The sequence below is a fragment of the Hibiscus syriacus genome, unplaced genomic scaffold (assembly GCF_006381635.1).
Source record: "Hibiscus syriacus cultivar Baekdansim isolate YM2019G1 unplaced genomic scaffold, ASM638163v2 tig00111127_pilon, whole genome shotgun sequence".
Taxonomy (NCBI): domain Eukaryota; kingdom Viridiplantae; phylum Streptophyta; class Magnoliopsida; order Malvales; family Malvaceae; genus Hibiscus; species Hibiscus syriacus.
The window spans coordinates 335,616-479,794 of NW_024062988.1; the positions used below are offsets into that span (position 1 = coordinate 335,616).

At 35.2% G+C, this 144,179-nt stretch overlaps 8 protein-coding genes and 4 pseudogenes across 8 annotated transcripts; 8 read left to right on the forward strand and 4 right to left on the reverse strand.

Moving 5' to 3' along the window:
- The first annotated feature begins 510 nt into the window (after positions 1-510).
- LOC120154268 lies at positions 511-25,900 on the forward strand. Its single transcript, XM_039166071.1, has 3 exons — positions 511-517; positions 4,571-4,575; positions 25,089-25,900. The coding sequence occupies exon 3, from the start codon at positions 25,130-25,132 to the stop codon at positions 25,766-25,768; it is 639 nt and encodes a 212-aa protein (XP_039022002.1). The 5' UTR covers positions 511-517; positions 4,571-4,575; positions 25,089-25,129; the 3' UTR covers positions 25,769-25,900.
- On the forward strand, positions 4,318-18,215 carry LOC120154267 (protein SABRE-like). The gene is made up of 7 exons (XM_039166070.1): positions 4,318-4,539; positions 4,772-4,878; positions 5,077-5,433; positions 13,598-13,716; positions 14,522-14,765; positions 15,885-16,109; positions 18,140-18,215. Exons 1-5 carry the CDS (start codon positions 4,401-4,403, stop codon positions 14,745-14,747), a joined length of 948 nt encoding a protein of 315 aa, XP_039022001.1. The 5' UTR covers positions 4,318-4,400; the 3' UTR covers positions 14,748-14,765; positions 15,885-16,109; positions 18,140-18,215.
- LOC120154269 lies at positions 18,733-21,579 on the forward strand (annotated as a pseudogene).
- Positions 25,901-26,940: 1,040 nt separating the features above from the next.
- LOC120154266 (double-stranded RNA-binding protein 1-like) lies at positions 26,941-29,107 on the reverse strand. Its single transcript, XM_039166069.1, has 3 exons — positions 28,933-29,107; positions 28,157-28,419; positions 26,941-28,041 (listed from the first exon to the last, which is right to left on the reverse strand). The coding sequence occupies exons 1-3, from the start codon at positions 28,955-28,957 to the stop codon at positions 27,214-27,216; spliced, it is 1,116 nt and encodes a 371-aa protein (XP_039022000.1). The 5' UTR covers positions 28,958-29,107; the 3' UTR covers positions 26,941-27,213.
- Positions 29,108-32,967: 3,860 nt separating this feature from the next.
- LOC120154279 (NADPH--cytochrome P450 reductase-like) lies at positions 32,968-39,483 on the forward strand. The gene is made up of 18 exons (XM_039166075.1): positions 32,968-33,113; positions 33,223-33,466; positions 35,605-35,681; positions 35,780-35,837; positions 35,949-36,032; positions 36,163-36,199; positions 36,549-36,618; positions 36,842-37,036; positions 37,126-37,218; positions 37,405-37,627; positions 37,750-37,833; positions 37,959-38,110; positions 38,201-38,297; positions 38,452-38,601; positions 38,681-38,758; positions 38,884-39,006; positions 39,092-39,205; positions 39,371-39,483. Exons 1-18 carry the CDS (start codon positions 32,968-32,970, stop codon positions 39,449-39,451), a joined length of 2,106 nt encoding a protein of 701 aa, XP_039022006.1. The 3' UTR covers positions 39,452-39,483.
- A 1,296-nt stretch (positions 39,484-40,779) lies between these two features.
- LOC120154280 lies at positions 40,780-50,336 on the reverse strand (annotated as a pseudogene).
- Positions 50,337-81,898: 31,562 nt separating this feature from the next.
- Positions 81,899-82,976, forward strand: LOC120154281 (dnaJ homolog subfamily C member 14-like; the record flags this gene model as incomplete). The annotated part of the gene is made up of 1 exon (XM_039166077.1): positions 81,899-82,976. A coding segment is annotated over exon 1 (1,002 nt), but the record flags the coding sequence as incomplete, so codon positions are not given.
- Positions 82,977-84,762: 1,786 nt separating this feature from the next.
- LOC120154257 (AT-hook motif nuclear-localized protein 28-like) lies at positions 84,763-94,391 on the forward strand. The gene is made up of 3 exons (XM_039166065.1): positions 84,763-84,773; positions 87,478-87,488; positions 93,309-94,391. The coding sequence occupies exon 3, from the start codon at positions 93,326-93,328 to the stop codon at positions 94,220-94,222; it is 897 nt and encodes a 298-aa protein (XP_039021996.1). The 5' UTR covers positions 84,763-84,773; positions 87,478-87,488; positions 93,309-93,325; the 3' UTR covers positions 94,223-94,391.
- Positions 94,392-117,969: 23,578 nt separating this feature from the next.
- Positions 117,970-118,837, reverse strand: LOC120154282. The gene is made up of 2 exons (XM_039166078.1): positions 118,342-118,837; positions 117,970-118,034 (listed from the first exon to the last, which is right to left on the reverse strand). Exons 1-2 carry the CDS (start codon positions 118,835-118,837, stop codon positions 117,970-117,972), a joined length of 561 nt encoding a protein of 186 aa, XP_039022009.1.
- A 19,482-nt stretch (positions 118,838-138,319) lies between these two features.
- On the forward strand, positions 138,320-138,913 carry LOC120154283. The gene has a single exon (XM_039166079.1). The coding sequence runs from the start codon at positions 138,320-138,322 to the stop codon at positions 138,911-138,913; it is 594 nt and encodes a 197-aa protein (XP_039022010.1).
- Positions 138,914-139,368: 455 nt separating this feature from the next.
- On the forward strand, positions 139,369-140,771 carry LOC120154258 (annotated as a pseudogene).
- Positions 140,772-141,548: 777 nt separating this feature from the next.
- LOC120154284 overlaps positions 141,549-144,179 on the reverse strand; it is a 26,819-nt pseudogene continuing 24,188 nt past the window's right edge.

The following is a 144,179-nucleotide window of genomic DNA, read 5'->3' on the forward strand; positions in this document are numbered from 1 at the left end:
GTCACCCCAAACCCATGCTTCAACCCTTTCCTGAGAATCTGACAAGGACTGATTACTCAACTGCTCTTCTTATCTCCACTGAACATCACCCTGACTCCAATCCGACGATTTCTCCTCCCAAGAAGCCATTGTTCCGTCTTCTTCAACCACATCATCCAACTCTGGAAAAAAAATCACTCCCTTCCACTTTGATTTTAATGATAAACGATCTTCCATACGTATTAATGGTGACTTGAGGAGGAATATCAAAAGCACTCTCCACCCTCAGCAACATATGTGCCACTCTACAGTCCACTCTTTGAACTGTTTGTTCCTGAATCTTCACTAGCTTACCCCATCTCAATGCCAAGTTGGTGAAGAATGGAACCGTCCAACAATTTAATGGAACCCCTAACAAGGAAACTGCACAGTAAGCTAATGGAACAAAACTCTCCTCCATAACAGAATCCAATCTTTCGAACCAGAAGGACAGAGCCTCCCACTTATCTTCTATCGCTGCTTCTTTCTCCTCCACTGTGTTGAAGACTATCAAACATGCATTCTTTGCATAACCCCACCTTACCACCTTAGCATTGAATCCCTCTGTCCTTAATGCCCTCTGCACAAAATCCACTTCGAAAATCGCCTTACAAATGCCTGTTAACGACGACCTCAGCCATCTTCTCTCCATTGGAATAAACACTTGCATAGGCTTTTTCACCTCCCTCTTATCTCCTACATTGCTCAAATGTTGGACAATAACTTTTTCACCCCCACTAGCATATCCTTGTATGTCCTACCATCATAAAACTTATTCAACAGCTCCTTCTTCCCTTCATCATCCACAGGGGATATTGGTTTTTTCCTATTCGGCTCCTCTATGCCTGTCTCTCCAGTCCCCACCCCGCTATATCTCTTCAAGTTCCTCGCAGCACTATTCCTCTGATATTTCGCAATCGACACCAATATTTTCCTCCCATCGATCACAACACTATTCATTCGTTCCACTGCCTTCAGCAAGTCCTCCTTGCTAGCAAAATGCACAAAAGCAAAAGTATTGACCTTATAGTTTGGTCTCCTATTAACGAACGAAATAAAAACCTTAATCACCTTGCCATGAAAGCTAAAACGATTCCATAAAGCACTTCTATGCACTCCCCTACTGAGATTATCAATGAACGCTACCCACGATACTCCTCTAGATACCACTTTACCTCTGTCTCGAGAAGTGTTTGTTACCCTCTCCTCGCTCACTCTCTCTAGCTCTCTCACTCATGATTTTTTAGTGGAACATTTGTGTAGTTGTTTGAACTTGTTTTGAAATTGAAAGCAATTGTTCACAATCAGAAGGTTAAGGGACTTGGTAATGAACATATGGACGATACTTCTGGTGTAAAAGATGCCGAGCAGAAGAAAGATGTCACTGTGATTGAATCAGATCATCTTGATAAAAAGAAGAAAAAGAATCTATATTTGCTGTTGATGTGGAGATGCTGAGTATATCTGCTAAAGTTGGAGATGGAGTTGATGCTCTTGTGCAAGTTCAGTCGATTTTCTCTGAGAATGCCCACATAGGAGTACTTCTTGAAGGCCTGATGCTTAGTTTCAATGGAGCCCGAATATTCAGAAGCAGTCAAATACAAATTTCTCGTATTCCCACTACTTCCGACTCATCTGATGCAAAAGTACCAGTGGTCATTTTGTGGGATTGGGTGGTTCAAGCACTTGATGTTCATATTTGCATGCCTTTCAGGCTAGAGTTGCGAGTCATTGATGATGCTTTTGAGGAGATGTTGCGAGCATTGAAGCTTATAACCAAAGCTAAAACTGAGCTAATTTTCCCCATGAAAACAGAAAACTTAAAACCTGAAAAGTATAATTCAACAATTGCAAGGTGTAAAAATCTGCATACACAAGTTGACTGCTGATATTGAGGAAGAACCAATTCAGGGTTGGCTTGATGAGCATTACCATTTAATAAAAAATGAGGCCTTGGAGTTAGCTGTTAGGTTGAGATTTCTTGATGATTATGTTTTGGCAAACCAGTGTCCTAAGACTGCAGAAACCAATGATTCTGCTTGTGAAAGGAGGATTCATCATAATGGACTTGAGATTGACGTCCAAGATCTTAAAGCAATCCAAAAAATGCAGGAAGAGATATATAAACAGTCTTTCCGATCCTATTACTTGGCATGTTAGAGGCTAAAACAATCGGAAGGCTATGGTGCTTGTAGGGAAGGCTTTCAGGCTGGTTTTAAGCCAAGCACTGCAAGAACTTCTCTTCTTTCAGTTTCAGCTACAGAGTTTGATGTAACCTTGACAAGGATTGATGGTGGAGATGACGGGATGATAGAGCTCCTAAAGCAGCTTGATTTTGTATGTTGTGAAAGCAATATACCATTTTCTCGTATGTATGGGAGTAATATTCTCTTAAACACTGGCAGTCTTGTTGTTCAATTAAGAAATTACACGTCTCCTCTTTTTTCAGTAGTTTTTGGTAGATGTGAAGGCCGTGTTGTACTGGCACAGCAGGTAAACTCCTAAGCTTAACACCCCCTCTTTTTTTCTTTTACTTGTCCCATCAAATGCAAAGATAATCACATTTGGAATTTTATCTTATATATGCCCTTTTTGAAGAAAGAAAAAAGTAGGGTGGTAGGTTGCTTATCTTACACTGATTGAAATTTTTTTCGTTGAAATTAGGCAACATGTTTTCAGCCCCAAATTTTTCATGATGTCTTCATTGGGAGATGGAGAAAGGTCTGCATGCTTCGTTCAGCTAGTGGTACAACACCACCAATGAAAACATACACGGATTTGCCTATACGTTTTAAAAAAGTGGAAGTGTCCTTTGGGGTGGGATATGAATCGGTTTTCGCTGACATAAGCTATGCTTTCTCTGTTGCACTTCGTAAGGCTAATTTAAGTAATAGGAGTCCTGGTCTTCAACAGCCTCCAAAAAAGGAGCGGAGCTTGCCATGGTGGGATGAAATGAGAAATTACATCCATGGAAATATCACCTTATTCTTTTCTGGAACTAAATGGAACATTCTTGCAACTATTGATCCTTGTGAAAAGCTTGATAAGCTTCAAATTGTTTCTGGTTCCATGGAGATACAACAATCCGATGGTCGTGTGTATGTTTCTGCCAAGGATTTTAAAATTTTCTTGAGCAGTTTGGAGAGTTTGGTTAATAGTCGAAGCTTAAAACTTCCTACCATTGCATCTGGTGCTTTCCTTGAAGCTCCAGTCTTTAGCCTCGAGGTTACAATGGATTGGGAATGCGAGTCTGGTAATCCCATGAATCATTATTTATTTGCTCTTCCTATGGAAGGGAAACCTAGGGAGAAAGTATTTGATCCTTTTAGATCTACTTCTCTTTCCCTCCGATGGAACTTTTCTCTTAAACCCCTTCTTCCCCCATTGGACAAAGAGTCCCCATCTGCCTCTGCCTCAGATTGCACTATTCTAGATGGAACTGTAAATGGAGCACAATGTAAGGCGAAGAAAGTTTCAATTACTTTACCAACATTCAATGTCGGTGCACATGATCTAGCTTGGATAATTAAGTTTTGGAATATGAACTATATTCCTCCTCATAAATTGCGTTCCTTTTCTCGATGGCCTCGTTTTGGAGTTCCAAGAGTTCCTAGATCAGGAAACTTGCCATTAGATAGGGTGATGACAGAATTTATGCTCCGTTTAGATGCTACGCCTGCTTGCATTAAGCATATGACATTAGACGATGATGATCCAGCAAAAGGACTCACGTTTAATATGATAGCTTAAATATGAAATCTGTTACAGTAGGGGTAAGCAAAAATATACTTTTGAATGCAAGCGTGATCCTCTTGATCTTGTGTACCAAGGACTTGACCTTCATATGCCTAAGGTTTTTTTAAACAAAGAAGACTGCACTAGTGTCAAAAAAGCAGTTCAAATGATGAGGAAAAGTTCTCAGTCTGTATCCATGGAGCAAGTTCCCAGTGAAAAAAGTAACTATATGAGTGCTTGCACAGAGAAGCATCGTGATGAAGGATTTTTGTTGTCATCTGATTATTTTACTATCAGGAGGCAGGCCCCAAAGGCTGATCCTGCAAGGTTATTAGCCTGGTAGGAGGCTGGAAGAAAAAATCTTGAAATGACATGTTAGATTTGAATTTGAGAATGTGAGTGAGAATGATGAGCATGCACGATCTGATCCTGGTGATGATGATGGTTACAATGAGGTTATAGCCGATAATTGTCAACGTATTTTTGTTTACGGCCTTAAACTTTTGTGGACCATAGAGAATAGGGATGTTGTGTGGTCATTTGTTGGTGGAATTTCCAAAGTATTTGAACCTCAAAAGCCTTCACCTTCTCGGCAGTATGCACAGAGGAAGTTGGTTGAGGAGAAACAAAAACTTGGTGAACCTGAAATGCCTCAAGAGGATCCTTCAAAGTCCCCTACTGCAAATCATGGCGTTCCTTGTGCTTCTCAGAACATGGAGCCATCAGGATCATATTCATCTCAAACACATGCAGTTGTCTTGGAGAATTCATCTACTACTGCAGCTGGTATGTCTCAAGATGACTATGATATTTTGAGATTTTGTTTTACAAGTTAAGTTTGAGATGCATGTTTTTCTTTTAATGCTAGAGATGTTTTCTAATTCTAAATTCATTGTTCAACTGCCATGGATGTTAGCTGCATCAAAGACATTTTTATTAGTATAATTATGTTGCTAAATTACATAAACATTTTTTTCTTTCAAAAAATTGCTGTTGAGACTTGTTTGTTTTACTGTAGCACTAGCAAAATATGAGAAGGTCAATGATTCTGGAGAAAAAGAGACTCGACATTTTATGGTGAATGTCATTGAACCTCAATTCAATCTTCACTCTGAAGAAGCCAATGTGAGTTCTGACATATGTGCATCTTATAATCTAGTTCAATCCTTTGGGAAACATTCAGAAAATTTCTTTTACTTATGAGATCATTGCCTAAGTTCACCTCCTATATGACATTTTTTTTGTTTCTCTTCGTAGTGATTCTTGATGATTGTCATCTTATGTTAGTCATGTTAGTAAAGTTACTTATTTCATGCCTATCAGGGGAGATTTCTTCTCGTTGTTGTTAGTGGTCGTGTTTTAGCTCAGTCATTTCATTCAGTTCTTCACGTTGTTTCTGAGTTGATTGAGCAAGCTCTTGGTACCGGGAATGTTCATATTCCTGAAGGTGGGCATGACATGACATTGAAGCGCATGGAGTTTGTTATGATGCTAGAGCATGTGCAGGCTCATGTTGCACCAACTGATGTGGATCCTGGGGCTGGATTACAATGGCTTCCAAAAATTCGTAAAAGTTCTCCAAAGCTCAAACGTACTGGTGCTCTACTTGAAAGAGTGTTTATGCCTTGTGATATGTACTTCCGATACATAAGGCATAAAGGTGGAACCTCAGACTTGAAGGTATGCAATATTCTTGAGGTATTTGTTTCTGTGAAGATGTCTGTATCCAAATCCAAGTATTTGATTTTAAATAAAAAGAGATGTAATCTAATGGAAGTATTAAAACTAAATGTTTCATGAAGGAAAATGTTGATTTAAAACAAAAACAAAGATGAGGGTAAATGTTCAAATATTAGTATTTAAAAAGAGCATTTGAGATTAAGGAGCAATGGAGAGAGTGAGAGAGCGAGAGTGTAAGTTTTCTGATGGAAAAGTGAGTGAGGTCCATGGAGGGGGTACTTGGTCTGCGTTTGTTGATAATCTTAGTCGGAGAGTGAGCAGAAGAACATTAGGGGAACATTTTAGTTATCATGGCAAAGTCATTAGGGTGTTTATTCCATTTATCAATAACAAACCGAAATACAAGGATTGCACGTTTTTTTTTCGTTCACTTTGCAAGCGAGGATCTATGCAAAGCGGTGGAGAAGATGAATAATGTCAGGGTTAATGGGAAGATAATTTATGTGTCAGTAGCTAAATATGACAAGCTATCCGAGAGGAAGAGTCGTGAAGGGTTTAGAGCGGGGGGTTCCAAAAGGGTAGAAACAGGTGAGTTGAAAGGCAGAAGAATGACTTCTCCAGCACAAGTGGCAGAGAAAATGGAGAGGATGAATAGGTTCCTTGATGGAAGAACGTATAGAGACACGGTAGTTGGGGTGAAAAAAGTTCCAGAGGGTCTTCAAGTAAGCAGTCAAGGGAATAAAAAAGAGAAGAAATCTTTGGAAGTCTTTATCCCGGTGGAAGAGAGAATATGGTTGAAATCTTAACTTACTTGCATTTGTAAAGATATCTTCGAAGTTGACTTTGTGCATAAAGCCTTACGGAATGAGGGCTTCAATGTGAAAGTGATAAGGTGGGGTTTTGCGAAGAATGCGTGTCTTGTAGTTTTTCAGTCGGTCGAGGAGAGAAGAATTGCAATGGAAGAAAGATGGGAAGCTCTGTCGTTCTGGTTTCAATTATTGGAGCCGGTTGTGGAAGAGAGGGGCATCCCATTAGCTTATTGTGCGATTTCAATGGTTGGTGTTCCATTAAATTGTTGGTCGGTCCCGTTCTTTTCTAGTTTAGCATCCAGATGGGGCAAGTTAGTTAGAATTCAAGTTCAAACTGCACATAGAGTGGATTGCAGAGTGGCACAGTTGTTACTAAGGTTTGAGTCCATTTGATATTCCCGAACATGTCATCATCAATACATATGGGAGGAAGTTCATGATTAAAATTAAGGTTGAATGTGTGGAGGATTTTTTTCCTGAGTTAACAGACATGGAGGAAGAAGTTGCAGAAGACCCATGGGAGAAAAGTTCTTCGGAATGGAGCAATGAAGAAGTGCAAAATGGGCAGGAAGAGCAGGTGGGAGAGGAGCTGTCAGAATCCCAAAATAGGGTTGACGAATGTGTTAGAAGTTCCCAACCAGGGATACACACAAATACCGAGAGGGGTTTGAATTTAAACATAGGTATGGAAAATACGTTTGACCTGTGCAAAGATGTGACTGAGGGAGGTAATGTCTCCATCCAGCAGGAAAAGTCAGAAGAAGTTAATGAAGGGAGAGAAAATGGGAAAAGTCTGGGAGATCCTTCCAGTGAGCATGAGAAAGTTGACTGTGGGAGTGGGTTTCTTAGGGGCCCGGTAGTACAGGTGAGGAGTGGGCTGGATCAAGAGAAGGAGAGATTAAGCAAGGATTATTGTATTACTACAACATGATTCAATGTTGTGCAGTATCATACTTCCCTGCAGGAGGGGTCTGTTTCTGTGTCTGCTCAAAAAAATTCTGGGAAGACTGTATCTGGGAGTAGAGTGGGAAGGGGTAAGTGCAAACGTGTTTATTCACGATCAAGGAAGGAGGGATCTAGGAGCCGTATTGGTACAAGTTCGGAGCATGCTTATAATAATGTGAAAGTGGATGGGGCAGAGGCTTTGGAGTGCTGGAGCGTAAGTGAATTATTAGGGGTCACATTTAGAGGGGGAAAGAAGCTTTTATGAACAAAACGATTCCTTTGATAAAGGAGAGAGAAGTACAAGGGGTAATTAAGGGGTGTTGGAATTCAGGGTTATAGCTGGATATTGATGACTAGTTGGAATTTAATGTCTTGGAATATTAGGGGTTTGGGTAGGAGGGTAAAGGCTAGAGCTGTTAGGAGGGTTGTGGAGGAGAGAAAGCCTTTAGTTTTATTCATTCAGGAATCGAAAATGGAAGTGGTGAATCAATCGGTAGTGAGGAAAATGGGAGGAAATTTGTTGACAGCTGCGGCAGTTTCAGCAGCTGAAGGTTCTGCTGGTGGTCTGATTACTTTGTGGAATGAAAAAGAGTGTCAGGTTCAAGAGGAGATCATTCATAGGAGATTTATAGCAGTTAAGGGTACTATTGATGAGGTACTAGGGTCTTGCTGGTTCATAAATGTGTATGGACCGAGTGTGGATTCAGAAAAGGAGGCGTTCTTCGGGGAGTTGTTTTTATTTCTGGAGAATTTAGACAGTCCAGTCTGTCTCGGAGGGGACTTCAACGTGGTTATGTCACAGGAGGAGAAGATTGGAGGTTCAGTGAATTTAGCTTCAATGTTTGCTTTCAGAGAATTTGTGAGTAAAACTAATCTAGTGGATTTGTGATACATGCACCAGAGTCCATAATACATGCTTCTTTGGACTAATGTTTCTACTCGAACCTATTAGAAGAACAAAGTCTCGAAGATTCAAAGCATATCTATTCGGTAAGCATAATGTGAATGAATTATTAAACTATTCTAATTTTGCTCCCTTTAATGTTTCAGATTCGAGGTCGAATCTTTTTGAAGAAAGGGAGGATGATACATGCATCACAAGGCTCACATCAAAGGAAGAAGTAATAACTCTTCCAAATGATCCACTCGTCCAAGCTTTGGAAAAGAAGATCAGAACAGTAGCAGACTGTAGATGACTTTTTTGAATGGGATCCTGATCTTATTTGGTCAACATATCTTCTGGAGATACAACCGTCTGTCCCTTATCTTTCTAACGGTTATTGAATCGTATCAATCCGATATCGGGAACTCAAGATATGGCCATTTTACTGAAGACGGTGCATGCAGAAAATCCTATACGGGATTAATACGGGATTTTGTAAATATTACGAATTTTCAATATTTTTATTGATTATTTGTAATATAACTTAATATATGATGATGCATTATCATTTAGGATTAGATTTATTATTTTATTAGGAATTAAGGTTGGGTTAAAATATTATCTTTAGTTATTATTATTTTATTAGGAATTAGAGTTAAGACATGTTTAGTTTATTATTATTTTATTCATTAGTTATTTAGGACCTTTAGAACTCAGCCCCTATATAAAGGAGGCTTCATTCTACTTTGTAAATCAGATTTCTTTGATTAATAATACAACGAGAGTTCGTTTTTGCAAGTGTTGATTGCCTTGTTCCTTCGAAGCTTCTTCTCCTGGAGTTCTTTCAAGTTCTTGTGAGGGAGATTAATCTTCACACTCCAATTTGCCTTTTCATCGCGACTAGGAGGGTTGGTTAGAGCCATTTTATCGTGTTTTCCTTTTCATTGCGACTAGGAGGGCTCGATAGGACACTTATCCATCTATTTTTCCACAAATCCATCCGCACCATCAATCATCTTTACCGTTCACCTTCATAAGGGAGATCTTTTGATTTCTTTATTATCTTATTTCATCTTTCATTTATTTATCTTTTGTTTATTTTATTCTAATCGTGTTGTCTTGATTCCAGCACATAAAAGAAACCCAAAATAATCCTAGCGACTGTCGCCACCTTCCCATATTCATCACCTTTGTTCTTCATCGAGTCTAGAGCTTTCTAGGTTTGATTCTTCAACAAGAGCAACGTTCATCAATCCGCCACCGCTTACCTATCAATTTGCCTATGGTTGGAGGTCGATTTACATGGTGCAACAATAGAGAAATTCCAACTTATGAGAGACTAGATCGGTTCTTAGTGGATCAAAGTTTTTTATCAGTGTTCCCTATGATAACACAAACTCCTAGAAAGGTCTGTTTCAGATCATAACAGCATCTTACTGGAAAATAGGGGATGGAATTGGGGCTCGAAACCGTTTAAATTATTTAACTATGTCATGGAAGAGGATGGCTTTTGTAAGATGATGGAGGGAGAGTTGCACAAGCTATGTAGAGTGGAGAATAGACAACCGATTTCTACCGTATTAAAAGGGGTGCAGGAAGCAGTGAAGAAATGGTTTAGGATGGGGTATTTAGAGTTTCCCGGGAGAATAAATAGGTTGGAGAAAGGAATTCATGAGAAGGAACTTCAGTTGCAACAAGGTCTCCCCATGGTGTCTATGAAGAATTTAGTGGAAGCAAAGAAAGAGCTGTGGGACTTGTATAAAAAAGAGGAATCGATTTGGCTACAAAAGTCAAGATTGAAGTGGAGTTTGGATGGGGATAAGAACACTAGATTTTTCCACCAATGTGCAAGAGGTAGAGGAAGGAGAAATGGTATCAAATCCATCAAAGTAGACAATGAAGACATTTCAGATCCAAAATTAATTAAAACTTCAGTGGTGCATTTTTTTCAAGGGGTTGTTTAATTAGGAAAATACACTGGAAGTGGAGGAACTGGACCTGGATTTTTTACAACTCTCGGAACAGCAGAGAATGGCCCTTGAGAAGCCTTTTTCTGAAGAGGAAATTTGGGGTGTAATTGCTAACTCGGATAGTAACAAAGCACCTGGCCCGGATGAACTGAATTTAGGTTTTTTCAAGAAGTTCTGGTCAAGTTTGAAGGAAGTTTTGTTGCTGTTTTTTAAGGAATTTTATGAGGGAAAGGACTGGGATAATGACACCAACCACTCTTTCCTTTCTCTTATTCCTAAGAAAGCCAATCCGGAGGGGTTAGAAGATTTTAGGCCAATTAGCCTAGTTGGGGTTTTTTATAAAATTCTTTCAAAAGTACTAGCGAGAAGGTTAAGTTTGTGTATTAGTGAAGTTATTAGTCCATCTCAATTTGCATTTATACCGGGGAGACACATTTTGGATTGTTCGTTTATAGCAAATGAGGGCATTGAGTGTTGGAAGAAAAAGGATTGAAGGGAGTTGTTTTTAAGGTGGATTTCAAGAGAGCCTATGATTCGGTTGATTGGAGGATATTGGTGAAAATAATGAGAAAAATGGGGTTTGGAGATAGATGGAGTTCTTGGATGTACAAGTGTATCTAAACAGCTTCCATTTCGGTTTTGGTAAATGGCACACCTACAGAGAGAATATACACTACTAGAGGATTAAGACAGGGTTGTTCATTATCTCCTATGTTATTAAATTTGGGAGGCGAACTGTTACATCTAATGTTGGTGAAAGCAATGAACAAAGGGATGTTTTCGGGTTTTGAATTAGGCTCGATGGGTCGTTCTTTCATGTTATCACATTTGCAATTTGCGGATGACTTAATAATTTTTAGCAAGGCATCTACTCATGATTTGGTGAATATTAGAAGGGTGCTTTTAATCTATGAATTGTTGGTGGGGCTGAAGTTGAATCTGAATAAGAGCAGAATTTTTGGAATCAATTTGGGGGAGGAGTTAACTTCTTGGGCCAAGGAAATAGATTGTTCAAGAGGAGCTTTTCCATCGGAGTATTTAGGTTTACTGTTAGGGGCTAAGAGGAATTCTTTTTCTTTGTGGGAACCGGTGGTACAAAAATTTTATAATAGTTTGGCTGGGTGGAAGGCAAAGTCTTTATCTTTGGCTGGACGGGCAGTTTTGGTTAAATCAGTGTTATGCTCTCTTCCAATTTATTACCTTTCTATTTTTATGATCCCTATTAGTGTTCTCAACAAATTAAATTCTATCATGGCGTCTTTTCTTTGGGGGGGATCGACAAAAAAAAAGAACATCCATTGGGTCAAATGGGAATTGGTGTGTAAGCCAAAGAAGTTGGGGGGTTTGGGGATTCCAAATCTGTTGCTTTTAAACAGGGCTTTTATGGGGAAGTGGGTGTGGAAATTTGCTGCAGAAAAATCCTCTTGGTGGAAAACAGTGGTTTGTTGTGTAAACAATATGGATCCAAATTCAATGATGATCCGGAATACTTGGACAGCACGCACTTCTTGGATTTGGAGAGGAGTTGTTAAGAATTTTTCAAGTGATGCATTTGGGGATTGTTTTAGGAAAAATTTGTGTTAGAGCTGGGAATGGAGAAACAATGCAGTTTTGGCATGATGTATGGTTGGGTACGGTTCCTCTGAAAGATAGGTTTCCAAGGTTATTTGCTTTGTCGAGCAACAAAGGGGGGAAGGTTGCAGAGTTCAGGCTGTATAATGACTCGGGTGGGGTCTGGGATATTCAGACAAGAAGGAATCTGGTGGATTGGGAGGTTGAGCAGTGGCTGCAACTTATCTCTCTCTTGAACAGTTACTCATTATCATTAGTTGAGGATGATTGTTGGATTGGGTTGGGAACTGGTGAAGGTTGTTTTACAACAAAATCATGCATGCAATTGTATTTTGATAGAGAGGGTAATGATGAAGTAGAAGGTAATTGGGAAAGATATGTTTGGAAGGGGGTAGCTCCACCACAAGTGGAAACCTTTGTTTGGCAACTTGCTCATCACAGAGTAGCGGTGAAGGAGGGACTGCTAAAGATAGGAGTTACTGGGGTGGAAGACACTATGTGCTCTTTGTGCAGGAAGTGTAATGAGTCGGTCTCACATTTGTTTCTGCATTGTGATGTGGTGTGGAACCTGTGGGCTAAGTTCTTAAAGTACTGGAATGTTTGCTTTGTGGTTCCGGCTAAGTTGATGGAATTCTTAATTGCGTGGGATGAGTTAGTTCCAAGATCTCTCATATGGAAGTTTATCCCTAGGGTTGTGCTGTGGTCGATTTGGAAATGTAGGAATGAGGTGATTTTCCAGCAAGGGAAGGTTGATTATGCGTTGTTGTTCTTCATTACAAGGTTCAGAATTGTTTCGTGGTTTGGAACTTTATTTAAGGATGTCCATATTCCTTTTGATTCCTTGATGGGGGACTTAAAATTAGCAGACTGTAATGGTAATTTGAATAAGAGGACTCCTCCTCCTTCTAGTTGGAGTCCTCCTCCGGAAGGGTTTTTAAAAGTAAATGTAGATGGTGCAATGGTCAAAGGTTGGGATAAGGGGGGAATTGGTGGATTGATTAGGGATGGTAGTGGTTTGGTGCTTGGGTCGTTTTCAGAGAAGGTAGGGGGAGGTCCTCCTTTACTTGCAGAGCTTTTGGCGATCAAAAGAGGGTTGATTCTTACTGAGGAAGTTGGTTACAGTCCAAGCCAGAGGATTATTTTGGAATCAGATTCGACTAATGCTCTAAAGTGGATTAAAAATCCGGACCTTAGTACTCCTTTGTTTAAATCCTTGGTGACGGATATAGCTACTCGTGTGGAAATGAAGGGTATTATCACAAGGCATATTTCGAGAGCTGCAAATTGGGAAGCGGATGAATTAGCAAAAGCTGGTATAGGTTGATTTTTGGGTTTCTATTGTGGTTAGAGGTGTTATATCTTGGCTGTTTTTTAAGGGAGTTGTTAGGGTGCGTTATGTATCCAGAGTTGTGGCTTAAAGGTTATGTTGTTAGTAGTTAGTCATGTAGGTGTGGAGGTGTATTATGGTTCTCATTAATAAAAGTTAGAGGCACTCTTTTCCTTCTTCCTATGCCTTTCATGTTATGTTTATAACATGTAGGGTATGAAGGGGTTTTTTAATGAGGCCTTTTTTATAAAAAAAAACAAAAACAAAAACAAAGATAACGAGGAGAAATAATAGCCATGTGCTGTTTATTTGATGCCCACGCTGAATTAATAGTGGTTGAACTACTCGGTTGGGCTAAGTGTAGATTACTAAGCTATTAGGTTTTAACCTATTTAGACAGAAATCTAATCTAACTTCTACTTAGATAAGTCATACAGTACAAGTTTAATAAATAGTAAAATACTAGTTACAAAGCCTTTAAGATTTACACGGCTACATTCTACACTAAGTACTTGTCAAAATTTTAAAACCTTCTAGACTGTTGACATATTAATCCTTTCAAGTTGCTGTTTTTTATATTTAATCAGTTTACTGTATGACAGTTTATTCAGTAGTAGACTTATCTTAGTTTTGCATGTGTTTTTTAACCCTGTTGCAGGTGAAGCCATTAAAAGAACTGACCTTTCAGTCTTGCAACATAACAGCTACAATGACATCTCGTCAGTTTCAGGTTATGCTGGATGTATTGACCAATCTTCTCTTTGCTCGGCTTCTGAAGTGAGTACATGCTGCAGTATTTTCTCCTGTTTCTTTGATGATCATGTTATGTTTTTCAGAATGATGTCGTTTTTTATGAAATTAATTGTAGGAGTTTCCAAATGTTCACTTATTTTGGCCTGTTGGATCTATCTATTGGCAAATTCTAGTCTTAAAATAACTACTTGTTTCTCCATTCTTTTGAAACAAGTTCTGCGAATGGGCTTTATTATGATAGTGTTTTTGAATAAATTGAATCATTTTTTTTCATTTGCAAAAATGGGACCTACCATGGATTTGATATGTGCAAATGCCCTTGATAGATCCAAATTCAACGGTTAGGTTTGGCTTGGTAAGATCAATGTGACTGTGGGTTGCCATCATTTTGTTTGAAAAGAATTTGTGAAGCAATTTCCCTAATTTAGAAGAGTTACTCTACTTCCTTTCCTGTTGTTGTTTGTTTTCCTATGCTTAAATGATAAGTGATATCTTTGTTCTGTTTTCCATTTGCAGCCGGGTTTTATTAACCTTACCAGGCCTCTTTTTTTAAACTATATTAAAAGCAATAAATGCATTTTGGTTTATTATTTTTTATTAATATATAACTCAAGTTGCTTTACACTTATTACCAAACAGTCTTATATTGATTTTTGGAACCTAATCTATCCTTCAAGATTCACCATTTCTGTCATATGGGTGCAATTATCTCGTAGTTTACTAATTACTTAAAGATGTTGCATATTTTCTGCACCAAGAGACGTTTTGGCAAGTAATACTGGTAGTGGTAAATTATTACAAATTTAATGCAAGTAATATGTTTATTCAGGCCTCGAAAAAGTAGTCTCTCTTGTCCTGGCGAAGATGATGAAGATGTTGGAGAGGAGGCTGATGAAGTGTTCCTGATGGTGTTGAAGAGGTGGAACTTGCCAAAATCACCCTTGAAACGAAAGAAAGGGAGCAGAAGTTGCTACTCAATGACATTAAGAAGCTGTCTCTTCATTGTTGTACTTCAGGAGACCATCTGGAGAAGGAAGGTGAATTGTGGATGGTAAATGGTGACAGATATATTGGTAAGAAAGAGACCTTGTCAACAATCTCAAAATTTCGAGTTTCCATGTTTTTTCGATTTATGGTCTCTTTGAATTTTCTTCTCTAATATAAAAGATTAATATTGTTAGGGAGTCTATAGATCCTGTAAATTTCTTTCTGTGTAGATTATAGCTGTATAAAGTCCTAACGAGTCTGGAATTATTGTCCTAAATCCTAATGAGCCTGTAGTTAAATTTTATTTATTATTTAACTTGTACCCTATATCTTATCTAAGTAGAAGATTGGATAGAATGTCGACTAGGTAAGTTAACTCTAATAGGCTCTAAGTATCTTACAATAGGATTGTATTTCTGTTGTAATCTGCCTATTTTAATAGGCCTTACTCTGTATATTCGTGAGAAAGAACTAAGAACAGAAAGTTCTCTGTTCCAGAAATTCCCTCCTTTGTTTCCTAGTTTCTACAGTCTGCAGTGAATGGTTGTTGGAGCTTATTATCAGTTATATGCAGTTGAAGGAAGATGCACATTATCTAACTGGATAGGACTGATTTTAAGTTCCCTGTTGCATCTCTTTCATACCAAATCCAATTTGTAAGTTCTCAGCTGGTTTATACCCATCACTCAAAGCATATGTATCTGTATTCTGTATCTATGATGGAAAGAATCGAGGATAATTTCCTTGAAAGTTAAATTCAATGCTGGTAATCTATTATCCTTATGTGTGCTATTTCTTGTGAATGTAGGAAGATACTCTACCTACATGTACTGAATCGTCAAATCTAGAAAAGGTTACATTGGTTTACATTGTACATAATTCTGTTGATCTGGCATTTATTTCAGAACTTCACGATGGAAATTAAAAACTTTTGAATATTGGGATAAGAGTACACCTTGATAGGGCATTTCAAGTTGCTGTAAATGCTGCGAGCTCTCTGTTTGTTTATAACTACATCTTTTATTATCTGCTTGTTTTATTATCTGTTATTCATGGGTTTGTATTACAGTCTGGGAATAGATTTTGTTGTGTATTTGTCTTCTAAGATTCCATATGGCTAATTATATTCAATGATACCACGTGGATTGGTTGCTATTATTTAGCGCACAGCAGATTTTTAAGCAATATGAACTTGATATGTGTAGGTGCAAGGACTAAAGAGAGAACTTATTAATGCAAAAAAATTAAGGAAGGTTGCATCTGTATCCTTACGGGCTGCTTTGCATAAAGCAGCTCAGCTACGGCTAATGGAGAAAGAAAAGAACAAAAGTCCATCCTATGCAATGCATATTTCTTTGCAAATTAACAAAGTTGTATGGAGCATGCTTGTGGATGGTAAATCGTTTACTGAGGCCGAGATAAATGACATGGTGAGTTCCTGAAAATTAATATGCTAAGAACTATCAATTTATATCTTCCTTCATCTCTTAACAGAGGTTGTATTTCCAAATACATTTGTTGCCCTGAACTAACTGTGATCAGGATCAATCAGTGTAGTCAAGCCATGTGCTTAGGCACAAAAGCACAGAGAAACTCCCTCCCTCCCAAATGTAACAGAGTAAATAAACAGCTCATCACACCCTCTCTGTGTGAGGTGTCTGTCTTTAAAAAAAAATTGCTTCTATAAAATAAGCTATCATATGAAATAGTTTAGGATTTGAGGGGAGCTGGTATAGGAGTGTTTTAAGTCTTATGTATTCAGTAGGAGTGTTAAGTATTTAGTCTTCTGTTTTTGTAAGAGTGTTGTTATGTCCTTTGTAAACTGCTTTATCTTTTATAAATTGATGCACTCTTTTCCTCCTTACGCTAGTGGGTTCCTGCCTTAGGGTAGAGAACTACTAAGAGGGTGGTTTTTAATGAGGCATCCTATTCCTATAAAAAAATAGTCAGTCATAAGATGCAGCTACAGATACATTTGATCAAAACGAATCATCGAAAAATATGCATACATATTTTTGCATATGTTATATACAAGAAAAGTTATTGAGAATCTCATTTACAACAGTGAAGCAAAGCAAGAAAGATTGATAAAACAAACCTAAATAAATTTATTTTATTTGAATTGTGTACTTGGTTTTTTGTACCTAGGTGGAGATCTTGAAAGGCAAAAAGCACTATTTAGAAAACCAGCCCCTTTTTAATTTCTGTCATCTTTAATTTTATCTCACTGGTGTGATAATACATGTACCATTTTGGTTCTTAGTAGTTAGTGCTGGGAGTCTGTTTTTTATGCTGGTGTTTAAGGTGTATTTGTTTAAGAAATTTGTACGAGTATGTTTTATTATAAATCGAGGCACTCTTTTCCCCCTTCCGCTGATTAAGGAACACCGTTTTGGTGGTCCGTTAATCATGAGGGGGGTTTTTAATGAGGCCTCACATTCCTATCAAAAAATAATAATAATACATGTACCATTTAGAGGAATGAGAAAAAGGATGGAATACACTTATCTTGCTGGAGATGGCTGTGAAGGCAACTTAGAGCTTTAGTTTGATGTGGACTTTGGATTAGGTCTAATGATGCCTATATTTGGAGTGTTAGAAAATGATTGGACTCAACATTTTAACTTGAATAACCAAAGCTGTATTTTAATGTATTAAATATAAAGTTTTTGATTTGTTACTGATCTTAGAAATTGGTGCCTTGTTTTCCCTTGGCATATGCTATTTATGCAGGTTGCACCTTTGAGTACAAGGATTCAATATTGGTTTTTTCGGTCCATTGCTTTTATTATTGTTATTATTATTATTTTGAAATTTTCACTTTGTTATTTATATATTGAACTATGGTTTAGTTGAGGTTTAGATTCCATAAGGAGTTGCACTTAAATAATGTTTTCTTTTGAGGATCGTATCTTACAAGTTTATATTACTCCTTTCATGCAGAACTACGATTTTGACCGTGACTATGAAGACGTTGGTGTTGCTCAGTTTACAACCAAGTATTTTGTTGTGAGAAACTGCCTGCCTAATGCCAAGTCTGATATGCTTTTATCAGCTTGGAATCCTCCTGCAGAATGGGGAAAGTACATATTTTTTCCTTAACTTTGTCGTTTTAGTTTATCTAATTAGAGCTTCACTGCAACTACTTCCGTGAATATTTAAAATTGCAACTTTTTTATCTCTTATATTGGCAACATGCTCATTTCAACCTCCTTAATGCTCAATTTGATGGCCATCTGCCAAAAGAAACTACTATATTTACTTCTATGTTATGGTTTACTGGTTTTGCAACCAATCTTTACTTGTTACCTTTCTGTTATCAGAAACTTGTTCTTTTGGGGAGTTTTTTTTAATAAAAAATATTTTCATTTGGAAATATGTGTGAATATGTTGGATTACTTACCTCTGCTAATGTTGTGATAATTTAGAAATTCATGGCATGATTTTTTTCCCATTGCAGAAAGGTCATGCTTCGTGTAGATGCAAAGCAGGGAGCTCCAAAAGAAGGAAACTCTTCTCTGGATCTTTTTCAGGTAAAACTCTCTTTCTCTCTCTTTTGTGATTCCTTAAGCATGTATTTCAAATGAGATTGAGTGTTTAATGAGTGGGAAGCTATGGTCTTTTTTATATGGTTGTTTCTTGTTGTGAATGCAAGAGCTATAATGGCATCATGGCTTTGGGGTCAGACAATGGTTGTGGGGCAGATTTTCTGATACATGTTGTTAAACCAGTGTTAAGCATAGAGTTCAGAAAGTAATTCTGTTCTCTCACGTGTATAGATTCACAAACAATTTTTATTAGAAATAAGCATTTCTTTTATATTAGATATCGGAAGCATTTGTGACTTCGATGAACTAGCATTTGTAAAAGCTGACTAGCTATATCTCTACTCTATAGGTAGAGATATATCCCCTCAAGATTCATTTGACAGAGACAATGTACAGAATGATGTGGGGGTATTTCTTCCCAGAAGAAGAACAAGATTCACAAAGACGACAGGTTTGTTTTGGGCTTTAGATGTTTGAGTTCATAAGAAAATTCGTAGTCCAATTGGTGAATGTCCTCATGCTTGAACTTTTGGAGATGCAGGAAGTTTGGATCTCCACAACAGCTGGTGCAAGACGTCTAAAGAAGGGTGCCTCAAACCATGATGCTTCTGCTTCAGGCAGTCACTCAACAAAGGAGTCTGAGGTACCATCCAAACCAAGTGTCTTCTACATCCATTACCAATCAGTCTACTCCTCCTCCTGCCCAAGTGAGCATCCTTATGTTTTCTTACCTTGTAGTATAGTCTATAGTGGCAACTTAGGGTGTGTTTGTTTCGCAATTTTTTTTATTAAAATAATAAATGGTATTAATTATATTAATAATTTATTTGTTATTAGTAATAAAAACATAATATATTATTAGTAAAACATAGGTGAGTATGCTTAAAATATTTAAAATTATAAAATTAAAATAATTTTATATTAAATTTTTAATATTTAAATTTTCTTACTATTTGAAAATAAAAATATTTTTGGTATAATATATTGCAGTTTTATTGGATGCCCCTGAATGGACAATATATTTAGTTCACCTTTCAATAATATATGTATATTTAGTTTTATTTAAGTTATGTTCTGATAAAAAAAATCATGTTACTTATAAGGGCAGTTTCTCAGAAATTGTCCTACACTTTTCAAAAGCCAAGACAATTTACAAAAAAAATTACCTTATTTTCCTTTGACTGGTAAGTGGTTTTCCATTCACCAAGTTATTTTTCTCGAAACAAACATCAGAAAATATGAAAACGTTCTCCAGAAGTCATTTTCCAATGCACTCTTAGTGATTTATTTATGTCATAGGTTCCTCCTCCATTGGCTTTGGATCATTATATTTTTATGCTTAAATTTCCATAAAACTCTTTTTGGAATCTACATGCAGACATAAAAAATGCAAGACCCAAAATCAAATGCTGTTTCTGGTTCTGGTTCTGGTTCTGGCCCCGAGTTGAGGAGAACATCTTCTTTTGATCGAACATGGGAAGAGAATGTTGCAGAACCAGTGGGTAATGAGCTTGTCCTACAAGCTCTCTCTTCCAGCATTTCTTCTACCAAAAGTGGAGCACTTGTTTCTGTTGAACAACTAGATGAATCCTCTAAAAATAAGATTAAAGACATGAAACCTGTTAAGTTTGGTCGATCATCTCAGGAAGAGAAGAAGATTGGAAAATCCAATGAAGAGAAAAAATCTAGGCCTAGGAAAATGATGGAATTTCACAACATCAAGATAAGTCAGGTAGGTTTTGTTTACATTATTTTAATTACTGATCTGATGTTCTGTATTTCTGTTATTTGTTTTTTAACTGATATATTTCTGTTGTGAATTAGGTTGAGCTACTAGTTACTTATGAAGGGTCCAGATTTGTTGTAAATGATCTCAAGTTGCTGATGGGTACTTTTCATTGTGTGGAGTTCACTGCGACTTGGAGAAGACTGTTCTCCCGAGTTAAGAAGCATATTATATGGGGAGTTCTAAAGTCTGCAACTGGAATGCAGGTAAGGGATATTCGATACTAAGCTACCTTCAAATCCCCCTAATCTAAAATTTCTCCTACTTTAAGTGCACTGGTCTCCATGCCCCCTCCTTTTGGCCTGGCTTTTATGACTTAGATATTTGTAATGCTTCATAAAAAATATATTAAAAATAAGACAGCGTGGAAAACAATGCTAGTTTTTAGAATTTGTAGATCATAACTGCATTTGCAAGATGATGAAGCTTAATTTATTTGTGAAGTTATAAGGCTGAATGTAGATCTGCTGACTTTCATATTAATTATTTGGTATTTGGTAGGGTAAGAATTCAAAGACAAGGCACATACTCAACAGCCAAGTGGAACTGGTGTTCCTGATAGCGACCTGAATCTCAGTGACAATGAGCAGGTTGAGAAACCTGGTCCATATCCAATAACTTTTCTTAAGCGTCCAAGTGATGGGGCTGGTGATGGATTTGTTACTTCCATCAGGGGCCTCTTCAACACTCAACGGCGTAAAGCGAAACAATTTGTGCTACGTACTATGAGAGGTGAAGCAGATAATGATTTCCATGGAGAGTGGGGTGAAAGTGAAGCAGAATTCTCTCCATTTGCCAGGCAGCTGATCATAACCAAAGCTAAGAGACTTATCCGGCGGCATGCAAAGAAATCACGCTCAAGGGGACAAAAAGGTATGTCTTGAGTGTCTGCCCCTTTTAAATATATTCCTTACCCTATTTTGTGTTTCTTACGGAAAATGAAAGATAAAAAAAAAGAAAAAAGAAAAGGGTATTCCTCATTTTAGTTTTGTTCGAACACTGGTGTGATTTTTGGGATTTCGCTATCAGGTATTGATTGATTTAATTTAGACGGACTTCACTTTGATCTGGTTCAGGTTCATCTTCTCAACAGAGAGAATCACTTCCATCATCTCCAATGGATCCGATGGACATCACTTCATTTGAAACTGACTCTTCCGGTGGATCCTCACCATACGAGGATTTTCATGAATAGAATATCTCTCATCAACTGATAGGGATTGTCAGAAGGACTTGAATGGAGCAAACAGTATGTGATCTGAAAACATATGCCCAATGTACTTCAGAACGGGGTTGACAAGCAACTGCATTTTGACCAACATTTAAGCGTGTGTGAAGACAGACTCCTTGCTGATCTTCAAGCAAAAGATGGCTGCAAATCACCGAGAGCTCGAGAAACATGAAGATATACCTGCTTGATGGTTACCCTTATATTTTGTGGTGGTTGATCTTTGGATGCCTGGGTTAGAATCATGTTTGCTCTTATTTACCCCTCTGCTCATCTGGCCTGATAGAGACCAAGAGATTGGAGCAGGTTCAAATCTATGAATTTTGTGGGTCGGATAGAAAAATATGAACAGATTATACAAGCTACCAAAAACTATAATTTTGTACTTGTACATACATATAAAATAATATATATTTCAAGTTAATGGTACATAAAAGGTGTTCATGACCAATAGGGTTCGATAACTTTTTATAAGCATGGTATCGCCATTTTGCATTTTTGTTCATTCTGGGTTTAGCCTAACAATTCAATCCTAAATTTTTGCCCCGTCTCATTTGTATTTTATGATATGAATAATTACGATTGACGTATTATTTATAGTTTTATCATAGCAGTATCTCTCTCTCTCTATATATATATAGAGAGAGAGAGAGTTATAGTGTCCCAACACTCATTTTGCATAAAATAGATTGAAACATTAAACAACAGTGAATTGCCTCTCTTTTTTTAATTTTAACCCGATTCTCTTAGGTGGATCTAAAAATTTTAAATTTTTTAAATAATGAATATACAAAAAAAATATTTTTATGATATATTAAATTATATTTAATAATTAATCTAAAATATTGAATATGCATTTGGTCCCTAGAAAACCAATTGCATCCGCCCCTGCTACATAAAGTCATGGTATAGTCTAATGTCAAAGTGGAGAATTGTCAAGTAAAATCTTTTTTGGGAAATATCTGGAAAGATGTGATGCGATCATCAGTAAATAATATTATACTTTAATTTTAAAGGCGGGAAATATGTCCCAATTTCTGATTAGGGGCTATAGAATAAAGTGTTGGGTATAATATTAGGTAAGAAAAAACATTTTAAATTCCAAAAGGATGGTGTTCAGACTGAGAAAGGGTGTAATATGGATTCATCCCTCTAATAAAATGTAATCGTGGTTGGTTCAATATTTAAATAAATATCCACCTAAAACACTAAATATAAAATTAAAGGAATCGTCCTTTCTGAGAACCTATGCCCATACAACTCTTACCCAGCAAGGGCGGCCCAATCAAATACAATAATCTAATAATTATTAAACATCAACCTATAATCGAAAAAAAAAACACAAATGGTATAAAAAAAAACCATAATTGAAGGCTCAATATAATTTCTAGTTCATAAAGCCAATATCATAATTGAGAGCTTATACTTCTCCCCGGTCCTACCGAACTCTTCTAATAGAACATTGCTGACACTTCTCTCTAGAGTTGCTCCTCCGGAATAGATAAGTTAATTTCCGATTAATTTATGTACATCAATTTATAAAGTGATCACCAAAATTATCGTAAATAGGCTAAAACTGTTTCTTCCAAAATGAATCTTTGAGAATCAAATGAGCTTTGTTCTGGGATGATCAATCACTGATAATATTATCAGTGCTCAGGAGTCGGGACATTATTCATCCCATGAGGAGGAAAACTGGAAAGTATGGTTCGATGACTATTAGGATTGATTTGGAAAAGGCGTATGACCGGCTTGAATGCAGCTTCATTTATGATCATCTTCAGGATATTAGTATTCCTGACGCTCTTCGTATTCTTATCATGCAATGTGTGTTTTTTTCATGCAAATACTATGAATGAGTCAATGTCAGATTCCTTCATGCACTCTAGGGGTAATCTTCAAGACAAACCGGATGAATTCCATAATATGGATCTTGAGTGCTGGATTGGTTTAAATATCACCGACATGCAATATTTCGCTATTAATTCATCTGATTGAGATTTATTTTTTGGTGATATTCTCTGGAATCTTTGGCTGTACAGGAATGATATAAAGTTTGGGAATCCGATGGAGTTTGATGGTTCTATTCTCGATAAAAGTCGTAACCTTCTATTAGTGATGCAACGTGCTTTTGTAAACCGTACTTCTACTGGATGTTTGAGCTCCCTGAGTAGGGCTAGTCAGAATCTCTGGTCCCCTCCTCCGATTGAATGGATCAAGTTAAATACTGATGGCATTAGATTCAAGCTTGATGGTCGTGTTTTGTGCGGAGGTGTGTTTCCCTATCATGAAGGAAGATGACAAACTAAGTTCTCAAATTTTGTTGGGGCCTGTTCAGTTTGGAGGCTGAGTTGAGTTATAAGGGGATCTATATTGGTATGATTTTGGCTTGAAACCTGGAGTTTTGACAATTGATAATTGAATTTGATAGCATGGAAGCCATTCACCTACTACAAATTGTGTCTGTCCAGTAAGGTTTCTCCACAATACTTCTTCAGGTTCGAGAGATGTGTAGACAAAAATGGGGTATTATGTTCAAGCATTTGAAAAGGGTTGAGAAGGTGGCCGATAAACTGGCAAAGTTAGCCAACTTTGATGTCTTCGATGCTCTTCAGTTCGACAACGCGCTTCTGATGTTCGAAGAACTGCTGCAAGCTGATTGTGGCAGATAAGATTTTGTAAGGTTGGTTCTTCATTATTTTACCAAAAAAATAAATAAATTGAAAGCTTACTATTTAAAAAAAATGAGTAACGTTACTAAGATTTCATATAAATCATTTCTCTATCTGCATATACGCTCATCTTTATTGTAGCACTATTATCTAAACATGATTAATTAGTTCACGAATCAAACTATCTTAATAGTTAAAAAGAATGATTGTTATTTTTAGAGTTCGATCACATCATATGTCAAAGGTATTTGAGCATTTATTGTCAAGTAAATTGAGAAACTTTTGAACATATATTGTCCCTTATAATTACTCTTAAATTAATAAAAGAAAAAATAATTGATTATAATTAGAATGATTTTCCTTCGTATACTTTTTGCACCAAGAATTTCAACTTTTCATATGCTTTCTTTGTTAATTAGAATGTCTATCTATTTATTTATATTTAATTCTTAAGCTACTGATTTTTATGTTAGGGTGATAAATTTATAAAATTTTAAAAGTGGATGAAAATAAATTATCAATAAAAAGTATCAAAATTATATAAATAAAATAAAATTCTTATTACTATAAGACTCCTCCAATAATGACCGTAGATATTCCGATTGTTTTACCATGCATGTGAAATTGTCTGCTGTAAATAATAATTGTTGGGATTATTTAATTATTTTAATTATGTTTTAGATTTTTGAATTATTTTTTATTAAAAAATGTTTATAAACATAAAAAATAAATCCTAACTGAATTATAATAAAATTAGTTTATCGATGTATTGTTTTTGTTATATATAATTTTATATAAATATTCGTCAATAATACATCTATTTGTATCTATTCAAATTTAATATTTAAAATTTGTTATATAAATTATTTTAAGTTGAAATAATATATATAATGTTTTTCAAAAAATTATTATTATATTATATTATATTATATCATATCTTATTTTTGTTTAATTAAATTTTAAACACGATGACAAAAAAATAGATTATGTAACGTTAGATGTAAATAAAAAATAATCAAACTATGAAAATATAAATAAAATATTAGATAATCAATTTACCCAAATAAAAAAATCAATTATAAAACCAAACTGACGGCCAATCTCTCAACAATCATAACTGCAAGTCTGCAACAACCATTCTCGTCACTGGAAAAACCCTCCCCTTTGGCCCATAGTGTTCTTTCTTCCCTCAAAATTTCAAGGGATTACGTTAAAGATGTGGACAGATCTACTTTTACAAGCCGCTATAATTCTGGTTACGATCTTCATGTTCCTCGCTATGCACGATATTCCTCAAAAGATCTTCACCAAAATCCGTTACAGGAATCGAGCTGGCTTCCAAGCTAAGCACCATTTCGTCCTCGGAGCTCAGCTCCTAGCTCAAGCCAGATCCTCCGAGTCCCGTTCATCCACCGCCTCCTTAGCTCAGAAAGCCGAATCCGAAGCCGACAAAGCTATTTCTCTTGATCCGAAAGACGCCGCTTCTTACATCCTCAAAGCCCTCGCTCTTGACCTCCAGGGCTTCAAGTCCTCCGCCCTTGACTCCCTCGACGTCGCTCTCTCCCCTCTTGCTTCCAAGTCGTTGACTGATAAAGAACGGGGCGACGCACTGTTTAAAAGAGCCGAGTTGAAGATGAGCATGAACCGCCGCAGCAGCCATGTCGACTCTGCGATCCACGATTTGACCAGGGCTGTAAAATTACTCGGGCATAACGCCAGGGCGTTTTGTCTGTTGGGAGATTGTTACGAAACGAAGAATATGAAAACGGAAGCTAGAGCTGCATTCCAGGAAGCTCTTAAGGTCGAGCCTACCTCCACCGTTGCTCAAGCCGCCATTGACCGATTGGGATCGTAGTTTTGACGTCGTCGTTTTAAGATTTTTCATTATTAAGGGAGTGAAAATATTGTTTTGTTGTATTTTTCTATTTCGATTTGTTGTACTTTTCTATCAAATTGGAAAACATTCCCGATCCCTTTTTTTCATAAATCTCCCATCGTTTTTAATAAAAAGAAATTTGCAATTTTAAAAATATATTTCAATTTTATTTAAAATATATTTAAAAAATTGATTGAAACTGAATTCATATAATAGACTTACTAATAGAATAGAATATTATTTGTCAGAATTCGAGTTCTAGGGGTTATCATTATAGATTTATAATTAAAAAAATTATAAACTAATGTTATAAATAAAATTAATTATAATACAAATTTAATGGTAAGCTTCGAATCGGATATTGTCCAACCTTTATTATTATTATTACTAATTTTATTATTATTAAAATTATAAAAATAATTTTATTATCATAATTATTATAGCCAATCGTACTGTTTCCGAGCAAGTTAATTGAGAGGAAGAAATACTAGCAAACACGTTGAACTCCATTAGTTTGACCAAATAAACTCCCTGCTTTCGATTTTCATTGAATAGTATTTGTTAACAATAAATAAAGCACGACTCGTAGAACCAACATGGCTTCTAACTCGAATGTATATAAATATGAGGGCTGTCCGATCATGGTAAAGGCACAAGGGTTTACCGTTTGAGTGTTGTTCAGAACAAGCTCAATATAAAGCGTAAGAAAAGAGTAGTTCTTGGTGTCTTATAATGGCGTCGAAGTTGAAAAACATGATACAATTACCGTGGCCTTGCTTGGGCTGATTCTTGGTGTCTTAGCCCGCTCATCTGTTCATTGGCGGCACGAGAGTTTACACGAAGAGAATGGAAGCAATTCCCGACAACAGTTTAGTGGGTTTAATGTTCTTAGTTCCTCAACCAATTAACTCAACATGAGTCTCTCTGAGAAAAAATTATCAAATAGGAGAGAGAATGTAAAGCTCCAAACTATTGCTTATGGTAAATATCAACGAAAATCAACCATGAGATCCAATTCTTAGCGGATTTTATGCAAGTTTATCTTTTTTAACTTGTGAAGTAAAAAAATTATCTTTGCATGATGCAATAAACTGGTATCCATTAAGGTAATGCTCAGATGTGAGAAACCAAAATTTTAAGCATACAACAGTAACAAAATGAAACTGCTTTTCATTCTTCAAAATGTTCAAAACCCACAATAACAGCACTCATATCTGAACCCAGCTACAATTTCCCTAATTTCCAATAAGTTATTATAATAGTGAAGATAAACGCTGATGCACAAAACAGTTCACTCCAATTTGCTAATTGTGCAAAATTCACATGTCTGTAAAGAAGCACATACCTATTCCTTCCCTTCCATGTTTTCTCTAACCGCAAAATCAAATCCGGACGATTGAGCTACCATCTACTTTTTCTTGAACCTACCCTTGGCCTGCATTTGCATGGATCCTTTCTACTGCCTGGTTTTTCTGACCCAGAGAGGGGTCATCCATTGAAGCTATCTTGTTGCGGTCAGTCAATTTAACCAAATCAGTTGGATCATCATAAACAATAGAATGTTTATGTTCCATGTATGGAGCCTCATGATTGCCGTAAACAGAATTCACAGCTGTTAAAAGCCCATTTTTAGAATTATCAGCAACCTGGTGAGCCAATGCAACATCTGCAGAAGGCATATCTCGCTTGCATGAGTCACTCTCTATCTCTATATCTTGGGAACTCCCCCTAACTTCTGTACCTAGTGTTTCCGAACTCAGTATGGCAAAAGAATCAGTATGAACTGATTCTGGTTTTAGCAGATCATTCGAGCCAATGGCCGAAGTTCCAGTTGTTTTGTCTTGAGAAGGTCCATCATTTTTCCCATAGTGTTTTCTTTTAAACATTTTCTTCTTGTACCGGGCTTTCTTGGCCTTAAGAACTTTCAAAGTCTCATCAGGATTACTAGCCGTCTCTGTTGCCCTCTTTCTGCAAGGAATAACCATTAACTGAGAGTTGTTGAATGCCTGATTAGATGATTCCGATGTAGTCGACTGAATAGCCAGTAAAGCAATTCTGGCAGCTTTGATCTCTGCTTCTTTTTTGGTTTTTGCTGCAGCTCCAATATACCGAATGCCTCCAATCTCAACAGTACATGAATAATGAGGCAATCGCCCCGCTGATTCATCCTTCTGGCACTGATATACGGGCATTGCATAATTCATCTTTTGCGCATACTCCTGTAGTAGATTTTTGCACAAACCTGTCTCGTGCTGAAGCAGAAATCCATAGAACAAGATAGTTCAGAAAATCCAAAACAAAGTTACGTAATAAAGGAAAATGCTAAGCACTAACCGAATTTCATAATTAAATCACAATAAAACTTACAACAGGTTGAGAGATGCTTTCATTGATTTCACCAGCCTTGCACAACTCCCTGAGAGCAACTTCAGCAGCTGAATGCTCTGCTGCCTTGCGATTAAAAAATCCGGGCAAAGAATCATATCTAACATTATTTACTGTCACAGTTGAGCTAAACGACGGTTCATGGGAAGGGCCTTCCTTGATAGTCTCATATACAGGTGTAGGAAGGCCCGCTTTTTGCGCAAATTCCTGCAATTGGCTCTTGAAAACATAGCAATTGGAAACACCTGGAAACAATATTTGAGTAAAATAAGTTGCAGTCCCACTTAAATGAGGTATGAAGAATTCTAAGGAACAATACATTAAAACAATCAGCTAGAAAAACACAATTCCAACATTGAATCGATATATCATAGATCTCAAAGAATTATGATCTTTGAAAATCTTCAATGGGTCTGAAATCTTGAGTATTCTAGGAAAATCATAAAGGAACAATCCTCTAAAACAATCAGTCAGAAAACCACAACTCCAACACCCACCCATAATCTAGAGCTTGAACAAAACCTAGACAATCATAGCAATTAAACTCTTGGATTCCCCGAACAACATGCCGTCTTTCACAATTAAAATTCACCACTTACAATCTCATCCATGATAATCTGAAGCAAATTCAAGCTCAGATAAACAATAAATTTGATTCAAAAGAATATCCATTCCATTAGTTTGGAAGGAAGATAATAAAAGGTGAAATTTAGCAAAGAATTCCCAGCAAGAAAAATAAATGAAAAATTATGTATTACCTGAGAAGTTCACGTTGGTGGGCATGGCTGGAAGTGATTCTTGAGTTTTTCACTTGACTGAAAAATCGAAAGAAAAATCAAACAAAATAAACGTATTTGGGTGGGAAATTGGGGCCGCACCCTAAAACTTTCTTAGCAGTATGCAACACACTGAATGAAAGGGTTTGTGGAAAACTCGCGTCCATGGTAGTGTTAATTAAGGTGAGAGATCAACACCATCCACGATGTGAGACTGGGGTTAATCGCACGGCCATTAATTTTTTATTTTTCTTTTTAGGGTAAAATATGTAAATAATTCCCTAACTATGGATCAATTTTTATCAAGTCCCTCTATTATAAAAAATATATAAAACAAACATTCGACTTAAAAAAACAAGTTGATTTTTTTGTAATTTTTTGATTAATTTTTAATGAGGAATGATGTATCAATTAATAAAATTAGCATAATAATATAGTTAGCCAACAATTTCTATTCTTTATATAATTTTATTTTAATTGTAAAAATTTAACTTTCAACATTTAGATGTTACAATAATATATTTAGTCCCGTTTGGTGTGGCTTTTTAAACGCACTTATGGTTAAAAAATTAGTTTTAATCGTAAAATCAATGTCAAACGGGTTAAAACTAAATTGCGGTGGAAACGACGGTTTCAAACTAATTGCAAAAGCTATAATTTGTAGTTTTTTCATTTTCAATTTTGTGTTTAAGAGCAAATTATAATTTTATCCTTATTGATGTATGAGCTCCACTCAATTATGTATTTATATTTTGTTTTAATAAATTAATATCAACATCCTTAAAAAATAATTTATTACTTAATAATTTGTTGTAATTATTTTAAAATAAATAAAATTCATGGTTTATATATATTAAAATATTAATAATTTTATTTTATATTCATGTGTTAAAAAATATTAATAATATATTTTTAATAAAATATTTTATTTATAAAAATATTATTAATGAGTTATCTTAAAATATTTTTATATTTTTATTATAGTTTAAGTGATATATTTTATATATCATAATATTAAGAAGGGTAAATATTATTATGATATATAAAACTCACTTTTTAACAACAATCTCAAACAATTAAATTTTAAATTGCATTTTTAAATAACACTTTTAAAAATTCTTTTCTACCGCACTTTTAAAAATCTATATTCAAAAAACATGCCAAACTGACCCTTAGTAATACTATTTAAAAGCACTTGTAGTTAAAAAATCATTTTGACCGTAAAATTATTGTCAAACGGGTAAAAATTAAAAAAAATTGTGAAAATAATGATTTCAAACCAACCGCAAAAACAGAGATTTCTAATTTGTTTCATTTCCAACTTTATTTTTATAAACAAATTTATATTTTTACCATTACTAATGCATGGACTCCACTCATTTATCATGAAAAATAACTTTGAAATTCAATTTATTTTATTAATTATATAATTATATTTTATTTTAATAATTTAATACTAATATCTTTAAAAAATAATGTATTGCTTAATAATTTATGTTAATTACTTAAAATTAAATAAAATTTATGATTTATATATTAGAATATTAATAATAAATTATTATAAAATAATTTTATTACAATTATATTTGTTATTTGTATTTTTTTATTTTTATTATAATTTAAATTGATATATTTCATATATAATAATATTTTTAAAATTTTATTTATAGTATATATCTTTTTATTTTTAAATGGCTAAAACGATAAAAATATCATTTAAATTATTTTATTTTAACTTGTTAGCTAAAAAAATAGAAAACACTAGCTGCATTGAGAAGTGAGAACCCTAGTTACGTGAAAAATCCTAGCATGACCTTAGCTGCATTGAGCTTTGAAGAGTGATTGGCAGTGAGACGATGGTAATTAGTGGTGCGACGGTGGTCAACGGTGGTGTGACGATGGTGAGACCGGCGCAACGATGGTGACGATGGAGGAAGAACATAAGTTAAAGAAAAAATTAAAATGGAATTAAAGATCGGGCAGTAAAAAGTTTGGGGATTTATGATCCTATGGCAGCATTTGTATAAACAAACACCACAAACGTATGGGTCTATTGCGGCTTGTGGAACACAAACGCCACTAGGTTACGAGTATATTGCGGCGTTTTATAAAAAAACCACTTTTTATCATTTTATAGTGGCGTTTTTACTACAAACGCCACAAAAATAAATGTTTTTGTGGCGTTTTTCCATAAATGCCGCCATTTACCAGGCTCGTTGTAGTGATAGCAACATTTTTATATAAAACACCACCGTTTAACACTCTATAATGGCGTTTTTATCATAAACGCCTCGACCTTTGTCATTTGTGGCGTTTTCTCATTAAACACATCTATATATAAAAAATGTAATGGCGTTTTCTCTTAAAACACCGCTAAAAATGTCGTTATAAATCTGTTTTACTGTAGTGAAAGGTCGTCCGTCAGAATCAGTGGTGAGTCTAGGTGCTCCGTCTGTCCTGGAAAGATCGGGTTCTCTCTTGACGTTTGAGGATCAGTAGGCTACGAAGGCAGGCAAGCATGAGGAACCAGGGGTGTCGGTCTTAGATGTGCATAACATGATTGTGAAGATGGAAGGAGTCGTCAATGCTGGTTGGTCAAGTTTATCGAAAAATTCTGATTCGACATTGGTAGAGACGCACATGGCTCAGGTAAATGTTCTGCATGCCTCCATGACTGTTAATAAGGTGGGGGTGGATCTAAAAATAGTGTTGGACTTGGGTTTAGTTCGAATAGATATATGTACCTTTTATGAGATTATCCCTTTGACGTACGAAGTCTTCGAAAATGACATATATGCAAACAAATTATACTAATAAGCAGCTAAAACAGCTTTAAACTTAATGACGTCTCCTTTATTTTTTTCATTAATTATTTCAATATCAAATTATTATTTTATAAAATTTTCAACTTGATTTGAAATAAGACTGAAAATGAGATTTTTACTATAATAACATTTTTTTTAATTCCAAATCATTTGAGCATTGGCGGATCTAGAAATTGAAAAAATAAGGTCCAAAATTTTAATACTCGATTCTAAAAAAATTGGGTGCACAAATTTTCTTATTTTTTCCTATTCTAATTAGTAAACTAAACTAAATTTAATAATTTTCTTAAAATAATGGGTGTGCAATAGCTCCTCTACATAGTCATGTATATCCGCTCCTGCATTTGAGGTTCAAATAATTTTAGGGTCGCATACTATTTCAAAACAGCCCTTTTATTTTAATTTTTGTGATATTAAGTTTATCTCTGACGATAAACTTTTGTAATCATTTTCACTTCATTTTTTATAAGTATGAAGTCCATAAATCAATTTTTTGTTGTTGTTTAAAGAGCACGAACTATAGAGGCAAGACTTGTACTATCCAAGTCACTGTAGAGCAGTTAGACACTATTAAATCGTATTTAGACACTATACAAGTTGATATCCAGTAAAAACTTTCTATAATTCAACAATGAGGATTGATGTGATTTCTATTTGCTCGGTGAATGATCCTTTTGATTTGAGTCTTTTAGGAGACCACTAATTAATATGCGATGCGTCAATATTGGGGCATAGGATTTCTTTTTGTGATTTTTTTTCTGTAGGGTTTCTATAATGTAAGATCCAAATTGTTAAACTAAAACTGTCTGCACATGTTAATAATTTGATGTGCACGATTTAAAGACATTTGACGCTATATTTGAATCTATATTTAACTTTTAATTAATAGGAGAGATAAAAAATTATTGATGTAATGTTAGTATTTTAGATGTTTAATTGCAATTATTTAAGATATAAATATTATTGAAAGTTTTGAACAAACAAATGCTTAACGCAATTAACGTTTGAAGAAGAAGAAGAGTGTGTGAAACAGTGGGAAAAAATCTAAAGAGGAAAAAATGAAAAATAAAAACAGAAAAGAAGATGAAAAGACAACCTTTTAATTTGCATTTTTTGGTGCGCTGTAAGAATATGTTGGACACGGAAAACTGAACCCAGGAACGAACACCCCCCCCCCCACAAATAAAAAGCCATGTGGACCCCTGATTTTGCTCTCCTATATGTTCTCGGGTCAATTTCATCCCTCTCTCTCTTTGGGTCCCTGTCCCAAAAATACACGCTTTCAACTCCACCATCTGTAACTCTGATCACTCTCGCCCCGAATCTTCCATTTGTTTTGTAAAAAAATTATTTACTTTATTACTTTTGAAATTATTCGGGGGGTTAAAGATGAGTTCGAGCTCGGATTTGGTGAGTTTTGTTGAATCGGTATTGGGAGTGTCGTTAGGCGATTCGGTAACGGATTCTATTATAGTGATCACCACGACGTCGGTAGCGGTGATTATGGGGCTCTTGGTGTTTCTCTGAAAAAATCAGCTTCTGAACGGAGTCGTCATTTGAAACCGTTGGTAGCTACTAAGCCTGTTTCACTCAAGGATGATGAAGATGATGACGCCGCTATCGCTGCCAGTAAAACTAAAGTTATCGTTTTCTACGGCACCCAGACGGGAACAGCAGAGGGATTTGCTAAGGTAAGGTGACGTATGGTCGGCATTAATCCCTTGAAATTAGAGGGAATTGAAATCTAATTCTACCACTTTCTCATGTTTGATTCAAATTTTCAAAGGGAATTGGAATTTCTCATGACTTCAACTTTTCATTAAATGAGGGAAAGTGAATTCCATCCAAGAATTGATTAAATTCAATTCTCTTATTGGAGGGAATTGAAACTTGACCATACTACCTTCATCAATCTTTTGGTAATTTATTCATATATTGAATAAAAATATTTTTTTATTATTTCGGTTCGGGTTTCTAATTCATATATGTGAGTCGGGTCGGGTGAAACTTTATTTTGGTCGGGTCGGGTCGATTTTTTAAGTGTGATATTCGGGTCGGGTCGAGCTCGGGTTTACGGTGAAAAATACCCGACCCGAAAATATATATAATTTTACCTTACATATTTAGGAATAATTACAATAATACCCCTCTATATATAATTTTTTTTCTAATTAAGTCATTGTTTTTATTGAATAAAAATAATTTTTTTATTATTTCGGGTCGGATCGGATTTCTAATTCATATATTCGGGTCGGGTCGGGTGAAACTTTATTTTGATCGGGTCAGGTCGGGTTTTTTTTAAGTGTGATATTAGGGTCGGGTCGGGTTTAGTGTGAAAAATACCCGACCCGACCCAAAAAATATATAATGTTATCTTATATATTTAGGAATAATTACAATAATACCCCTCTATATATTTTTTTTCCAATTAAATCATTGTTTTATTGAATAAAAATATATTTTTTATTATTTCAGGTCGGGTTTCTAATTCATATATTCGGGTCGGGTCGGGTGAAACTTTACTTTGGTCGGGTCGGGTCTCGGATGGAGGTTCCCTTGTTCTCGGGTAAGGTCGGGTGGACCAAAACTAGACCTAACCCGACCCATGACCGTCCCTAATTAGGATGATTTTAACTTATAATGTTTATTAGCATGATTTTTATAATTTATTAAAATGAGTAATTAATTAATAAAATTAAAATTTATTTTTTTTAAAATTTTTATAATATATTGCTACATGTAATTTATAAAACAAACTATAAAATTAAGTAAAAATAACAAGAATGACAATCCTGTCATTTTACATTATTAAAATTAAATTCATCTGACATATCTGTGAACCAAACAGAATATAAAATTAGATTTTAATTCAAATTCTTGCCAATTAAATAGAATATAAAATTAGATTCTAATTTGTGACAGATTTCAATTCAATCATAAAAAACTCTACCTTGTGAATTTTGCAACAGCAAAGTTCTGATTTTGATTGCCGTGTACGGTGATTTGATTGATTTGTTGAAAATGCAATACTTTTTGGCTGTTGACTACTTGAGTGGGCTGATACCTTTTTTTTATTGAAAATCGGAACATAACTGATGTCAATACTGTTAATTTAGCTTAGAATTTTAAATTTTTAATCACCGATTCGTTGTGGAAAATTGGGTTGTTGGTATAACTAATTACACGTACAGATCTGGATTATGAAGTAGCAAAGAGATTATGGAAATGATTTCTTTCAAAGTTAATTACTTATGAAGAGATTTAGGGGTAAAGCCAATATTTGAAGTTTACTGCCCCTCTTGTACGGTTTCAAACATTTTTGGGAATGTAACTGAATGTTTAGTTATATCAAATTAATTATTCATAGGCAATTTACTGGCAGTATGGATTTGCTAAGTTTTCGTGTTTGTAGCTTTCTGTCACTCAGAGCTTAAAGAAATCGGGACTTGACTATAGATAGAAACCTGTCATCAATAATTCTTGATGGTACAGCAAATTGTGGCAAATTTAGTTACATGGAGAGTGTCTTTTTTGTTTTCTCCTTTTCTGATAGTCGCTGTAACACTGGGCAACAAATCGATGTGTGCTTGGCACATGGTAATGAATGATTGGAAGAGGCGCCTGTTTTGATTTAAATGTTCTTTTTTTATATGAGAATTTCGTATTGCAGGCTTTAGCAGAAGAGATCAAAGCAAGATATGATTAAGCAGCTGTCAAAGTTGTTGACCTGGCAATGTATAGGGAACTATTTTGCTACTTTGTTTTCTTACTTGACAAAACGGTCTAGTAAATACTATTACGTCCATTAAGTTGTGTATTCTCATGTTAGGGTGATTATGCTGTGGATGATGAACAATATGGAGAGAAGCTCAAAAAGGAGACTCTAGCCTTTTTCATGGTGGCCACGTAAGATAGATTCTTGCTTCTACCGACACTATTCTTGGTTGTTTATTTGTTTTGGCATTATATTATGGGGTATTTAATGTAGTTGAGTATGATTGTAGTTATGGTGATGGTGAGCCAACCGATAATGCTGTGAGATTCTACAAATGGTTTACTGAGGTTGATTGATACTTGAAAAGAACATTCAAATTTAAATTTTGTATCATGCCGGCATTGCTTTTTTATTTATTTATTTAACACTCATAACTACACTGTTTTATTATACTTCAGGCAAATGAAAAGCAGCCCTGGCTTCAACAACTCACATATGGTGTTTTTGGTCTGGGTAACCGTCAATATGAACATTTTAATAAGGTAAACTGCACAGAGAGACATAGGACCCACTCACTGAATAAGGCACTTAAGGTTATGCAATTTGCTTTGATTGCTTGTTTTTATCCTTTACAATTGTTTAATCTGGTTTGTTGGTCCTTTTTGGATGTAGATAGCAAAGGTGCTTGATGAGCAACTTTCTGAACAAGGTATTTTTCTATCTTGTTTTGAGATTTAAGCCTTCTGATCTAATTGATGACATTTTTCTTACTAATGACCGTGGAGTTGGAAATTCAAGGCCAGGTGCAACTTGGGAGGTCCAGGATGAAAATTTAGTCAAGGTTTCTAGGGTACCATAAATATAAGCATATGCCATTTCTTTAAAATTGCCTAAAGAATAAGATTTTGGAAAATTGATTTCACGATTGAGCTATATCATTTCTTTAACAGTAAACAAATAGCTGATAGTATATCCCATGCGTTCTTTGCATCCAACTTTACTCTCTCGACAACTGAGGGTAGGATTGTTAACTGGATGCCTTTTTCTTCTGTGAACAGGTGCTAAACGTCTTATTGAAGTTGGTCTTGGTGACGATGATCAATGTATTGAAGATGATTTTACTGCATGGTATGTAATCTTCTTTCAGTGTTTCTATCTTCTTTCAGTGTTTCTCTATGGCTGTCACCCATCTTGTTGTCTCGCTCAAATGATTCTGTTAATTTTTTTTATTGAAGCTGAGGCATGATCTTAACAAAGTGATGATGGCGGTTTTCTTGGGACATTACTTCAATCTTGTTCTTTTTAGCTTTATTTAGATGATTTTTTTTTAACTTTTAGATTCTTCCCTTAGGAGAGAATTGCTTTGGCCAGAGTTAGATCAATTGCTTAGAGATGAAGACGATGAAAATACTGCCTCTACCCCATACACAGTTGCTATTCCTGAATACAGAGTAGTGATTCATGATCCTGCTGTGATGCACATTGAGGATAATTACTCTAATCAGGCAAATGGGAATGCTTCATATGACATCCACCATCCATGCAGGTAATAGGTGTATTGCGATGGTTTTCAAATCCCTTCTCCTTCCGCTTTTATTTCCTTTCTGAGGTCACTGTTACATGATTTGCACACAGGGTTAATGTTGCTGTTCAGAGAAAGCTGCACAAGCCCGAATCTGATCGCTCCTGTATACATTTGGAGTTTGACATATCAGGGACTGGGATCACGTAAGTTCACAGCTTTGTTATTTTTGTTACTATAAATTTCAAATTGATTTTCTGTGAACCAATCTCTGTGAAAGTTGTATACATTAAGTGCTTTGGGCCCCATAGATTTTGTTTAACAAGAATAGATAATTTGGGCTTGTGATTTGTGATCTTATTTTCTTCCAATAATAAGTTCAACTGTCGCAGATATGAAACTGGAGATCATGTTGGTGTTTATGCTGATAATTTTGCTGAGACCGTTGAGGAAGCTGCAAGATTGTTGGGTCAACCTCTGGATTTGATATTTTCTTTACACACTGACAATGAGGATGGCACACCCCTTGGAAGCTCATTGCCACCTCCTTTTGCCAGTCCATGTACACTTCGAACAGCATTGGCACGATATGCAGATCTCTTGAACCCACGGAAGGTAAACCACCCTCAACCGACTATTTCTTTTTTCTCAAATCAAAGTAAAAAGTTTCGAGCTGATTTCTGCTCACATTTTTTACTTAATTGGTTTCTTTGTTTTGAAACTATTTTTGTGGTCAGGCTGCTCTCATTGCCTTGGCTGCACATGCCACTGAATCCAGTGAAGCAGAAAGGCTTAAGTTCTTATCATCACCACAGGGAAAGGTTGATAAGTGCTGCTGTTGTTTTATCCTTTTTGCCTGTTCATGTTTGACACTCTATTTTCTTATGTTCCTTTATTTGTTTATGTGCTCGTGTCCCTTTTAAAATGTCTTCTTTTTTTTTCCCAGGATGACTACTCACAATGGGTTGTCAGCAGTCAGAGAAGTCTTCTTGAAGTTAAGGCCGAGTTCCCATCAGCAAAGCCTCCTCTTGGTGTATTTTTTGCTGCAATTGCTACTCGTTTACAGCCTCGTTATTATTCTATCTCATCCTCCCCTAGGTTATTGAATTTATCCCATCTGTTTTACCCGTATGCATTATTACGTTATACCTAATATTTATACGAAGGTTGCTTGCTTGCTTTGAGCAGGTTTGTACCCCACAGGGTTCATGTAACCTGTGCTTTAGTTTATGGTCCAACTCCAACTGGAAGAATTCACCGGGGTGTGTGTTCAACATGGATGAAGGTATTGATTATGTATCTCTTTTGTTGCTCTTCCCTTTCTAATAATTCATTCATATTGTCTTTTATGGAAAGATCGCTCATACTATCTATGTGCTAGAGACATTACTTAGGCTTTAATGACATCTGACACTGTACTGTATTGAAAACAAATTCAGAATGCAGTTGCTCTGGAGAAAAGCAGCAATTGTAGCTCTGCTCCTACTTTTATAAGGCAATCTAATTTTAAGCTACCAGCAGATCCTTCAATTCCAATTATCATGGTTGGACCTGGGACCGGATTGGCACCTTTCAGAGGGTTTCTACAGGTTTGTTACTTTCTGTTTTACAGGTTTCTTTTATTTTAGAAAAAGAAGAAAATAACTTGTACTAAATTGCTGTTTGCAGGAAAGAATGGCTCTTAAAGAAGATGGTGCAGAACTTGGTCCATCTATACTCTTTTTTGGATGCAGGAATAGGCGAATGGTTAGGATCTGATTCTGATACTAATAATCTTTTAGAAATGATATTGGCATGTCTTATTATAACCGGCCTACGTTGCTATTTGTATTTAGGACTTTTTTTATTTACTTTCTTGGCAACTTTTGTAGGATTTCATTTATGAGGATGAGCTCGAAAACTTTGTGGAGCGAGGTGCCCTGTCTGAGCTTATTATTGCCTTCTCGCGAGAAGGGCCACAAAAGGAATATGTTCAACATAAAATGATGGATAAAGTAAGTAGTAGAAGTTGGAAGAACAGAAATTGTAGTCTGATATACAACTGTTGCATTGTAACATCTGTTGCTTCCATGTTCACAGGCGGCGCATGTATGGAACCTAATATCTAAGGGAGGATATCTTTATGTATGTGGTGATGCCAAGGGTATGGCAAGGGATGTTCATCGCACTTTGCACACTATTATTCAGGAGCAGGTATCGATCTCCCTTGTCAGAAAACCTTATATTTTTTATCAAGTTTTTCAAGAATGCCTGTAATGATAGTCAACTGTTTCACAATCACATCCTGAAAGTTTTTGTCTTGTTACAAGCCAGTGTCCCCCGTTCATAAATTTCCAAAAAACTGTCAACAAATTTCAGGAAAGCGTGGATTCGTCAAAGGCAGAGTCTATGGTAAAGAAACTCCAAATGGAAGGACGATATCTTAGGGACGTGTGGTGATGGCTGCCCATTTTCATTTTATCCACAGGCCAAATATGGTGATGAATTTAACTTCATTGCAGAAAGCTATGATGGTCATATAAGAAAGCAAAACTGGCTTCTTCATATTGTAAGAAGTGGCATCAACTGCTAGATGTTAATCCACCTTTAATCTTTAAATAGAAGGATCATTTATTTTTAGACTTTGCCCTTCCATTCAAAGTTGTAACAGGGGAACAGCGACTTACAGAGGATGTGAAAAACATAGTTGTCATTCCAGTGTTTGTACTGAATAAATAAATTTGTAAAATAAAACAGGATTTTTTGGCTCTTATTACCATGGTTTCTTTTCAACTGTGATCACTTAAATGGTTAAGTAAACACTGGGAAATATATGTAAAGTGTGGCACTGTGATTATTTATTTATATATATAAAAGCAGGATTTAAATGAATTTTACCGTAAAGAAATCCATTGGTATTTGACATTGCTTATGGGAGTAAAAGTGCTTCATTACCACACTGATACGAGTCGACATAAATTTTATTTTCATTTTATTAATAAGATGATAAATATCTGTCGCTATTAGTTCTGACACTGCGCTTGAATTATTGAATTATTTTTAATTGAAATAATAATTATTTTGATAAAAAATTTAAATGTTGAGAATTCAATAAATTAAAATCAAATTAATGAAATGCATAAATTTTTAGAGTATAATTATTATTGTATCAGGTGGTTATCATTTTCGTTAAATCAATGTTAAAAATCAACTTAAAATAATTAAAATAAAAATAACATTAAATATAATATTTATTAAAAAATTAGTGCTAAATATAAAAACAGATAAAATATAAATAGTTTAACTTAAATACTTTTTTATCCGTTAGTAGGATAAATTTTAATCTTTTAAATGTTATTTTTTTTTTGTGCATAAAGAATTGTCCGTCCACCTCTATTGGTAGAGCACAAGATTCTTAATCTTAGGGTCGTGGGATCGAGTTTCATGGTAGGCAATTCATAATTTAGAGGTCTCCCACAGAAGTTGTTCTCAATCTGGTGTTGAGGACAACCTACTATCCTACCTCCCTTTATCCTATTATATATGGAAAAAATGATCGACTAATTTTCTTTTTTTGGTACATAAATGTTATTTTGCAAATTAAGAGTGCGTAAAAACTACTCAGCAATACAGGTCACAGCGTAATCAATCTCATCCGTCTTTTAAACTGTCAGACAACGTCAAATCAATCAACACTTTCCAAGGATTCCAACTACTCATGTTGGATCCTTTGTGGTACACAACCAAAGGGATTCCCAAAGGGATTCGAAGCCAAAAGAAATAAAAAGATGAACGCGAGGTTGTTAGTGAGAGTGTAGTGGTGAATAATGTACACCAATAAATGGCCAGTTAACGGTGGCAGTTCTCTTTCCCTTCTGAACTTGATTTTGGAGCCAGGGCAGCTGGTCCTTTGCTGCTGGATTCATCCTGTTGACCAGCATTTCTTTCCCATAGTAATTTGCTGCCATTTGATCTCATTGCTCTTGGTAACTTCAAAGGGATGGTATCCGATTCAATTGGGCACAAGTTATCTGCACTTTTGGGAGGTTCATGATTTTCTGGCTTTTCCGGTGCTGCAACATTCTCTGGCGGAGCAACCGGAACCAGCTGAATCATTGAGTTCCCCATTTCTTTCTGCGGTTAGGCCTTGGTGCATCTGATTTAACCTGTCAAAATATAAGCAAACTCACTGACAAGACATGATTATGCGTAAATGGAGTGTCAAAAACATGTCTGAATATGTTAAGAAATTATACCACTGTGTTTCCAATGTCAGAGAGTGCTTTTCGCTTTGTAGGGCAGTCGTCATTTGTTTCAGCTGTCTTGTCACCGCCGAATGCATCCTGGAGTAGCATTGCACCATGAGCAACGAGGTTATTGGTTTCGTTATAACCACCATCATTTGCTTCTGCTTCTCGGTTGGAGCACTTGACTGAAGAGCAACCGCATGACTGCCCACAGGAACCTCCGTTTGCTCTGCATTGGCACTTCGATGTTTTGCAGGAAGACTGCTTAGTGCTTACTGCAACTGCAACATATCCCATCAATTTTCTCACTAAACCTCATCACTACATCCCTTGTTTTCTAAGTCATTGCTATCTAGTTGGTGCGCTGCCAAAACCCAAGTTCTAGATCTTGAAACTCTTTTCTGTATCTGCTTTTTGCCTGACTGCACCCACTCGTCGTCGTCGTCGTCATGCGCATCCATACCCGAATGTTCAGATTCAGATATATCCATGTCCTCGGAAAAGATCATTGAGTTTCGGTGTTCCTATAATAATACTTTAAGTAACAAGTAGATGGCAATAGAAAGTTAAAGAGGAGGGGAGTGGAGTTTACCGGTTTCCGCTACTCATACTTATGTCTTTCGCCACTAAAGTCAGGGATGCTAGAATCCATGGTTCCTTCAATGGAATGCTTAGTATTTACATTCTGTTGAAAGATTAATAACATAGATTCAAAACTATAGACATATTAAAGGAGAATATGGAACAGATAATTGCTAATAATCAACAGACATAAAGTGATACCTTCTCATTGAAGTTAGATTCAATACAAACAGAAAAATTACAATACTAACCTTCACTTTCAGTTGATGAACAAGATCAACCTTCTGTGCCTCAAGTTGTCGAGCCAAGCTACTAACTTTCACTACTTTTTCCTTTACATCTCTTATTTCCGCATCCTTCTCTCTGCAAAGAACCTCTTCTCTCTGCAAAGAACCTCCTTCTCTCGCAATGAACACCTTCAAAGAAGGGACGGCAAATTATTAATTGACACAAATAAAAACAAGATCCGTGTTGGTTAACTACCATGATAACAAAGCAAAAGGTGCAGCAAATCAATTGGTTAAAGAATGGAAATGGAACTATTAGCATGCAAATTTTCTATTTGGAAATATGCATTACCTTGAGGTTGATGCTAAATTGAATAGATAATTCATAATATTTTTTGCATCGGCAAGAGACCGGACATGATTCCATCGTCCTCTTCCACTGAATATACGTTCACGTTCTTCAGCTTCAGACAGTTGTGAGGCCATAGAGACCAGAGTGTTAGATGTAGCAGCAAGCATGTTTTCTAGAACAAAAATCCTTGAGTTTCTCGCACCGGGAGACAGTGTCTCAGGACAGTCTCTGCATTTGGTAGCATTAAAGGAAGTATTTGATTATTTGGTTTACATGATAATATGTAGAAAAAAAAAGAACTATTCAAATTATGAAGAGCATATATAAAAGCAAAAGTTCTAACCTTAAATTGCCACGTTTAAGTATCTCAGCTCCTTCCTTCAGTCTTGCAACCTCCTTGGCCATTTTGGCCCTCCTATATATTGTATATACAGAATATTATTTTAATAGATTCAACAACATTATAGAAAGAGTCCATAAGAAAGATTTCACTTCCTAGTTGGAATCTTATGAATAAGAAATTGACAGAAATTGAACCCAAATTGCTATATTGAAACAAGGATTCCATGCCATAAAGAGAACTCACTCTTCCATCTGTCTTTCGTATTCAGAGCGTACTTCATGTACCCGTACTGTGACCTCTAGTTCATGCTCAATTGTCTGCATTATTGCCTTGAAAAGCAAGAAAAGTACTCTACGTCATAAAAGAGTCGCTTGGTACATGCATAAAAAATTGAAATAAAACCCAATCATGACAGTACAATAACATATGTTAGACCAAAAAAAATTTCTAAGCAATTCAGAACAAACTATTAATTCTGTAAGTTGATCAATACCTGAACTCCAGGACCATTGCCATTTCCAGCACCTGGACATGAAAATTTATTGTTATCGAATTATAGGTACAAGACTACAAAAATAAACTGCAACTCATAAAAGGCTCCTAACTGGAAGCTTCACGTGAGGAAGCCTTTCGAGATTCAAGAAGTTCCTTTAGCCTTTTCGTAGCCATAGCAGCCTCTTCACTCTTTCTTTGCAATACCTAACGCACATACTCATTTCTCCTTCCCTCTTTCTTAAGCTAGTTATCAAGAAAAAGTGAATAATTATAAATTGAAAAAAAAAAGTGTTGCTTGAATTATCTAAACCATAAAACTCCCAGAATTTTAAATAGGAATCATATATCATTTGCTTCCTCATTTCTATCTTTTTTTCATACGTATCAACACAATTTCTACTTAGTGCTGACTGTGAATCTGAGGAACAAATAACAACTAGATTTTCTTCAACATTCTAAAGCAACAACTGCTAATAGTTTTTTTTTATGCAAGAACACAGCAGCTCAAACCTAATATCTCAACCGCCCATCCCACCATTACCACTCGGCAAGCCGAAAGATACAATTATTTTCAATTTCAAACTAATATAACTTAGATGAGAGGTATTGACACGAAGAAACTAGAGAGGTTAAGAGTATAGCATAATTCAGTAATCACAAGAAAACATCACATATATCAATTATCAAATGATTACTATTCAGATAATATGCTAGATGCTAACTGCAAAAAGTACATAGCTTAAAGGTGCAGCCAATAACAAATATCTATTACTAACAAAACCATGAAGTAAAACTTGCCAAAAAAATTTACACATATAGTCCTCCAAGAGGTTGTTGCAAATAAAAAAAACATATATCCTATGACAAAACCATGAATTAAACATGCAAAATTTAGAAAAAATAACCTCAGTGACCAAAAATCTCATATAATATACGATTTTAACCAACTTTTTCCGGATTTGCCAAAATGACCAACAAAATCACAATACGATCGCTAATTCGCAACGCGATCTCCATTATCTCAAATCAGTTTCCAGATTCGCAACGCGATTATTACTATCGCAATGCGATTTTCCAATTTCGAATTGCGATTTTCCCAATTCGCATTGCGAATAAGTAAATCGCAATGCGAATTTGGAAAATCGCAATGCGATACTGACTATCGCAATGCAATTTTCCTAATTCGCATTACGATTTACGTATTCGCGTTGCGATTTTCATAATTCGCAATGCGAATACGTAAATCGCAACCCGATTAAGTAAATCGCAATGCGAATTAGGAAAATCGCAATGCGAATACGTAAATCGCAATGCGATTTACATAGCGTCATTCGTATTAAGGCGCATTTTTTTTTCAAATTCCAAACACGAATTTTTTCTTAATATATCGGAAACTGAACCGTCCACAGTAATCGCAACTCATAACCTCAAACCTAAAATCACAACACTCAGTCTCATCTCCATCTCTCACTCTCTACGGCGAAATCCGTCCCCATCTCCGAAGATTTCCGTCTCCATCGCCGGCGAAATCCCTCATAACCATTCACGGTCAGAAATCCCTCACAATCATTCAGAAATGGAAAATCAACCTCCGATGGTTAGTTTTTTTAATTATTTTTATTTTAAAATTTTTACATTATTTTAGGTTTTTCATATTGAAATTGATGATAAGTTTACTGGTAATTTCAATAATAGATTAACCATTTCACTTAGATTTCTTATTAAATTCATTCGATTGCTGCCAATACTGCTAAACTGTTTAGTATTTAACCCTGTGAAGTTAGTATTTGTCTTTGTTTTGTCTTTTGGTTGAAGTAATGCAGAAGAAGAATAGTTTCGAGAATGAAAATCGCAACGCGGAAATGACTATCGCAACACGAAATGAAAATCGCAACGAGATAATCGCAACGCGAAACCAAAATCGCATTGCGATTTTCATTTCACGTTGCGATTCTCTCGTTGCGATTTTCATTTCGCGTTGCGATTCTCTCGTTGCGATAGTCATTTCCGCATTGCGATTTTCATTCTCTCGTTGCGAATTTCATTTCAACCAAAAGAAAAAACAGTGTTGCAAATTTTAGTTTCAAGAATAAACTACTATTTATGTTTATTGTTTTTGGTATATCTTCACAGTGTAGTTTTTGGTATATCTAACTTGGTATGTTTATTGTTTTTGTAGAAATTTTTTTCGGCTTCATTGACATTAAGGAATAAAGTTAGCCTAGCCACTACAATTGCTTCGAAGCTTTCACCTGCACAAAGAAAATTGTTTGAGGAAACCTGCTTCGGGCCATGGCTGAGAGTACAGCATCCGGGTGGAGATGCTTCTGGCGACCCCCTCAACAATTCCAAGGCATAACATTTGGCTCTCCAAGCTTGAGAATATGATATACTAATCTTGAACCGAGCATTCATGTCAGTCATAATTTCATGTCCCCGATATACCCTGCCATTCAAAAACATTAACTCAGCCAGAAAACCACCCAACACCTTTTTGTTTGCCTGTCTATGATGAGGAAAAACTTGGGTTCTTGAACATGTATGTTTATCAATAAAAGTCCTAACTTGAAACATTTCGCAATCTTTTATCCTCTTTGCAATCATACGCCACGTACAGTTTTTGTCAATCATACACCTTGTTTCGAAACGATCTTTGCTTGATTTGTTAACTTTTAGTTGATAGCCATCTTCCACACATTTCGTATACAAAGCTATCTTCAAGTCTTCCTTTGTATCAAAACAATCATCTTTCTTGATACGAATAACTTTTGTGTAACAATCAACTGCTTTCTTTACCAACTCTTCTTCCGGTAGCTGAAGTAATTTTGGCATATTCCAGTTATACTCCCGTGGCATTTTCTTTTCTTCGGGGACTTTTTCTTCTTCTTTTTCTTCTTCAGGATTATATGAATTACAGAATGGATGTTCAACATGTTCATTCACAGTCGTAACTTCCTCCTCATTATCATCAACAACATCTTCCTCGGCAACGGCTGTTTCATCATCAAAATTCGGGTATTGACCAATATCAAAATCATTACACGCAGGGTTTGTTTCTTCTTCTGAAACACCATCAAAATCCGAGTATTGACCAATATCACAGTCCGGGTATTGACCAAGATCAAATTTCGAATACTGACTAGTACTCACAATTTTTTCTCTTGGCTCATCATCGTCTAATTGGTCAATACGAAAACCGGAATTTGGTGCTGAAAGTTGATTGGGATTTGGATTAGAGAAAGGTTGTGGGTTTTGAGAAAAACTTAGTTGATTACTACCCGCTACTGACCCAACAATACTACTTCTAGGTTCAACAACATACAATGTAACATCATCACTTGAAACACTAATGTAAGCAATGAATCGTTCAACATCTTCATTGTCGGTTAACAAATAAACTTTACAATTTCTCTGATAAGATAGCCTAAATCCACTTAGGGGCTCTAAATTCAATTTCTTTGAAACACGTAACATTAGAGTTTCATAAGTTAACTTTTTTAATGACAATTTTAGTTGAAGATTCATGGGTAAAGGCATATATTGTAAAACACCATGAACATTCTCCCGTGACCCTTCAAAACACAAATCTATCCAAACATGATCAACATTAGATGATTTCATGGTTGTAAATTAATTTACTAAACAAACGAGCTGCGAAACTAAGACCTGTTGCCGGATGGGGAAGGATGTCGTTGGATATAGGAACGGATGTCGCCGGAGAGAGTGATAGATGGAGATGGAATGAGTTGTGATTTAGGGATTTAGGTTATGAGTTGTTGCTGCTGCGTAGATATATACACAAAAAATTTGTGTTGCGAAACTAAAACCTGTTGCGAACTTTGAAAATCGCATTGCGATTCTGTATTATCTCGTTGCGATAGTCAGAATCTCATTGCGAAAATCAGAATCGCGTTGCGAAAGTCAGAATCGCGTTGCGAAAGTCAGTATCGCTTGCGATTTTGTATTATCGCGTTGCGATAGTCAGTATCGCATTGCGATTTTCCAAATTCGCATTGCGATTTTGTATTATCGCGTTGCGATAGTCAGTATCGCATTGCGATTTTCCAAATTCGTATTGCGATTTATTTATTCGCATTGCGAATTGGGAAAATCGCAACGCGAAATTGGAAAATCGCATTGCGATAGTAATAATCGCGTTGCGAATCTGGAAACTGATTTGCGATAATGGAGATCGCATTGCGAATTAGCGATCGCATTGCGATTTTGTTGGTCATTTTGGCAAATCCGGAAAAAGTTAGTTAAAATCGTATATTATATGGGATTTTTGGTCACTGAGGTTATTTTCTCCAAAATTTATTACATTGCGCATAAACATGCAAGTTTTATTGCATTGCTTATAAAAAATGCAAATTGTAGTCTCATATTTGTATGTAGCTGAAGAACCTCTTTCTCTCGTGTTGCTTTCCACAACCTAAACTGCTCAGATTCTTGCTTGATCTTATGTTGCAGTTGAACCTAAAAAATGGACATATGCATTGGTATTGGTTGCAAGAATCCTATGCTACTTTGCAGAAACAATTTCAGTATTTACGATGAAAATATGAAAGCTAAAGATTGAGATTCACCTTCTGAGACTTGATTCTGTGAATTTCATCTTGAAGTCTCCTTGCTGCTTCATCACTTCTTTGTTTCTGTCTCAAAAGTTGAGCTTGGGCATCTTGCTTCCTCTTCAACTCGGTAACCTGCTAAGCAGAATATTAATCCAGAAGCTGGAAGCTGCTGCTGAGAGGAGAAACAAAATCCAAAACTCACTTGTGCCTCAAGGGCATTCAACTTCTGAAGGTATTATTCTTTCAACTTTTGAGCACCATCATCAGAACTAGAAGAAATATTGGCAAGATTATTTCTGAGGTCCTTAATTTCTTTCTGTCGGCTGACAAATAAAAACAGAAGGATTTGGTATTACATTTACAGGAAAATAGTAATCACAGGAAAACACAAACTTTAAATAGAATAATAACCTGCAAAGCCCTTTTCTCTTGCTCCAACTCATTAACTTTCTTTTCATAATGTTGTTTCAGAACTGAAGTGTCGGAACTTGCAAAACGCTTCATTTCAGCCTTAAAGGAATAAAAGGCTGTTAGGAAAATAACTGATGGTTTTGCCTCCACAAAGGAAGCAAAAGAAAAAGAAAATCCTCTGAATGTTTCAGTGACAAATATTATGGAATATTTCCATGCACTAATATCAATAAAGCAAAATGAAAAAGAAACTCAATATATACCTCTTTTTGTTCATGAGAGTTAGGGGTATAGTTGACATGTCAAGAGTCGAGAGTTCTACGTGGTCTTTCGAGACATATATGTAATTCTGTGGAACATATATGTGGTATTTCGGTACACTTATTTGGTACATTATATTATGTATATGGTTCTTAAGGAGTGGTCCTTCAGGACATAGTGGTCATTCGGGACATTTCTACGTGGTCCTTCGGTACAAAGTCTAAGTGCCCCTAGTGGGATTTTATACGAGTTGTGGTGATAACATATGTGCACAACCTCTATAGACTCACAAATATGTAGTTCTCACATGTGTACATGGGCCATTAAAAAGATACTACATGAGAAAACTTTATGTTATATTATATGTTTGTTTGGTGATATGATATCGTATGATGTGTATGTGTTAAAGATAAGAATAAGATGATAAGATAAAAGGGATAAATGATAATAATATATAATACGGTTATTAAATAAATGATGATATGTGTGCATATGTGTAACTATTACATAAAAGAATATATGAGTTGGTATGATATGTATATGTATGTATTTATGTTGTGATGTATAATGTATTTGATAATTTAGTATGATTATATGAAGTGTGCATAGTAGGAATTAGTATTGAGATTTTATATTTAAGTTAATTAATGTCTCACTAAGTCATCGACTTAGCGTGTGAGTGTTTCACACGTAGGTTTCGAAAAGTGAAAACAAGGGATCGAAGATTAGCAGGTCAGGTCAACTTCTCCTTCCTAAAGATCATATCATAAGAGTTTTGAATCATATGTATTTTGTTATATGAAATGTAGTTGTCATGAAAGATAATGACTCCTTGACTTTTGATTGCTGCTCAAAGGGGCTGATTTAGTGATCAGCCGGGTGCTTGAGGGACTTTTGAGATTGTCTGGGAAGGAGCTCGGACAGCTTGTGTAACAAGTGCAGGATCGGGTATGGTGGGTAGCTCATTCTGTGTATCAGCAGGAGATTAATAAAAACAAATATAGGATTAAAACTAGAATTTTCAATGTGAACACCACTCTTTGGGGAGGTTGGATTCGTTGTTTTTGGGTGCTATGTCGTTGACGTTTTCCAATAAGCATCCAAAGGCCAACGGCTTCTTCGAGGGCAGGTGACGGTAGCTCTTGATTTGGCGTTGGGGTAATCTGGTCAGAATTCACTGAGGGGTCAACAGCATTAGATTTTGGGCATTGATCTTTAGCATGGCCATAGAAACCGCAATCAAAACAAACAATAGGTAAAGATTCATATTCCATAATCTGTATATGGCCATTGATGGAGAGTTTAGACACTAGAGGCTTCCTGAGATTGATATTAATCGTCATTCGAGCAAATCATCCTCTTCAACCATTGTCAATTTGATAATCAATTTAGATGATAGAGTCAATTCTGGAGTCGATAGATTCAATCATACTTTAATAACATGTAATCGACAGTCCCAATAGCCTGACCCAAGCCATGATTCTACTTGGAAAAGATTGAGAGGAAGGCTCTACTGTCAAATAGTGCCTGATAATCGTCCATGGACCGTCGTAAAGGACTTTGAGATAGTAATTATGTAAGAACTTCACTAAAAAGTAGTTGTGTTCAATATCAATCAATTTTATCGGATGGGACGACTTCCAAATATTTGATATTCGATTTTGAAGAGCATTATAACCAACTCTTTGACCTAGGACTTTGACGACGAAGGTAAGATCCATGCTTTTAATGGCAAGGTCACGGACTCTCTCGAAAAAGTTGATGTAAGGGATTCCATCCGATTCTCCCATAGAGAAGTCTTCATCAAAGAGATCGATGTCTTCATCATTGATATTCGATATTCTCGATATCACCATTTGAAAGACCTGAATTGCCCACAATCACGTTTTTGTAAGAGATAGCCTGTTTCGGAAGGGAAGGTTCATCACAGTCCATGGAAGTGTGAGGGGTTGAGGAGGGGGATCGGACGGGTCCAACATCAGGGCATCACAACGGCAAACCTTTTTCGGATCCCGATGATCAACCAGGTTTCTGGTGACCAGGTTTCCGGTGAGATCCGGGAAATCATGGAGGAAGGGCAGTAGGGATTTTCAGAGAATTTTCAGAGGTTTCCGTGTTTTTTTCAATGATACTATCAAATATTTTAAATCCCAATTTTATTCGTTTCACCCTCTTACCCAAATCAAAGCTTCAAAATTAGAATAAAAGGGGGAAATAACAGAACATAAAAGACAGGGAATTTCGTTGGTTCTTGTATAATATAAGCTATAAAAGCCAGAAATGTGTCGAAAACTATTCAACTACTGCCCCTTCTTCGTAAAGTCTAAAAAGCAGCCGAATACTATTTGTTAGATTTGGGTTCCTAGCATCATGAGGTGCAAGACAAAAACCATCCAATCCTGGTCATACTTACAAAAAAATGTCCCCATACAGGCTCACGCTATGAGTCCACTTTCTCCTCGAGAGATAGCATAAGCCGCATCTTCTTTGCAGCTGGTTGACCAGCTAGTTCTGCCGGCAAATCATTGACACTGGTCTCCTTGTTTTCAACCACTTCAGAATCTTGATTCATTTGATTCACCGTCATATTTGGATTTTGATGTGATAATACTGCTGAATTATCTTTAGACGTTAGGTCGTCAACAATTGTTTGCACTTCATCACAACTAGGCTCCTTGTTCTCAACCATCTCGGGATCCACATCTAACTGATTCGATGTTACACCAAGATTTTGAGGCAACAATACAGGCAAATTGTATTTGGGGGGAAGGTCTGCATCGTCCGTTTTATTGTGAATCTTGTCAGCATTCTCAGAAGTCTCCAGCACCTCGATGGATGCGGGCATGAAACCTTTCTCTGGATGCTCAACGTTTTCTGCCAACTCAATTGGATCAACATTATCCTCAGCGGGTTTATTTTAAATGATCCCAATCTCATCGTCATCATCAGAGTTACAAGATGTTTCAAGCGATGTGTCAACTCTGTGTTCTCCTTGCATAGAAGTTCCATGATTTCATGAACTACTCATGACAAAGTCCTTCGATGTATATGGAACTTCAGGTGTGATTCCAGTGAACTGTGGAAAACTAGTTTCTCCAGAAGCTAAATAAATAAACTGCTGCCCAGCTTGCACGTCTTCTTGCTGAAAATAAAACAGTTTATTTATTTGAATTTGGAAATAGAATACTCACTGATATAAAAGTTAATTACCAAGACAACTTAGAAGATTGAATACAATACAAGGGCAAAGCCCCTGTATTCCCCAATCGCCGTAACAGAAGTATTTCCCATGTTTATCTGGTGTATATCCATGACTTATTGGGCAATGAACGTAGTAAGTACTTAACTAGTCAGCAATGCAGCAAATGTCTTTTTAGATTAGGCCTAATTCGGTCGAACAAATGATTATCACAAAAATGATGAAATTCAATACCTCTCTTGGTGATATAGCTTCATTCATACTATAGCATGATGGCTGCTGATCAAAAGATTGGAATCCAAGCAAAGATCCTGTTGTAACTTCGGGATCAAAGAACTCCCTTAGAACCAAGCCAGAATCATTAACAGTCTCCATATTTCTCATAGAAGATGATGCTAAAAGAGTCATTTCAATCCCTTGACTCACTTGGGAATTTAAATTCCCATGACAAGCTACTTCTGGGCTGAAACTCTTTAAAAGTAACTCCAAGCCATTTCCAGTGTCAATCTTTTCAGGGAATTTAGACAAATGAGGTTCATCACTGTAATCAGATGAACTGATTTCCCGTGATCAGATCTCTAGGAGTTCAAAAATTATCTTCTGGATGAGAGTGCGCTTTAAAGATGCCTCAGTAGGTGGAAACCAATCCAAATTAAGCTGAGAAAGAAAACAAAGGAAAAAACAAAATTATTAAACCATGACTGATTATTCACAAATACAGAAAATAAAAGATTGTTAACAATCATCATATAATTCTTAGCTTAATGAAAATTTTAACTTATTGTCTGGTCCTAACTCCTAAGCACAAAACTCCATAATGTTTTCACGTTAAACCATTCATACTTCAATTCAAAACCGTAGATCACTCAAGTTGCAAACTGGAAAAATATAAAACAGAAAATAAAAGGCACAAATTCATTAAAATTATAATGAATATATATACAAAAAGATGGTAGACAATTACACACTTAAGTAGCAACTGTGCTATGAATCAAAACAACTACAAAAAAAATCACTTACAAAGTTAGAGAACTTGGTTATTTTGAATGGATTGAAGTTGGGAGGAGCTTCAGCTAAAAAGAGCTCCAGATAATAAAGTAAGAAGAGACCGCAATCAAATAAATTATCCTGCTGTGGCAACTGGTAATAATTGAACAAAATGTCAGATAAATTCGATGAAAGGAATCAAATGGGACAAGAAATCATAATATTTTGGACCAACTTTGACTGGTTTCTAAACATCCCCTGCAGGTACAAGTTGTTAAGTAAATTATTTTCCAAGATTGCACCTTAAAATAACTAATATTAAAACTGAGATTAATGATACCTCGAGTGAGATAAATGTTATAGATTAAAAGAAATAGAAAGGATTCAAGAAGATTGAGAGTAAAGATTTCAGAGAAAATGGAAATTCTTCATTCATAACTTGAGAAATCAAATGACTCTCTCAGCATATTATTTAGTTACAAGGCTAAAAACATAAATTGAAATATGCCAGCTGTCTTTCCTTACAAAAAACTATAACAGATTAATTGTTATCTTCTATCTCCTTGCAGGCTATTGGGCTACACGTCCTGGGCTGCTTCAACTCCTCTCGGGCTGGAGACTTGGGCGGTCCAACTCTATCTGAACCGGTTAACTCCTCTTCATCAGGTAAATGTATCAATTCCCTTTCCCGTGTTTTAATCCCTAAATTCCTCTTTTCAATTTCCTCTCGAGCCTCAATCCCTAACCCTTGACCTCTGCTTTCCCCAATTGTTTCCCCAATTCCTTCGTCTTGTCCACGCTCATCTCCTCCCACTATAACAATACCCGTCGCTGGAAAGGATCCTTGTCCCCAAGGATCAAATTCAGGGAACTGGCCTCGAAGAAAAGTATAATCTTCCCATGTATCATTGGTTTCATCGAGGTTCGTCCAACGCACCAACAACTGTGTTACAGGTTTGTTATGTCTATTTATGATTCTTCTACCCATAATCTTGTAGGGTTCGATTCTAATCTGACCATCATCATTCATGGCAGGAGGGTCTGTTGAAGAGACTGTTGATTCACCAATATGTTTCTTGAGGAGGCTTACGTAAAAACAGGATGTATTCTAGAAGAATCTGGTAAGTCCAATTTATATGCAACTTCTCCAATCCTCTCAATAATTTTATAAGGTCCATAGTATTTTGCCGCTAATTTTAAATTCTTGCATAGTGCCAGTGAAGTCTGACGGTAGGGTTGCAATTTCAGGTAAACAAAATCTCCAACTGCAAATACTCTCTCTCCTTTTCTTATCTGTAAGTTGCTTCATTCTGTTGCTTGCATTTTCTAGCTGTAGTTTCACTAACTGTTTAATATCCTCCCTACTACGCATCAATTCTCCCACAGACTGTACATTAGTTTTTGTTTGCCAAACCATAGTAGGAGGCTTGTAGCCATACAATGCCTCAAATGGTGTGAGCTTTAGGGCAGTGTGGTAGGTAGTATTATACTACCACTCTGCATGTGGCAACCATTTAGCCCACTGCTTAGGTTGAAAGAAACATAAGCCCCTTAAATATTGTTCCATGCACAGATTTACCCTTTCTGTCTGACCATCAGTCTCTGGATGGTAAGTAGTACTAAATAGGGTTTTAGTACCTAGTTGCTTCATCAGTTCTCTCCAAAAGAGACTGGTGAATGTTTTGTCTCTGTCAGAAATGGCCATTTTAGGCTGGCCATGAAGTTTATAGACAGCATCCAAATACAATTTGGCTACATCAGTAGCTGAATAAGGATGTGATAAAGCTAAGAAGTGGTTGTACTTAGTAAATTTATCAACAATCACCAAAATGCAATTTTTCTTTATAGATGTAGGTAACCCTTCTATGAAATCCATAGTAATTATCTCCCAAGCCTGTTGAGGAATAGGCAGTGGCTATAGGAGTCCTGGCTTAGCAACATGTTCCACTTTAGTCTGTTGGCATACTGTACAACATCTTATATAAGTTGCCACCATAGCCTTCAACTTAGGCCAATAGAAAGAAGCCTTAATCCTTTGATAAGTGGCCTGTATTCCAGAATGTCCCCCATAAGGTGAATCATGTAGAGTTTGAAGAATTTGCAGTCTTAGAGTTCCAGTAGCTCGAATATAGACCCTACCTTTAAATATAAGGATACCCTTGGAATATTTCCACCAAGGATCAGCTGTAGGATTAACTGATAATATAAATATCCAATAATTTGCTATTCTATCTTCTTTATAACAGCCTTCCACTTCCTGCACCCAACTAGGGATGATTAAGGTAGTACCCATAGCCATAAACTGACCGTGATCTTCCCACTACCTAGAAAGGGCATCAACAACCACATTAGACTTACCCTTCCTATATTGAATAGTATAATCCAACCCCAATAAGTTAGTCAGTCCTTTCTTCTGAATGGCAGTAGTTAATTTCTGCTCCAATAAATATTTGAGAGGTTCATGATCAGTTTTGATGATAAAAGGATTGCTTTCTAAATAATGCCTCCATTTAGATATAGCCAAAAGAATAGCAAGGTATTCTCTCTCATAAATAGATAATGCAGAATGTTTAGGGCTAAGAGCCTTACTGAGATAGGCAATAGGTCTACCATCCTGAGATAATACAGCCCTAATTCCTCCTGAACTGGCATCTGTTTCTAAGTAAAAACTCTTACCAAAATCTGGTAATGCTAGCAAAGGGGTAGTACACATAGCCTACTTCAGATTTTCAAAAGCAGTTAGAGCCTCAGTGTTCCATTTAAAACTGTCTTTCTTAAGCATTTGAGTCAAAGGTTTACTGATGGTACCATAGCTCTTTATAAACCTTCTATAATAACCTGTTAATCCCAAAAATCCTCTTAAAGATTTCAAAGATTTTGGCACAGGCCAATTCTTCATAGTTGCCACTTTATTAGGATCTGTAGAAACCCCAGAAGCTGAAATAATATGGCCCAAGTACTCTACTAGAGTCTGTCCAAAGAAGCATTTGGACATCTTGGCAAATAATTTATTAGTCTTCAAGACTTCCAAAACCATTTGTAAATGAATGATATGATCAGCCATAGAAGTACTATAGACTAGGATATCATCAAAGAATACCAAGACAAACTTTCTTAGAAATGAACTAAATAATTCATTCATTAAAGCTTGAAATGTAGCAGGGGCATTGGTAAGCCCAAAGGGCATTACCTTGAACTCATAATGGCCTTGATGAGTTCTGAATGCTGTCTTGTATATATCTTCAGGCTTAATTCTGATTTGCCAATAACCAGATCTTAGGTCAATTTTAGAAAAATAGACTGCTCCATGTAATTAATCCAGTAGATCCTCCACAACAGGAATAGGGAATTTATCTTTCACTGTCATACTGTTTAGCTTCCTGTAATCTACACAACCTCCAAGTATCATTCTTCTTTTTGATTAAAAGACATGGAGAAGCAAAAGGACTTTTGCTTGGTTGAATAACAGAGGAGGAGAGCATATTAGCAATCTGCTTTTCTACCTCAGTTTTCTGATTATAGGGAAATCTGTAGGGTCTTATATTGATAGGAGTAGCTTCAGGTTTAAGAGGAATAGCATGGTCATGGTTCCTTGTAGGGGGCAGACCTATAGGCTCATCAAAAACAGAATGATATTGTTCCAAGAGAGGTTGGATAGCTGTAGGAATAGCCTTGGAACCTTCAAACATATTGAATAATACCACATGTCCTAAAATAGGTGAGTCAAAAGCTGTCATCTTCCATAGTGTAGCTCCTGAAATCTGCTGTAAAAATTTTGATTGTTGTTGACCCTGTATAGTAATTTGCTCCCCTTTATGCACAAAACTCATTGTCATGTTTTTGAAATCCATCAAGATTGGGCTAAACAATTTCATCCAATCCACTCCTAACACCATATCACTACCCCCCAACTGAAGTAGTCTAAAATCATGAATAAAAGAGTGCCCTTGCATTTTCCATTCCACTTCATTACACCTTGCTGAACTATAAAGTTGTTGTCTATTAGCTACTGTAATATCCAAAGGATTAGGAGTGTTTACTTGTATACCAGCCTCAGCCCACTGAGGGATTAAAAAAATATGGGTACTCCCACTATCAATTAATATATTTAATGATCTCCTCTGAATTGTTCCTTGAATCCTCAATGTATTATGACCAATACACCCTGTAATAGCATTCATTGATATTTTTAGGTTCTCTTCCTCCTGTACATTCTGCTGGTCTGAATCATTAGGTAAAATTTCTGAAGGTAGAACATTTTCATCCTCAATCATCATATTCAACTGTTTTTCTTTACACTGATGGTCTGGGGCAAACTTTTCACCACACTTAAAGCATAAATTGTTCTGTCTTCTGTAGTCTATCGAGTTCTGTTTTTGTGGTGTATTGATTACATTCTTATGTGATACTGGTAACTGATTAGGTTTAGCACCAGGTAGGGGGTTTAATTAAGTTTGGTTTCTAAAAGAGGGTTTTAATCTTTTGCTCTCAAATTCAACAGACAACTCATATAACTTAGCTTGCCTGCATGCCTCTGACAATGTCTTAGGGTCTAAAGCTTTAACTCTATGTTTGATATCATCCCTTAATCCACTAATGAATAAAGAGACAAAAAATTCCTCCAATAAATTAGGATTCTGTAAAAGCATGTGAGGATGTAATTCCTCAAATCTGTCTTGGCACTCCTCTACAGACCCTTTTTATACTAGTTTGGTAAACTCTTCCACTATATCAACAAAAGTTTTATCACAGAACCTATGACATAAATCTGCTCAAACTCATGCCAGTTTACATGATGTTTTTGCATAATATATCTGTTAAGTACATGGCAGCTACTTCCACTCTTTTCTCTTCAGCAATACTGCATAGTGAAAAGTACTTGAGACATTTATGTATCCAACCTCCTGGATTAGTCCCATCAAAAAAAGGTAACTCAATTTTAGGTCTGTGCAGCATAATCTCTGACATATTAGAAGACCCCCTATACCTCTTTTATCCACTTCTAAGGCCATTAATTGGTTCCTAACAGCACTGTTCTCCCCCATTTGGTTGTCATTTCTAGAACTAGCTAGATGAACAGGCAAATCCTCTGGTTTAGACTTAAGAATACTAGGCTCATCAGGTTTATAGGTAAATCGAGTCTTATCATTAATCACCGTCACCTTAACAGGCTGTTTACTACTCATATTAGATGAGTTAGGAGTTTGTACCTGATCCTCAGCAGACTGGTTTTGGTCCTCCTTCCTACCAGTCAGGATCTTCAAGATTTCCTCAACATATTCATGATTCGTAGCCATCCTAGACTCTAATGCATAAATCCTACTGTCCTGAGTCTCCCACCATTTAGGAGGATTAGACTCATCTTGTCCTTGTTTCACCAGTGCTGTCAATTCCTCCATTTGTTTCTGCAATCCAGCTAAATCTTCTGCCATGTTCTGATTTTTCTTGGGCATGCCACCAATCTTTGCCAGAAATCGAGGCTCTCGATACCAATTTGTTATAGATTAAAAGAAATAGAAATGATTCAAGAAGATTGAGAGTAAAGATTTCAGAGAAAATGGAAATTCTTCATTCATAACTTGAGAAATCAAATGACTCTCATCATATTATTTAGTTACAAGGCTAAAAATGTAAATTGAAATATGCCAGCTGTCTGTCCTTATAACAAACTATAACAGATTAATTGTTATCTTCTATCTCCTTGCAGGCTATTGGGCTATACGTCCTGGGCTGCTTCAATTCCTCTCGGGCTGGAGACTTGGGCGGTCCAACTCTATCTGAACCGGTTAACTCCTCTTCAGCAGGTAAATGTATCAATTCCCTTTCCCGTGTTTTAATCCCTAAATTCCTCTTTTCAATTTCCTCTCGAGCCTCAATCCCTAACCCTTTACCTCTGCTTTCCCCAATTATTTCCCTAATTCCTTCGTCTTGTCCACGCTCATCTCCTCCCACTGTAACAATAAACCACAGATTCAAGAATTTTGAAGAAAGATCTTCTGATGTCTCTTTGTACCTCTCTTTCCGCTCTTCCCAAATGTAACTATCATTCCACGAACAAAAGCCATGTCAAGAACTTAAAAGATCTAGTTTTCAAAAATGCACAACAGCTAAAGAAGGCAACCAAACGAAGTTAAAATACTCACTGTTGGAATTCCTAAGATTAAGGAAAGATTACTTACCTTAGTCCTAGGAGTTACCTTGTAAAATATGATCTAATCTCGGTCACTGATTCTTAGGGAGTTGTTGATTTTTAGGGATTGTTTCCTTATTTGTTCTTATTCCACTCTATAAAGGTTGTAAACAAATTAGTAAGAAATAACAATCTTCTTTCTAAGTTTGTTCATGGTACCAAAGCTTTAGGAATCATTTGATCCTATTCCTTTCATCTCTAATCTCTCGTCCCTATCGTCCCTCCCATTTAATCTTTCTTGTCTCTCCGGTTTAATCCTTTTCCCATGGGTGACACTGGCGAAACTCTATCTGAAACTGAGACCTCACAAATGACTCAGAATATTAATCATGGAACCACTCAAGGTGACCTTAATTCCTCCCTTATAATCACCGATCATCGACTAGATGGAAAAAACTTCTTGTAATGGTCTTAATCGGTCATTATGGTGATTCATGGTCGTGGAAAATTAGGGTACATCAATGGAGAAATTCCACGACCAGTCACAACAGACCCGACTTATGCCACTTGGGAACTCAACAACTCGATTGTAATGGCTTGCCAAATTAATTCAATGGAAGGTTATATAAGTCGCACCTATCTCTTCTTCAAAACTGCAAAAGACATGTGGGACGCAATCAAAGAAAACTACTCGGATCTTGAAATGCCTCCCAAGTATTTGATATCAAGCTGAAGTTAAAGGATATTCGACAAGGAACACTTGAAGTTACTCACTACTACAACAATCTGAAAATCTTGTGGCAAGAGTTGGATATGTACTACGAGGTAGACTGGGGTGTAGGCGTGGAGCACACCAAGTTTATGACTCACAACAATGAACGTCTCTATGAGTTCCTAATAGGACTGAACTGTGAGTTAGATGAGGTTCGTTGACAAATCATGGGCAGAACCCCTCTACTAACCATCGGTGAAGCATTGGCAGAAGTTAGAAGAGAAGAAAAACGCCACCTTGTTATGATGGGAGACTCAAAGGAACCTAAACCTATGACAACTATTGGTTATCGTCCTACTGAAAACTCTTCCCTTATCTCCAGAGGCCCACAACCACAAAAGCCATGTGGTGGAAATGATTCTGGAACAACCAGACCATGGTGTAACCACTACAACTGTGTTGGTCATACTAGGGAACAGTGCTTCAAACTCCATGTCTATCATGGAAAAAACCAGAAGGAGAACAAGACTGCAATGTTGTCCTCTAACACCTCCACTGCTTCAGATGATGCTCTCGATGTTCGCCTAACCAAAACCCAACTTGAGGCTCTCCATAAGTTGCTTGGTACTTCTACTGCTTATGGATCTCTAGCCACCCAAGGGATTGCCCTCAACATTTCCTTTGAATCTAACAATTAATCCTCTTGGATACTCGATTCGGGTGCTTCCGATCACATGAAAGGTAACTCCACTTTGTTTCAAACTTATACACTCTATCATGATCAGTCCCGAATCCATATAGTTGGTGGCTCTTACTTACTGGTGGCTGGCGTGGGAAAAGTACAACTAACAAAGAATTTTTCTCTCGATAAAGTCCTACATGTCCCAAACTTCTCTTGCAATTTACCTTCAATCAATAAACTTACCAAGGATGAAAACGTTTTTGCTGAAATTTCTGCAATTGGTTGTGTGGTACAGGAACAGAAATCAGGGAGGATGATTGGCACTGCTAAAGTTGATGGACTCTATGTTTGGAATAAAGACAGTGCACAATGAGGATTAGCTCTATCCACTTCAAAAGAGGACACAATTATATTATGACACCGTAGACTAAGGCATCCAAACTTCTTGTATTTGACGAAACATCTTCCATTGTTATTTCGAAATAAAAGTGTTAGTTCCTTAAAGTGTGAAATTTGTCAATTATCTAAACATACTCGTGTACCATACATGCCCATTAAAACCCTATATCTAGTCCCAACCATTTTCATTAATCCACAGTGACCTGTGGGGAGCCAGCCGAGCGAAGAATGTTACGTGGGCTAGGTGGTTTATAACTTTCATTGACGACCACATTAGGGTATGCTGGGTCTACATCCTCAAAGAGAAATCTAAAACACCCAAAATATTCCAAAACTTTCACTCAATGGTTCGAACCCAATTTAACTATACCACACATACTCTATACACGGATAATGGGAGAGAATATTTTAACTTTGTTCTAAGTCCTTACCTTTCTGACCAAGTCATCATACACCAAAGCTCTTGTCCTGACACCCCTCAACAAAACAAGATCTCCAAGAGAAAAATCGACATCTCCTTACTGTGGCTTGAGCCCTAATGTTCACCATGGGTGTCCCAAAACACTTGCGGGGAGAGGTTTTCCTAATTGCCTGTTACCTCATAAACCGACTACCATCAAAGGTCCTAAACCTCCAAACACCTCTAAATACCCTTCAAAAGGTCTTTCCCTTTTTTCGTGTTCCCAATCTTCCAGTAAAAATATTCGATTGCAAAACTTGTCCATAATCATCAACCCAATCAATCCAAACTTGATCCTCAAGCCCACACTTGCGTCTTCATTGGCTATTCTCCCCACACAAAAAGGCTATAAGTGTTATTCTCCAACCTTGCACCGAATGTTTATCTCTTGGGATGTCACCTTTTTTGAGAATGAACCATACTTTGCAGCATCTTATCTTCAGGAGGAGACTCTCAATGAAGATGAGACCCTTAATACCCTCCTCATTTTACCTCATGATCCTACCACTACTATCACAAACAAGCCTAATAACCAAGGTGCCATTGTAATCCCAGATTTAGACACTGTTTCCCTTGTGCAGCAAGAAATTAGCACGATTAATCACACCATTGAAGAGCAGCAGCTACTTGATCCAGGAAGATACAGCACTGCTAATTTCATCCCCAACCGAGGATTGTTCTGAAACAGAAGTCTCACCTCCATCACCATCTGTCTATCTTCCAATTGCGATTCGAAAGGGCACAAGGAGCTACACTGAACACCCTATTTCTCGGTTTGTGTTCTATGGAAACTTATCTGTGTCTTACAAAACTTTTGTGTCTAATGTTGATTCTGTAGAAACTCTAAAAAATATAGAAGAGGCTCTTGAATCAACTGAGTGGAGGCAAGTTGTGATGGAAGAAATGAATCCTCTCAAAAGAAACGAAACTTGGGAAGTCTCAGATCTATCTAGTGGGAAGAAGACAGTAGGATGCAAATGGATCTTCACTACAAAATTTAAACCCAGTGACAGTATTGACCGACACAAGGCTCGACTTATGGCTAAGGGCTTCACCTAAACCTATGGCCTTGGCTACGACGAGACGTTTGCACCGGTTGCCAAGCTAAACACCATTCGAGTTCTTATATCCCTAGTTGTAAACTTGGATTGGCCCTTGACTCAATTGGATGTAAAAAATACATTCCTCAATGGAGAATTAAATGAGGAAGTGTACATGGATTTACCACCCGGGTTTGAAGAAATCAAGGGTCAAGTGTGTAAGTTTAAGAAGTCTTTATATGGGCTGAAGCAATCTCCAAGGGCGTGGTTCAGACAATTTGCCAAAGCTATGATCAGTAGAAGTTACATTCAAGGACAGGCATACCACACCATGTTTTACAAACAATTGGAAAGTGGAAAATGTTGCATCCCCATTGTTTATGTGGATGATAAAATATAAACAGAAGATGATTCAAGCGAAATTGAGAGGCTAAAAGAGTTTCTTAGTGCTGAATTCGAGCTTAAGGACTTAGGGAATCTTAAATACTTCCTTGGAATGGAGGTAGCAAGGTCTAAAACAGGTATCTCCATCTCCCAAAGAAAGTATGTTCTTGATCTACTATCAAAAGTCGGTTTGTTGGACTGCAAACCAGCCGAAAGAATTTAATCTTAAATTGGGAACTGATAAGGATGGGGAAGAAATTGACAGGGTAGATATCAATGACTAGTAGGGAGACTTGTCTACTTATCTCACTCCAGTCCAGACATAGCCTTCGGTGTGAGTGTTATCAAACAGTAAATGCATGCCCCAAGGGATAAGCACCTGGAAGCTGCGTATAGGATATTAAGGTATCTAAAAGGGACTCCTAGTAAAGGCCTGCATTTCAAGAAAACTGCCAACCGGATTGTGGAAGTATACACTAACGTAGACTGGGCAGGGTTTGTTAACGATAAACGTTCAACAAGTTGTTACTGTAGCTATGCTTGGGGTAACCTCGTGACGTGAAGAAGCAAAAAATAGTTTGTTGTAGCACACAGCAGTGCAGAGGCAGAGTATCGAGTACTATCCCATGATATACGCGAAGGAGTCTGAATACAACGACTAATGGGAGAACTAAAAGTGCCATACACCAGGCCTATAAAGATGTATTGTGACAACCAGGCAGCTGTCAGCATAGCACATAATCATGTTCACCACGATCACACCAAACATGTGGAAATAGATTGCCACTTTATCAAAGAAAAAAATTAACTCAAGAGAAGTGTACGTCACCTCTACTAGACAACAAGTTGTAGACTTGTTAACCAAAAGCTTGAGCAGAAAAATATTTGAGGAACTTATTGACAAGCTGGTTTTGATAAATATCTAGACTCCATCTTGAGGGGGACTGTTGGAATTCCTAAGATTAAGGACAGATTACTTACCTTAGTCCTAGGAGTTACCTTGTAAAATAGGATCTAATCTTAGTCACTGATTCTTAGGGAGTTACTGGTTTTTAAGGATTGTTTCCTTATTTGTTTTTAGTCCTCTCTATAAAGGTTGTAAACTAATTAGTAAGAAATAACAATCTTCTTTCTAAATTTGTTCACTCACAAAAGTGAACAAGCTTCAAATACAATGTAGACAAAAAGGTTTGAACCTCTTTTGTTTAAAGGCAACCATTTGATGCAATTTAAAGCGTGATGGTCACTTACTTCAACAAAGGATTTTGAAGCTATGGTGCTTCACTATCAGTAAGAGAGGATTAAGAACTCAGGGATGCAGACTTAAAGCCAATTCCACAAACTCGGACTAGAAGTGGTGTTTTTAATAGAAACAAAGTTGATCAGGATTTTGATCCCACAACTAACATAATGTGTAAAATGCTGATGTACATTCAGCAAACAAGAAAAAAAAATTATTCAAGCACCTAAATCCCAATTGATGTAGGCAGTGTCGGTTAAGGGTTTTATTTATTTATTTTGGATGGGGAGAACATAGAGAAAAGTAAAGAAAAGTGTTTTTTAAAGGTGGTATCAGAGAATATTCTAAAATGCATGTATGCAATTCACACTCCACACTAAGTGTAAAAATTGATACCTAAAAGGTGTGCATTTCCCTATTTTCCTGACTAGTGTATGGACTAGAATAACCCAATATGCAGTGCTTTCCAAGGGCCAAGGTGGAAATTCATGTTTCATATAGATTACATATGCATGAGCATAAGTATATCCATACAGAAGAAAACTGAAAATGGGTTCACATATAGTTGATAGTTCTGCCTCTAAAGGTTGGTTATGCTTTCTAGAATCTCACTAAAAAATTTGTAGTAACTTTCCCAAGCTCTACTTAATGTTACACTTCAAAGGAAAGTTTAATAATTAAAGGTGAATGATGGTTCATATTATCACAGCTGGATTAACAATTACATACTATCCTAGACGTTTAAAATCTAATAGCATATAATGAAAAAATAGCTGCACTGTGGCAAACTCAGAAGGACCGTAGTGCAAAATGCTAAAGTTCCAACATAACTCTAGAATATATATGAAACCAAATTTGCAGAATACTTAAGTAAAGACGGAAAAACTTGTTCCGAATAAATCGTATTTTATTTCTGCTGAATATGACTGACTTAAATAGAGTTTACAATGTAACAACTTTACATAAAAAGATGCATAAAATTAGCAACAGAATAAAAATGATTCTATCTAATTAAAAATATCCTATCTAATAACTAATAGAATAAAAAATTGATTCTATCTAATTAAAAATGATCCTATCTAATAACTAATAGAATAAAAAACTGATTCTATCTAATTAAAAATGATCCTATCTAATAACTAATAGAATAAAAATTGATTCTATCTAATTAAAACTGATCTTATCTAATATTTAATTTAGATATTCTCGACACCCCCCTCAAGCTGGAGAATAGATATCGATCATTCCCAGCTTGGACAGAAATCTTTCGAACATCGTAGTAAACAGTCTCTTGGTGAGAACATCGGCGAGCTGCTCTGATGATGGAACAAACGGTATGCAGATATCGCCATTTTCCAGCCTTCTTGATAAAATGTCGATCTATTTCGACATGTTTGGTCCTGTCATGCTGTACAGGATTCTGAGCAATACTGATTGCCGATTTGTTGTCGCAATACAACTTCATCGGTTTATCTCCTTCAACCTTCAGCTCCTCCAAGATCCTCCTAAGCCATAACAACTCACATACTCCTTGCGCCATGGCTCTGAACTCGGCCTCCGCACTGCTTCTAGAGACAACTGGTTGCTTCTTGCTCCTCCAAGTAACTAAGTTGCCCAAGACAAAGGAGCAATAACCGGTAGTAGATCTTCTGTCTGTAGAACTTCCGCCCCAATCAACATCGGTGAAGATCTCCACTCTTCGACTTCCATTCTTCGAAAACATGATTCCTTTACCAGGACTCCTTTTTAAGTAATGAAGAATCCGGTAAACAGTCTTGGAGTGTTTTTCTGAGGGACGATGCATAAACTGACTAACCAAGCTAACAGCAAATGCAATATCTGGTCTCGTATGAGCCAAATAAATCAGTTTCCCCACCAGCTTCTGATACCGATTCTTGTCCACAGGCTCAACACCATCTTCTTTTTCGAGTTTTTGATTCGGATCAATAGGAGTCGCCACTGGTTTACATCCGAGTAATCCGGTCTCTTTCAAGGTATCGAGGACATATTTCCTTTGCGAGATAATTATACCTTTTGAGGATCTAGCCACCTCCATTCCAAGAAAATATTTGAGTTGTCCTAGATCCTTGACTTCAAACTGGTTGGATAAGAAGTTTTTCAACGACTCCAACTCTACTGTGTCATCTCCTTTCATAACAATGTCAACTACATACACAATTAAAATAGCAATTTTACCATTATTGTGTTTGTAGAACATAGTATGATCAGACTGGGCATGAGTGTAACCATGTTGTTTCACAGCTCTCGTGAATCTCTCGAACCAGGCTCTCGGAGATTGTTTCAATCCATAAATGGATTTCTTTAGCTTGCAGACCCTGCCATCCTTCTTCAATTCATCAAAGCCTGGAGGAACTTCCATAAACACCTCTTCCTCTAGCTCACCGTTTAGGAACGCATTCTTCACATCAAACTGTCTGAGAGTCCAATCCAGATTGACGGCTAGTGAGAGTAGGACACGTACGGTGTTTAGTTTGGCCGTATGTCTGAGTGAAGCCTCGTGCTACGAGTCTTGCCTTGTATCTCTCGACCGAGCCATCTGCATGGTATTTGATGGTGAACACCCACTTGCTGCCTACAGATCGTTTCCCCTCAGGTAAAGGAGTTAGATCCCACGTGTCATTCTTCTTCAGGGCCTTTAACTCCTCAAAAACCGCCTCTCTCCATCTCGGAACTTCTAGAGCTTCATGTATCGACTTAGGTAGTGCATCATCCATAATCCTGGTGGAAAAAGCTTTGAAATCTGGAGAGAGTTTATTATAAGATAAGAAATTGGATATTGGATGTTTTGTGGTACATGATCTAACACTTTTGCGCAAGGCTATGGGTTCAAAGAATTATGTAGAAGGCTCTAAATTTGGAGAAGAAATAGGAGAAAGAGAAGTCGTACCTTGGACCATAGTCTAGTCCGATGGTTGGCATACCTTGGGGGCCGGTGGAACATTACTTGGTCGAGTCATCCGTCTAGAATAAACACGAAGTTCAGTAGGTGGTTCCAAGTTGGTTTCTACCTGAGTCTCACGAGGTTGTGAATTTATAGGTTGTGAAATCCTAGGATTAGTTACGGAAATATGAATTGGTTCTACTGAGCTATTTACAACCGATTTTGGCAAGGATGTTTGTTCCCAAAAACTCATTTCAGAATCATTCTCCCCCGGAAGAGAGTTTTTGTCAAAAAAAGGTTGTTTTTCAAAAAACGTGACATCCATACTCGCATAATACTTCCCAGATTTAGGATCAAAGCATTTATACTCTTTTTGTGTTGGTGAAAAACCTAGAAATATGCATTTATGTGCTCGGGGATCGAGTTTTCCTCTATTTTGGCCGTGTATATGAACAAAAGCAATGCAACCAAAAATTTTAGGTGTTAAATCAGTGAAAGATCTATTTTCAGGAAACATATTCTTTAGAGCTTGCAAAGGAGTAATATAATTAAGAACTCTTGTAGGCATTCGATTTATCAAATAAGACGCTGTTAAGAGTGCTTCATTCCAAAAACGATTAGGAACATTCATAGCAAACAGCAAAGCCCTAGTCACCTCTAATAAATGCCTATTTTTTCTTTCAGCAACTCCATTTTGTTGGGGAGTATCAACGCAAGAACTGTGATGAATAATTCCTTTTTGTTTCAATAAATCACCTAAGATTGCATTAAAATATTCTCGACCATTATCGGTTCTAAGAACTTGAATATTTGCTTGAAATTGAGTATTGATCAGTGAGTGAAAATTTTTGAAAACACTTGCTGCCTCGGATTTTTCTTTTAGTAAATAAATCCACGTGACTCTAGTGTGATCATCAATGAATGTGATGAACCATCTAGATCCTGAGGCTGTTTTTACTCGTGAAGGGCCCCAAATATCACTATGCACAAGAGAAAAATGTTTTGATGGCATATACTTTAAAGATGGATAAACAGATCTATGATGTTTTGCCAATTCACAAGCTTCACACTGAAAAGAAACCCCGTCTTTTTTTTTGAAAAGATTTGGAAACAAATATTTAAAGTAATTAAAACTAGGATGGCCTAACCTATAATGCCACAACATTATTTCATTCTCACAAGACAAGGTAGTAAAGCATCTCGGTTTCTGAACTTATTTATCTGAAGGATTGTCCGTGACCAAGTGATAGAGTCCATCAACCTCCTTAGCATTGCCAATCATCTTCCCCGAACAAGGGTCCTGAAATTCAAATCCAGCAAATGTTATTGTAGCAATGCATTTGCAATCATGAATAATACGATTAACAGAGATGAGATTGCAAGAGAGCTTTGGGACATGTAGGACATTTAGTAATGTGAGAGATGGAGAAATAATGATAGAGCATTTTCCAGCTATAGAGGTTAGGGAGCCATCAGCAATTTTTACCTTCAGATTACCAGATAAAGGAAAATAAGATGAGAATATGGAGGAATTACCGGTCATGTGATCTGTTGCCCCTGAATCTATGATCCAAGGGTTTGATTTAGAACCGGCTATGAAAGCTGTAGGATATGTACCTTTCTGGGCTAATGATGAAGAGGCAATATAAGATGATGGGTTAGGAGTGTTGGATATGAAATGAGAACTCATTAGTTGATACAATTGCTCTAGCTGTTCTTTGCTGAAGGCAGACAGTTCTGAGGCAGGTTTCGGCTCTTCAGAAGCATCTTCAGATGAGGCATGGAATCCCTTTGCATTACGAGAATTTCGATTGGCTGAAAAATTCTCGGCTGGCTTCCCGTGTAGCTTCCAACACTTGGCTTTAGTGTGTCCCGGCTTGTTGCAGTGCTCGCAGATTGGCCGATCTCTGTCGTTCCGACGTTCGTTGAGACGTGGTGGCTGACCCGAGAACAAGGCAGAAGACTCGGTGGGATTTGGTGAGTGGCCTCCAAGCATGACTGTCCGCCGGCTCTCCTCTCGTCTGACTTCGGAGAAGACTTCTCTTGTGCTTGGTAGTGGTTCACGACCAAGAATGCGCCCTCTGACTTCATCCAATTCCTTGTTAAGGCCGACAAGGAATTCAAAGACGCGTTCTTTTTCCACCATCTTCTGGAATAGAGCCCTGTCCTTAGCACAACTCCATTCGTAGTCACTGAACATGTCAACCTCTTGCCACAAGGTCTTGAGTTCAGTGTAGTATTGAGTGACAGTTTTTTCTCCTTGTTTTAGCCTCCATAACCGAGTTTTTAGTTCAAACTATTGTCCTGCGTTCCCGAGATCAGAATAGGTCTCGTTCACAGCATTCCAAATGTCATGAGCAGTAGGTAGGAAGAGATAAGTTCTCCCTACACTCGGATCCATGGAATTTATGAGCCAAGACATAATCATCGAGTTTTCTGTCTCCTATCTTTCAGATTCTTCATCTTCTTCGGCAGGTTTTGTAGTGGTACCTGAGAGATAGCCGAATTTTCCACGGCCACGAATAAACAGTTTCACAGATTGTGATCACTGTAAGAAATTATTTTCATTCAACTTGTGAGAAGTGATGGATATGTTTTGGAATGATTCAGTGTTTAGGGTGATTGGAGGTGAGCGAGTAGAACTCATAGAGTCGATACCAGAGGTATCATCGCAGGGTTTGGTCATTTTGGCTCTGATACCATAAAGACGGAAAAACTTGTTCCGAATAAATCGTATTTTATTTCTGCTGAATATGGCTGACTTAAATAGAGTTTACAATGTAACAACTTTACATAAAAAGATGCATAAAATTAGCAACAGAATAAAAATGATTCTATCTAATTAAAAATGATCCTATCTAATAACTAATAGAATAAAAAACTGATTCTATCTAATTAAAAATGATCTTATCTAATAACTAATAGAATAAAAACTGATTCTATCTAATTAAAATTGATCCTATCTAATATTTAATTTAGATATTCTCGACATTAAGTTCCAAAAAATAGCGTATCTTGTTCAAAATAGACATATTAACCACACAAAGATATGATATGACGGTTTAAGAAATGAAAAGAAAAACTCTGATCTGTAATCTGGAAACTTTTCGATACTTCCCACTTAGAAACCCAACCAAGAATCAGCATAAGCATTAAAAAGGTAAAAAGGGAATCTTGCAGGTATTCTTGATACCTTTGGATAAGATTTTTAAGACCTGCATGATTTCCTCTGATAGAATTCATATGCAATATGCATGGTACTTTGGATGACTTGTCCAAGTCTTCATCTGAAACATGATAAATATGTATGAATGAAAGGTAGAATTCCTGAAAGAAATTGAACAGTCACATGAATGTACCTTTAAAACCAGCAACTTCACCAGGATGGCATATTACTATCAAACTCCAATGAAGACTGTTAGTAAAATGCATATTTACTCAATATTAGCATGTCATACATTCAAAAAAAAATTAATAATTATGTTTGAAAAAATTCTTACTTGAAATTTACAGGAATAAAGATGTAATCTTTTCCAAACATATCTAGTTTCCTTGTCCATTTACGAACATGAAGGAAAGCAGCCCTACCATCTGAAATGGTGGATGGATCTTTGTCAAGGTCAGCAAGTTTCCGAAAGAAAAAACCGTTAAAAAAATGGAATCTCTGTCTTTCCTCAGGCTGAATCTGATTCTTCAGATACCTATCAAACAAAATTGGTTAACGCCTAGATTTTATGTTACAAATTTGAGTCGGAAGCATTCCATAAAAGATAAAGACATGTACCTATAAAATCATTATATATATCTTACTTGATGTAGAAGTCAATGATTGTATCATTGATGAATGTCTCTGGTAGTAACAGATCAACGTCTCTCTTGCTAATGGAAACTGCATCAGTATCACCCTTTTTTTTTTTTGATAGGAAAAGTAGGTCTCATAAAAACCTCCTTCTAAGTAGCCCTTACCATGAGGTCAGAACCTACTAGGGGAAGGAGGAATAGAGAACCTTAATATATTGATAATGTAAAAATTACATAAAACTAGAACCACTCCTTTAAGATACATAAAACTTAAGCACACTCTTATAACGCCTTGATTAAAAACCTCCGAACTCAGTACTAAAAAAGTGACCCACTACCCAATCCCCTCCTTTGCAAGCAAATCTGCCTCGCAATTACATCTTCTCGGAATCCACCTCACAATGACCTCATACTCAGAAACCGCATCCGCAATATCCTTGACAAAATTTAAAAGAAAAGGAGGAACTGACTCCTGATATTTCAACCACTCCACAGCTAGCTTGCAATCAGATTCAATAATAAGCCTTCCCTTCAATACCCATTCTGATGACACAAAGATGTCTATTCCTCTTTTGATAGCTTTTAACTCTGCTAAAATAATAGGAGTAGGCCCTATTTTTTCTGAAAACGACATCAATTTAATCCGATTCCAATCTCTAAGAATGCCCCCAATTCCTGCTAACAACCCAACCCTACTAACTGCTCCATCCACGTTAAACTTAAAAAATCGACTGGAGGAGGACTCCAGTAAACCACAGGCCTGTTCGAATCAAGAGAAGCTGAAATATTATCAGCCAATGAAGGATCACCAATTAGAGAGTCCACTTGAATAGAGGATAAAGGATACTTAGCTAGGAACCATTTCGCAAGCCTTAACCTGACTGTGAAAAACAATGAGGATGTGTCCAGCTTGCCTCTTTCAAAAACAATTTCGTTTCTCATCTTCCAAATCGACCATAAAACAGCCCCCGGAATAAACTTCCACATATTAGAAAATGGCCTAAGAACAGACCATGAAATTATAATTGATGAAGGATCAGTAGGTAAGGCTAACTTGATACCCCAGTAGGCTATGATTCTGTTCCATAGTACCCAGGAAAACTGGCAGTAAATAAACAGATGCTGAACTGATTCCTCTGCTTGATTGCAAAAGGGGCATAGAGAGTCCTCCCCTAAGTGAACCCCCCTTTTCTTCAATTCCCCTCTAACCGCTACTTTATTAAGTGATAGTTGCCAAAGGAAAACCTCTACTCTAGGAGGAACCAGACCTTGCCAAACACATTTGTTCCACCTAAAGTTATCCTCATCCACTGAGTAGAAAGATTTCGTGCAAGCTTTAACGGAATACAAACCCTCGCCCGCACCAACCCAAAGCATGCAATCCTCCAAAGATTCATTTAATTTGATAACATTGAGCTTGTCCAATAGATCAACCAGCTGAGCCACTTCCCAATCGCATAGATTCCTCCTAGTCTTAATATTCCACTCCCAACCATTCAAATCAAAACTACCAAATTCAGCAACCTTACCCCCTTGATTTGTTGACAGAGCAAAAATCCTAGGAAAAAGAACTTTCAATGGAAAATCCCCCAACCATGTATCTTTCCAAAAGAAAATCGAATTGCCATTCCCAACTTGTAACCTCGCATGAGATCTAATGCATCCTCCAAAGAAATCATCCTTCATGTAGCTATTCACAATACCTCTCCAAATCCAAGAGTCCTTATGGGAGGAGACTTTATTGACATCCATAGAAAGACAACTAACACTATGTTTAGAACATAAGAACTTTTTCCACAAAGATTCTTTTTCGTTGGCAAACTTCCACACCCACTTTCCCAATAGTGCTCTATTAATAAGCTTCAAATCAACAACTCCTAGACCACCTCCACACTTCGGTTTACAAATTTTATTCCAACTCACCCAATGCATTTTCTTCTTTTCTTCTCCTCCACCCCATAAAAAATTCGCCATCAAAGAGTTTAATTTTTGACAGATTTTAGCTGGAATCTTGAAAATAGCGAGATAAAAGATAGGTAAAGAGGATAAAACCGACTTAATAAGCACCAATCTACCGGCCATAGACAAAGAAGAAGCTTTCCATCCCGCCAATTTCTTATCAAAGTTAGCTAGGACTGGCTCCCACAGTTTCTCACAGTTTCTTTTAGCCCCTAGCGGAAGGCCTAAATAGACTGTCGGAAATGAACCAATAGAGCAGCCAATGTCCCTAGCCCAAATTCTCAGTGTGTCCTCCTCCACATTAATACCATACAATTTACTCTTAACTAAATTAAGATGAAGCCCCGTCATAAAACTAAAAATCATCAACACTCGTCTAACGTTTTTAATTTGAGTGATGGAGGCTCGACAAAAAATAATTAGGTCATCCGCAAACTGAAGATGGGTCAAATTGAAACTGTTTTGCACATTTCCAAAAGAAAACCCTTGAAATAATCCTAATTCCACAGCTTTATTTAACATCATATGAAGGAGTTCACCAACCACATTAAACAAAAGAGGAGAAAGACTACATCCTTGTCGCAAACCTTTAGCAATATGAAACTCTTTTGTAGGAGACCCATTCAGTAGAATAGATATAGAAGCTGTAGAAATACACTTATTTATCCAAGAACACCACCTTTCTCCGAAGCCCATCTCCTTCATAAGCCTTAACAGAATCTGCCAATCCACGGTGTCATAAGCCCATCAGTATCACCTTTTGGATATATAACCTCCTCAAAAGGCTCGTCAAAACTGCAAAACAAGAGTAATGAGTATAACTTAAAAACATAAGCCAACAGGAACATGAAATAAGGAAAGACGGGAAACATTAGAGAAAACCAGACTTTTATCCCTTCTTTTGTTATGGGTTTGCACCTTAACTTATTTGGGAAAATAGGATCTTTGCACAAGTGAATCATTTCCATCCATTTCCATAAGTGGACTACGGGCATAAGCAATATGTTAAAAAAATTAGGTCAGCTCTATATTTAACAACATAGTATCATTGTAGGCATGTAAGAGCCTTTTAAAAGCAAAAATAAATAAATAGAAACAAAAAATCCAAAATGAATTAGCATAGACTGACAATTACGAATGATAAAAAAGATTTTTAAAAAGAAATGTCTATTTAGAAGCTTACTCCAGTATAATATTCCATTTGGCCTGGTATTTAGAATTTAATGAGGCAATTGCTTCCTGTTTCTCAGACCATCTGGGGTCAATAACTATAAACTTCAAATCCTCAATGACTGGAAGAAATATACATGAGAAGATAAAGTTAGATAAGAAGAGGGGAAATGTTATTTGATAGCTAACTTCCGTATGATGATGAAAGTAACTTCAAACGAGGAAACCCAATTGAACTAGGTTCGAATCAAATCCTTAAACCCTTCACACTAACGAATGTAAAGAATCCATTTTTACAACAAACAAAATAAACAAGCATGATAAGTGACTTCATTATGTTCAATAAGAAATTATTATTTATTATGTTCATATTTTCTAGGTGAAATTACAAAATTCTGAATCAGAAAACAACATTTTTTCCAGAGCAACGTATCATAGGTGTTACGTGATTATGAGAAATTAGTTCTTGCAGACCATATCCATATCAAATATTATGAAGATCATCAAATTCTTCCATTCCTCTCCTTTGATGGAAACAAAAAAGAAAGACATCCTTAGGCACAGGCAATATAACTGTACGAGGCAACTGACCTGAAGTAGCACATGCATTCTCAGTCTCTACCGCAACCCTGGATAAGACTTTCATCTTGACTGCCATATATCCAACCTACGATGCATTCCATTCAGAAAACTTATTACTGTTAGCACCAAAATACCATAGGAAAGCGCTAATTCAAATATTTCCTTTTAGGACTCACCCTTTGAAACCACTGACAATTGATGCTAATAATATCATCAATTCCCCTTTCAAATCTAAAGGTTCTTTGGTGTTCACTCACAGTTGAGCCCTCGATTTTCACACCACTATGAGAAAAAATGACTGACGAGCCTGTAAAATAATCATCTTGATATAGAACATAATTTGAAAATATAACAATTGTCATGTCTATGTTATCCTGCAAAGTTCACAGAAAGGATAATAAAAAAAATCTGAAAAGCCTATAGAACAAATAGCAAGTAGCAATTAACAACAACAACAACAAAACCCTATTTCCATATGTAATGGGGTAAGGGAGAGGTAGTGTAGTAGGCTGTCCCTAACGCCAAGTTGAGAGCAGCTTCCGTGGAAGACCTCCGGCAGTCAAGGAAATTAAAAATAAAGATAAAGATAAAGATAACAAAGATAAAGATAAAATACAATGCATGTATAAATAAATATAAAAACATAGTTGAACAGTCTTCGTATGCAGTCTTCGTATGCGTGTTTGTAATGGGAAGTAATCACTACGTAATAATCTCTACATATAGACAGAAATGTAAGTCCCGGCTAAATTTAAAAAGAGGAAACATGAAGGGAAGGAATACACAATAGTCAGCGATAGCAAGCTACTAAAAGGAATAAAGTCAAATGGGTTACCACCTAAACTAAGGCAACACTACTCCGCTACTCTAGTTCTGGGCTTTCATAGATTCCAATGACAGAAACGTATAGAAGTAGAAGTCATGGAAATTACTACAGAGGCATTAAAAAGAAGACAGAGATGCTACACCCCATGATTGTGACCCACATTACTCGGCTACCCTAGTCTTAAGTTTCCATACTTTCCTGTCAGAGGTCATGTCTTCGGTAAGTGTTAAATCCTTCAAATCAGATCTCAAGCAATCTACCCACTTCCTCCTTGGTCGTCCTCTCCTTCTGGAACCTTCGACTGTAATCGACTCTACCCTCCTGACCGCATCCGACGGTTGTCGCCTAAGGACATACCCAAACCACCGTAGTCTTCCCTCCCTCAATTTTTCGGATACAAAATGATTTTCACAGAAGCTGATTTTACAATTTAATTGACAAAACCCACAAGACATCCAACTAAAGTATCTTTTTCCCCCTAAGTACACATGGATATGGAGAGCTCATCAAACTTTTAGGTTGCACAAAGGAAGTGCTCCTCTCCAATTTCATAAACTCACCACCCACCTCAAGTCTCGAAAATTGGATTCTTAGACCAAGCAACAGCAAATACAGAGTAAGGGCAAATGAAAATCAGAGTTTCAATGCCAAAAAAGCAACATTGTTTTTAGGAACACAAAAAACCATTGCTTTATAAGGAAATAGAGAATGAAAGATGCATCAACCAAAGAGAACCTCAAAGTTACTTGTAAACAGGGCATATGTCAGAAAATCAATAAACAGAAAAGGAAATTACCATAGGGACACTGCTAAAACAATGGTTTGAGTCGTTTGACGTGTCGCCATTCAAACAAACTGAAATTATGCATATAAACATATTTAGAACATACAAACCCACTACAAACTATGGAGAAAAATAAACATAAAATTTCAAATAAAAAAGAATACCATCATCCTCTGCTACATCTGAAGGAGGACTGGTAGGAGACCTTTCAGTCATTTCATTAGCATGTGAAGCCATATCAACTGACTTATTCTGCAACGTTAAAACAATCTAAGCCCCGGCCGAAATATAAATATCTATATTCAAAATGTAGTTTAGGAAAAACTTGAAATGTACAATTAACGGAGAATTAGAAAGGGAAGAGTCTATTGTCTTTTCCCAGGTGAATGTGCTTCAGCGCATGAATCTCGACTCTAATTCGGTAAGTGTACATCTAGGCTCATATCTGTCTTTTTCTGAGTCTGCCTGATGTTTAGAATGCACAGACTTTGACTCTGGAGAAACATTCAGTTCAGGATTTCCTTCCTTTAAGAAAAAATTTGTTTCACCACTATCCAGTGGTGCATCAGGAGTAGCAACATCACAACTACAATCAACATCAATTGCACCACCATTTAAACAAGGAATGTTATCCATTTCCTTTATTGGAACAGCAGCGTCATGGCACACATGAAACAATGTAAAAGAATTGCTATCAGAGCAGCAGAGTTATAATGTTATATATAAATATGCAGAGTTCACATTCTATAAATCTTACAATTATCCTACAATGAACCAATGAATAAATATTGCATGTAACATTGCCTTAAAGAGAATATGAGTATACTATCTACACCATTCAACCAACATACGCGCAAAAAGTGGAAGAAAAAACAACAAAATCCATAGCTAATTGCATGTAGAAAATTAAGCTACTACTATAAGGAAACAACAAACCAAAACGTAAGCCATCCAAACAGGATTACATGTTTTCATGCTAGTGAAAGAAATGAACATCCACTTGTTAAATACAACTAAGTCTTATCAAGCATGTTCGATCAAATCATCCACAAAGCTAGTAGTACACCGAATTTCCGAAAGTGGATTACAACGAAAAATCAATCTACTAATAGCCACCAACTTGGAAACATTTGAGCTCATCGATAAACCACCGTCACCTAACTGTGAGACCTCAATTTGAATTGGTAGAGATCGAAATCATACAATTAATCACTACGATTCAGTAATTTCATAATATCGACTTAACCTTACCAAAAAGGAAAGGGTTCTGAGCATTTAAAATGAGACTAAAACGATGATCATTAACCGCAGCTTTTTCATAGCCTAATCAAACTTATTTAAAAAATAAAATAATAAATATAAAGTTGAAATTCATTCTTTTAATTTATAGGCGTACCACCGTGTTCGAGAATTTGGCATTTGAGAGTTGCAGGGTTTTCCAAATTAGGGTTTTAACTTTGCTCAAGTATTTATCAGTTGCCAATTCCGAAATCCCGTCATCCTCCTTCAATTCGATCACCTAGAGACCGTTCTTCACCGGAACGTGAGACGATTCAAGGTAAGACTGGAGGAGGAGTTGGCAACCCGTTGAGTCGGAAATAGAAATTAAACGCGTTAAACGTCGATGAGAAGATGCACTCGATCTTCCGATAAACACTGCCCTATTTTCACTGAGTAATGAGCCAATTAGAGGAAAACAACCCAGCTCGAACTAGAGGGAGGAAAAATATTGAAAAACATGATGGTTTTGGGATTTAATCAATCACGCCAATGTTTGGAGATTGGCCAACACGATTTAGTAAGCTCACAGAAAAAGTTGGGGTAAATGACACATTTACTCACCCAATTTTACTCTCTCTTATTTTTCTCACCTAACTTTCAATTTACTCATTGAACTTAACAGATTGAATCATTTTACTCACTTTTTTGTTAAATAGATAAACGGTGTTATGACATGAAGCAAGCATCAAAACGAAATCGTTTTGAAAAGCTAAATATACACTAAAACGACGTCGTTTTAAATTCTATATTGAAAGTACAATGAGTAAAATAGGAGAGAGTAAATTTAATTGTGTAATTTACCCTTTTTTTCATTCTCTTCTTCATTTTCTATCTGTCGGCCACCACGTCATTTTTATTTCGGCCACCGTACACCGACGTTGAGGGTGGTCATTTGGTCTCAAATTCCATGAGTCAATTTGTCTTGACCCCCTGAGTCCGAATATAGTGGTCGTTAACCAGAAAATGTCCCAAAACCTATGAATTTGAATTGAAATATTTTGACTTCCTCACTTTCAATCTCAAATTCATGGACTTCGGCGTAAGTTTTGAAAAAATGGAGGTCGAATTCGGACTCAAAGTGTCGAGGCGAAGCGATCCATGAAATTTGGAACTGAACAACCACCATCTACGGCGGTCGACGATGGCTGGCAGTGGCATCCGGCCACCTTATTTTTTTATTTAATATTTTTAATTATTTTATATTAAAAAATAAAAAATGCTACATCATCCAACCGTTAGAGAGAAAACGGGGAGTGTGCAAAAATGATTCAATCTGTAAAATAAATGAGCAAATTGAGTAAATTGAAAGTTGGGTGAAAAAAATAGGAGAGAGTATAGGTCAATGAGAAACTATATAATTTACCCAAAAAAATAAAAAAAAAACGTATTTCTTAACGCGTATAGTTTGCAATATAGGAGTTTAATCTAACAAATAAAAGGATTTATATGTAGCTGACCCCTACGAAATTCTACTAATTTTCAAAGTTGCCCACAACTTTCCTTTTTACAATAAAAGGAAAACCTACGAGAACGAGTATTCCTCAAACTACTTGCCAAGGATTTCTTACAACTTGAGCTACCTGATGGATTGTTTGCATATCTTGAATCTTGATTCCAACTCTTTAGTTGGTAACTGATAAGTACTATGGAATCTAGCATTCTCCTCTATAATCTAAAAGGCACATCTCTGACAAAAACGAAACAATATTATTTTTCATGGTTTGATTGTTGCAAGGAAAAAGTATACTTTTATATCATAGCTTGATATAGGCGTTGCACTTCCACAACTGCAACTCGACAACAGCTTCTTTATCGATCAAACAATCTAACTTCTTTCTATGATTGGTTCTATCTCAACACTGATGAGGCCATGAATCTAGGCACGGGGCGGGGACAAGCTTAGTGGGAGGCGTAATTCGTTTTTGCTTAACTCATGGGACTAAATCTATCTTCAATTGAAAAAAAGACACTACTTGCGAAAATAATATATTATTTCGATAGAATTAGAATTGGTATATTAATTATAGAAACAGTAGGATCACTAATGTTTGAATAAGTTTTCAATTTCATCACTAATGTTTCAAAAGTCATAAATCGGTCACTTATATTATCGTTTGTTATAAATCGGTCACTCGACGTTAATCACAGTTAACAGGCATAATGACAATCATAGTTGGACCGTTATTTGTTTATCTGGATAGTTGACCACCACAGTGAAGAACTATTAAAATCCCATTTGACCATATTAAACCATTTTTGACGGGATGTTCTTGTTCTTCAACCCAACCAAACTGGTGACTTTCATTTGAAAGGCAAGCAATATTATTCGAAAGCTTTCCTTCGAACAACCCGAACAAACAGAGGGTGAACCTGAATTGTCGTATTACATTCAGCAATAACAACATCATAACAAGGGGTTTCATTTGAATCAAACATGCAGCTTTATTGCTGTGAAAATACAACCCAATCATGATGGTTTTTAGGGATAAGCTTAAGAGCATTAGCTTAGTGTTGAAGAGCAGCCACATAGTTCTTATTTTGACTCTTGATATTGCCTTCTTCTCTGAGCTCATTGGCTCTTTTAAAAAAACACAAGAGAGTCCAAATCAACACCATCGTTGACATATGGAATTGTATTGCTGGATTATTTTCAACTGAAACCTGGTTTGAATTTTGAACCACCTTTTTCCTATCCACTGATTTCCTAGACAGGAAATAAATGGGAAATTGAATTCTGGGTGTTGATAATAAATTTTGATTCATTACTATTTTTATTTCTAGTATAATTTCTACACTAATAAAATCAGAGTAGTTCTGGTTTTCTTTTGAATTACTACAATTTACCAAATGTGTATAAACAGTTCAAATCAAATGGATAATCAAGTAGACAAATTTCTATGTGTTATAAGTTTGTCACTAACTAAGAATATTACTGAAAATTACAAGGGATTTTCAGCCACCAAAGAGAATACCAGCAGCCTGTTCTTCGTTGTCATGGCATAATTTCAGAGCTTGTATCACCATTTCTCTTGGAACCCCCAACTCAACGAGCTTTGCAACTTTGGCTTCAAAATCAAGTTTATGCAGAAAAACGAAGCTTTCTCAGATTTACAATGGTGATCGAACTTGAAGATTAAACTTCACTTGGTTCTCAAATTTACCTGTGTCGCATCTCCTTGTGAACTTCCAAAAACCAAAAAAAAAAGACTAAGAAAAATTCAGAATCATAATATGAATCAATTACAAATGACTTTCATAACACCTCTTTTAAAACAATGAACGATTTATGTAAATGGCCCTCCAACTCCGAGGGTCCTCTAAATGCATGATAAAACTTGAAATGAAATCAATATATGCATGTAGGGTACAAAACCCAAATAATATAGCTTAAAACTAGTTAATGGTGGAATATGTCCACTGGTAACTTTGGTTGGGTTGAAGAAGAAGAAAGGGTTAGACTAAAGAAGAGGAGTCGGTCAAAATGGTCTAATATGGTCTATTGTGGCAGTCAACGATCCAGATAAGCAGATAACAATCCAATTGTGATTTCAGTTACGCTTGTAGACGGCTCTTAACGTCTACTGATCAATTTGTAACAAACGATAATGTTAGTGATTGATTTGTGACTTTTGAAATATCAGTGATGAAAATGAAAACTTAATAAAAAAATATTGATCATTTGCGTAGTTTATCGTAAAATATATTTGATATTAATATATAAAATGTCTTTCATTTATCGACAAATTACAATCTTGCTATCAATTATTTTTAGTTTACAAAATTTATGAAATTGAATATTTACTCTTTCCTCAAAACTTTGAACATGCTTTTAAAATCCCTTGAAAAATTTAGAAACCTTTGAGACAATTTATTATTTTTTTCGTCTCATTATATATATATATATATATTAAATTATCTTATTTAAAATCCCTCGTTAGAAAAGTTAATAAACAACAACATTTATATTTCCTTTTTTTACTTTTATATATCTCATTCTTTTACACCTATAAAAATAAACACGACAAATCTATCAATCACCTTTTTAGTAATAATTATGTTATTTACTTTTATCAAATATATCTCCTAAAATTATGTGCACACAAGACACAAATTATGAGATAGAAAGAGTATATGATTTCGAAACTCCCTTTATCAGTCTCAAAAAATTTATGTTATAATGATCAAAATTTTAGGATAAATTACATGTTTAGTGTTTAAATTATTAATTTTAATCCGTTTTAATATCTAAATTTTTTATTTTTCAAAATTATAAATAGAGTTTAATTTTTGTTTCATTTTAGTAATCCACCGTAAAAAACTTTAGTTTTTATTTCATTTGTATTATCATTCAAAATTTAATGTTAAGTTTTTTTAAAAATGAAAGTTATGTATTAAAACGGACCAAAACTGATACTGTAGGTATTAAACGCGTTAAGTTTTTAACGGTAGGGTACTAAAATAAAATAAAAACTAAATATTTGATATGATTTTAAAAAATTAAAAGTTAAAGTACTAAAACAAAAACTGATAATTTAAATGCATTTATGCGTAGTTTATCCAATTTTTGAAGTGAAAACAATTTTGCTTAAAAAAAAATGCTTCTAAAACCCAGAGGTGCACATAAGGATGGATTTTTTTTACCATTGAAATTACTTTTAGAGTCCGACGGAACAATTAAGAGTTCGAAGGGGCAAGTAATTTTGTTCTCTGTTACATAATGTCTATATTCTTGTCTGGAAACCCACTATTCACGTGGAAAGACCAAAAACACCCTTTCTTTCCCCATCATAATACTCTGTAATTGTTTGTAATTTAAAGAAATGTTGACCCCAATTCCGTCTATATGTACTTCAAATTTCTTACATCAACAAAAATTGATTCGAAATTTACCCTACAAAATCGAAGATCCCATCGTTTTCTCGCTCTCCAAACACTCTTACGCTCCCCTTTTGGAAAATGGAGGATAGCGGAAACAGAGCTGAAGCCATTCGTCTTCTAGGAATCGCCGAGAAGCTTCTACAAAGTCGTGATTTCAACGGCTCGAGAGACTTCGCAATCTTAGCCCAAGAGACAGAACCGCTGTTGGACGGTTCAGATCAGATCCTAGCCATCGTCGACGTTATCCTAGCAGCTGAGAAAAGAATAAACAACCGCCAAGATTGGTACTCCATTTTACAAATCGATGGCCGATCCGACGACAACGATCTCATCAAGAAGCAGTATCGTCGCCTAGCTCTCATTCTCCACCCAGACAAAAACAAGTTCCCTTTCGCCGATCATGCGTTCAAGCTCGTAGCCGATGCATGGGCTATTTTATCAAACAGCTCGAAAAAATCTGTTTACGACAAAGAATTGAGTTTGTTTACGAGGATTGATTTAAGCAGCTGCGGCGGCGATCGTTCAAATCAAACCGGGAAATTACCGGTCTCGAGAAGAGGACCAAATCAGGAGCGCGGACAGTACTGGATGCCGGATACGAATACCCAAAATGAGAATCAGAGGTCGAAAACGTCTACGTTTTGGACAGCTTGCCCGTACTGCTATAGGTTGTTTGAGTATCCTAGGGTTTACGAAGGTTGTTGTTTAAGGTGCCAGAATTGTGAGAAAGCTTTTCACGCTGTTGATATTCCGACATTGCCGCCGTTGGTTCCGGGGAGAGAAGCTTATTATTGTTGCTGGGCGTTTTTTCCGTTAGGGTTTGTGCCTGGAAGTCCGGAAAGTGAAGGAAAAGCCCCCACCGGCTTTCCGAATTGGATGCATCCTACATTTTCCGAAGTGCCGCCGCATCAGGGCGAAAGAAATGGAGGCTATGAGCAAGCTACACAACCTGCAGCGGTGCCACCGCAGCCTCCTTCGACCACTGCAGCGAAGGTGGTAGAAAATAAAAGTAATGCGGCTGTGGTTTCTGGTGGGCATGTGACCAATTCAGGCCCAAAGAAGAGAGGGAGGCCGAGGAAAATTCCCCTGTGAGGTTTGATAGGTAATGAAATGTGGTTTCTTTTGTACCTTTTTTGTTTAGACCGAACCTGACCGAAATGCAGGAACGTTCAAGGCGGTGCTGGAGGATATCGGTGAACCGAGAAGGTAGAATAGGGCCGACGCTGAAACATTGGAATGTTCGGGGTTAAATTTGTAGGTATTGTTGTAGTTAATTGCTCTGGTTGTAGATTGTTTTTATGTACTGACTAGCACATGGGTGATCGTTGTAACACTGGTATATTCAGCAATGTCAAGTCAGCAAGCTCTTTCACCATAGATTATGAGCAATTTTATTTCTCGGCGTTTCACGAAAGCAGACATGAACTTTTGCTTTCAGTTTGATAAATTTGAGATGTTTTAGAACATTACCACAATTGTTATCATGAACAAAGTACTTGTTCTTTGTGTGTGTTTCATATTGAAAATTGAAACATCAGTTCATTTCATGTTTCATGGATTACATGATTATTGATGGATTGGTGCTTCTTGGATGATTCAGATGACTAACTGCTAATGTATGTTAATGACTATACAAGTGGTTTGAGTTGATTTTAGGCCTTTTGCAACTAAAACCCCCGAGTTCTGCTCGCCTGTTAGCCAATCCGATTGCAGTTTTCTTTATGTTAAGGGATTGTTCGTTATCTGTGCACTTTGTAAATTTAATGCCTTGACCTAGCGATGAGAGATTTTCCCCAAGCCACTTGCCACATTTAACCAAAAACCTTGAAAATGTACTGCAAAATAAGTAGCAGAAAACGATCAACAATTGCCGGCTAACTCTGATCCTCCATTACCTAGGATTATTATCTGCTAGTCGGTAATTGTTGATTCATCTTTCGGAAAACAGTTCTCTTACTTTGGACTATGCATACCGTATGATGCAGTTTTTGTACAAGTTTTTCCCCCTGATAACTCCGATACAACTGCAGGCATACACACGCACATATATAAAAACTTGAACTTGGTTCCTACAAGTTCTTAATTTGTCCCTGCAAAAACTTAGTTCTTAAACTAAGGTGTATTCCTCCGCAAGGAACTTCACCCGGAGAATCTCCCAAGTCAAGTACCCGAAGAAAAAAAGTGATGCAAGGTCTGGGTTTGGTTGCACCCTCGGGTTCACCAATCGACAAGAACGGACTCGTATAGCCAAGTTTCTCATAACAAGTTGCCCATAGAACGGAATGGTACTATTCCAGTCAATTTGTGAAATGTAATGGCATAGCTATCAACTGTACACCTACAAAATTTAGTTCATACATGGCCATGGGCAACGATTGGGAGTACGCCTTCCAAAGACTCGTGCCTAATGGAATGCAGATATTGAAATCCGAATTTCATACATGCTCAAAAGACTGCATATTTTCAGCTATATGTAGGGCCGTATCTGGGCCTGGACAGTAGGGCCCAGAATTTCTATAATATACTATATTTATATAAAAAAATGAGTTTATATAAATTATTGGCCCAATTATTTTTAATATTTGTTATTACGGTTCTAATTTTATTTTAATATTTATTATTATAATTTCATATTATCCTAATATTTATCATTACGGGGTTATTCTTATAGTTTATTTTTTCCTAATATTTGTATTAGTGTCTAGTTTTTTACCAATATTTTTTAACATTTATTATTAAGGGTCCAATTTTTTTAATACTTGTTATTAGGGCTCAGATTCTTCAATATTTGCTATTAGGGGCATACTTCTATACTTTATTTTCTAAAATTTATTTGTTATTATTATGAGTCTAATTTTCCAGTACTTTTTATTAGAAGTCTATTTTTTCAATATTTATTATTATGAGCATACTATTAAAATTTATTTTTAAAATATTTGTTATTAGAGACCAATTTTTTCAAGCCTTATTATATGGAGTTACTCTTAAATTTTTTTTTTCAACATTTGTTATTAGGAACAACTACTTAAAATGATATGCAACCACAACAACAATCATTATGTAGTAGTAACGATATCGTCCGAAATCACGATATCCATAATCTTTATGTCAATAATATTATATGTTATTAAAATTTCACAACTACGATATTTGCAGTGTCCGTAATATTATCCGCTATATATGCAATAGTGATAAACGTAACTCAACCGAAAACAAATTTAAACTGTAATTTAAAGATTTGATTAGATGCCTAATTTTTTTTTCGCCCAGGGCCATCAAAATCTCAGATACTGGCCTGCCTAGAAGCTGTTATTGTTTCTAAACTCCTCCCAATTATTGGTCTTCCTCGAAGCCACATTTTCTCTCCATGTTATCGACTGAAGTGAAGGAACTGGTAATAAAGGAACCAAAGATGAAAAAGTTTAGAGAGGCATTGCCTGTTCAAAAGTTACAGATGTCGAGCTGCTTTTAGGGACACCCGTAAGAATGAACAATGTTTGAAGTTCCCTTTGCCGTTAAAGGACCTTCCATTTTGCTGTGTAAGAGAAGCAAATGTCCCATATATTTACCATCTTTTCATTTCCATTTCTTTCCTTAACTTTGTGCTTCAGCTTTTTGTTTCATAAGAAGAGGGGAGAGTGTTTTCCGAGTACGTTTTTTAAACTGTCGTTTTCTGACGTTGATCCCCTCACAGCCTTGCGTTTTGGCATTGGAATATGGGAAGGACGTCCCCAAAGCTTTGCCAGCTATCACTCGGATCTTCACTTGTTTTTCCTTCTATGTAGTGTTACTTTCATTAATAACTTAAACTTTCTTTCTCTTGTCCGTAGTTTACTCCTTGTATTTAAATTTCTTCGAGAGTTATAAAAATCATGACAAGTAATTTGAGTTGGCTCGATCTATCTTAATTATTATTTAAACAACTGTTGATGGAAATTTGTGATTATGATTGGCTGCAGGCTCTTTTTAGATTTGCGAAGAATTGTGATCGGTGATTACGCATGAGGATGAGAGGGATGATAATTTTAAGAAGAAAAAAAAGTTAAAGATAGAGAATTTATCTTCTAAGAGAATAGAGTCTCCTTTCTATTTTACATGACAGTTTATATATAGTTGTCTTAGTGTCATTGTTAGATCTAAAATAATGATGATTTTTTATAAGCTAATAGGATAAATAGACTTAATTGTCATATAGTGAATTTAGTCTATGATGGAATTGATCACGATTAGATTAAGGACTATAACATCATGGAGGAAATAAAATTATGGAGGCTTCTCAAAAATACTGCAATCTTGGTATACGAAAATTGAATGTGAAAATATTATTTATGAAAGATACCTGAAAGAGATGCAATAATAATAATGATTTTTTTTACTAAATTTAATTACATATACATTAATATTAGATTTTAATTATTTTTACTTAAATTACTTAATATATTGTTTCATATTTACTTGCATAGGAGACTTAAAAGGTTATTGGGTTAGTGTCCGTAGAAATAATGCGGAGGAAAGCACAAGTAGAATTAGGTGTGAAAACATGCCTGATCGACACAAAGGAAATGCCATGTTCATGGATAGGGCAAAGAGGTATCATTTTACTAATGTTGTCGGGAGGGGTCACTGCCGGTAGATGTTGATTTCACTTCTCTACAGTGTTCAAGATCTAGTGGGGGTCCACCCAACACTCCCACATGCAATTTCTACACCTTGTCACCCTCTTCCTTTCGTCTTCTTTCAAGTTTCAATTTCACTCTGTTTGGTAAACTAAAAATAATAATAACCCCGTTTTTCTGAGGATTTTACGGAGCAAATTATTGCAAGCAGAGTTAAATAGTATATAAACACGATTACAAAAGTTGCAATTTGCAATAAAACCTGATTGACACGGTGACATCACGCAGGCATGAGTCATCATACAAATGAGTAATATATCGTGTTGAGGTAGCCAATATATATACACACTATGCAGCAGGTGATGGCAGCCAAAAACGATGTCCATCAATATATAAAAGAGAAAATAACCTCAGTGACCGAAAATGCCTTATAATATACTATTTTAACTAATTTTTTTTGGATTTGCGAAAATAACCAACAAATTCGTAATGCGAATTTCGTTTTCGCAACGCTAATTACCGATATCGGTAAACACAACTATTCGCCACTCAGTTTTCAAATTCGTAACACGATTCTCCAAATTCGCAACGCGAATTTCGTTTTCGCAAAGCGAATTTTACAACGCTAATTACCAATATAGGTAAACACAACTATTCGTAACTCAGTTTTTAAATTCGCAACGCGAATCTCGTTTTCACAACGCGAAATAGCCAATTTTTCAACTAAATTACTGATATAGGTAAACTCGGTGGAAAAAATCAGGTAAAAAATCCGAATTCGACAATTTGAAAACTCAGTTGAGAATTTGGCAAATTCGTGTTGCGAAATGTAAAATCTCGCCTCTTAAAAAAATCGTGAGTAAATAATAATTTGATCTTTGTCAATTTTAAAAGTGATTAACTAATCACAATTAGTTCAATATGATTAGAAGATTTTTTTAGTTCAATATGGTGGTCACACGTAGAATTTTGATTAGTAAAAATCTCGTTGTGAAAATGAAATTCGCGTTCCGAATTTGAAAACTGAGTTGCGAATAGTTGTGTTTACTTATATCGGTAATTAGCGTTGCGAAAACAAAATTCGCGTTGCGAATTTGAAAACTGGGTTACGAATTTGAAAACTGAGTTGTGAATAGTTGTGTTTACCTATATCGTTAATTAGCGTTGTGAATTTGAAAATCGCGTTGCGAATTTGAAAACTGAGTTGTGAATAGTTGTGTTTACCTATATCGGTAATTAGCGATACGAATTTGGAGAATCGCGTTGCGAATTTGGAAAGTGTGTTGTGAAATTGGAGTTCGCGTTGCGAATTTTTTGGTTATTTTCGCAAATATAAAAAAAGTTGGTTAAAATCGTATATTATAAGGTATTTTCGGTCACTGAAGTTATTTTCTCTATCGATAATTAGCGTTGCGAATTTGAAAACTGAGTGACGAATAGTTGTGTTTACCTATATCAGTAATTAGCGTTGCGAAAACGAAATTCGCGTTGCGAATTTAGAGAATCGCGTTGCAAATTTGGAAACTGTGTTGCGAAATTGGAGATCGCGTTGCGAATTTGTTGGTTATTTTCACAAATCCAAAAAAAATTGGTTAAAATCGTATATTATAAGACATTTTCAGTCACTAAAGTTATTTTCTCTATATAAAAAATGAAACAAGGGAATGCGCATGAAAGTGAGGCATTTTTACCTAAAAAAATCATCCAAACAATCAATAATTATTTGTCATGTATTTATTGATCAAATTTTACTGATTTAGTATTTATTTGATGACATGGAAGGAAATCGCGAATCATTATCCGTGTCTTCCCTGAGTTTTCGTCCGAACTGTCGCCACGCGAGTAAAGTACGGATTATCATTTGTGCCTTCGCGGGGAAAAATATCGAACCCCTGTGAATATGAATCCCATTTCTAAAACCAGTTTAGAATTGACTGAAGTTTTGTCTTCCCTTTCTTATAATTATTAAATAATTTGAGTTATAAATTGGTCCTCTAAGGTGTTCCACGTGCATTGAATATTTTCTCCGATTTAATACTGATACCGTTTTCTCTAGTTTCAAAAGCATGATTCTGTTATCCGAAATAAAGACAATCTATAATTTCTATTTTTTGAAACAAAATATATTTGGTTATGATTTTTTGATATTATCATTTTACTGTTTTTGGGTTAGGTATTGTTGGAGGAAGTATCTCAGGCTTAATCTATGACTTGTAAGACCTTACCCTAGACTCCTATGCTTTGTGCACAGGGTGAGTTCTTATTGCAAGCTCCTCAACTTTGTGCATAGGGTAAGTCCTTATTGCATGCTCCTCTGTTTTGTGCACAGGGTAAACCTTACCGTAGGCCCTTATGCTATCGGTATAAGTTCTTTATCGAGTGTATAGATAGATGTGTGGTTAAGGGAAATCCACACATTTTGACGTTCAAATAGAGGCTAATTAGATGATTTTTAAATTAAACTTATCGTATTTTTAAGAGTCTGACATTTTTTTCTCTATACTGATGGAACACACTAAACTCATAAATTTAAGCTCATGAATATGTCCAACTCTGTCAATCTATACACTTTTCGACCATTATTTCGAGAATCAATTAAAGTAGTTTGAATTATTCTGTGAAATTTGTAAATACCTTCTTCATTAAAGAATTTCATGTTTTACAATGTATTTACTTGTCCTTTAACATAATTTGGTAGTTATGTACTATTGAACTTTCTCAAAGCTCACTGTGTTACTTATTATTTCAGGTTAATGAAATGTTCATGTACTTTTATCGACATTAGTTATGGGAGTTCCACTGACGTAACTAGCGGAGTACGGTACAAGATTAATTAGGGGCATGTAAGTAATAATTTATCTTTATACTAGTCCGAAACTAATTTTTATACTGTGTATTATGGAAATTCTATTTTAAATATTGTAATTGTTTTATTATTTTGAAATTTTATTTATTAAAGTTTTATTTTTAATGGACTTTTAGGTGGACCATTGGTGACCCTAATATGAAACGTCGGATCAAATCAGGGTGTTACACGTTGGCCAAAGCAATTTGGCAGAAACACAACGAGGAGAAGCAGACTGTGAAGCCATTCACCCCAGAGTACAAATGACTGTCTCCATGCGCGGGAATCGTGAAAATTAACGCAGACGAAGCTGTGAACCAAAGCTCTATGGAGGCAGCGAGCGGTGGTGTTATCCGCGATAGTTTTGGCAATTGGTTGTCAAGCTATCACCGGACTATTGGTCGTTGCTCGGTGTTCCAAGCTGAGTTGTGGGGAGTTCTCGACGGTCTTACTATTGCTTGGAACCAAGATCTCCGAAATGTTATAGTGGAGACAGATAATATGGATGTGGTCAGAAACTTAACAACTGCTGTCCAGAGGCATGAAACAATTGTTACCAGATGAAATGGTGAACTACTTGTTTAAAACTGGAGCATCAAGATTACCCATGTTACTCGCGAAGCGAACGCTATGATTGATAATCTGGCTCATCTTGAAAGAACTAGCCCTATTGGTATTGGACTCGGGATTCTCCAACAAATCCCGAGTGGTGTTCTCAATACTTTTAAATCGGATAGCACTGATATTACTAGTGGTTCTACTCACTGAGTTTCAGTGATTCCTTTTGTTAAAAAAAATAACAACCATTTTGTCAAAGTAAGTGAGGTGAGACTTTCGACATTTTTATGATTGATTAATAATAATAATAATAATAAAAGAGAGACCCAAAGACTAAGATCAGACACTTATAATTAAAATAAATCAATTTAATAATCAAAATTAAATTGGTATTAATCCTAAAATTGGAATAACAAACGAGATCTATTCTTAACTGAACTAAAATAACTAATTAAATTAAAATGTATAACATTTTCTTTTCACTTTTCAAGTACAAAATAAAAACAATTAGTATTAAATTAAAAATGTATATAATTAATTAAATAATTAAATTAATTATTTCATAATATAATATTTAATTTCATATTAAAAACAAATTATTTAAATATATATGTAATTAACCGATTTGAAGAGGAAGATGCTTCTAACTCTCTCTAAAGTGGAACACTTATACGAGAGGCAGGTTTCATCGACTGTTGTAAGAGGTTTATGTTGTTCAATAACTTCACTAATCTCAAGATTTACTCTAAAAATGAAACGAGTCATAGTACTATCATCTTCCTTAATTTTACTTATAAATTTTATCAGTTGTATTGTCGTAGATAATGAAAATTATAATTTCTTTCTGTACTGTATATAAATTACTTTTTACTATACTTGTTATCATATTTATGTTATTTTATACTAGCAACGGTATTGATTCATTTGAGTTTTTATACGTGAATTTAATTAAGGGTAAAGTATAGTAATGGTCACTGAACATTTCAGAAGCTTGCATTTAGGTCCCCCAACTTTTAAAACTTGCAATACAGTCCCCTAACATTTATTCCGTTTTCAATATGGTCCCCAACTTAAATCACTGTTAGAAAATTAGGGTAAATTATATAAACAGTCATTGAACTTTTCAGGCACTTGAATTTAGGTCCCCAACTTTTAAAACTTGCAAAACAGTCCCCCAATAATTTTATTTTCTTATTAAATATAGATGTATAGAAAATATAAATGATTCAATTTATATTTAAATGTATGAATCATTTATATTTTTGATATATTTTATTTTTCTTGTATAAACTAGTATTTAAAATATGTTTATATTTTAATCAAAATATTTCAATATACGAATAAAAATATATTTATATAAATGTATATTTATATTTAGATGTATAAATAAAAAAAATATATTCATATATTAATGTAAGAATCATTTATATTTTTTGAATATTTTATTTTTAATAAGAAATTAAAATTATTAATTATATTAGAAATACTCAACTTAAGATTATATATATAATCATGAATTATAAATATGAAAAATATAATTATTAAATTTAGTTTAAAATATATAAATCTTAAATTTATTCTTTTAAAATATTGTATCAACTAATATTTAAAAAATATATTAAATCTATCAAACAATTTATCAAATATAATATTTTTTATTGTAAAAAAATATAATATTTTCCCATCATTTATTGCTTTCAAATTTTTTGCCGAAGTTCAAATCTCATTATTTCCATTTTCCATTATATTCTTTTTTTTCTGGCATTGGTCATACTATTAGTATATGTATTATTGTATATCTCTTAACACAAACGATGGTGTTAGTTTAGTGGCTCCACCTTGTATCTTTCATTTGCGTGACTCAGGTTTGAGTTTGCCCAAGACCCAAATTTTACTTCTTTGTAACTTAATTTTCTTCTAATTAGGTGGTGACACGTGTCACCAATAACATATATCATGATCATGTGTTAACACATGTCAGATCCTGGTTAAATGATTAATTTATTAAATTTTATTTAATTTAGGACCAAATTGATAGCATATATAAATAATTAGGTGGTGACATGTGTCACCAATGACACATGTCATGATCATGTGCTAACACATGTCAGATCCTAATTAAATGATTAATTTATTAAATTCTATTTAATTTAGGATCAAATTGATTATATAAATAATAAAGACTGAATGTATAATAATGTCAATTCCTTTTAACTGCCACTTCATCATTTGTATCAATTGGTAACGACTAGTGGCTTAGTTGAAACAGTTAAATAATTATGTTGTATGATTGATAAATTTAAAAGATCGATGACAAAAGTAAAAAGGGCTAGATAGTTAAGTTGTCAACCTAATAGTTTACACTTTTATTTATACGTCAAAATAACATTTTATAAATTTAAAATTCGAATTATTTTCAACCTCTTCTATATCCTAACTACTTTTTTTAATTAAAAAATTTCTTCAACGGATAAAAATTATACTATTATATTTATATAAAAAATACGTATCGCATGAAATAAGATGAAATTAAATAATAATAAATCTGACATAATTGAATTTAATTGAATTATTTTGGAATTTAGGGTTTAGAATAAAATTGAATTACTTTGGAAATTGGGGTTTAGAATGAAATTGATGATTGTTTTGCAAGTTTTAAAAGTTGGGGGACCTAAATTCAAGTGTCTGAAAAGTTCAATAACCTTTTATATAATTTACCCTAATTTCTAACGTTGGTTTAAGTTGGGGACCATATTGCAAATGGAATAAATGTTGGGGGACTGTATTGCAAGTTTTAAAAGTTGGGGGATCTAAATACAAGCTTCAAAAATGTTCAGTGACCATTACTATACTTTACCCTTTAATTAATGGTAAGAAGAGAGCACCAGTGATAGAACTTTGAAGGCTACATAGAATACTAGAGAGGGGCGAGTTTGATAGTTATATTGCAAAAGTCGAAGTGCATTGCTACCAATTTAGTTGGATAAGTTTGGATCAAAAAGTAGGTAACTTGATGTAATATTGCGTACAGATCTTATCCTATCCTCAGCGTCTCAGTTGTCATGCTCTTACTTTTCCATTCAACCAAAGGCGGTGCAAATGCAATGCTCTAATTTCCAGTTGTGTCAACTTTCTTCTATCTGTGTGGACCCTACTTGACCTCCATCCCCATTTAGTCTTTACTTGATTTCAAAGTTCAACTACCCCCTCTCTCTCTCTCTCTCTCTGTCTAAAACCTTCCATCCCCATTTGTTTACTATTCCCCCGTCCCTTCGTTTCATTTTGTTCTCCTCGGCCTTTTTAAGAGAGATTTCGTCTTATTTTATAACCAAAGTGTTATATATCGACAAATTTGCTTGATTTTGTTTTTTTATATATTGTTTCAAATAAAAAAGTTTTCATTTCCGAACATGAAAGGTGAATATGTAGAAGCCAGGAATCAAAACCCCAACGACATGTTCTCTAAGCTCCACCAACACCAAACTCATCCGTTCTCTCGTAAGTTTCAGCTCTCCCGAACCCCCGAGTCCGATGACACCACTCACACCCCTAACCACGGCCCCAAAGATGTTTCCACCAACACCACCCATGGCCCTTCTCTTCCCAGCGGCGATGCTAACAGTGGTGGAGATGGAGCCAGCATCGAAATCGTTCGTAGACCCAGGGGACGTCCTCCGGGTTCCAAAAACAAGCTCAAGCCGCCCGTCGTGATCACTCACGAGCCCCAGCCTGCAATGAGTCCATACATTCTGGAAATCCCTGGAGGAAACGACATCGTAGAAGCCGTCTCCCGCTTTTCTCGCCGCAAGAACATTGGAATCTGCGTGCTCACGGGATCCGGTACTGTTTCCAACGTGTCTCTCCGTCAACCTTCTTCGGCCACTCCAGGAGGCACCATAACTTTCCATGGAACATTCGAAATCTTATCCCTTTCCGCCACGTTCCCAACCCAAACGACGTCGTGCCACGTGCCCAGCACCATACCCATATCTTTGGCCGGTCCTCAAGGGCAGATCGTTGGAGGGTTCGTAGCTGGTCCGCTTGTAGCAGCTAGCAACGTGTTTTTAGTAGCTGCTACATTCAACAACCCTTCCTATCACCGTTTACCCGGGGAAGAAGAAGAAGGGAGGAATACGGTGTCGTCTGGTGGTGCAGGTGGGCAGTCGCCGCCATTGTCTGGTGGTGGTGGAGATAATAGTCACGGTGGTGGGGCAGATTCTTGTGGCGTTTCGATGTATAATAATCATTTGGGCGGATCGGATGTCATTTGGGCTCCAACTGCAAGAGCTCCACCGCCTTACCACTAAGTTCAAATCTTTAGCTTTTCAAGCTTTCTTTTAAAAATTCTCATCTTTAAAAGTAGTGTGAATGAACGGAGGTTTAGATGTTTTTCTCCTCCTCTGAGCTTGTTTAGTCTTTTTGTACTTCCGTTTCATGAAATGATAATTAATTCCTTTGTTTAAAATTTCAAATATTGTATTGCTTATAAATTGATCAAAATATTCTTCGTTTCCTTTCTTCCTTATTTAGAGAAAATATACTAAAAAAAACAGATTTGAAGAAGCGAAGTCGTTATCGTTTGATAGAGCCAACACATGCCTAGGGTTATTACATGTTAGATAATGAACAGATACTCTTAAATGTCTTGTGGATAAAAAATTGGAGAAGCTGAGCCTGAGCAGAGCTCTGCTTCGAAGTTTGAAACTTTATCATGCAGCAGCAGCGCTGAGTAAAAGATAACGTTGATGATCAGATTCATTGCTTTTTACTCGGCTGATAAAAGCATATGGCACAAGAAAACATGGCTAGGGTTATGCCTCCCATATCAGTTTTAAAAAGAATTTGGACTCTGCTTTTATCCGATACGATCTTCAATTCTTACAACACTTTCGTAATTTATATTTATATCTAATTGTACTTGTTTTGTCTTTTTCGGGTGCGATGGGAAAATAAGAAGGCAATGATGAAAGCGTTGGGGTTTGGGGGATGGAATTGGGTTGCCTACTACTACTCAAACTCACTCCATGTATAAAATAAACTCTTTTTTTAATAGGTAAAATAAAATCTTTGATTATTGAGGCTACTGCTTTTTTCTCCCGAATTAGGTAAATGACAAGTGTGTTTGGCACTCAGTGGTCTTATTCCGTGAAGATACGACATTCATTGCTTCATCTCTCATTTTCTCTTTCCTCTCTTTATTCTTTAGGGATAGATAATAGTTTGTCCACTTTGTAAATTTAAATCATTATGTATTTAAATTACGTTTTAATATTTTATTTTTAGTAACCTAATCTTATCTGAGTGTTTGAAAATGAATTTCGGGGTGATCAAATTGGATTGGATACAGTATAATCGTGGTTTGAAGGTTGTTCGTGCAAGAGCATCGAATTGACTCAAACGACATTGGTGGTTGATTCGTGAAATTTTGCATTTGATCAGCATTATTGTTGAGGAGTTTTGGTGCTTGATGGGGTCGTAACCATACATGTTTACTTTGGAAATTAATTTTGAAATCTTTTAGTAGAGACCAAATACCAAAGCTACCAAACACAGAGTAAAACACGTCCAAATGTTCATTAACAAGTCCAATACTACATCCCATAAGACCTACATTAACCCTTTCAAATTTACACAACAAAACCAACCCAGTTAGCCATAGTCCAGATTAATCCAATTCCATTATCAATAAACCAGCAACCCATTTACATCATTTTTATCAAATGTTACCCAACCAAACAATTCTCACACCCATTATAAATCAACCTGTTTCATAACCCAAGCTCAATTAACCCATAACCCAAATGACCATCACATACCCTAAACCAATTTGGAAAATGAAACCCTAGGTTGGGTTTTCACTCTACTACCACCGCTAGAACATCCTAGAGGTTTCCAGCAACATCCCAAGCCTCCAGTTGGATTCGTGCCCCACCAGCATTTAAATCTGCCACGTCCCCTCTCCAACTGTCTTTTTCCCTCAACGGCTTCAACAAATCGACCATGCAAAAACACAAAAGTTAGGAATTTTTTTTTGAGATTTTAATATCTGTAAATCTGTAAATTTCTGGGGTTATAAAAACCCAAACAATCGATTGCAATAGGGATTTTTTCCTCCATTCGAGAGAAATCAGAGAATACCAATAATTTTCTTTCATTTTTTTTCAATTTTTAGAAGAACATACAAACCAAAGAATCAAGACAAGAGTCTTTATCCAATCATTTTTTTATTTCGAATACAATAATAATAATCATAATAACAAAAAATTCCTAAAAAAAAGTTGAAAAATGGGATTAAGGGGTTTTACCTATTTGTTCGAATCCATCACCGGAGTTGAGAGTTGAAGTGTCGGGAGTCTTTCGGGAGGCCTGTGAATCGTCGGAGTTCTCATCGGAGCCGAGTTGCGTCACCGGAGTTTGGGGAAGCCGAAAGGTTGAGAGTCTTCGAAGGGCTTTAGGTATTATTTAGGTTGTTTTAGACTCTGATTTGGGCTTAGGGTTTCGAATAAGTGGTTTGGGGATCAATTAGGTTACTTTTAGGAACTTCGGCCACCGTTAGCGGTGGTTAGCTGACGGCGAGCATTTGGAGCTTTGATAGGCGAGGGAGATGAAAGAAAGCTGAGAGAGAAGTTTGGGTTAATTTGAAAATGAAAAAAATTTAAAAAGGTGGATTATATGGCCAAAATGTTTGGGTTATTTACTCTCGTACCCTCAAAATTTCGCCTTATTTTTACAAAATGGTCCCCTGTTGTGTTCTTTTTATTATTTATTTCGAATTGCACGTCTTTATTCTATTATTTTGCATATTTAGTAAGTAGTTTTAAACATAAGGGTTATTTTCGTTTTAGTCCTCATATCTTTGCAGTGTTTTCACAACTTGGTCACTAGTGTCTTGATTTTCATTCCACTGTTTTATTTCATCTCAATCTAGTCATTGTTTATGTTGTTAATGATTTATTTCGATTTGGTCCCTGGATGTCTATTTTTGTTATGGTTTAGTATTTTCTTTTTTTTAATTGCCTTTAATTTTGATTTTAATTTCTTTTTAATTTAGTACTTAATTATATTTTTTTAGATTTTATTGTAATAACCCAAAAATTTAATTAGTGACTAAAACATAATTTTTGAAAGTTTAGTGGTCAAACTTAAAACTTAGAAAATTCAAAGACCAAAGAGGTAATTTTCCCAAAAAGAAATTTTCTTCTATAAATAAATATTTCATCTTTAAGAATAGATTCTTTATGCGATTCACATTTCGTTCTGAAATTGTGTAAAGAGCTAGAAAGTGATAAAGTTCAGTAAAGTATTTGGATAATCAGATCGAATCGAAAGTTTACAAAATTTTGAAGAATGCTCGTATGGGATTTGAAATATTATATTTATAATTTTAATCAGTAGAATTTTACATGGAAAAGTGAGATTAAGTGGATTTTCCATGTTAAAGCTGAATAGTGAAAATTAAATGACTAAATTGAAATTTTAAAAAAATGTTAGGGCAAGATAAAAATTAATCAAATAAATGTTTATATTTATATGATGATGTAAGAATGGTGATGAAAGCATGAAAAGGTGGTAAATATCAAAATTTATTAAGGGTAGAAATGACTTTTGGACTAAAATGAATTTTAATTCATTTTAATTAGAATTTAACAGGTGTACATAGATATTTTAGTAAAGAACTATCACATAAGGTCTTTTATGAGCATCCTACTCATGTGGGTGTAATATCATTTAAGGTTATTCGGTTTTTGTGGGAGTTTGTAATTTTAATGCTCGTTTGTTATAGACACAATTTCAGTTACTTCAATTTAATAATTTATGAGGAAATAAAGTTTGTTTTGGTTTATTCACACTCTGGTTTTGGTAAAATTTGATCTCATTGATGTTTAAAAAGAATCGCTTGGAATTAGACATGTGTGGTTTACATTGCATGTAATTTCTATGTTACGCTCTATGATTGATCTATGTCATTTGATTGTGTTTGTATATGTGATCATTGATGGGTCTAGTTATGATTGATATGACAAAGGAAACTTTGATACTATATGGATATAGTTGATAGATGAGATTGTTATAGAATATCTATTGCATGATAATAATTTTTGGGCTCTTAAGTTTATACATTTATCAGGAAACATATGTTGTCCAAGTAGGGGATTATTGGATTAAAATCCATAATTGTAGACACAGATTTTTAATGCATATTGTTATCATAAAATATGACATAAATTAAGTGACCAATTATGTTATAAAGTCATAAAGTATTAGAAGTGTCATGAAAATAAAAATGTATATACTATTAAAGTTGTATTTATAATTTGATGAGAGAAAAAGTTATAAGTACATACAATAGTTGATTCTTAAATCATCTATATAAATGAGTTATGATCACCAAGAGATAAGACAATATGATATTTACTCTTATCCTGTTAAAAAGTTTGTACTTAAGAGAACTCTATCTTCTTGGAAGATTATAACTAAATAAAGGCTTAAATATTTCAACCTATTAATTAATTCAGATACTCTTTCGCAAATATAATATTTCTTGTTCTTGGTGATTTAGCATTATTTGATTCGGGTTATTTTCATATTTATTTATGGTTTGTTTCTAACATTTTTTTCCTTTTATTCGTGAAATCTTATAGCCCCAATTATTATTATTCTCAGCATATATATAGGATTATTACTTGTAGTATATAAAGCAAAACAAGCATCTACCATTGCCTTTCAGCCGAAAAGAAGACTTATTTTAACAGACAGAAACGGATGACAGATATATACAAATCCACCCGTTGCATGATTCGTTGTCCCCGACATCTCCGAAACATAAGGGATTCGAGATGAACTTTTCGGCCGATATTTCTTTTAATTTCTTATTATGGGGTAAAAGCAATGTAAAATCAAGTGAAGAGTGCAGCCTAGCTATTAATAAACACCGAAGAGGAATTAATAAAACAAGGCATGGACATGGAACAAGTCTGGGAAATCGCCCATTTTTCAATCTCAACCGCTGAAGTTGGTCCCATGTTAATTAACTCCCAACTTCTCGTGTCTCAACAGTGGCTTTTCTCGATGGCACACAATTGATCAGGTTTCAGCATCGGCCAGAATCAGCTTCACGAATCCCCACTTGCATCGCCTTGTTATTTTGTTGTTTCATCATCAATTGGTAATGTAAAAGACATGCCAATCAGCATTTGGTGCGTTGTCGGACGTAAAGCTTGGGAAAATCATTTCCACAGTATAATGTTCCAAATCAAGATCAAGATGTTTGTTTAATTTAAGATGATACGAATCTTCTTTCAAATGGCATGTTTTAATAACTTTGGACACATGTTTTCTTTTTTCTTTCATTTGAGTTGACAAATGAAGCCAAAATGTTTAACTTTTTAATTATCGTTGCACTCATTACGTCTTCTTAATGTTTGGATATTACTCAATGAATTACTAGGGCAAGTGCTTGCAAGCGTGGTATCCTTTTCCAAAGTGAAGTTGTAATACGACAAAACACGCACACTTTCTTCTTCAGATTCCAATACACTTTATTACCGTTTTTCAAACCTAGAAGCCGACAATATTAGATATTTAGATCAATGATAATTCAAATTTACGTAATGTAATAACTATTAACCATATGACTGAGAGTTTTATTCTTAATAAATAAAATATTTACACAAACAACTTAAACCTATCCTTATGTATACCTCCAAAGCTTTTACTTATCGATTTAATAATCATGGGTGAAATTTTAGTCAATTATTTCTGTGTCTCATCGAATAAATATTAATATTCAAATTATTTGACCAAACGAAGTTGTTTTTGAATAGAATATTCAAAATTTTGGCTTTGACAGACTCATGTACATTGTATTTTAATAATTTTAACTTAGGGTAAGCTTGGTAGGATTTTGGAAAGTGACTGTGAAGTGGAATTTTTGTTTGTTAAAGTATTATTTAAAAGTATATGTTAAAATTTATCTGTTTGAAATTATTGTTAAAAAACAAGTTTAAAATGATAAAATGTTTATTATAGACATTATATTGTAAATTAAAAAAAAAAATTAAATTATATTTACACTTATTAATATTATAATATATAAAATATATCAACTTAATCTATAATAGAAATATATAAAAATATTTTAAGATAACTCATTAATAGTATTTTTATAAATGAAATATTTTATTAAAAATATATTATCAATACTTTTTAACACGTGAATATAAAATTATTACGAAATAATAATTTAAATACTTATTTTAACGCAAAAATATTATAATAAAAATATATAATTATTACATAGGAAATATATTAATTTAAACTATAATAAAAATATATTTTATAATGATTCATCGTTAATATTCTAATATATAAACCATGAATTTATTTACTTTTAAATAATTAAAATAAATTATTAAATAATAAATTATATTTTAAGGATGTTAATAGTAAATTATTAAAATAAAATATAAATACATAATTGAGTGGAACACATGCATTAATTTAATAGTTTGCTTCTAAACACAAACTTAAAAATAAAAAAGTTATAAATATTAACTTTTACGGTTGATTTGAAATCATTATTTTCACTGTATTTCTTTTTTCATTTTCACCTATTTAGTATTAATTTTACGGTTAAAACAGATTTTTTTAACTAAAAGTGTTTTTAGAAAGTACCCAAATAGGTTTATAAACATTCTCGTTCTAACTCCAGTTCTCTTTTATGTATTCAATTTGTAAAGGATTGATGGTATAGTTGATAATAAAATCTGGTATAATTATGGAGAGCAATAGGTTGGATTTAGTTGGTTTTTAGTCGATTTGATTTGGTTCTTGAAATATATCTCTTAATTCGAATTCAATTTTATTTAGGTTTTGAAAGATTTACATTTTAGGATAAAAATTAGCATCCAACCCAACGCTGACACACACAAAAAATATTTTATTTCGATAAAATAAAAACCTAATTGAAAGAGGAATAAAAGAAGATATTATAATAATTATCCCTAAATATATACAAAAAAATTATACTTTAATTCAGAGTATAATTGGGTTAAAAAATGTACCGTAAATCCGATCCCAACTCATCTTTTTATTAAACCTGATCCAATCTATTTTTAATCAGATCCTATCAATTAGTGTCGAATTAGATCTCATTGGATTTGGAAAAAATTTCCATCTCTAAGTATAATACCAAAAGTGATTCTATCACTATCTCTTTGTATGTATAAATAATGTACGGGTACCTCTCTAGCCTCTACCACTGTCTACTGCAGGTAGGGTAGTTATATGCCCAAACTAGTCCTTATTACTAACTACTACAAAAGTTACCATTACTGGTAATCAATGTTGTTTGTTTGGGTTTGGTATTTAATTTTAGATTAAAGGCTAAGGATTGTGTGGCATTTAGGGATTAATAGGGTTTCATAATTTAGGTTGTGGTGGGTTATTTAAGAACAAGGTGGGAGAATTTAAGTGCTTCATTAATCTTTAATGGTAACAGCTGGATCATATAAAAATACCAATAACCCCAAATTATTTAAAATTCAGTACTATTGGATCGGATGCTTTGCGCTTGATATTTGCTCCGATAAAAAGCTTAGGCTTTTCTATTATCGTCCAAAACCAAGCGTGGTCCGTCCCTAAATTCCCCTTTATTCGCATATGATCGTGATTTTGGATATTGCAAAGGGTAAACTACACAATTTTTTCCACTCAACTTTTAAATTAGTTATTAATATTATCGATTTATAATAAAATGATCACTCGACGTTAACCGTAATTAACGTGGGTGACAAAAATGTAAGCTGGACAGTTAACCACTTAGCCTATTGATTGCTTACATAACCGGTTGACCAATCAATAATGGTCAAACCAGAACCCATTCTTCTTCATCCTTACTCACAACTGCCACCCCCTCTTTCTTCATCCTTCAGAACGTCAAAACTCTTATCCAAATACATTACCGAAACTTTATCTATTTTAAGAGGAGATTTATGCCCATCTACCGATCAAATTGATTCTTCTTTAAATTGTTCATAATTTAAAGTTAGAACATTGATAAAAGGACCCGAAGAACAGGATAAAGAATAGACCAAAGGAATCTCTTATGATAACTAACAATAGTTGTCTGCAACTCATTGCTAACGTTTCGACTCCCTCTTTTGAAATTTGCTATCAAATTACTGTTCAAAAACTGCTAAGGTGATCCATCTTCAACCATCAAGGAACAACCCAAGAGCTTCAACGATGGGTATTTGAGAGTCTTTGAGAATCTAAGATTGAGTTTAACGAGCTTAAATGTTACAGACAATCCGATGTTAGTTAATTGTAATGGTCAAGTATGAACCGAGTTAATATTTGGACGGTAATTTGAGAAAAAAATTCATGAAGGCTTAAAGGTTAGATTGAGTTATTAGAGATTTTTTATTAAATAGGGAGTCCAAGTTCAAAAGCCCAAAAGAATGACAATTTAGGGGTTCTTTGGCCCAATACCCTAGGTGAGTAAATTATTTATAGGACAATAGAGATTTCAATTTGGAATATAGGGTATTTGTTCCAGTAAAGGACAAATTCATCACGTGGGCCAAAAGAATGAAATATTTTTTATTGGTCCTACGTATGTGGGTCACATGTGTGCTAATATTTTAATATTTTCATTGGAGTTCGTCACGTCAAGATGACGAGTCTATTGAAAAATTAAAATTTTATATATTTATTAAATAATTTAAATTTTAAAAAACTTACAAATCTTGTTACGATGTGACAAGTTTGCCTTGAATTTAAAAGAAGTATCTGTTGTGCAACATATAACTTTTGAAATTTCAAAAAATTAATCGTTCAACGATTAATTTTAAAAATAATATTAAAAAAACTTAGATAAATACAAAATAATTTTAATACAAACTAATACAATGCATGATAAAATTTATTTATATATTTTCGTAGTTCTTGATGATGCCGATGAGTGGTAGAATGATAATGGCGTGAGGCTCGTCGAGTACTTCGGGGTTGTTCGTCTTGATCGTCTGTCTTCATCTTCGTTTGTGTTGGGATTTTCGGAAGCTCAAATCGACAACCGGAACGGTTTGCAAAGAGGGGTCGGAACGGTTTTTGTGTTTAGGGAGTAAGGAAATTGAAAGATAAAGAACTGCACCGCGATTTATAGTGGTTTGACTTCTCAACTAAGTCTACATCCACTACCTTAGTTCCTCACCAAGGAATTTCCAACAAATTCACTAATTTGTTCTTTTTTTTTTCAAGGACAAAGAGATAACCTTCACAACTCCCTAGTTTTTCACGAGATAAACTATTACCTTTCCCTAGCTTTTACACGGGCTTAGCTAGAGCCTTTCCCCTTTACAAAAGGATAAAATAAGTAGGCAAATAAACCTCTCTAAGGTAGGTGTTTACAAGAATTAAGCTCACTAGAACAATATTTACAAGAGAGAATGAAAATAAAAATGAAAAACTTCTTCTCTTGTGTTTGAATGCTTGGATAGTTGTTCTCTTTCTTCTTCAAGTGTCATCGGCATGTATTTATAGCTTGAAATGAGTTTGAAGTCGTATATAGCCGTTGGGGATGTTTTGGAGCCGTTTGGGGATTGTTTTTCTGCAAAAATCGGCTGCCCATAACAGGATGTATTGGTACACTATCAAGGTGTATCGGTACCTGTTCATTAAATTCAAATTTTATGACTGTTGGGCTGTGTGAACAGTAGCAGTATCAGTACCCCTGTAGCAGTATCGATATCCATTTTACATTCGATATTTTTTAGTATCGGTACTGTTCATTAATATTCAAACAGTATCGGTATTGTTCACACAGTATCAGTACTATTCATATAATACATTACTATTCATAAAAACATTTTTGTGCTCAATTCCAAATTAAATGGACTTTGAATTATTTTTGAAATCTTTTTAAAACTTTGAATAAATTGAATTCAAGTCCAAAAACATTTTGCCAATAAATTTGTTATATCGAAACATAATTCAACAGTTTGCTTCTTGAAGAAGAGGTGTACTGAACATCATTCCACTATGAGATACACATTCAAAATACGGTGATAGGTTTAAGGTATTTGATGTAATCATTGATGTCATTGACTCGACTTGGCTATGTTGTTGACTATATATAATATGATCTCATTCACTCTCACATGCATATTTGGTCGAAGATGCTTGAGTGCTTTGCATCCCATGAACCTCCAACCCAATTCGGTTGAGTCTCCGTTGAAGCATGATATAGTGGACAAAAACCAAAACTGGTATGAGATGCTAAATAATCGGCAGAAACATAAGCAAAAGACGAAGATGATGATGATTTCTTGGCCTTTGTGAATTTGGTATTTCCTTATTCCCATTCTTCATCTCTTCCAATGTCATTAAATATGAATTCTCATTTACTTCATAATTTCAGAGGTAGGGAGAAATCTCAAAATCAAGGTCAACGAGTGTAATCTCATAATGCATAGGGACCAAAAAATAGTGGTGATTCCATTGGTGATAACATGTTTCCTCGGCTAATTATTTTTATGCTTCCCACACGTATTAATTCTATCGAGTATGTTCATATTAAATATTTGCGTAAGAATCGATTGATGAGACCCAAATTGTCGCAACACTCTATATGCTGTGTGAATCTAAATAATCGTAAAGTGTTGCAAAGGCATAACAACACACCACAACTCTGACTCTTAAAAGAATTTTGGTAGCAGTAATTGGTAGATCTCATCGTCGTAATAGAGGATCAAAGAAAACTATAAATATTAACAATAAAAGTTATTATAAATAAAGTGAAAAAATTAATTAAATTGTAGCAATTAAGAAATTTAATATTTATCGCATGTCGATCGATGATATCAATTCTCATTCGTATATCTTTTTTAGTTACACTCGACAACTTGGTCTCGATAATTTTATGTTTCCATGTAAATAATATAAAAATTAAAAAAAAACCCTTAAATTTTACTAAAAATAATGTTAAAAAATTACTTTGTACTTAGAGGAAACCCAACCAGGGCTGCTATAATTGGCGTAAAAATGGGAACCAGTACCACGCCCACGATTGTAGCAGAAATAGACAGCTCGCTACATCCACTTTTTGACCTCGTTTGACGATTATAGCCTTGCAAAGTTCACGGTATAAAAAAGCTAAAATTATCGAACCCCAACTAGTGTTGCGACACTCAATAAAATTCTCCAATATCGGAAGATACTGAATGTGTGCCAAATTACCAGATTTATTCAGTAACAATATCCTTCAAATCAATTGGAGCATATACATTCGGGCTGCAAAAATCATCTCAACTTCGGTAGAGTCTCCAGTCACATGAAATTCGGACTCCAACCAAGTGATACGTATCTGGTACCTCTCTAAGATCTCTGATGGTGGCATCTTTCCCAAAACTTGGTAAACAATTTTGAATCGGTCGAAACTGTTGTGCCTAATGAAACACCCCAACCCGTATCCGACCCGAATATGAATCTGAGGTGTCACATTGACTTTTCAAAGCTTGTGTATTTATAAAACCAACCTAAATTTAAAAATTTCATTAATATAAAACTATGTTTACATTACCACTTCAAAACATTACACCTCGATCAGAGCGTATATACTATATGACTCTATTTACATGCCAACACATATAAAATATAAACCAACATACTACGTCAGGTGCTTTTGATCTGATCTTCAAATGAGGATATGCTGTTCCCAAGACCGGTCTTCTTGCTTTTCTGTACATACGTGTAAATCACTTACACGCTAAGTTACAGACTTAGTGAGGCATACTAAAATATATAATACACTTATAACATGTCACATTATATACATAATATATTTCATCATATTATCCAACCTCATTTCATTTCATCCTTTCAGACAAAATCATCTCAAATTACATATCAATAAATAAATACATATGCGTAGATCATTATTAATCTCCTTATTAATTCATATGCATACGTGATTCAAAGCAAGCAATGGTAATATGATAAAATACAATTATACAAACTCTTTTCATATCTTTTATAGGCCCATGTACATTACTGAGAACTTAAGGTATGCGAGTACATTGAGGTTGTGCACTATGCTATCACCACAGCTCGTATGGGGTCTCAATAGGGGCATGTGAAAGTTGTCCCGAAGGACCTATGTATATCCCGAAGGATCTCTGTATGTCTCGAAAGACCTATGAACCCTCGACTCTTGGCATGCCAACTATACATATGGTTCTCACATCACATAACATGGGCATTGTTATTGTATTTATCATTTATTTCTATCACATAAGACAAACTTATAGCTCTTTATCACACATCATGAAATACTCTTATAGAGTTCGTTATTTCCTTATCATATATTTCATTTCACATGTTCTTATTTTCTTATGATTACGTAGTTCATATCACTTAGTCTTCTCCATATGCACATATCACATTCATATTTCATAGTCATATAAGTTCATAAATTTATATACATATCTATATTATGTAACATTCACTATAACATTTAAACACATATGTAGAGAATCATCCATCTCATATTATACCACACAAGCATTTGAGTACATTCTTATGTAAACATATATAACTTACACACATTTAATCTAAACTATAATATATGCATGTTCATACTATTATACTATGACATTTACCTCGGAGATAGACTTATCACAAGTCTTATTTCCATTACCTTATACCTATATTATGCACTCACCTTAGCCTTGCTTGCTTTGATTTGATCCTAATCCCTCGATTGTTCCGGAACAGTATTACGCTCTGTTGAAAACATTTTGATATTTCGGTATAACAAATTAAGATAAATGAATTTTAAGATTTTCCAAAAAAATAATTCTAAGTATATTCGATATATTTATTCGAATATCAAAATATTACTCCAAATCTTTCAAATGTCATTTTTAATCCTTACTCAAGTGTAAAATTAAGTTTTAAACTTAAAATAATTTCAAAATAATTTTACAAAATATTTCAAACCATTTCAAAGCCAAAAATTCCAGATTGCTCAGAGGGAACCGATTCCCCCCCAAAGGGTACAGATTCCCCCTTGAATAGTTTAGCTCCGAGAAAAATAGAATGCTCGGAGATCGATTCCCCCCTGTTCAACGGTCAAAATATTTGAATTTTACACTTAGAGAATCGATTCCCTATGAGGGGGTACCGATTCCCCCCACGCTCCAAGAAGAAATATTAATTGTTTTCACACTTAAACGTCTCCAATAACTTCATTAATGATCCCCAACGTTCAGAAGTGATTCAAGGAGTATTTAAACAAGCTTAGAAGCCTTTGATTAATAACAATTTTATCAAAAATCAAGAGAGAATCAAAGAGAAAGCATCAGACCTCAAGTTTGAGCAATTCAATCCATTTTTCATTCAATATTCATCTTTGCTTTCAAGAACACGACTTGTACTCAATTGTATTCATCTTTGAGTGTTCTTTTCTTTGTTCTAGAATTGTGCAAACATCTTTCCTTGAGAGGATTTCCTTGTAAGTTTGCAAATTTGTAATCTCTTTGAGAAAGAGTGTTCTCAAGAATTGGGGTACATTCTTGAGGGAGATGTAAGGTTATCTCCTTGGCCTCCAAAGAAAGAACAATTAGTGAATTTGTTGGAAAATCTTTAGTGTGGATAGCTAAGGTAGTGGACGTAGACTTTGATTGAGAAAGTCGAACCACTCTAAATTACTGTGCAATTACTTTCAATTTTCTGCAAAAGCTTCCACAAAATTTTAATTACCAATTCACCCCCTCTTGGTCGATTCCGTCGATCGATTAACTCAACAATTGGCATCAGAGCTTGACTCTTTTGAAGGTTTAACCACCTCTTGAGTAGATCCGAGAAGAGTTACATCGATAATCAAAGTCATCAATAGCCTCCACTTCAAACGTCGACTCCGGTCTAGATTCGATGCCCGTCAACAAGCCTTTTTTCTTCAATGGAGCTAACTATACCTATTGGAAGAATAGGATGATGTATTTCATTCAAGCTAGTGACATGGGAGCATGAAATGTTATAGAACACAAATATATCAAACCTCTCACTCATCTTAGATTGTGGAGTGAAAGAGAGACAAGAATGCTCCAGCTCAACTCCAAAGCTATCCATATCATATTTTGTGCTCTTGGACCAGATGAATATGGAAGAGTTTCATATTGTACATCTGCCAAAGAAATATAGGATAAACTACAAGTCACTCATGAAGGCACCGATGAGGTAAAAAAATCTAAAATTAGTCTTCTAACACATAGCTATGAAAATTTCAGTATGAAACCAAATGAAGATATCAAAGCTATGACGGATAGATTCTCAACTATTGTCAATGGTCTCAAATCATATGGAGAGATCATTCTTAACGAGAAGCTTGTGAGGAAGTTAGTTTACTCACTTCCAAAATTATGGCAATCCAATAAGACGACAATCATCGAGGCTAAGAACCTAAAATCATTAACTCTTGAAGAGATAATCGGTTCTCTCCTCACTCATGAAATGATGCTTGAAGATGAGGTGGATCTCGATAAGATTGAAGAGACACCAAAGGAGAATGAGAAGAAGAAAAACATTGGAGTTGCTCTCAAATCCACAAAAGATGAGAGTGATTCAGATGAAGATGACGAAGAAATGGCATTGTTTGCCAAACGGTTCAGAAAAATGATGAGACCTTACTGAGGAAGAAAATTCAAACGAAATGAAGGCCTAAAAAATGAACCAAAAGAGAAGGACCCGATCATTTGCTATGAATGCAAAAGGCCGGGGCATGTCAAATATGATTGCCCACAATTGAAGAGAAATGGTCAATGAAAGAATAAGCACAAGGCTCATATAGCTATATGGAGCGATGAAGAAGGTCCTGATGAAGAGGAACAAAAAGTAGCAAACTTGTGCTTAATGACATTCGGGGAAGATTCTAAGGTAACCTTTAACTCATTTGAATTTGATGATTTATCTTATGATGAGCTATTAAAGGAATATAATGGATTGGCTTCGAATTATGAGAAATTGTTTTTAAAAATATAAAAATGATGTTTCAAAATTGAAAAATGAAAATAAACTCATATCCAAAACCAACAACGATCTTGAAAGTAAAATCAAAGATTTACAAATCAAACTAGAAGAGTTTGAAAAGAAAACTTCGGATTTGCAAAATTTACTTTCAAAGGTCAATGATGATCATCAAAAGAAAATTGATGATCTAAAAGCTTCTTTTGATAAAGTTGGAACAAAACGTTTTGAAAAAGGAGAAAATTCAAAATCCAACTTCGTTAGAAAAAGTTTTAAAAACTACAATCATAGAGGTCCCCGAAAATCCTCTAATGGAAAAATCTTTAGAAGTATATGGGTTCCTAAAGGACTCATTACTACTAAAGATAAATATATCCTACACAAATGGATACCTAAGAGGACTAGGATTTTGGAAACTAATGAATATGGACCCAAAAGAATTTGGGTACCAAAAATTAGAAATTAATCTATGTTTGTAGGAAAAAGAGCATTGCTACAAGGCACGAGAAATAAATTCAAATTCATGGTACCTTGATAGTGGATGCTCGAGACACATGACCAGGGACAAAAACCAGTTCATTGAGCTTAACGCCAAAAATGGAGGAGAAGTGACTTTTGGTGATAACTCAAAAGGTCACATTGAAGGTATAAGCACTATAGGTAATACCTCTTCCATACAAATTAAGAATGTTTTATATGTGAATGGATTAAAGCATAATCTTTTGAGTATTAGTCAATTATGTGATAAAGGATTCAATGTCATGTTTGAAACCAATGGTTGTAAAGTTATTGACATTCCATCTAATCGAATTATGCTTGTTGGTCATAGAATAGGAAACATATACATGATGCATTTAGACTCTATTGATATGACTAATTTAGCCTAGTTGCTAAGGATGAGCATGATAGTTGGTTATGGCATAGGAGACTAGGACATGCTAGTATGAGTGTTTTGCAACGGTTAATTCAAGGAGACTTAGTAAGAGGGCTTCCTAAACTGAAATTTGATAATGATAAAATCTGTGATGCTTGTGCTAAAGGAAAACAAAAGTGAGTTTCTTTTAAATCCATTAATGACGTATCAACTAGTAGAGTATTATAATTGATCCATATAGATCTTTTTGGGCCAACTAGGACTACTAGCTTGGGTGCAAAACAATATTCATTTGTCTTGGTAGATGACTATTCTAGATATACTTGGGTTCTATTCTTAAGTACTAAAGATGAAGCATTAGAAAAATTCATCACGTTTTCAAAAGTAATCCAAAACGAAAAATGTTACTCTATAACTAGTGTTAGGAGTGATCATGGAACTGAATTTGAAAATCTTGGATTTACTGAGTTTTGTAATTCTAATGGTATTAGCCATAATTTTTCATCACCTAGAACCCCTCAACAAAATGGAGTTGTTGAGAGGAAAAATTGAACTTTAGAAGAAATGGCTAGAACCATGCTTTGTGAAAACAATTTACCAAAATACTTTTAGGTGGAAGCTACAAATACCGCTTGTTATGTTATAAATCGAGTAATGATTAGGCCTATTTTAAAGAAAACTCCGTATGAACTTTTCAAAAATAAAAAGCCTAACATTAGTTATTTTCATCCTTTTGGATGTAAGTGTTTTGTTTTAAACAACGGTAAAAACAACCTTGGCAAATTTGATGCTAAAAGTGATGAAGGAATTTTTCTGGGTTATTCCTTAAATTCTAAAGCTTATCGAGTATTTAATAAAAGAACTTTAGTTGTAGAAGAGTCTATACATGTTATTTTTGATGATAACCTCCTTCCGAGGAAGGATTCTTGTGTGAATGATGATGTAGGTGTTATAAATACAAATGACGTTAGACATGATATTTGAGAACCATCATCAAAGGAAGAAATGAAAAATGAGGAAACTCATGATCCTCTCGAGAATCCAACCATTGAAGAAAGGGAAGTCTCTTACCCAAGGGAATACAACTATGTCAAGGATGGTGAGATCATAGGTGATCCATCCAAAGGGGTAACAACTCGATATTCTCTTAGAAATATTTGTAATTATGTTGCATTTATCTCATGCATAGAGCCTAAGAATATTAAAGAAGCATTAAATGATGAACATTGGATTATGGCTATGCAAGAAGAGTTAAATCAATTTGAGAGAAGTAAAGTTTGGACACTAGTTGAAAGGCCTAGTAATAAATCTACTGTAGGTACTAGATGGGTATTTAGGAATAAGCTTGATGAAAGTGGTAATATAGTAAGAAACAAGGCTAGACTTGTTGCTCAAGGGTATACTCAAGAAGAGGGCATAGACTATGATGAAACATACGCTCCCGTAGCTAGGATGGAAGTAATTATAATGTTATTAGCATTTGCATGTTTTCATCAATTTAAATTATATCAAATGGATGTTAAAAGTGCATTTTTAAATGGTTTTATTAAAGAAGAAGTGTATGTGGAACAACCTCCAGGTTTTGAAGATTCAAAATTTTTGAATCATGTTTTTAAATTGACAAAAGCTCTTTATGGTTTAAAACAAGCTCCTAGAGCTTGGTATGAAAGATTGTCAAACTTTTTAATTGAAAAAGGTTTTTCAAAAGGGAAGGTTGACACTACATTGTTTTTAAAGCATAAAGGTAAAGATTTATTAGCAGTTCAAATTTATGTTGATGATATAATATTTGGTTCTACTAATGATGTTCTTTGCCAAGAATTTTCTAAGATAATGCAAAGCGAATTCGAGATGAGCATGATGGGGAGCTCTCATTTTTTTTGGGACTCCAAATCAAGCAAAGAAAAGATGGCATCTTCATCAATCAAGCTAAATATATCAATGATATGCTCAAAAAGTTTGGACTGGAAAATGGGAAACCTCATAACACTCCAATGAGATCTTCTACAAAGCTTGACTTGGATGAAGGAGGTAAATGTGTGGATGTTAAATTATATAGGTTAATGATCGGTTCTTTGCTCTATCTAACTACAAGTAGACCCGGACATTATGTTTAGTGTTTGCTTATGTGCTCGATTTCAATCATGCCCTAAGGAATCACATTTACTATCTGTTAAGAGAATCTTTAGATACCTTAAGGACACTCCTGGTTTAGGACTTTGGTATCCTAGAGACTCTAGCTTTAGCTTGCATGCCTTTTCTTATGCGGATTATGGAGGATGCAAATTAGATAGGAAAAGCACCTCTGGTGCTTTCCAATTCCTTAGAAATATGTTGATTTCTTTGTTTTCAAAGAAACAAAATTGTGTTGCATTATCTACCACTGAAGCAGAATATATTTCAGCCGGTAGTTGTTGTGAACAAGTTTTATGGATGAAACAACAACTTTTTTATTATGTAATTGAAGTAGGTACCATTCCTATCAAGTGTGACAATACTAGTGCTATTTGTCTCACTAAAAATCCCATCCAACACTCTAGAACTAAGCACATTGAAATAAGAGATCACTTCATTAGAGACCATGTCACTAAGGAAGATGTAGTTCTAGAATTTGTTAATACTTTGCATCAATTAGCGGATATCTTTACAAAGCCTTTAGACAAGGAACGTTTTTGGACACTTAGGAGAGAATTAGGTTTAACTAACCTATCTTCACTTAGTGCTTAAAATAATTTTAGCACTTTTAAGAATAAATGAAAAGTGCATATAATAGTAATTTTTTTATTGCATTCATTGCTTTTAGTTAGGGGGAGTTTATGATTTTTGGTGAAAATTAACTTTATGTTCAAATAATTTTTAATGATAAATTTCATTGATTGAACATGATTAATTTTTAATATATGAGTTGCCAATACCACTAGAGAAAATTAATTTAGCATTTTGAGTATTTAAAAATCAGATTTTAGCATTTTAGTGCAGAGGGAATCGATACCCCCTTGAAGGGGAACCGATTCCCCCCATGGGGTTCTGTTTTTAACACGAGCAGAACACCCTAAACTCTCAAACCCTCTCTTCTCTCTTACCGTTGTTCCTCTCTATAATCTTTCCCTATCTCCATATTTCATCAAAACAACGTTTTAATCAGAATTCTCTTTAAATATCATCTCCTAAACCTGTTGGAATCATCAAAATCGTGCAAACTTCATCTAATCTTACTCAAATCTGAAAATCTTCAAGGTATTTTTCTAAAACTTCTTTTTCATCGATTTTTTATTTTAGAACTAGTTTTAATTAGTTCTAGGTTGAACTTTAGATCGGTCATTGATTATTTAGTGATTAGAAACTAGATTTTACAACTAATTTCATAAAAAACACAAGAATTTTCCAAAGTTCTTTAAAATTTTCGAAATAAAAAAACTGTTTTTCAAATTATTGTGATTTGATTGAATTATGTTGTTGTTATGAAAACTATACATATATTGACTTTCAAAATCTTATTTTTCAAAAGTTTTTCAAAACTTTGCCCATTTGGATTGGTTTAGAGAACCTTGAAATATTGAGGACTCAATTGAGTTTTGGGATTGATTACATTGCATACATGTATTTTATAATTGCAAGTTATTCATTCTCTTCCAATTTTCTTAAACCATGTCAAATCCTAAACGTGCTAGGTCTTCATCTAGTCGTTCAAACCAACAACCAAATCCACCTCAAAATCCTCCTCCTATTCCTGAAATTCCTATTCATAATCCCGTTGATCCTAATATGACTATCCAAAACTCGTGCTTCAATCAACCTGGTCCTAGAAATCATCGTTTTTGGTATTATCAGTATTTTGACTCTTACAAAATTAGAGAAGAACGTATCACATCTCTTCAAGCTATGATAGATATCAATTTTAGATATCTTCCTCTTTTACAAGGGTGGAAATTTGATAAACTTTGTGACCTTAAACCTATAGTTTACCGTCAACTTGTTCGCATCTTCTATTATAATGCCGTTTGTATTAAAAATCGAGCTCAAACCAAAACCATAGGAGTTCGTTCCTATCTCCTAGGATAATTCTTCCATCTTAACTCAGCTTACATAACCAATAAATTAGGATTAGATAATGATGGTATATCAAATGAAAAACAGATTTTAGGTTCTCGCTATAAAAGAAGGGATAGTGCGAGTGTCTTAAATCTTCATGATAGTTTTCTTCATCTAATGATTTTTTGGTGGTTTCGACCATCCAGAGGTCGTTACTCAGCTCTTAGAGCCTTGGATCTTTGGTGGTTACATTGTTTCCAAAACAATATTAAAATAAACATACCTCAGATTATTTTTGCTGAAATTGTTGAAACCGTAAATCTTGTTCCTAATAAGAAACTCTGTTCATCTCTGGTTTACAGTTGCATTCTGAGTAATCTATTTTCTAAAGCCGGGCTTAGAGTTGGTCTAGATGCCGTCTTTCCTCTCAAAAATCAAATTAATCTTCTTTCCTTAACGAGAGCGGGATTGATAAAGAATAAAGAAACCGGTGAATGGGTTCGATCCTCTGAGGATACTCCGGGAGCTAGTTCTTCACAAGCTCCACCAGAAGCTGACGACGATCCCGACCTTGAACAATTAATGCAAGCTATTGACGAAGCCGACGATGAGTCGGAGCAACACGAGGAACAAGCTCAGCAAGAAGATCAAGTGCCTCCATATTTCCAATCATTTATGGACACATTTGATTTCTGTTATGCATCCTTAGATTGTCGCTTCACTTCCATAGAATCTCATTTCTTAACTATGGAAGCTCAACAATTGGAAATTCTCTGGGAGATGCGTGCAAATAATGAAGCAACCAACGCTCATATTAATGCACTCACTCATGAAATGGCAGCTATGCGAGCTCATTTCCCTCCTCCCGATCCTCCTACGGATGCTTGAACTTTGATCTTTGCTTTGCTTGTTTGGATTGAACTTGGATATTTGCATTACTGTTAAAACATTTTGAATGTTTTTGGATTGTTTTTACTTTGGTTGTTTATGAATGTTTGAACCTATACTTGATTTGAATTTTATGTTTCAGTTTAATGTTTATCAATTTTTAAATCATTATATATATGACCAATTTCCATTGCATATTTATTTATAAATATTGATTATGGAACTAATGACTAATGTTTCTCTTGATTGTGATATTAGCAGCTTAAGATATATATATATTTATCATCAATTGGCTAAATGATTTCAAAACCTTGTTTAAAAAAACTTTTAAAAGTCTTTTTGATTTAACAAAAAGGGGGAGAAATGTTAAAGTGTTTTAAAGGGGATAAGTGTTAGAGTAAGGGGGAGTAATTTCAAAACTTGATTTCAAAATCTTAAAATTACTAAAATGTTTTGTTATATCAAAAATGGGAAGATTGTTGAAAACATTTTGATATTTCGATATAACAAATTAAGATAAATGAATTTTAAGATTTTCCAAAAAAAAATTCTAAGTATATTCGATATAATTATTCGAATATCAAAATATTACTCCAAATCTTTCAAATGTCATTTTTAATCCTTACTCAAGTGTAAAATTAAGTTTTAAACTTAAAATAATTTCAAAACAACTTTACAAAATATTTCGAATCATTTCAAAGCCAAAAATTCCAGATTGCTCAGAGGGAACCGATTCCCCCCCAAGGGGGTACCGATTCCCCCTTGAATGGTTTGGCTCCAAGAAAACCAGAATGCTCAGAGGGAACCGATTCCCCTAAGGGGTATCGATTCCCCCCTGTTCAACGGTCGAAATATTTGAATTTTACACTTTGGGAATCGATTCCCTATGAGGGGGTACTGATTCCCCCCACGCTCCAAGCATAAATATTAATTGTTTTCACACTTAAACGGCTCAAATATCTTCATTAATGATCCCCAACATTCATAAGTGAATCAAGGAGTATTTAAACAAGCTTAGAAGCCTTTGATCAATAACAATTTTATCAAGAATCAAGAGAGAATCAAAGAGAAAGCATCAGACCTCAAGTTTGAGCAATTCAATCTATTTTTCATTCAATATTCATCTTTGCTTTCAAGAACACTACTTGTACTCAATTGTATTCATCTTTGAGTGCTCTTTTCTTTGTTCTAGAATTGTGCAAACATCTTTCCTTGTGAGGATTTCCTTGTAAGTTTACAAATTTGTAATCTTCTCTTTGAGAAAGAGTGTTCTCAAGAATTGGGGTATATTCTTGAGGGAGTTGTAAGGTTATCTCTTTGGTCTCAAAAGAAAGAACAAATTAGTGAATTTGTTGGAAACTCCTTAGTGTGGATAGCTAAGGTAATGGACATAGACTTTGATTGAGAAAGTCGAACCACTCTAAATCGCTGTGCAAATACTTTAAATTTTCTGCAAAAGCTTCCACAAAATTTTAATTACCAATTCACCCCCTCTTGGCCGATTCCGTCGATCGATTAACTCAACACGCTCTAAATCTACATAGTAATACATTGATACATATCAGTATACTAATTAATATATTCTAAACTATTACTCCTTATGCTAAAAAGAAAGCTATTTTCATCTTTTAATGAAGGTATGCATGGATGCACTACACCATGTATTGATGCATCCCTTGATGGGTGCATCAATGCACTATCTATGCATCATTACATAAATCCCATTCGATTTTTGTATTTTAAGGGGTTGAATTCACTACTTGTGCATCGATACACTGATGTCATTCGATGTTTTTATTTTAAAGGAGTGCATCGATACACTTCATGTGCATCGATACACCTTGAACAATTTCTGGGATTTTGCCCTTGATGCATCGGTACACATTGAATGTGTACCGGTTCACTCTGCCCAGAATTCACTTATTGAACCTGAAAACTCATCCATTTTAGTTTAAATCCTTCATGCTTCATCCCCTTTTTTATTCTTAACTCCAATACACATACTTAAAACAATCTATACTCATTTATTTCATCTTAAACCTCAAAATCCTATCCTCCTCATGAAATTCAAGAATTTTACCAACTTTGTAACATGATTTAATTCCACTTTTAACACTTCGTTTGTCTTAACTAGATTGATGTCAAGGCAAATTTAGCCTCCATTATAGCTTATTAACTCACCATCAAAATTTCACTTAAAAACTCCTTAACTTTAATTCCTCCCAATTCCTCTATTCTTTGTTTTAATGCTAGCTTAAGCCTTCCTTAGGCTTAAGTATCACTAAAGAATCATAAACCCAACTTAAATTCACTGAATAATTAATTGTCTAGAAAACTCACCTTATCAAGCTTGAGCTCACGGCTGGAAGAGGATGATGAAGAGAACTCTAGAAAGCTTTATTTTTCTCCTTCATTCCCACGTGTAACCCATATATATCACCACTTAACAAATATCTTTCCATCAAATTACCATTTTACCCTTCCATAATTCCTTCTTTAATATTTAAATCCTACATAACAATTTTCATATGAGTCCCCAAACTTTCAATTTATCTACTTTGACCAATAAATTCTGAAATATTTTAATTTAGTCACTAACCCGATATTGAGGATGTTATAAATCTCCCCTCCTTTAAGAAAATTCATCCTCAAATTTTCATTTTACTAATAGATTAAACTACTGTCTACCTGTCTCATATTCATATTCACATATTACCTCTTCAGTTAATCTCGAGTTATCATAACTTGACTTTCATTACCCTTCCTTTATGCATCCATATCATTTGCAACAAAACAGACTTATCCTTCAATATCTGAACCGAGAGAAACATTCTTTCAATTATATTTTAACTTCCTTAATACATATTACTAAATCATTATCTTCTTATCTATAACATTTACTCTTCATCATAATTGGTGAAAACATATATTTCTAAAACCAAACCATCTTTCCACAACACTATCTATCATTTCCTTACTTCCTTATCAAACCTATAATTCACACTTTACACTCTTTTCCAATTAATTTCTTTATATCTATTTAATTCTTCATAAACCACCATATTCTTACCTCATAAATCATATATTTTTTCCTTATGCTTCCATAATCCTTTCATATCACTTATATTTATCTTTAAATAACATTCCACATCTTATTTCCATATTTATGATATTTAACACTACTTGCACAACCTCATTACTTGTAAAATCCTTATTCAATCAAAACATATTTATCCCTCATAACATATATCTTCCAACACTGATATTTCCAATCCGTCTAAGCTGATTAGTTGTACCTCTTCCTAATTTAGAATCATCATTTGCATACTAACTATATAACTAGTCCATCTCCAATATTATTTCCAATCCCTTGAAAAATAACTTTTTTGGATTAACAGAGAATTCAATTCCTTGAATCCAAGTGGAACACCTTCTACATATCTTGTTTACTTGAGCACTGTGCCCTACTAAATTTGGCACTTTAATATTACTACAAATGACTTCTATCTAAATTCTCAATTCTCTCACCCATTCACTACTCGTATATAGATATGCAACTCAGATCAACCAATATCATAACCCATTTACTGTACAAGAGAAAAAAAATACCTGCTACTATATCTGGGTTATCACAGTCCTCATTGATCTTGAGATTATATACTCTAGCCGTGGAACGTATTTCCTGTTGAGTAGAAGATTCTGCCTTATTTCTTCTTTTACCTATACCGCGTCTTCTATGAGACATTGACGAAGATCGCTCTGACTGTACAGGCTCTCCAGCCCTCAATTGACAATCCTTCATGTAATGCCCTGTTTCTCCACATCGGAAACAAACTCCAGTGACCACTCTACACAATCCACTATGGCTTCTTCTACAAATCTGACATTGTATAATTTGACTCTGCTGTGCTCGCTTATCACCAGACCTTCCAGACTGAGTTTGTCTAACTTTCATTTGATTTGATTCTTTAATGGAGGATGCCATCGATTCTGACGGTGCTTGAGATCGGAAACCTGAATCTCTACCTTTCTTGGGTGGTACCATGCTCAATGAAACCCTAATTCTTTTAGAAGATTGATCTCTATATTCCCTCAAACCGTTCATTCTGAGCTCTTTCAATAGCTTTCGCACGATTTACTACCTCTTGAAATGAGGATAAATTTAACACGATTAATATCTCTTTTAATCTCAGGTGCAAGCCCTCTACAAACCAATCACACGCATCTTTCTCGGTTGGAATCAAGTTAGTTTCAAAATGACTTAACTTGTTAAACTCGCACTCATACTCATACACAGTACGATTCATCTGCTTCAAATTCAAAAATTATTGCTTCATTTGCCCGATGAACTAATCTCTTATATACTTGTGCTTAAATTCTTCGAAAAACAAATACCAAGTTATCTGATCACTTGGCATCCTTAAAGTGACATTCGTCCACCAAATTCTTGCTTGCCCATGCAACAAGGAGACTACTCCGTCTAAATTTTCCATATCAGAACAATGGAGTCCTTCGAGCATGATTTTCACATCGTTAAGCCAAAGGTCCGCAACAAACCTTCCTCGGCTTCACCTTTGAACTCAGGAGCTCATAATCCCTTTAACTCTTTTGCCACATTTATTCTCTGTTTTGAGGAGATTGGAGGTTGGAAACGCGTCAATACCGGGTCCAACGTCCTAAAGAACACATATTGATCAGCTACAGGCACTCCAAAAGGTTCCCGTTCTTCACCTTACCTGGCCAGGGCAGGTGAATTACTACTCTCAGCTAATCTATCATCTCCCGCTTCACCTCGAGAGCTATTTTGTCCAGACATCTAATAAAATATAACCAAATAAGTCTATTATCATAAAGACATACTTATTACTTAGATCAAATCAGAAGTTATCACTACTATGTTGGCATGTACATATCTAACGACACTCTAGACTCAGGTTTATGCCTAGAATCAGCTAAACCGTAGATCTGATACCATTAAATGTAACACCCCAACCCGTATCCAACCCGAATACGAATCTGAAGTGTCACATTGACTTTTCAAAGCTTGTGTATTTATAAAACCAACCTAAATTTAAAACTTTCATTAATATAAAACTATGTTTATATTACCATTTCAAAACATTACAACTCGATCAGAGTGTATATAATATATGACTCTATTTACATGCCAACACATATAAAATATAAACCAACATACTACGTCAGGTGCTTCTGATCTGATCTTCAAATGGGGATATGTTGTTCCCAAGACCGGTCTTCTTGTTTTTCTGTACCTACGTGTAAATCACTTACACGCTAAGTCACAGACTTAGTGAGACATACTAAAATATATAATACACTTATAACAGGTCACATTATATGTATACTATATTCCATCATATTATCCAACCTCATTTTATTTCATCCTTTCAGACAAAATCATCTCAAATTACATATCAATAAATAAATACATATGTGTAGATCATTATTAATCTCCTTATTAATTCATGTGTATACGTGATTCAAAGAAGCAATGGTAACATGATAAAATACAATCATACAAACTCTTTTCATATCTTTTATAGGCCCATGTATATTGCTGAGAACTTAAGGTATGCGAGTACATTGAGGTTGTGCACTATGCTGTCACCACAACTCGTATGGAGTCCCACTAGGGGCATGTGAAAGTTGTCCCGAAGGACCTATGTATATCCCGAAGGATCTCTGTATGTCTCGAAAGACCTATGAACCCTCGACTCTTGGCATGCCAACTATATCTATGGTTCTCACATCACATAACATGAGCATTGTTATTGTATTTATCATTTATTTCTATCACATAAGCACAAACTTATAGCTCTTTATCACACATCATGTAATACTCTTATAGAGTTCCCTGTTTCCTTATCATATATTTCATTTCACATGTTCTTATTTTCATATGATTACGTAGTTCATATCACTTAGTCTTCTCCATATGCACATATCACATTCATATTTCATAGCATTCACTATAACATTTAAACACATATGTAGATAATCATCCATCTCATATTCTACCACACAAGCATTTGAGTACATTCTTATGTAAACATATATAACTTACACACATTTAATCTAAACTATAATATATGCATGTTCATACTATTATACTATGACATTTACCTCGGAAATAGACTTATCACAAGTCTTATTTCCATTACCTTATACCTATATTATGCACTCACCTTAGCCTTGCTTGCTTTGATTTGATCTTAATCCTTCGATTGTTCCGAAACAGTATTACGCTCTAAATCTACATAGTAATACATTGATACATATCAGTATACTAATTGATATATTCAAAACTATCACTCCTTAGGCTAAAAAGAAAGTTATTTTCATCTTTTAATGAAGGTATGCATCGATGCACTTCACCATGTATCGATGCATCCCTTGACAGGTACATCGATGCACTATCTATGCATCGGTACATAAATCTCATTCGATGTTTATATTTTAAGGGGAGTGCATCGATGCACTACTTGCACATCGATACACTGATAGCATTCGACATTTTTATTTTAAAGGAGTGCATCGATACACTTCATGTGCATCGATACACCTTGAACAATTTCTAGGATTTTACCATTGATGCATCGGTACACATTGAATGTGTACCGGTTCACTCTGCCCAGAATTCACTTATTGAACCTGAAAACTCATCCATTTTAGTTTAAATGCTTCATGTTTCATCCCCTTTTTTATTCTTAACTCCAGTACACATACTTAAAACAATCTATACTCATTTATTTCATCTTAAATCTCAAAATCTTATCCTCCTCATGAAATTCAAGAATTTCACCAACTTTGCAACATGATTTAATTCCACTTTTAACACTTCGTTTGTCTTAACTAGATTGATGACAAGTCAAATTTAGCCTCCATTATAGCTTATTAACTCACCATCAAAATTTCACTTAAAAACTCCTTAACTTTAATTCCTCCCAAATCCTCTATTCTTTGTTTTAATGATAGCTTAAGCCTTCCTTAGGCTTAAGTATCACTTAAGAATCATAAACCCAACTTAAATTCACTGAATAATTAATTGTCTAGAAAACTCACCTTATTAAGCTTGAGCTCACTGCTGGAAGAGGATGAAGAAGAGAACTCTAGAAAGCTTCATTTTTCTCTTTTATTCCTACGTGCAACCCATATATATCCCCACTTAACAAATATATTTCCAACAAGTTACCATTTTACCCTTCCATAATTCCTTCTTTAATATTTAAATCCTACACAACAATTTTTCCTGTGAGTCCCCAAACTTTCAATTTATCTACTTTGACCAACAAATTCTGAAATATTTCAATTTAGTCACCAACCCAATATTGAGGATGTTACAAATCTCCCCTCCTTTAAGAAAATTCGTCCTCGAATTTTCATTGTACTAATAGATTAAACTAATGTCTACCCGTCTCATATTTATATTCACATATTACCTCTTCACTTAATCTCGAGTTATCATAAACTGACTTTCATTACCATTCCTTTATACATCCATATCATTTACAACACAACAGACTTATCATTCACTATCTGAACCGAGAGAAACATTCTTTCAATTATATTTTAACTTCCTTAATACATATAACTAAATCATTATCTTCTTATCTATAACATTTACTCTTCATCATAATTGGTGAAAACATATATTTCTAAAACCAAACCATCTTTCCACAACACTATCTAACATTTCCTTACTTCCTTATCAAACCTATAATTCACACTTTACACTCTTTTCCAATTAATTTCTTTATATCTATTTAATTCTTCATAAACCACCATATTCTTATCTCATAAATCATATCTTTTTCCTTATGCTTCCATAATCCTTTTATATCACTTATATTTATCTTTAAATAACATTCCACATCTTATTTCCATAATTCTGATATTTAACACTACTTGCACAACCTCATTCCTTGTAAAATCCTTATTCAATCAAAACATATTTATCCCTCATAACATATATCTTCCAACATTGATATTTCTAATCCGTCTAAGCTGATTAGTTGTACCTCTTCCTAATTTACAATCATCATTTGCATACTAACTATATAAATAGTCCATCTCCAATATTATTTCCAATCCCTTGAAAAATAACTTTTGGATTAACAGAGAATTCAATTCCTTGAATCCAAGTGGAACACCTTCCGCATGTCTTGTTTACTTGAGCACTGTGCCCTACTAAATTTGTCACTTTAATATTACTACAAATGACTTCTATCTAAATTCTCAATTCTCTCACCCATTCACTACTCGTATATAGATATGCAACTTGGATCAACCAATATCATAACACATTTACTGTACAATAGAAAAAAAATACTTGCTACTATCTCTGGGTCATCATAGTCCTCATTGATCTTGAGATTATATACTCTAGTCGTGGAATGTATTTCCTGTTGAGTAAAAGATTCTTCCTGATTTCTTTCTCTACCTCTATCGCGTCCTCTCTGAGACATCGACGAAGATCACTCTGACTGTACATGCTCTCCAACCCTCAACATATAATCTTTCATATAATGCCTTGTTTCTCTACATTGGAAACAGACTCCAGTGACCACTCTAGATAATCCACAATGGCTTCTTCCACAAATTTGACATTGTATAATTTGACTCTGTTATGCTCGCTTATCACCAAACCTTCCAGACTGAGTTTTTCTAACGCTCATTTGATTTGATTCTTTAACGGAGGATGCCATCGATTTTAACAGTGCTTGAGATTAGAAACCCGAATCTCTACCTTTCTTGGGTGGTACCATGCTCGATGAAACCCCAGTTCTTTTAGAAGATTGAGCTCTCTTCTCCCCAAACCGTTCATTCTGAGCTCTTTCAAGAGCTTTCGCATGATTTACTACCTCTTGAAACGAGGATAAATTTAACACGATTAACATCTCTTTTAATCTCGGGTGCAAGCCCTCTACAAACCAATCACACGCATCTTTCTCGATTCGGCCAAAGAATTTATCCGCATGGGAGTAGGGATGGTAAACGGGTACAGTTTCGTGGATTTCGCACCGCATATGCTCCAATTAGAGCGGGGATGGGTATAATTTTAGCGGGTAGTGGGCTGGTGTGGATTTATAAAGTGGTACCCGTCGTGGGTGGTGGGCGGGTAATGGGTTTGAGACATTACCCGCCCTGCATCCGCCCCGTATCCACCCGCCCCGTATCTGCCCGCCCCACATCCGCCCACCCAGCTAAATATCTATTAAATTTTGGACCATTATGAATTTAGGTGTAATTTTAGAGACTAATTTATAAATTTTAATATTGTATAATATATAACATATAATTTATCTAAATATTAAGGATATTTAGTCTTTAATCTGGTCTTTAATTAGGGAAATATTCGGCTCTTTGATTAAACCCATAATCTCACTAACCACGTCACTTTCCATGTTCTTTAGCCCATGTTGCCCATCCAAACACAAATCAGTCGTATTATAAGCATTAACATCAAAATCAACAGTTTCCATGTTCTTTAACCCCTCAAAACCCATATTAGGCGTACTATGAGCATTAACATTGAAAGCAACACAACAATCCAGCTCTGCGACTACATGCTCCCTACAATCTGTCTCCATAACATTCGTAGAGCTACTCCTCTGACAAATTGAAGCATGCGCCCCCATCACGAACTGTCTGGGAACCAACTCCAACATCCCATTAGTTTGCTGTCAGGCGGGTCTAGATAGGTATGTCGCTAGTGGGTAGTGGGTGTGAGGATGGATTTGAAAATGTACCCGCGTGGGCGGGTGTGAATTTGAAAATTTGTACCCACCATGGGTGGTGAGAGGGTAGTAGATTGAAAAATATTAGGTGGGTATGGGGATGGGAGAGGGGGTATCCGCACCCGACCCGCCCGTTTGCCATCCCTACATGGGAGTATTGGGCCAAAAGACTAGAAAAGAGAAACAAATACTTGTAGAGTAATTTTCCCCTTTGTGATAAGAAAAATCTAATCCAACCATTATTATTGTCTTTGCCGTGGAGTATAGAAGAAGCCAAATAAGGAGAGAAGAAAAATTGCAAGTGATTTTTACTTTGTGTTCATGCTATCTTCTGTCAATAGACTTTCTTGTGTTATTAAGAGTTTGGGTAAGGTAAAGGTAAATTAACCTTCATACTTAACTAGTGATACTTACAAATCAGATTTGAAGGGGATTCTCATGTTTTGCATGAATTAGAAATGATAGATTTTAATGGGTATGGTTTTGGGTGACAGAGAAAGAAGGGAGAGTTGGACATTACAAAGCACATGCTTATTGGCACTAATTTTTTGTTCATTTGATCTAATTTTTTCCTATTTTAGGGAAATAAGTTGGCTTTTTCATATGTTTATTAAGTGAAATAATGGTGACTTAGAAGAGGTGTATTGAATCTTTAATAGGTGAATTCATGTGGTAAAATTGTTGGGTTGATTTAAGAGAAGTTTGAAAACGTTTAAAGCTTTAAAGAAGTAAAATTTGGATTTCAATACCGATAATATTAGAACAGTATCGGTACCATTAAGACTTCTAAAAGTATGGATATAAAATATCAAGCGGTATTAATACTACTTTTCTTAGTATGATCAATACCAATGAGTGGTTATTGATATAAAGAATAACAAAATCTGTACTTTATCATTTCTTTAAAAAGAATTAGAATTTTAGAATGCAAATTTGAATATCGGTACCAACCTCAATACCGATACTTGGATATGTGCAGTATCGATACCCCGCCTTCAGTATTGACACTAGTTGGTCTGAAAACTTATAAAATCTAAAAAATTTAAACATCTAGTAATTGAAATGATGCTCAATGCCGACGAGGTATTAGAATGGTTAGGAATAATGAGAAAAAAATGGGTTATTAAAAGTCATTTATAATTATTTATTTGGAGTAACTCTTAGGGGAGTTTTGAAGGATTAGAGTGGTAAACATTGAAACACCTAATCATATTATTGTAGATGAATCATACGGAAACCTCAAAAGATTAGAGTGATTCACACGTGAACACCTAATTATATTTATTTTAAGTGACTCGCACGAGAGCCTCGAAGGAGTAAAGGTACTCGCTAATCAAATGACTTTCAATGAGAAGAATTAATATACTTCAATTATGCTCTAATAAAAATAATGTTGGAATCATTTTATGGGTTGGATGATATAAGCAATTATTACATATTCGTAAAAAATCTCAAAAGACTTCAATACATACTTTCTTACTTACGTCATTTAACTTATAATATATGAATTCCTTAAAATAGTTGTTCATGGTTAGATTCTAGTGGCTCATCTTTTTAAATTATTTATCATTATAGGTTCGAATAAGTAGAACATTGTAGTAGAAGCACCATCAATGTGGAATCTTAACATTTTCTATCAGAGTGCAATATTGAATTCTTGTATTTTACTATGTATCTATGTAAGCCTTACAATATTATTTTTTGTATAATGTTCTGTTGTAAAATATTTTGATGAAGATATCTTCATTTTTCTTGAATATTCGATATAAATAGAGCTTCACTTTTGAAATTTTGAAATTGTTTTTATCTATGTATATTTTTCTCCTAAAAATAAAAGAGAAAAATAGAAGGTGTCGTAACCGTCTTTCGGTTGGGCCCCGGAATTGGGCTTCGACTTAGATTAAATGTGGTTAGAGTCGCCACCGACCACTTTAAAACGAATTTAGGTGGGTCGGACACCATCTTACCTGATCTGCGTTGTACCAGAAACGTGTCGAGTTCGGGAGTCGGTTACGGTCAAGGAAGGATTAGCACCTTTGAACCGCCCTTTCGGTACCAATTAATTTGTCGGTTGTCTTTATAGCGAAAATTAGAAAATTTAAATTAAAATTAAAATTACTCGATTCGAATTACTCACCTTTGATCAATTGGAATTTCTCTACAAAGTCAAAATTGTTAGGGGAAAGAGAAAGAAAAAAAAAGTAAATATTGAATAAATAAAAGGAAGGAAAAAATAATAATAATACAAATACTAGATTTTAAAAGTAATAAATTATTTACAACACATTAAAATTAAGGTAAAAATGAATAACTAAAAAAATGCTAAAATTAAAAAGGAAAAAAATTAAAGGACTAAATTAAAACAAATTAAAATGGATGGATTAATCAGGTACTAAAATTGAACTGCAAAATAAAAAAAAGTTAGGGGCCAAATTGTGAAAAAAATGTAAATTAAAAGTAGGGACTGAATTGAATAAATCAAAAATTCAGAGGCCAAATTGCATACAGTGACCAGATTGTAAAACGATTCAAACGTCCAGGGACTACGGAGAGAATTAAAAAATCCTCTAATTGCAAGGAGGCCCCTGGTATATAAATGGGCCAAGAGACCCTCTCCCAACTCATTTCTCACATTTCGTCCAGACCTCTTCTCTCAAACGAGAGAAGCTCCCAAGCTCCCTCCCTTTCCCCATGGTCGGTCAAAGTCCGGTGGCTTCTCGCCGTGCCGCCGCCGCCTCGGCCGCCGCTCGTGGCGGCCGGAAAAGCCAACCCTTTAGCAAAATACTCCCCTCAACCTCGTATACACAAATCCGATACCCAAAACACCAAAACTCACCCCTACTAGCGTAGATCTAAGCCGAAAGTCTCGGCCTTCACCTTTGATGCGTCGACCTTTTCGGCTTCCAGCGGTTCTCCGGTTGTGAGGCTTGGCTCCTCTTGGTTCCCTTCTGTTTTTTTTACGGTTTTTGCTTTGCGTTTCTTTCTGTTTATGGTTCGACTGTTTATCTGTTGTTTGATGTGCTTTCTGTTGACGGCTTTGTGATGGCTCGGTTTGTTCGACCGTGGTGGTCTATTTCACTGTGCTCTCAGTTTTTGGTTGTGATGCCTCGTGGGTTCTCCCTTGGTTCTGTGTTCTCTGATCATGTCCCCCTGTCCTGTTCTGTCTGGGGGTATTTATACTCTCTCGGCCGGTGAGCGTTACCGAACTTCACGGGATGGGTCAGTCCCGTGTGGTGGCGCGATTTTCGGCCTGTGGGAGACTGAGCTGTTGTGACTCGATTCTTGCGAGATTTGCGTTCTGTTATGGAACGTGTTTGTTGCATGTTTGACCGGTTTCATTTCCGGTGACGGCTGATGCTTCTGGCCGTTGAAATTGCTTCTGGCCGTTGGATTGGGTCAGATCCAACGGTCCAGATCTGGCTGCTCATTTGATGAAAGATTCAGAACCCTAGTTATCATGTGATTTGAGCCGTTGATCACTGCTTGATCTAACGGCTGTAAGTTGTGCGGCGCTGGGACTAAGTTTAGAAACCCTAGCTTGGCAACTGGGTTGGGTCAGGCCCACCTGATCTGCTTGGACCTCGTTCTGGACCCTGAACAGAAAAACAATAACAAAATAATTAAATAAGAAATAATAATAATAAATAAAATAATTACAATAATAATAAATGATATTAATAAATAATAATAATAATATAATAATATAATATATATATAAATATTTTAAAAAACATATAATATATAATTTCCAAAATGTCTTTTTTTTTGAAATTATATAATATATAGATTTTAAAAAATGTTTAGAAAAATTATATATTATATATTTTTAAAATATTTTTTAAAAAACTATATAATATATAAATGTTTTCAAAATGTTTTCAAAACTATATATCATATAAATTTTCAAAAATGTTTTTCAAAACTATATATTATATACGTTTTCAATATATATATATATATATATTATATACATTTTCAAAATGTTTTCAAAGACTATATATTATATATATTTTTAAAATGTTTTCGAAAAAAATATATATTATATATCATATAATATATACTTTTCAAAAAGCTATTCTCAAAATTATATATATTATATGTATTTTAAAACATTTGTAAACTATATAATATATAGATATGTATATATAAATAAAAATCAGACGAAAATAGGTGTCTACAGAAGGGTCTCTTTACGGCGATCTATGGATCATCGCGAACCTATAAATGTGTTACTTTATACTTGAATGGGTTATAATTGTGTTACTTTAGGTTTAAATGTGTTTAAGGTGTTACATTAACTCTAAATAAAATCTTGATATTCAACTAAGATCTAGAAACAGGTATTTGGCTTCTCGCACAATGAATATATATATATATATTGTGAACGTGATGGGATCTCATCGAATCAAAGCTTAGAATGTTTGATTTCAATCTCATCCAGAATATATTTGTAAGTTGCAAGTGCTCCTGAAAACTAAGAAGCTGGTGATGGGGTTATGCTTGTCGTGTAGCTTAGAATGTTTGATTTCATTGTGCTTGCTTTAATTAATTCATTTTGTTGTAAACATTTGGTACAAGAAAATATATTTTCAGTGAGACTAAGAATGATCATCTATCAGATTTAGTGATTGAATATTATAGTGACAAAATTTACGAGTCGCCACTTTTTGTAACTAATAACTCTTATTATATTAGTGACAACTTTAATGAATTGTCACAATTAATTATATTTTTTTGTTACTATATTTTCTTGACAAAGAAAAATTAATAATAGTGACAAATTTAGACATTGAATATTATCATTATTAGTGATAAATATTTTTTGCAACTACATATTAAATTGATTAATTAAAAATTATAAAAAAATAATTAAAATAAAATATTATATTTTTAATTGTATTTATCTTTTTTAAAAAATTTATATTACAATCATTTGTCACTATCTAGTTATTCGTTAATAGTAGATGATGCGACGTCTCCACTACATAGGCGTTGAGAATAGTTGAAGTCAGAAGTTAAAATTGCATGTGTTTACTTCTGGTTGTTCAAAGTCAGTAAGTCTGTTAGGCTTGCAGTTGAGTTGTTAAAGCTAATTGTCTAGGCTTGTGTGTTGTATAAATAGGAGCCAAGGGTTATTGTAAAAAAGTACTTTTTGTGAATAAATAAATCCTGGAGTTATTGTTTCGTGCTAGCTGCGATGTCTCAAGTGGGTAGTAGTTCAGATGCCGTGCTCGGAGATATTTCATCCAAAACCATTAAGATGTTCACCAAACAAGAAGGTAATTGTGGTGCTCGATGAAACAAATTTCCTTCTATTGAAGCAACAAGTATTGCTCTCATGGCGTGTATGTTGATTTTTTGGCAAAGTCTTATATTGTTTGTGTATAAGGAGGAGGAGAAATTCTTTTGTTATAAATAGAGTCATCATCCTTCTTAGTTTAGTATCCCACAAATATAAGTCTTCTTCATTATTAAAGGCTATTTGTACTCTCTTCACTATTAAAGGCTATTTGTACTCTTTCTCTCTTTGTAATATTTTCTCTACTAGTGAAATATTATTTTAGTAGTGTTCGAGGAGGTAGACATAATTTTGGCCTAACCTCGTTAAATTTTGGTGTTCTCTTTATGTCTATTTAATAGTTATTGTCGGGTATAGTTGTTGTTAATTATTGTCTTATTAAAACTACTTGTCTTGGTAGTTCTGTCTAAGGAAAGTATGTTTTAAGAGGGACCATTGTGACCCCTCCTCTTTCCTGGGAATCTACCTTGGGGTGATTTTTAGTACAATCGTTTTCACACTAGTCACTTAGATAATAGTTTTCAAGGTGAATTTGTTATTATTGGTGGAAATCAACCCGAATTCCACAACAGCGTAGCCATAGGCTTGAGCGACTTATGAATGGTTCGATGCAAGCTCCACCTGAAAACCTTGTTCATAACAGTGGTAGTTCGGTTCCGAATGAAGCGTATAACGATTTTGTTGCACAGGATAGTGCGCTTGCATCTTGGTTTCTATCTACGATAAGTCCTTCCGTTCTATCTCAGTTTGTGAGTGCTGAAACGATTGCTTCTGTTTGGAGTACCGTTCTAAGTTTCTTTACTAACAGGTCTACAACGGTAGTGATGAATTTACATTATCGGCAATATCCCTTGAAGAAGGGTGAAGATAGCATACGTGTGTATCTTGCTCAGGTAAAAGAAGTGTGTGATGTGCTTACCTCGTTTGGCAGTCTCGTTCCTCAGGTTGAACAGATTGTAAGTATTTTGAGAGGCTTGCCACGTGATTATCAATCCTCCATGGCTGTAATAACCACTGCCAGAGAATCTCTCTTGATAATGTGTGCAGTATGTTAATCGACGCTAAAACACAATTGGCTGGGTTTTAATCTCAATTTGAGAGTTTACCCATGAGTGCTAATTCGCTCAATGAAAGGTGATGAGTAATTCTTCTTAATTGAGAGCTAATCAAAATGATCACAAGCAGTTTTATCATTCATCTGGGTCTGGTGGATGACATGTTGGTCGAGGCTGTGGTCGTGTCCAGTGTCAGTTGTGTGGAAAAACGGACACCTTATTGATCGGTACTGGTATCGATATGATCGTGATGTCAGTTGTGTAAGTTTAAATATTAGTCGAATTCATGAAAAAGAAGAAATGGGCAGTGCTAACTACGTAGCTTCTGAATATGCTGGTTGTGCGTGTTGTCAAAGTAACAATAGTCGTGGTAATGTTGTTGCATCTTATGTTGGTTGTGTGCCTCATGCACATGTTGCTTCTGCCTCAAATGAACATTGGGTCATCGACTTTGGAGCCACACAACACGTAACGCCGGATGTTACCAATATTATTCATGCTTCTGATTTCATTGGCCCAGGTAATCTTTTAGTAGGCAACAGTGTTTCACTTGATATTCACAAGATTGGTAGATCTGTCCTTTCTTCTTCTTCTCAAGCTTTATTGTTGAATGATTTGTTACATGTACCTAAAATAACAAAGAACTTGCTCTCGGTGTCAAAGTTTGCTAGGGATAATGTGTTGTCTTTGAATTTCGAGCTAATGAGTATTGTGTTCGTGATGAAACTTCTACCCGTTTTATTCTCCAAGGCAAGCAATGTGGTGGGCTTTATACTTTTCCCATGGATGATGTTGCAGATAAAGCTCTTAAGGAAGAAGCAAGTTTAGTCACAACTCCTGTTGAATCTTTTGAACTTTGGTATAGGCACTTAGGTCATCTCTCTTTTAATACTCTAAAAGTTGTTTGCAAAGCTATTGATGACAAATTCCTCATTAAGTTAATAATACATGTGTTTCTTGTTGCATGGGAAAGAGCCATAAATTGTCTTTTAACGATTCTCAAACTGTTTATGATGCACCTTTTCAGGTTGTGATCTCTGATCTTTGGGGTGCTGCACATGTGCCTTCGGCAGGGTATCGTTATTACATCTCTTTTGTTGATTTATACACTCGTCATACTCGGTTATACCTACTACGAGATAAATCTTAAGCCCTTACTGTTTTTCATTTATTTTGTTCTATTGTTTCAACTCAGTTTGGGCAGTCGATCAAGACTATGCAAACTAATTGGGGAGGTGAGTTTCGTAATATTTCAACTGAGTTACTTAAGGTAGGAGTTAATCATCGTGTCACATGTCCACATATATATGTCTGAACAGAATGACACTATTGAACGCAAACATCGTCATTTGGTGGAACTGACTCTTGTTTTGCTAGCTCAAGCATCTCTTCCTATGAGTTTATTATCGTATGATGTTGTAACAGCTGTGCATTTGATAAATAGGCTGCCGACAAGAGTTTTAGGAGGCATGCCACATTTTGAGAAGCTTTTTAACAAACAACCTATTATGCTTCGTTTAGGTTTTCCAGTGTCAGTGTTTTCCCCACCTCAAGCCATTTCAGAATCACAAATTAACTTTTCGATCGCAAGTGTGCACATTTTTGGGTTATAGCCCATGTCACAAAGGGTTCCAATGCTTATGTCCTTACGGTCATATATTTATATCGAGACACGTGAAGTTTGATGAATTGTGTTTTCATTTTGCAGATAAAAAATGATATTGGTGCAACTATATCTAAGGGGCTGTTTGTTTGGCTCTGAATGGAATCATTCAGCGTTGAATGTTGAACCGTTCAACATTCAGCGCGTTTATTTCTCACCTCTGAATGATTCAGTGTTGATTGATTCAACAAAACAATGTTGAATGATTCAACACAGAAATAAATTCTGAATGATTCACCATATAAGTAAATTCTGAATGATTCAGAGCAATTGTCAAACAACATGTCACATTCAGAGCTAATTTATACAGAGCCTCTGAATCATTCAGCATTTGAATCATTCAACGCTTAATCATTCTGAAGTAAACAAATAGTCCCTAAGTCTAGCCAGAAGTCAGCAACTATAGAAATTGTGGTTGATTTACGTGAAGTTCGTATGAATGGCACTGAGGGAACAATCCCAGCTCACGTGTCTTCGCAAGAGAACAATGATTTTGTAGATTCCCAAGGGATTTTGCCAAGTGATGATGCAAGTAATTTAGCAGCTTCCTTTGATCCTCCATCTCATGACTTCAGCCCTCATGCAGTTGATTTTCACGATGTTAGCTCTCATACAGTTGGGTCTCATGATGTCAGTCCTGAGAACACTCTTGCTTATGTGCGTAGTTTGTCTCATAATGAACTTAGCTCAGACAGTGGCGCTCCTTCAACTGTCAATCATCATCCCATGCTCACGAGGAGCAAATGTGGAGTTTTTAAACCAAAAGTTTTTGTGAGTTCTCTTGGTGATGTGGTTCCTTCTACAAACACGAAGCATTGAAATCCAGTAATTGGACAACTGTTGTTCGTGATAAGTTAGATTCTCCACACAAAAAAATGAGACTTGGAAGTTGGTTGAGCTGCCCGAAGGAAGGACAGTAGTTGGCTGCAAGTGGTTGCTTAAGCTAAAGAAGAATCCAGATGGAACAGTGCATCGTTATAAAGCCCGATTAGTGGCTAAGGGATATTTGCAGGTATAGGACTTTCATGACACTTTTAGTCTTATGTTTAAGTTTCCTACTTTAAATATAATTTTTCCATGGTTGTAACAAATAAATGGGTGTTACGACAGACCGGTGTAAATAATGTATTTCTCAATCGCGAACTTTACGAGGATGTGTACATGCGACAGCCGTCTGAGTTCGAAGAGAGCACATCTAACGGAGCCATGCTTGTATGTAAGCTTCAAAAAGCTCTTTATGGGTTACGACTAGCTCAACATATTGGCATACGAAGATAAAAGACAGTCTAGTTCGAATCGGGTTTCACGAATCTAAGGCAGATTGCTTGCTTTTTATCAAAGTTAAGGAAGGTGAGTACACGTATGTGCTTGTGTACGTTGATGATATCATTGTCACCGGACAATATCGTGATATGATAGAGAATGTTATAAAACAGCTGCATGATGAGTTTTATATAAAAGATCTTGGTGAGCTTCAATACTTTCTAGGTATTGAAGTCAAGTGAGCTAGTGAGTCACTTGTGCTTAGCCAAAGAAAGTTCATACTGGAACTACTACACAAGACAAAGATGGATGGGGCAGCACCTACTTCTACTCCCATAATAGTATCTTCAAAGTTGGCTCAAGGTACATGAAATTTGTTAATTGATGCTTGAGAGTTTCGAAGCATAGTTGGAGCCTTGCTTTATGTGTGTCATACAAGACCCGATATCGCTTACAGTGTTAGAAAAGTTGCACAGTTTATGCATGCTCCATGCGATGTGCACCTTCTTGCTGTCAAGGGAATATTGTGTTATCTAGCTGGTACCTTAGATCATGGACTGGTCTTTGCTCCAGCAGCCTCAGGGTTAACCGTTACAGATTTCGCTGATGCCGATTGAGGGGTAGCTTAGATGATTAAAGATTGATGACTGGACATTGTGTGTTTGTTGGTAACTCCTTGGTTTCATGGTCATCAAAGAAGCAAAAGTCAGTTTCTAGGTGGACTATGGAAGCTGAATACAAGAGTCTTGCTGATGTTGATGCAGAAGTAACCTGGATTGCTACTTTGTTGACTGAGTTGGGTGTAAAACAGCGTTTGCAACCTACTATTTGGTGTGATAACACTGGAGCGATTGCTCTTAGTGCTAATCCAATGTACCATACGCAGTCTAAACATGTTGATTTGGACGTCCATTTTGTCCGAGAAAAAGTTAATGCGGGCAAATTTCAGGTCTGCTATGGCCCTGCTTGTCACCAAGTAGTAGATGGTTTGACCAAACCATTGTCAAAAGCTGCCTTTGAAGTGTTTAGAAAAAAAGTTCAAGCTCAACTCGTTGAAGAAGGAAAAAGCAGGGGACTGTTGAAAACATTTGAAGTCAGGAGTTAAAATTGCACGTGTTTACTTCTGGTTGTTCAAAGCCAGTAAAGTTGTTAGGCTTGCAGTTGAGTTGTTAGAGCTAACTACCTAGGCCAATGTGTTGCATAAATAGGAGCCAAGGGTTACTGTAAAAAGTACTTCTTGTGAATAAAGAAATCCTGATGTATTCTTCTTCTTCTTTTATTTGTTTCATGAAATCGTCGAGGTTTTTCATTAATATACGATGATGAATCTTTCAACCTAATTTACTTAAAATATGTAATGTTTTAAATATTATTTTTAATAATTTAATATAATTTATGATTTTTTAAGATGATAAAACCTAGAATCTTCATAGGAAGAGTGTAATCTGACTACTATGCTAAGAGAAAAGTATTTATTTTTGACAAAAGATAATATTTAGATTCAATTATTATTAGAATTAATTTATTCATTTTATGGAAGTATATTAATTATTATTATAATGATTTAATTAATTTTTCTATGATTTTTTTTATATTTCGTTGAAAAAATATATAAAAATAATTAGGTTGATTTTAAAATATAAACATATAAATATTAAGATTTAAACCTAGATTAATACCAGGAATCCTTAATTTATTTTTCTAAAAGTTATAATGTTTTATCTTAATACCAAAATAAATAAACAAACTATGTCTCAAAAAACGTTTTAAAATCTAAATAATTCTTTGTTAAAAGATATAATGTTTTAAATATTATTTTTAATATAATTTATGATTTTTAAGATGATCAAACCTAGAATAGGAAAGTATTTATTTTTGACAAAAAATAATATTTAGATTAAACTATTATTAGAATTAATTTATTCATTTTATGGAAATATATTAATTATTATTATAATGATTTAATTAAATTTTTTATGGTTTTTTTATATTTTGTAGAAGAAACATATAAAAATAATTAGGTTGATTTTAAAATATAAACATATAAATATTAAGATTTAAACATAGACTAATACCATGTATCCTTAATTTATTTTTCTAAAAGTTATAATGTTTTAGCTTAATATCAAAATAAGTAAACGAATTATGTCTCGAAAAACGTTTTAGTATCTAAATAATTCTTTATTAAAAATAGATGTCTAACGTTTTCAATTACATTTTTATGTGTCTACCATTATATTTTTTAATAATAAAAATATTATTAAAAAACTGAATTTATTTATAAAAACCTTAAGTATATACTGAAATTATAAAAAAAATTCATAGTGGTCGGAGATGACCGACGACGGTTGGAAATGAAGGTTGAAATGGAACACGACCACTCGGTTTTTTATCGAAATTACATGGTGGCTCAAATGGTGGTGGTGATGTGGCTTATGGATGTCACCATCAACCAGAATCGACGAAGAATAACGAAAATGGCTTAAAATCTAATAAACTTTGAACGCTTCTCCACGAAAAAACAGTGGCAGATTACGATGAAAAATCAATGGAGATTTGATCGGGGGTCGACACCTGTGCTGATGATAATAGCGGTGACGATCATAGTTGACCGACGACTATGGAAGAGGGAAAGAGGACATAGGATAGAGGAGGGGAGGGGGAGGGAAGCACAAGTTGTTCCTGTTTGGTGCTTTTTTAATAAAAAAATATTTTATTTTTTTTTGAATAAATTCTCAAAATTACCAGAACATAACATGTGTCACTTAAAGAAGATTTTTAATAGCGGTTAACATCCGGGCACCTAAAAATGTAACGTTAGAAACATTAGGGGCTTGTTTTTAGCAAAAAGTTTTGTAGACACTCAAACGTTTTTCGAGACATAATTTAGACACTTATTTTTGTATTAAGCCAAATGTTTTTAATAATCTTAAATGATTATAAGGAGTATATGTTTAATTTTTTTAATTAATTAGCAACACGCACGCACACTCTACAGACGTAATCACTCTAACTCGAGACCTTCAGGGAGATCAATATTTTCTTTTGCTATTAAGATCACTTGATGGGTTCAAAGTTATAATGTTTTTAAACTATTGTACTGATACATTTGTAATTATATGTTAATATTTTAATATTAATATACTATTGTATTTGGCTTTATCAATGAAATTTTATATTTCGGGTCATATAATTTTTGGCTCAATCCTATTTGTCGACTTAAAACTGTAAGACTGTTTAGGAAGTGAAAATCATAACTTTTTGTAAGGTGGAATGATGCATCAGATATCAACCAATCCCTTCACACAATTAAGTGAGGATAAAAGGAAGGGGCATTGCGTTATCTGCATGAACATGAATGGAAAGGGACGAAATGGCATGAATATCAGGTCATTATAAAAGTAGATAGGACGGTTGGGAAAAGTGCAAGAGATCATTCGAAGCAAACATGAAAAAGTTTACCCCTTGATTGTTATTGCTTGCATGATATCCGACTTTACCACTCTTTCACTTCTTTCTGAATATTAATGTTGTTTCCGGTTACCAATTTATGTCTTCTTCTTAAGACAACTGCTACTAATGTTCTCAACAGTAGTCTCGTGAGCTTGCTGGTGGGGAATCCTTGCAAATTACAGGATCGAGAAGTGAGTCGTAAAAGGGGAAAAACAAACCATTTCGTGTCTTCTCTTGTAAATCTAACAAAGAAACTAACATATATAATCAAATCTGTCCAATCTAAATAAAAATTTAGATAAACTACGTATTTAATCACTCAATTATTCATGTGGTTCTGTTTTAGTCATTCAATTAGTTTTTTTTTCAAAATCATATAATGTTTTGATTTTATATTAATTATCCTCTGTTAAAAAATTAGCGATCATACTGGCATGTCACTATAAGATTTTTGTCATCTCATCATTGAAAAATTAAAAATATATTATTAATCATTCTGTTAATTAACAATAATAATAAAAATAACGTTAATATAATTTAAAATTGTTGAATAACTAAATAATTAGTTTATCTTAAAAATAAAAGGAATATAGGTAAAGTATAAGATGATGCAGATGTAGGTCCAGTCAGCTCCCCTAGAATCTGCAGATCGATAGTTTATTCGTTATTGAAAAAATATATAATTACAAGAGGTGGGTCCCAGTTCAATCCAAAAAAAAGTGTTTGTACGCCCGTGAGCCGTGACTCGAGATTCGTGACTGACCCATCTCATGCAAACATACGTAGGGACAAAATAAGCATTATTCAAGCAGAGTGGGATTCACGAGCCTAACAACTCATCCACTAATAAAATATTGCACCCCAAGTATACCACAAAGTTTCAACAGGAAATCTGTTGCTGGAGTTCGAGTGAGTTGGGAAAGAATTTGCTTTTCAAAATCTAAAGGTGGTCTAGCGCTGAAAAATATCAAAAGCTGAAATAGAGCTTGTATCATCTATCTCATACGGAAAATTCTGGCCGATAATGGATCCCTTTGGGTTGCTTGACTAAAGAGCTACGTCATCAAATACAATGAGCATGAAACAATTTTTAAAAATGAGGGCAGATGCAGTGCCATTTATTTCTAACACTTTTATGATTAAGGATATTTGGAATGATATTAGACCTAAAGGACAGAAAGCTACATGGCATAAGCTCATCTGGTTTCCCATGCATATACCGAAACATTCCTTAATTGTGTGGATGGCTTTACAAGACAGATTACCAACTAGAGACCGCCTGCAACGAATGGGAATTAGCATTGATTCAGTTTGCGTAATCTGTAACAGCTTGCAAGAGACAAGAAACCACCTATTTTCTAAGTGTTCTATAGCTGCTTGCTTATGGAATTCTATTTTGAACTTGAATGGAATGAATCCTACGAACTTAGCTTGGGAGGAAACAGTTGCTACAGCAATCAATTCATGGAAAGGGAAGTCTCTTCTCACCTTCATTTTGAAGATTGCTTGGTCTGCTTTTATTTATACTGTTTGGCAGGAAAGGAATCAGCGTATCTTCCAGAAACGGTCAAGATCTGCTGAAAATTTGCTTAATGAAATCATTGATGTTGTTCGGTTTAGTCTTAGGGGGAAAAACTTCAATAGACTTGATAGTACTAATCTTAACCTATGTAATGTTTGGGGCTTATAGTTATACCAATCATTGATTTTGTATAGTTGTGCATAGATTTCTTTTTGTATTGATTGATTGATTGGATTGTAGCAAAACTTTGCTATTTTAGATAACAAAACTCTTACTTATTCAAAAAAAAAAGTTTCAACCGGAAGGCTTACTTTCTCTCCTTTCCATATCGTCGGCATCGAAAACTTGTCATTTTGCTTCACTTCCCCTCCCCCCCTGCAATTTGGGTTCTTTTATGAATATTGATCCAACATCATTGCGCTTAGGGACAAATTTTGCGGCCAATTCTCTGCCTTCTTATTGGCCCACTCTCATCCCTACTAGGCTATTTTACTGTTTTATCAGATCCCAAATTGTTTAAAAATTTGAGAGCCTGCAAGGCTATTTCAGTAATTCTACCTGTAAATTGCATGTATAAAATCATCTTTGGGTACTCATTTCTAATGCACACCACTCGCTAAATATCTCTCTCCAAGCTGCAGTCGTAGCACCAAGGGCATGGACTTGGCTACCACACTCTTGTTCCTTGTTCTTCTCATTTCGTCCACCAAGGCTTTAGATCCTTGTGGTTCTCGGCCAGATAACTCGGACCTGTCGGTGATTCCAATCTACGGTAGATGCTCACCTTTTAACCCACCGAAAACAGAGTCATGGGTCAACACAATAATCAACATGGCCTCGAAAGACCCAGCAAGGGTCAAGTACAAGTCCAGCCTTGTGGCCCAAAAGACCACTAAGGTCCGATTGCTTCGGGTCAGCAAATCCTAAATATTGGCAACTATGTTGTTAAGGTCAAGCTTGGCACCCCGGGTCAGACCATGTTCATGGTGCTCGACACTAGTAATGATGTTGCATGGGTTCCATGCTCCGGCTGCACCGGTTGCTCGACCACCACTTTCTCACCAAATGCTTCTTCGAGTTATGGCTCGTTGGATTGCTCCTTGCCCCAATGCACCCAGGTCCGTGGACTCTCATGCCCGGCTACCGGGACAACGGCTTGCTCTTTTAGCCAATCCTACGGAGGAGATTCTTCTTTGTCTGCCAATTTGGTTCAAGATTCCTTAGCATTAGCCAATGATGTTGTTCCAAATTTTGTTTTTGGATGTATTAATACTCTCACAATCGGGGACCCATGTCACTACTCTCACAATCGGGGGCACTCTATTCGAGTGTGTTTTCGTACTGTTTACCCAGTTTCAAATCCGATTACTTTTCAGGTTCACTCAAACTCGGGCCAGTTGGTCAGCCCAACAATATTAAAACCACCCCGTTGTTGAAAAACCCGCACCGACCCTCAGTTTACTACGTTAACCTAACTGGGGTTAGTGTAGGCCGAGTTCATGTCCCCGTTACCCCAGAGTACCTAGCATTTAACCCGAATACCGGGGCAGGGACAATAATCGACTCGGGTACGGTTGTAACCCGATTCGTCCAACCCCTTTACGAGGCCGTCCGAAATGAGTTTGTGAAGCAAATGAAAGGCCCATTTTCAACAGTAGGAGTGTTCGAGACATGCTTCGTGGCATCAGCAGAAGTTGAGGCCCCATTAATAACGTTACATTTCCAAGGCTTGTCCATGAAACTGCCAATGGAGAACAGCTTCTTGCATACTAGTGCAGGGTCACGTGCTTGCTTGGCAATAGCACCGGTTCCAAACAATGTGAACGCCGCCATGAATGTAATAGCCAATTTGCAGCAGCAAAACCATAGGATTCTATTTGATGTCGCAAATTCTCGCTTGGGAATTGCTCGTGAAGCTTGCAACTAATTTCATATATCGTTGCTCTTTCTTTTCGTTTAGGCTCATATAACGGGAAAAATTTTGGATTTGATGTTTAATAAACAGGACAAAGAAACCCTGTTGTTTTGGTGACTATGTAATAATATCGTTTAAGTTTCGCTCTAACTGTCCTACTCCCATGTATGCTTTCCACCATTGGAATTTAATCTCAATAATTTATTCCTTTCTTTCCCAGTTTAAGCATACCTTCCTTGTGCAGATCATGAAACAACAATGGCAAGAATTCCAGACTAGGCTTGGATTGGATCAACAGATACTTTGATGTTAATAGATCTTATTTCCGACCAAGACAATGATCAAGGCCCAAAACACATGAAGCGAGCTATAAGCTTAAAATTCCTAGCAACGAAGACCGTGACGATTAAATGTCAATGAGATGAATATAATCACATATCTGTATTAATAGGTGAAGTGATTACTTATCTTCAACAAAATATCAACGAGATGAAGAAATGTAAGGTAAATAAAAGTTGACCAGCCCATGATAAGTTATTGGCAATCATTGCTTGGTTTTTCTGACAACAAAGTTCAGTCACCAAATTTCAAGTTATTCGGCTTAGTACATCTACGACATGCTAGTTGATATATGCATATGTACATCTTGGGTTTAAGTGTTAGCAGCCTCTCCTCTTGCTCTTACAATGGGCATCACCAGTCAAGTCTCCCACCAGCAATATCATCCATGGTAAACTTTCCTCGCGTTCTAAAGCACCATCATCAGCAGATCATATACACTACATTAAATAATTCGACTAGCAAGAGACTGACCTATCTGAACTGTAGGACGTCATTGACCTTCAGAGCATCCCGTCTTGCATATGGGTTTTATTGGCTGGATTCTAGTTATTGGGTAATGTCCAGTCCTCTGCCTTTTTATGGATTTTTAACAGATTTGATTGGTTCTGCTCCTCTGCCTTTATCCCCTTTTTTAACAGTTTTGATAGTTTCTGCTCCTTTGCCTTTATCTGAGGAGCTTGGAGCAGCTTGACTTGAACCACTGCCTTTCTCCATGCCAGCCGTTTCATTTTCAGTCTGGCTTCGAAGTTCCTTCATCAAGTTGTTGAGTCCATTTGTCAGTTTTGTAAGAGCTGAGCTTGAGGAATTGACTCTGAACGACTGTACTAGCTTTTATATAAAAATAAAAAACACTCTGAACAGATTCCAGCACAGCCAAGAGAAGTGAATTTAAGATAAAGCAAAGTTTCTCAAGAGACCAGATTAGGAAAATGCACCGACACATCAGTGGGATAATCTAACATTAGACCATTCATTGGAATTTTGCTTTACATGACTTTCAGGAGAACGGTATTTGTTAACTGGTTCCATTTTCATGCTAACAAATTAAACACTATAAATTCGACTAAGTAGGTATAGAGGTTCAGATTTCGAAGCAAATCAAGTGATATCATCGAAGTAAAACAACAGACTCAATGCCATTCTTAATCTAGGAAACTTTATGCTGCCTCAAATGTATGTGTGTTTACCTTTTCTTCAAGTTTAATTGGGGGAGATGCGGGTCCTTGAGATGGGTTAATTCCTGCTTCAAGAGCCATCCTCTTTTCTCTTGCCCTTTGAAGCTCTTCCTCTAATCTTGCAACCTATATAAGTACTTCCAGGAGCAGCAATCAAAACAGGGCCATTCACAAAATATTTGCACAGCACTTTGCGATGGAAAAAATAAATCCATTAGCTTTGTGCAACTAATTAATAATTAATAAATGCAAAAGAAAATATTAGATTCCATACATTACCAAATATATAGTTGTTCAATCTAGATGCATTTTCGTGCATCTACTCACTGCTGCTATATAATTAGGACTTGTTTTAGCTAAGCCATGTGAAAAACAATTGATCTTGAAGAGGAAAGAATGAAATGCAAAAACAGGTCTCTAACTAAAATTTAAAAATACTTTAGCAGAAAAGGTAGCCTTTAATATAGATAAAGATCTCCCGACAAACATACCTCTTTCTCAAGAGCTAGCCGTTGCTCATGCAATGTTCTCTTTCGTTTTTCCAAGTTGGCTTCAAGAATTGTATTACCTTCAATCTATATTAGAAAGATGACTTAATATGAAAATTTTCCAAAACATGTGATAAAAATAACTAGAAAGGGTGGGTAAAGCAGGACCTCTTCTGTGAGTCTCTTTTGCAAGTCTGATTTTTCAGACTCAAGTGACTCAACTGCAGCCCTAAATTTGAGTCAAAATCAGGTAATAAGTACAAAAGAAAATAGAGATATCATTAACAATATACAAAGGTCAGCTCTACATTATTTTTGTTTTTCCTCTTTTGACATCGGAAATTAGTTATGCAAAGGGTAGATTGCTTGCATGAGAGAAGATTTTAGAAGTATCTGGAACTTCTATGGGTCTGCATGAGTTATATAACCAGGAAATTTGCAGCTGAAATTTTTATACAATGATCATTTTTTTCTACAGATCATGGGAACATCACTTACTCTTCCTCACATGGAAGATCAGTGAAACCCATGGATACCGTCTTGCTTCCCTGTAAAAGCAAACACATAAATCAAATAATTAGTTGGTACAAGATTATTAACACATTGCATTTATAATTTAATTAATGCTAGGAAATACTCATAAGCTAACAGAAAAACTAACAAGGCCAAAAGCAGAACACGTCATGAATGTAGAAAACAAAAACTTACACTACTCCTTCCCCGAACAGTTGAATGCGTAACTTGGTGGCCAGGTCCATTTCCAACAACGGGGGGTTTTGTGGCGCTTGAGACTGGGGGTTTTGACAGCTCATTAGGCTTATTGGTCTCAGTTGCTGAACTAGAGCTCGAAGATTCAGAATCCTGCAATTTTATTTTTCAATTCATGCAAGTATAGTGTTTCCTCTTTTTATTAATGATTTATTTCTCTTTCACCCTTTTTAGGTTAAACATAAACAATAAACAAAAGACTTGTTAAGCTTCGTGTATTTTTTTCTCATTGAATTCAAAAATTATATTTTATCACTTTTATTTTTATTTAATTAAAATTAGATATCGTTATACCTTCAATGATTCTTAACATTGAATTTATAAAATTTAAAAAAGGTAAACTACACAAATGGTTACTATTGTCTGAATAAATTTTCATTTTTTCTACTAAAGTTTCAAAACTAACAATTTGGTCACTAAAACGTCAAATAAGTCTTTGAATATTGATTTTATATCTAATTTATCCTAAAAGCTTTCTAGTTTTATATATATATACTTTTAGAATTTTAAAAATAAAGCTTAGAAATTAAAATGAAGAAATCGAATATTTTTTAATGATAAAAAAAATTAGAAAGATTTTGGAATAAATTATATATAAATTTATTTTTCAAATGACCTATTTGATGTTTTGGTAACCAATTTGTTATTTATGAAACTTTAATGTGAAAAACGAAAACTTACTCACATACTAATGACCATGGGTGTAGTTTATCCTTTTTAAATTTATAAATTCTCACATCAACAAT

What these genes read in the sequence shown, in the direction of transcription:
- LOC120154267 (XM_039166070.1), top strand. Translation starts at nt 4,401, where the DNA reads ATGCCTCAAGAGGATCCTTCAAAGTCCCCTACTGCAAATCATGGCGTT. An exon ending in GTGGAACCTCAGACTTGAAG is followed by an intron (nt 5,434 to 13,597) that starts GTATGCAATATT and finishes ACCCTGTTGCAG; the next exon opens with GTGAAGCCATTAAAAGAACT. An exon ending in CTCTTTGCTCGGCTTCTGAA is followed by an intron (nt 13,717 to 14,521) that starts GTGAGTACATGC and finishes ATGTTTATTCAG; the next exon opens with GCCTCGAAAAAGTAGTCTCT.
- LOC120154268 (XM_039166071.1), top strand. Translation starts at nt 25,130, where the DNA reads ATGTGGACAGATCTACTTTTACAAGCCGCTATAATTCTGGTTACGATC.
- LOC120154266 (XM_039166069.1), bottom strand. Translation starts at nt 28,957, where the DNA reads ATGCCCACCAACGTGAACTTCTCAG. An exon ending in CACCAACGTGAACTTCTCAG is followed by an intron (nt 28,420 to 28,932) that starts GTAATACATAAT and finishes TATTGTTTCCAG; the next exon opens with GTGTTTCCAATTGCTATGTT. An exon ending in AAAGCATCTCTCAACCTGTT is followed by an intron (nt 28,042 to 28,156) that starts GTAAGTTTTATT and finishes TTTCTGCTTCAG; the next exon opens with CACGAGACAGGTTTGTGCAA.
- LOC120154279 (XM_039166075.1), top strand. Translation starts at nt 32,968, where the DNA reads ATGTGGACCCCTGATTTTGCTCTCCTATATGTTCTCGGGTCAATTTCA. An exon ending in ATATCAGGGACTGGGATCAC is followed by an intron (nt 37,219 to 37,404) that starts GTAAGTTCACAG and finishes CAACTGTCGCAG; the next exon opens with ATATGAAACTGGAGATCATG. An exon ending in TCTATCTCATCCTCCCCTAG is followed by an intron (nt 38,111 to 38,200) that starts GTTATTGAATTT and finishes TGCTTTGAGCAG; the next exon opens with GTTTGTACCCCACAGGGTTC.
- LOC120154257 (XM_039166065.1), top strand. Translation starts at nt 93,326, where the DNA reads ATGAAAGGTGAATATGTAGAAGCCAGGAATCAAAACCCCAACGACATG.
- LOC120154282 (XM_039166078.1), bottom strand. Translation starts at nt 118,837, where the DNA reads ATGAACGGTTTGAGGGAATATAGAGATCAATCTTCTAAAAGAATTAGG. An exon ending in TAACCCAGATATAGTAGCAG is followed by an intron (nt 118,035 to 118,341) that starts GTATTTTTTTTC and finishes ATTCTAAATTAG; the next exon opens with GAAGAGGTACAACTAATCAG.
- LOC120154283 (XM_039166079.1), top strand. Translation starts at nt 138,320, where the DNA reads ATGAGGGCAGATGCAGTGCCATTTATTTCTAACACTTTTATGATTAAG.